At 40.6% G+C, this 144,179-nt stretch overlaps 1 protein-coding gene across 1 annotated transcript; it reads right to left on the bottom strand.

Annotated features, from left to right (window-relative positions):
* Positions 1–48,998: 48,998 nt before the first annotated feature.
* Positions 48,999–134,299, bottom strand: vstm2a (V-set and transmembrane domain containing 2A). Its single transcript, XM_085363250.1, has 6 exons — positions 134,221–134,299; positions 132,887–133,053; positions 54,571–54,621; positions 51,989–52,322; positions 49,305–49,464; positions 48,999–49,212 (listed from the first exon to the last, which is right to left on the bottom strand). The coding sequence occupies exons 1-6, from the start codon at positions 134,297–134,299 to the stop codon at positions 48,999–49,001; spliced, it is 1,005 nt and encodes a 334-aa protein (XP_085219376.1).
* Between the last annotated feature and the right edge of the window lie 9,880 nt (positions 134,300–144,179).

Raw genomic sequence — 144,179 nt, 5'->3', positions numbered from 1 at the left:
AAATTGGGGCTTCTCTCACGAGATGGTTACAATTAAGAAGAATTCCTATCAAAATGATAACAAAACCAGTGTAGGTCACGGTAGAAGAATTTTCAATAAGTGTGACCTCCACAGTTATTACAGCTCACTAGAGCTCCCCAGATAATACTGGTCATATGAATGTAAGGTTTTAGGTGAGTATACGAGTTTGTGTCTGAGAAACCAAGAAGGTAGCAATGATGAGGACTGGAAGTAAAGGTGCTCAGTGAAGATAAAACCAAGAAGAGGATACTGGGTTTGATTCTATGAGCTCACTGTGTCAGTGTGGGTTTTCTCCCCTTGTTCAAAGTCGGGGTGTGAGGAGTACTGAAAACTGCCTGTTGGCCTAAATATGCAACTGGTTATCTGTCGTAATGCAGTAAACCTGGTTCCCTAACCTGGTACAGGTACCTGAGTGAGGAGGCTTATGTGGATGCATTAACCACCTGAGGCTGCAATTAAAGATTTATTAAACATTAATAATTAAGTCATTAGGTAGCTGGCAGGTTGTAGATAAAACAAATGTTCATTTAGCGATTCACTGAGCTGGTGTCTCAAAGCCCCAGTATTACTATGGGGCGAGATTGGTAGCATGAACATTTTCTGTTTATGAGTGAACTGTGGCTTTAATGATAATTACAGCAAATGTTGAGGACTTTTGGATTTAGAATCATACGTCAAGCTGTGAGAAGTAGTTTGTAGAGCATGCCCTGTGCAGATCACATATATACAGGCTACATTTTCTGCTGAAGTAATTAAGCTGGAAACACGTAGGTCTCATAGCGCTGCAATGAGTCTGTGAGGAACTGATGTGTGGTGGAGCATAAATGGTGGTTTTTACATGGTGCACGGTGTCCACTGCAAGAAATCAAGCCGATTAATTGAATTAGAAAGATACCTGCTAATTAGTGCAAAGTAAACAGACTAATAAAATACTAGAATTTTCCTCCCCAAGCTGAAGCACAAAATTATTCACTCCATTTCACAGACATATCATTACATTTCTGAGTTAACTTCAGTAACCACTGTGTCCAAACAGTCAACGAGCTGATTCCTACAAGACTGCTCAAACAAATCCTACCATTAATTAATGCAGTCTTAAGCACTATACAAATACAGGCCATTTACCATTTATATATAATCAATGTATCTCTATTAATGGCATAGCACAGACCTTCAAGGTGGCACTAATTAAATCATTACTTAAAGAGCCATTGTTTGGCCCAGCTTTCTTAGCTAATTATAGGCCAATGTCCAAACACCCATTTTTCTAAAAAAAAATCTTCAAAGAGTAGTTGACTGGCTGATAATCTGGAGATGATTCGGAACTCACAGCACAGAAACAGTATTAGTATTAGACCTAAAGGCCTGGATGACCTCTAATTTCTTTCTAATAAACTGAGATAAAACAGAGGTTATTGTACTCAGTTCCAAAAATACTTTCATTCAATAATTCAATGCACATATTTAACAAGTATGCAGGGATAGTTTCTTGCATGTGAATAATACCTATAAAATGAAAAACAATCCCGTCTCAGAGTTACGGTTTTTTCTCTTAGAAGTCCATTTATTTTGAGCCATTGGACATGTAAAGTTGTGTCTCATGTCAAGCTCCACATCAAGTACTTCCACATCATGTTTGTTTCATAATGAATGGTTTGAAATCCATATTCAAAATGACTTCAATTTTCAAACATCTGGGTTTATTTTTAAATGTCAACTCAGTCTGCCTGCTGCGAAAACTACATGCTCTCCACTGTAACTAAAAATTTTGGCTTGCACACCGGGGAGGGTAATCCATTGAAATCTCTTTATTCTTCCTGAAGATGACATTTGTCAAAGTAGAATGTCACAGGGCACCGGTAGAGAGACTAACTCTGAATGTAATGAATCTTTCCCAGACATGGCTCCAAGGATGGCCCTGAGTTAAGAATATTTCGTGTTAATTAAAATGTTAATTAGACTACCCTTGTAACAAGAACTAGAGTCGCTGTGCTTTTTTTTCCACTACACTTCATCTGACCTACCTTGGACATCACGAATGTCAAGAAACAGCAGGGAGGAAGCTTTGAAGTCTCCTCATATCCAAGATTTGACACGTCAGGAATGTGAGTTTAAAGCTCATTTTAATTAAGAAAAGCTGGTTCATAGGAAGATTTTCTTCATCGTCTATATACTGAAGGAGGGCTTTAAAAAGCTTATCACAGAACTGTGTATTTGAGCCCAAATTTTTAAAAAGTATCATCATTTTCCATTTTATCATAAAAAAGTTGCATTCAGTTATGATAAATGGCCTGTCACACATCATCTCACACACTCTTCTTGATATTTTCCTTGTTTCCATGCTTTGCTTGACATGTTTCCCATTTTATTTTGACATATTCAGCTCCCTTGTCTTTCCAGTTGTCACATCATGCCCTTGTGTGTTTCCCTCCGCTGTGACTGCCTGCAACACCCTGATTTGTGTCACCTGTGTCTTATTATCCGCCTCCCTCCAGTGTATTTAGTCTGTGTCTGCCCTTCACTCTTTGCCAGTTTCTGTATTGAAGGCATTTTAGGCTTTTCCTTGTAACATGTTTCATGGGACACCTGCTTCTTTGCTTGACTGTTATATTTTGCCTCAATTAGCTTATAGTGTGCTGCCTTAGCAATAGTGCTAACCACCATGCCACTATGATGTCTAGTGGAGTCAGGTTAAATTCCCATAGTTGTGAATGTGAGCGTGAATGGTTGTTTGTCTCTCTTACCCCATCTTCCCATGTCCCTCCTTTGGAGTTTAGTCTGTTACTGTTGCTATTTTTACCATTTCTTCTTGGAGCAACTGTAACTCACATAATATTCTGATTCTGATTGTTTCAGGATGAGCTGCCATTATCCAATGACACATCTGCTTACCTGCATCTTTTGCTCATTTCTCCTCCTCTTCTTTTTTCTTTTTTCTAAACTGAGGACCTGATGGCTTTGAACTTTTCTTGTCCATCTTCCATTGGTTTTAATTTTGCACTCCAGTATGAACACAAATCCCCCAACTCGAGGATCACCACAACTTAACCTACTAGACCTACACCTTAGTTCACAGATTCACTTTGTCTAAGGTGTATTTCTGAGATTTCACACAACCCAGGATTCAAATCATGAATACATAATGGGCTTGGATTTACAACATTATAAATGAAATGTGCTCTATTTGGAAGCAGGCCCCTCCCCTTTCGACGGCTTGTGTGAGACTTTAAATCATCAAACTGTAAATTTTAAATTGTTATTGATCCTTTACCCCGAGTCCTAAAGTGTCTATTTATTTTCTTACTCTTCTTATAAATGTTGTTTGTTTACTTGCACTGCTGTAACTGGAGCCTCGTCGTCTCGTCTCTATATGCTGGACTGTAACGGAAATGACAATAACGTTTACTTTGACTTCAGCAGCGAGCAGGCGCACCGAGGGCTCTCGTGCTCACTTTTCGTGTACAGAATTTCGAAAAAACATTGGTGCAAATTATAAGTCTGTATCATGATGTCTGGTGTTTTTGTGTTTGTTGGTTTGTTTTTATTTTGTTTTATTTTGTGAGTTGATTATTAGATGCTGCTCCAGCCAGCCAGAGAATCCCCCGCCGCCCCGCCCTCTTCTCTCTGCGCCGCAAGCAGCAGGCGCACCTCGCAAACGGAGGGCGCCCTTACTCCCAGCAAATGGGCGATAGAAAACCGATCGGTGCCTGTACCATTCCCAGTATGCGCTGGCTGAAAAAAAAAAAAAAATCTACCAATGCTAAAATGCTAAAATAAACAATTTTCCACAAAGTGCAGACAATTTTTTTTGTTTCCTTGCCAGCTTTAGTCAGGCATTGGAAAATCAATAATTGTTTTTTTTTTGCCGATGCCCGTGATGCCGCCCCCCACCACGATGCCGCCCCGGGAAACCGCCCGTGTCGCCTGTATCTAAAACCGCTACTGCCAACAGTCAATTCACACACGGGCCTGACACATAGCTACAAAGAAGCCTTTACTTGATTAGCAACAGTTCCCACTGCAATGCATGACTTGACCTATTGGGATTACATTTGAATGGACAGGGTAGTGTGTAAGTTTGAACATCCTGGGTAAACGATAGCCCTACTTTTGCACAGTGTAGTGGAAAAGCTCCCAAAATTTTGAGATACACTTATCAGAGGATGTGAAAATGCACAGTGTTTTCCATATTTCCAAAGCCCTCTCATTTTTGAAGTTGATTCTCGTATAAAACATTTTTACTACATTTACTTAACTAAATTACAATTTTTAATTTTGCTAAATGTGCTGCTACTCTGTCTGTCTATCTATGAGAACCACCCAAATTCTTCTTGACACAGACTCCTGAAGTAATGGAGGAATGGAAATATTCCTTTGAGGTTTTTGTCCATATTTAAATCATACCATCCTGTACTTGCTGCAGATTTGTCAGCCGCCCATTCCTGCTGCAAAAAGTGACATTTATAAGTCATTTTTGGACTTCCAATTTTGGTCCACTGAATGGGCTGTTTTGTAAAGCCAGGCTTTTTTTTTGGTCATCTGCTGAACGTCTAGTGTTGGTGGATTTCGACCTTTTTAATATTTCAACACATTCTAATAAATTACATTTTTAAACAGGTTACAAACAAATGAGTTGATTAACTAAAATAAATAAAGCAGTCAAAAATGAACAGGAAAATGTAAAATACCCCCCCTTGTAAGCCGCCCTTACAAGACTCCTAAACGCCTGCTGGTCAACATCACATGTAGCCGATGATTGGACAAAAGGCACCATTATCAAACTTCCAAAAAAAGGTGATTTGGGTGACTGTAACAACTGGCGGGGCATCACGTTGCTGTCGGTACCCGGGAAAGTGTTTTGCCTCGCTCTTTTGAATCGGCTACGATACGCTGTGAACGAACGATTGCGAGAAGAGCAGGCTGGGTTTCGGAGTGGCCGGTCATGCGTCGAGCAAATCTTCACCCTCCGCATGATCATTGAACAAACATTGGAATACCAAAAGAAGATTTCTATTAATTTCATTGACTTCGAGAAGGCTTTTGACAGCGTCCACCGGCCGACTCTATGGGCTATCCTACGCCACTATGAAGTCCCTCAGCAGTTTGTAGATGCCTTTCGTTGTCTCTACTCCAACTCCCGTTGCTGCTTCCGGACGGATGACGGCTGCACAGCCTTCTTCAAGATCAATACTGGCGTCCGACAAGGATGCGTGCTATCCCCTTTCCTCTTCCTGTTGGTAATTGACTTCATCATGCGACGATCAGTTGACCAAGCTGGCATCGGTGTGCCCTGGCACGAAGCGCGTAATCTCACTGACTTGGACTTCGCAGATGACATCGCCCTGCTGGGCTCGACTCAGGAAGACCTCCAAAAGTTGACCGTGGCCCTGCAGAGGGAGGCAACGAAAGTTGGATTAAGAATCAGCGCCAAAAAAACCAAGGTACTCCGAGTTGGCTATGCACGTGCCCGCATTCCTGTCATGATCAACCAACAACGTGCTGAAGAGGTGGAGAATTTTACATATCTTGGCAGCATCATCTCGAATGACGGGGTCTCTGATCGGGATGTCGACGCCAGAGTAGGGAAGGCAGTTGGTGTCCTGCGAAGACTCCAACCTATTTGGAACTCGACTTCCCTGAATGTAAGGGTCAAGATCAGACTACTGAACTCTATCGTCTTCCCTACTGCACTTTACGCTAGTGAAACCTGGCGCTCAACAAGTGCAACTATTCAACACCTGAACGTGCTTCAACAACGTGGCTTGCGGCGAATCCTGAGAATTTCCTACCGGGACCGAATAACAAATGAGGAGGTCCTACGAAGAGCAGGCACCCGCCCATTAGCCGATGTTGTTGCAGAAAGACGCTTTCGCTTTGCGGGACATATTTTACGCCTACCCCCTCATCGCCCAGCTAAGATTGCCATGACATGGCGTCCACGAACTGGCAAGCGAAAGCAAGGCCGACCAAAGACCACATGGCGTCGAACATTTATGGACGACCTGAGAACTGTCGACATTGCCTGGGACGAAGCTGAAGCAGTCGCTGCTGACCGACATCGATGGAGATCACTAGCTGCCCGATGCGCCGCTCGGCGTAGGAGGAACTAAGTACTAAGTAAGTACCCCCCCCCCCCCCCAAAAAAAAATATCCACTGTACTAAGTAAATAAATTGCCCTGCACATAGTAAAGATAAATACACAATCCATATTTATATGTATCATATTGATCACAATAGTGTTCATATAAAAAAAACATTACATGTATTAATCATGTAAATTTCCTGGACTTGTCCAAAAAAATACCCAGTCCAGATTTGAAATGTTGAACACCTCCAAGGTCACAGCTGGACGTCCAAATTGTGGATCTGATTTGGACGTTGTATAGATGCCCAGAATTGGTCATGGAACTGTACATCTGTACGTCTATCCAACATCCAATGTTTAGTGGGTTCATGATGTGAATCTCCTGTTCCACCACAGAGTGAGTCTATTGGATTTAAATTTGGTGATTCTGGAGGTCATGTAAGTTCAGTGAAAATATTTTCTTGTTAAAAAAAGCAGATGATATGAATTTTGTGACATGGTGGGTTAGCCTGCAGGAAAGAGCTATCACAAGATGGGCCCAGCGTGATCATAAAAGGATTGACATCCATTCAGATAGGCAGCCGTTTTGAAACAACACAGTGGGGTAACACAGGTGGTATTGTTGAAAGATCACTGTATAGCGTGCCATCAACACCGAAATCAAAAACCATTGATAGAAGCCAGGATGGATCCATGCTTTCATGTTGCTGAAATTCTGAGAACACCATATGTTACAGCCCTGGGCCTTGGAGGGAGTGAGACGGCCTTTTTTGGTTCATGCAAATCCAAGTGTGCTATGACTCGTGGATGACTGGTTACTTGGAGACCTGTGCCGGCCCTCTTCTATGCAGATTGCAGTGTGCCAGACCACGCAGGAGATCCCATGACACTAAAGAGAAAATGACTGGCTGACTGTGTGCACCTGTGGGTATAAAAGGCTGAAGATCCTTCACACTATGGGGACTGCTGCTTAGAAGTGAACATGCAGTGTCCTCCTCATCTGCCTCGCTTTTAAACTTTGTTTGCCAAACCTGTTCGCAGTGTTGCATTTTGTGTTAAACTCGGTATACTGCCAAACTTAGTTTTATTAGAGCTTTGTGCCGCCAGCTTGCCTTAGTCAACCCTTAGCTTTTACTCTTGACTGTTTTTTCTTTATGTATTAATTGTTTGCCCAGTGGTCTGTTGAACAGCCCTGTCGGTTTTCTGTTTAAAGTTTGAAATAAAACCTTTCATTTTACTCAGTTTTCGCGTGGGGGCTTGTGTATGTTACTCCCCTCCTGTCGCCTAGCAGAAGGGGTCGTAACACCATTTAAATGTCACAGCAGAAATCAGGTCTTATCATATTAGGAACCTTCTACTCATTTTCCAACTGTGGCAAGCTGCTACTAATTTTAGCGTTAGTTTCTTGTTTTAACTCATAGCGTTGGCACCTGGCATGGTCTGCTGTGTTACAACCAAGGTAATGGCAGCATGTCGACCCTTGAACACCCTCCAGATCACCAGTCTCTGCCGAACTTTAGTGCCAGTATCAGACGTGCTATTGCCATTTGATTGTGTGATTAGATATTTGAAACATGTATGAACATGAGGACAACCAGAATAGACGAGCTTTATTTAGTACTAAATGCCTGTAGTTTCGATTCTCCAACTATAATTAGAATGTGAGTTCTGGAGTTATTCTGTTTGAAAGCAAAGAGGCAGAATACACAACAGAAAAACACTATTTTTATTATTTGAATGAATAAGCACTCAACTCACGATAGGATCAGGCTTTATTATATTTCTGTGTTAGATGGAGATGTTGGAAACCAAGATGCGATACCAACACAGTAAGTCATAGTTAGACACTCACGTACTCACACAGAGATGAATATAAATACTTAATTGTCTGGATCTGATGAAACTATTACTCACATCACTGTAATCAGTTCATTACAGTCATGATCAGATTGTTAAGCTGTGTCAAAAATGATGATCTCAAACCTAAAGTCAACTGTGAGGTAGACTGGTGCACACTATAACTCAGCTTCTAGACAGGGAAAGGAACATATTACTGTCCTTTTCAGCCAGACCTATTCAGCCTGTCCTCCATCCTGCCATATGACATCCATTACAATACTACTCAATGACATTCACAAAGTGGCAATAAAAGATTCTCCCAATGTCAGCCCTTCTATCGTTGCAATGAAGTGAATGATTAAAAGGCATAAAGACCGGGAGCAATAGGCCGTGCTCGAGGTGACGGGCGGCCTGAAAGTGAGGGGGAGTTCTTCAAGTAGCCATTTGTTGCCGGGCCACAAAATGACGGTGCCAATTATATTTCATCAGCCTGTGTGTAAAGCAGTGGCTTGGCAAAGCGCAGAAGAAAAACGAACCCTGCTCCTATCGCTTTAATTAAGTGTTACAAACAAATCACAAGATCTGGAATGGCTCTCACATGCGATATGAGCTTCATCTGTAAAAAGCTGCTTCTCATCTCTGCTCACTTTATAGAAATGACATGCTTCTCATTTCCACTTAGAAAATCTTCCACTCTTCTGTCTTTTTCAATTTAGTATGTTTACAAGGAATTTAACATCTCATAAATGCTTAAAAACTGCAAGCTGATATTTTGTGAATTGAAGCCTGAAGGCCTCCATTAGCTTTAAAAAAGTTAGGCTACTGTGCAACCGTTTCATAAAGCAAATATTTTAGATGATTAATTATATTTTTAAAGGTAAGTTTTTGGTTGTTAATGAGAGAATCGTAATTTTAGCCAATCCAAAAACAGTTATGCGCGTTTGGGATCTTTGTCCTGTTGGAACGTTCAACCGAGTCCCATTTTCAACCATCTAGCTGTTGATTTGAGGTCATGTTGAAGAATTTGGAGGTAGTCCTCCTTCTTCATTATTTCATTCACGTTGTCTAATGTATCAAAATCACGGGCAACAAAACAGCCCCATGTGTGATGGTTAGTATAGTGATCTCAAGCCTCTGTGGCTCCTGGTTGTTCCTGAACATTTAAAAACATTTCTAATTTTAAGCCCACAGTTCTCCTTAAAGCTTCGCCCCATTGTTTTGAGAACTGTTCATTGCAACAAGTGCGGTCAAAGCAATCCTTTTTATTCTACTTAAAAGAAAAGAACAGTTATAAAAAGATCACTAATAAGTTGTAAATAGGAATTGTTCTTAAAAAGTTAAAAGGCACTATAAAATCCTCAGCACCATTTATGAAAATATTTGAGTGTATGTATATATTTTTGTCTGTAAGTATAGTTTTGATGCTGTGTGGATGATAGAATATCAAAAATAAATAAAAACATACTGATGCATGTAAACTTCAAACAAAAACCTATAAATCTTTTGTTGTTGTTCTGTCCTGTCTGGCACTTTTCTCTCACATATGAAGCTCTGATCTGTCACAGATGCTTTATTTGTATTGTCTGGATGTAAATCTCATAAAATATCTTGCAGACAGTTAAAATAACATGAAAATGATACAAGGTGAGCAAACCTGCAATAAACCCTTCCTGACCTAAAAGATGACATTTTATCAATACACATTTTAAACAGGCATAAACATCCACGTCTGCCTTTTATACAAAATTAATCAAAGCACAATACTTCTATGGTGAATTTTAGGAACAAACTGAAACCCAGAACAGGTGTTGTTTTTTGAGTTCATGGGCATATAGTCCATGTTCTCCCTGCTCTTGTTCAAAGTTTGTTTTATTTGCTGAAATTATTTGCTGTTAATTTCAGCCGAAACTCTGGAGGTCAAGGGACGGTATTAGGGACAGCCTTAGTCTCTAGGGATGCTTTTTATTTCCACTTGAGAGACTTAAATAGGTCACTTCTGAGGGTGTTTGTTTGTTAATCTGTAACACTTCATAAGAAACTGCCCCACACTTGTTTTTTTTCCTTTCTCCTAAACTTTCATGAAGTTCTCCAGCTGACTTGTCAGTAAAAGGTTCAGGGTCTGTGATGTAAGCAGTTCAGGTCGATACCTTTCATCTCTCATTATATGGATATTCTGGCAAAGGATGGCAGCCACTCAAGTAAACAGTAAAAAATACCTCAGGAGTGTGAGTTAAATGTCATGTTTGCTGTAACAGTTTCCTTTAGGAATTTGTTTTTTGAGTATTAGCTTTTTTTCCCCATGCTTTCATTTTTTGTTATTAAGTTAAGATTATTTGATTTGCAGTGAATGTTTGCCTGTCTTCTCTGCTGGTTTGTTAATTCAGGGTGAAGATAGTTCAATCAGTATTGAGTAACTCCAATAAGCTGTTCTGTAAGTGAACACTGAGTTGCCCAAGTTACAGCTGAACCTATTTGCTGGATGAGAAAGCACTTCTCCACCACTAGGAATGTATTTTCATATTGTAACTTCCATTTGTTAGGGGAAGTTCTTGAAAATTGTTTTATATGGAAGAAAATAAAATGAGCCTTATGAGACTGCAAAAAAAGGACCTTAAACATGCCAATGCCTTCTGTTTTTTATCATCTCTTACTGGCACTGCACTAATTCTATTAGAACTATTTCTACCCACAACTTAATAATCACATGCATCTAGGAAGTCCTGCCAAACACTAGCAATAACAACACTAACAATAACAAGGGCTCATTGAGACGGACTGAAGATATTCTACTGAGGATATAGATTATTAGGAGCTGGTGGGCATGTGTGTTGTGTTCTTGGGTTTTGTTTCCCCTTTTCGGCACAGGTGATGGCACACCTGCGGCGCATCAGACGTCATCAGAGGGAGCATTTAAAGAGCTGTGCGACAGACGTCTGGTGTCGGAGTATTGTCGCTTCCACAAGTGGTAACGTGATTTGCAGAACGAGTCTCCAGATTAACGCTACTGAACTCTATGTTCAAGATCCGTCTCCCTGCCTGTTTTTCCTCTGCACTAACCTCACCGCCTGCTCGCCTGCAATTCTCGGATCGGTGACGGAGATTTACCTCGCGCCTGCATGTGACCACTGCCGACACCGGTATTTTCTGTGTTTCAAGTAAGCTCTCCAACTCTTCCCATTTACCTAAATGTAACTCTCGACTTTCGGTGCTATCCCCTACCTCTGTTTGTCCCTCATCCTCAGGTCGCTCCGGTGCGCCACCTATCCTCCCGCATACCTCGGCTCTGTTCCATCCCCTCGGCTCCATCTCCTCACACGTTTATCCAATCACTGTACATAGCCTCGTTCCTTGTAAATATCCCCTATCACTGTAAATAAAACGGCATTCACCGCAATCCCGAGCCCGTGTGTGTTTCTGCTACTAAATCCACCTGTTAGAGACACCTAACAGCGTATAGTATTTACATTTTAGGGACTTAGCATGATTAGCATGACAGACAAACCAACACTGGCTCTGCTTTAACTGCTCTGAGATCAGTCATGAACTCTGTCTTGAAACAGAACTAGCATTAGCAAATCAATTTTTGGATTTTCTTCTGTGATTTATCATTGCAACTGATACGTTGTCTCTTACTGACCAACTCCACCAACATGTGATGTAGAGAAGGTGGGGTGAAAACGTTTTTAAGCCTCTCAGGCTCAAAATTAAGTTTTTGTTGCTAATGCACAAAAGAATACCTGCAGTGGTACTTCTGAGTAAAAAAAAACTCTTAAAATATGTATGTGGGGTTGCAAATCTGCAACGCCTGCCTTGAGAGGGCTAATTAAACCTTCGTTAGCAAGGAAACCATTCATGATGAAGCAGAGATAAGCACTCAAGTCAAATAGACAACAAGTTTAAAGTCAGTCCAGTAGAACAAGCGCAGGTTCAGCCAAAACTTTCAGGTTAGCAAATCACCTGGTGGACCAAATGTACGAACACATGGCCTTTGAAGAGATTTGACTTGAAGTAAATATTTAGTGCACAACTCATAATATTTTACAATTGTTCTTCAGGATCATTGCGTGCCTTTCTGTAAAAGTCACTGGTGGCTTAAGGTAGTGCAAAGCGCACATGCAAAAATCTTGGCTGAGTTTTCTTTCTGGGTTCAGATGGCAGTAGCTTGTGAACGCTTCATGCTATGCACCGAATATCCCCGTAAAGTGCAGCTTCTCTGCTTTTCGAAGCAGTTTGCATTTTCTCTCTAACATGAATGATGATGGTGTTACAGTCGTTTAAAGAGCTCCTGTAAAGACGAGCCCACCATCAATAAAGGGCTAATAGAGAGAGAGAGAGAGTGGATAATGATTCTCTGTTAAGGTGTTCCCACATGTCAAGGTCTTTCTTTTCAGTGTGAGAACAGAGATGTCAGAGAATTTGTTTGAGTTAACCTTTTGGTTCATTTGTGAGACGGTCTGTTTTACAAGTTGATTTGCTGATATCAAAACAGATTTTAGATGCTGTCTGACATAACCACACAACCAGTATTTTTAATTGACTTATGAGTCATCTACATCACAAGGACCCATCACTGATAAAGGCAAAAGCAGTGCCGCAAACTAAAAAGGTGAAGTTTTAAAATAACAAGCTTCACCTGCCTCTGCAAATTAGTTCACGATGCTGTGAATCTCATCATAGCTTGATATTATAGTTTCAGTGCACCTGTGCTGGAGTCACCTCTACTGATGGCCTCTGACAGATGCCAGTGGCTGTTCCACATCTGCATGTATCAGGTTTCTTTTTCAAATAACTTATTTATTAAAAAAAAAAAAAAGATAATTTCATGCTGGCACTAGAATAATGATGTTAGGAATTAGTTAAAGATCTACCTTATAATACTGCATCATTAAGGCAGAAGAGATATTATAATATCCAATAGGTCTGAATAGGAAATTGAATTTCCCTAACCAGTGGCGATCTGTAGCCTTAAATGCTCGCATATTTTTAGCTGTATCTTCCCAGGATGTGAGGAGGTTCATTTCTCATACATCTTAAATAAACTTTGAAGCAAGGCGCTCAAAGCAGAAGCCATTTCCAGCCTAAAAGAAAAGCCTTTATTTCTGTTTTTTTGTGTTTGTTGCTGCTGAATCCCAGCAGAAATATGCTTTTCATTTTAAATTTATGAAGCTGCAACCTAAGCAGAGCAGTGAAAAAACACTCTGACCCCTTTTGACCTACAATTACACTGAAAAACAAGCTTTTTCTTCAAAACAGTTTTCCCCAAACTGTATTCTGCGCTGTATTCTGTTGGTATTCTGCAGCTGCAGAAATTGTCAAGAGTATAATTTATTCCTCCTGTTTTCTAAAATATCAATGATTGTGTCATTTCACTGAAGTGCCATTGAAGTAACCAGTACATGTGTCATTAGAACCTGTTTTGTGCACTAAAAAAATTCACTCAGGTAATTAGAAGACTCCCTGTTTTGAATGGTGGAGCTCACACAGTATTCAAAGGTCCAAAGAGGTTTTTATAATTTTTTTATTGACATTACTCATCAAAATATCTTATCCCAATTATCTTTTAATTCCCGATGTAATTAAGTCTAATCAGCATGTTAGTGTGTATCACTGTTGAACAAGTTTGTTTGTTTGCTGCAGCCTGGTGTGGTGATGGCATACACATACAGGAAGAAGACACCCCACAGTCCGGTTAAACCCTCAACACACCCTTTGTTCTTCTTATTCCTGTGACATGTTCACGATACAGGTGTAAATAAAGTTGTGGTTAATGTAAGTGATGTACAAAAACTTTAAAACTTTGATCAAATTTGACATTATTTCACAATAATGTTATTTGATTGAATAATGTCTATTTAATTCATTTAAACTGTTAAATTCTAGTTTTATGCTGTAAATATTTATCTAAAAGTATATAACCACTACTAATATTACAAACCTTTAAAACCCAGTTGACAGCTTTAGTAGCTGTCATTTTACAGACGGTAAATTTTGTGCATATTTTAAAATTGTTGATCAAAAATGGTAAAATTACATAAAAGTGATCATAAAATTGATATCTTATATGGCTTATTCTTAAGGTATTCATACATTTAATGCATTTGCACAATAAATATTTGATCCCTGTGAAATTACAATCAATATCACTTAACGTCATTTTCTGGAAAGAAAATATTAGCTTACAATATAAAAGACCATGAGGTGAGTTGTTGTGTTTAAGCACCGTATACATAAAACTGAGTGGCCAATCCCAGTTTGAACCAGGACAAAGAATGATGGACAGACCTTATAAGGCCAACCAGTATTAATGTTTACTTCCAGATAATCACAGTGGAGGTGGGAAAATTCAGAAAGAACAATACCTCATTTCGAGGAAGAACAAGGGCCAATCACAGTCAACATCAGGCACAACAGGGCGCATTGCATTTCCAAGGCAAGTATACAAAACTCAAGCTCAGTAGCATTAGTCTGATAATAAAAGGCATGCTGTTTGTTCTAGCTTGGCACTAAATCTCTGTGATCAATCACACTGCACAGTGCTTGTTATCTGCAGTAAGTTTTAACTATTAAGTTTTAGGACAAGGGTGGCTGTGGCTCAGATCGTAGAGCAGATCAGCTACTGATCGGAAGGTTGGTGGTTTGATTCCTGCTCCCCCAGTCTGCATGCCAAATGTCCTTGGGCAAGATACTTACCCCAAATTGCCCTCCAATGCGTTCATCGGAGTGTGAATGTGTGTGAATGTTTATTAATTGCACCTGAGTTTAGAAGTGCTTGTATGAGTGTGAATGGGTGAATGAGGATGAATGAATAGAGCGCTTTGAGTACTCCACTCCGGGAGAGTAGAAAAGCGCTATATAAGAATCAGTCCATTTACCATTCTCTCATGATGATAACCATCGAGTCAACTGTCCACTTTTGACCACTCTGGATTTTACCTGTGGTTACCCCTCAGCCTCCTAGTAGATGCACCTATGGCATCAGTTTCAAAATTCGACATTGTTCTCATGTTATCGCAAAACGTGACCTTGAGGTCGAGATCACTGAGATTTGAACTCATCCAAGATTTAGTACTTACAGCTGTAGTATCAATGTAAAACTGCTTTGTTCTTGTGTCACATTCATAAACGTGGGTGTCCATGTCGCCCACTCAACCAGCTGTACCTCATCCATCTTTTAAGGCTGCGGGTAAAAACAGTTTACCTTTCCTCTGTCACAAAGTGTTGTTTTAATATAAGTCAAACAAATGAAAACAGCCTGTGAAAAATATTCCAAAGAGTTGGAATTATTAAAGAAGGAAGATTTGAGGCCAGATTTACTTATGTCTAATACAAAAACAGTGGATTTGTGACAGAGGCATTTGTCATATGTTGTGACTAAAAGTATTTTTGTAATGTCGCATATGGATTTTTCAGTTTAACTTCCAGGAGAAAAATATTTAAATGAGTCACACATACAGTCCATGGAGCATAATTTACTGCAAATTCCACAAACTAACGTAAAAAGTGCGTATTGTTTTCAGGAGGGGAAGATGTTTTCAGAACGAGTGTGTAATCAGCACTTTCTGTCGATGTGCAAAGCTGGTATTGCACTTTGGTTATAAAACTCTTCAATCTGCACTCGTGGTCCTGATTAATACTGTTTTCATGAAACATACAGACGTGAATTGAAATGTGCTTATTTTTCTCACAGCCAGCGATCTCTCTCTGTTGAATCTGGAATTAATGGTGTTACTTTGCATCATTCAGGCATTAATCTAACAATGTTCCATTAAAACATAATGTTATAAAGTCCAATGTTATACATTTTTCCCCTCACTGCACTGCTACATGTGTCCTTGGGCAAGACACTTCAGCCGTTGCCTACTGGTGGTGGCGCCAGTGTCTGGCAGCCTCGCTGCTGTCAGTGCGCCCCAGGGTGGCTGTGGCTACAATGTAGCTGCCATCACCAGTGTGTGAATGGGTGGATGACTGAATGTGTAAAGAGCTTTGGGGTCCTTAGGGACTAGTAAAGCACTATACAAATACAGGCCATTTACCATATTAAGGATTTCCCTCTTTATGTGTTCCTGTTATGAAGGTAGTTAGATGACACAGAGGTAGTGAGTGAGACTAGAAACACGACAGGGGTGCAGTGAAGCTGTGAGGCAGTTAGCTTTCTTGGTGACATGGCCCATTAAAGGAACCTGGTAAAGTAAGTTCATTTAAACTATACTATTATTATTATTATTATTATTATTATTACAAAGGGTAACAATATGACAGACATTTACATATTATCCTATAAGAATGAAACCAACTCAGGATTAAATGTGTTATTTTTTCAAATGTTATGTTTCCTACCAGAGTGATTAAATTGACTGGATGTTTGGTAACTGCAAAACCCTTTGTCACAAAATTCAGTTTTTTCTTCAGAAAAAAAAATCTTGTTTTTAAGTCTCTTATCACTTTTCCCCCTTTAGCATGCATCTTGGCTCACAGACCATCGGGTACAAGAGGTAAATTACTTCTAGCCCCCGGCAGGGTTTTAAGTTACATTTTTATATTAGACTATTTTTCCTGTGACTGTTTATCATTATAAGCACTCGTCTGTATAACAATCTAATTAGCCGGCAGACCAGAATATTTTATCTTTGCTCATTGTTCTGTTGTGTCTGTTTCTGTGCAATAAACACATTCATTTTCTCTGCCAGTTTTTAGACTGTCAGATTTGGATCAATTAATCACAACACAATGATAAGAAAAAGGAATAAATGTAGGCACAAATAATTACAAGATTATCTTTAATGACAGTGCTGTTGGTTTGGTATAAACTATAAGGTAGGTATGTTATATATTCTAATATAGTTGTACACGGGCAGTGGTTTCTTATACATTTATAATATAGTTCCTCTTAGCCTGGAATAATAAGCTTTATCAACAAAAATCTATAATAATTTAATGCACTAAGTTTGTAAGTGTTTTGATGAATAGCCACACCAAAAGCCAGACATTACAGATTAACTGTGTTAAGTGTACTTACAAACTAAATGATTTTAATTTAAGCAGGTGTGTTCATGTGTGAATCTCTGAGAAACTACCCAAACAACAGCTGATTTAAGAAACACCATGCACAGCCAATTACAATTTTATTCTGTTGCCCTGTTTGTGCAGTCAAATCAAATCAAATCAAATCACTTTTATTGTCACATCACATGTGCAGGCACACTGGCACAGCACATGCGAGTGAAATTCTTGTGTGCGAGCCCCACAAGCAACAGAGATGTGCAAACACAACAACACAAACGAGCAAAATACAAGAATGGCCAACCTGAAACTAATAAATATATGTACAATATATAATAGTGTATGCATTTCTGGATGTGTATACTAAATATTTTCCTACGTGTGTGTGTGTGTGTGTGTGTGTGTGTGTGTGTGTGTGTGTGTGTGTGTGTGTGTATACACATTTTTACAAATTAAATAGTAAAAAAATAATAATAATAATAATAAAATATATAAAATATACAGAGTTGAATATGTGCAAAACAAGTGGCATTTATATACAGTGTGGAGTGCATAATGTTGAAGTTCCAGTAGTGAAGCTGAGGTGTCTATGACGTGTTCAGCAGTCTGATGGCCTGATGGAAAAAGCTGTCTCTCAGTCTGCTGGTACGGGACCGGATGCTGCAGAACCTCCTTCCTGATGGAAGCAGTCTGAACAGTTTATGGCTGGGGTGACTGGAGTCCTTGATGATCCTCCCCGCTTTCCTCAGGCACCGCTTCCTGTAGATGTCTTGGAGGGAGGGAAGCTCACCTCCAATTATCCGTTCAGAGCACCGCACTACTCGCTGGAGAGCTTTGCAGTTGTAGGCGGTGCTGTTGCCATACCAGGTGGTGATGCATCCAGTGAGGATGCTCTCAATGGCACAGTGATAGAAGGTCCTGAGGATGCGGGGGCTCATGCCGAATCTTTTCAGTCACCTGAGAAAGAAGAGGCGCTGCTGCGCCTTCTTCACTGTTTTGTTTGTGTGTACTGACCACGTAAGATCCTCAGCCAGATGTACTCCAAGGAACCGGAAGCTGCTCACTCTCTCCACAGCAGCGCCGTTGATGGTGATGGGGGTGTGTACTTCTCTGCACCTCCGGAAGTCCACTATCAACTCCTTTGTCTTTGCGACGTTGAGGGTGAGATGGTTGTCTTGACACCAGTGGGTCAGGGCGCTGACCTCCTCCCTGTAAGCCGTCTCATCACCGTTGGTGATAAGACCCACCACTGTAGTGTCGTCCGCAAACTTCACAATGATGTTGGAGCTGTTAGTGGCTGTGCAGTCGTAGGTGTAGAGTGAGTACAGGAGAGGGCTCAGTACACACCCCTGTGGAGCACCAGTGTTCAGTGTGATGGGGGATGAGGTGATGCTGCCCAGTCTGACCACCTGGCGTCTGTCAGACAGGAAGCTAAGGATCCAGCTGCAGAGGGAGCTGCTCAGTCCTAGATCCTGCAGTTTCCTGTCCAGCTTCGAGGGAACGATGGTATTGAATGCTGAGCTGTAATCTACAAACAGCATCCTCACATACGTGTCTCTCTTCTCCAGGTGTGACAGGGCAGTGTGTAGTGTCAGGGCTATGGCATCATCAGTGGACCTGTTGTGGCGGTATGCAAACTGTAGAGGGTCCAGTGAGTCGGGTAGTGCAGAGCAGATGAAGTCCCTGACCAGCTTCTCGAAGCATTTGCTTACGATGGGGGTCAGGGCTACAGGTCGCCAGTCGTTCAATGAGGAGATGGTGGAGGATTTGGGTACAAGGACGATGGTGGCCATTTTGAAGCAGGCTGGGACTACAGACAGAGAGAGGGAAAGGTTGAAGATGTGCGTGAACACTCCAGCCAGCTGAGCCGCGCATGACCTGAGGATGCGGCCGGGAATCCCGTCCGGACCAGTAGCTTTGCGTGCGTTCACCTTCCTGAAGCACTTCCGCACATCCTCCTCAGACACAGTGTGCGCACTGACGTCATCCGCGGTGCGCACACTGTCCGGTCTCATGGTGTTCGCTGTGTCGAATCTAGCGTAGAATACGTTTAGATCCTCACACAGAGAGGCCGTGGTCTGCGGTGTGCTGGTTTTCCCTCTAAAGTCTGTGATCATGTTTAGTCCCTGCCACATACTCCGAGGGTTGTCAAACTGTTGCTCCACCCTGTCCCTGTACTCACGTTTGGCTGCTTTGATCGTCTTCCGGAGTTGGTAATGTGCGTGTTTGTAGTCCGATGTGTTCGCGGAGGCAAAGGCGGTGTTCCGTGCCGCGCGAACATCTCCGTTAATCCAGGGTTTTTGATTTGGGAAGGATTTGACTGTTCTGGATGGGACGACATCTTCCACGCATTTCCTGATAAATCCACAGACTGAGTCTGTGTATTCATCAATGTCTCTGGCGGCCACGTGAAACATTTCCCAGTCCGCGTGATCAAAACAGTCCCGCAGCGCAGACTCCGATTGGTCCGTCCAACAGTGCACCGCCCTCCGGGTTGGAGCTTCCTGTTTCAGCTTCTGCCTGTAGGCGGGCAGGAGCAGGATGGAGCAGTGATCTGATTGGCCGAATGGGGCGCGGGGGAGGGCTTTGTACGCATCCCGGAAAGAGGTGTAACAGTGGTCGAGTAGCCGGTTTCCACGTGTGGATTAAATTCCCAGTCAATCACATTATCTGTGCAGACTCAGAGACAATAAGCTGCTTCACAGCAGTAAAGGCCAGGCCAGCTAGCTGAAGATCCAACTGTGCTACCGTCATTATGAGCTGACAATGCTTCAGAGGCGGATTAAACTACTGAGAGGTGAGGCTTACTGGTAGATACGAGGGAACTGAATGTGTCATAAGCTCAATAATGCACTGTTCACTAAATAAGGCTATTGTCTGCTTTAAGTGATTATCTTATAAAATAAATACCAAATTATCTAAGAGGCCAGGGTCAGGCTTGATCTAGAGAGAGGGGTTCTCTCCTGAATCAAATCTGAGAGATTTCCACATTTTAAATGCTCGGGATGGTGAGATTTGAGAAACCTTTTGTCGCGCCAGCAAAGAGGGCAGGACAAAAAAGGCTGACAGTGTCCGTTTATTGACTTATTGGTATCACTGCACCATTGTTCCAATGCCCAAAGCTCTGACTATAATTACAATTTCCATAAGGTTTAATATAAATGAACATGAACTGTCCATTTCTGTTTAAGACACTTTTACTCATATTGTGTTACCGGTATTAAATGGTACAACAGCAAGTGAAGACCAAATATAAAATCATAATTCAAACCTAAGTATGTATATCTGCACATTTTCATCTCAACAAGAGATCAGATTAATAGTTTTATATAACTCTTATATAAAATATAATTACTTTTTTTAAGAGATTTTGGAAAAAACAATGAAGAGTTCCCTTAAAATCTACATTTCTTATTGATAGTCATGGTAGAAAAACAACAAAACCCTCTTATGTATGCATACTGCAGTCGGAGGAGTCTTTCAGAAGTTCTGACACTATTTCCAGTGAACTGATTGGTTATACATGGTGGCTTTTACCTCTTCTCTCAAACATAGCCTGCTCTGGAGCATGCTATGCATGCAGCTCACAATAAGTTACTATGGAGATGCAACCCAGTAAGAAGTGAACAAACTTCATACCTTTGAAAACCCAGGGTTACCTTGCTAAGCCTTCTTTGTACAACCGGTCTTTGGATGTTTGCCACAGTCTTTGTTATTGTGGTGGTTTGCTGTTGTAATTCTCAGTTTGGGGTATTGTTGTTCTGCTCCACTGTGTTTTGATTTTCCATGTCTTTCCTCTGGTCTCTGTTGCCTGAGTTTGGTCTCGATCCCCTTTCAGGTTACATCATCTTTTTTTTTTAATGTTAATTTCACAGTTTTTTAGATTTCCTTAGTAGTCGGTGTTTGTCCTCTCAGCCTTTGCCCGTCTGTTTTGCTCCCTCTCATTTCAGAATATTTGCTGTTACGTCTTTCTGCTTTGGAGTTTTGTATATATGGTGGCCATAAATGGGCCAATGGTGATTTTTCGTTTTATGGGCCGATGATTTTTTATTTTTGTTTTTTACATTCTCTCTTGTTTTTTCATCGCCCAATTTGCGCCAGAAAGAGGAAACCAGCGGACAAGCAACAGCAGCACGTTTAAGCTTGATCAGCTGTTGTTCGAATTTATTTAATATTACTTTCTAGTATCAGCTGATGTTTGCTGGAGCCACAGCTGTAAAAGCTGCTGGTCATGATGTCGGTTTGGATATCCAGGGAGCAGTGTTTGTCAAGTTACTTGAAAAAAGTAATCAGTAACTAATTACTAATTACTTCCCCACCCCCCCCCCCCCCCCCCCAAAAAAAAAGTAATCCTGTCACCTTACTGATTACTTATTTTCAAAAGTAATTACCTAAATAGGTAATAAAGCGATAGATCTTTCAGCCCAATGCTACTTTTTCTGCATAATCATATAAAATGTAATCAAATTAAAAAGTCTCTTTTTAAAACTTGCTTTATTAGTCTTTTATCTTTTAACTTTATGCATCAAGCAAAAGTTAAATTATATTTAACATTCTCTGACTGGAAGAAATTTGTTTAACATTTAAACCTATTTTCTGCACATTCCAGCACATAAAATAAAATAGTTTTTTGTGTTTACACTCACTCTTTCAAATAGATGCACATAAAGCACAGTACAAAATATACAAAATCAAAGACTCAGCAGTCCTGTTGCTCTATTCTCACCTGTATAGCAGGAGTGGGGCAGGTGGAGGTTTGCCCTGGTGCAGGTGTGTCGCAGCGGTCAGTGGAAGAATCCAGGAGTTTCTCTGAGTTTCACATTCCAGCGGCAGCGTATTTGGTGCTTGCTCAGAAGTTTAGGGGTTTTTTTTTCGCTGTAAAAAGAAGTTTCGTTCCCACGCAGTGAGCAGCAGACACTAATGTTTTTGTCACTTTTTACGGAATCAAACTCAAAGTAAGGTCAGTACTTCCACGTTTTAAACGCTGCACGCTCATACTCTTTCCCGTACTCGATATATGATCCAAAAAATAATCATATTACGTGTTACTGCCCATCTCTGCTGGTGAGAGGGAAACATGAAGATGAAACCAGGAGATGTCCTTACTGAATCATCAGAGCTGAACAGGTGATGGAGAAACAGGTTTACCTTTTAGGTGACATGGATGAGTTGAAGGGAAGTTATGAACTGTTTCTGAGAGACAAATAGGGTTTATTTTTTGTAAAGAAGGTCTGGTGGCCCTAAAATGTAAAATGTTGAGTAAATTTTGTGTTAATGTGTTGGTCTTAAGTAAAACTAAGGTGTAACACTGAATTGATTGACAATTTATACTTTATACTTTAAAAAACAGTCAAATGAAGTAGGGACACTTTTGACCCCTGATGGCTCACATTGTATGCAAATCGGGAGGACATCACAAGGGTTAAGTTTTATTCTGTCTATGAAGTTTATGAAAATATCACTAAATCTGTCATTTATTATTTTTAATATTCAGTAATGATCATGTCTAACCTCTAGTCTTCTCTGTCTTAATGTCAGTTTTCCACCATGTGTTGTAGATAGTTCAGGAGGTTAAATCAACCAAGCAGTCTTTGGTTTCTGCTAAGTACTGTTTAGAATACCAGCATAGGGAGGATGATGTAGGTTGAAGTTTATTAGACTGATACAAATATACCAACAAGACGGTGTGCATCACTGTCACAACAGTGTTTGCTTTCATTCAAAGGCCGAGTTGAGAGTTGAGGCTCGGGTGTGAAATTTATGGATTTCAGGGTTTTTATCGTTAACTCTGTTTCCCTGGGCCTTTTCCTGTGTTTTTGTGTGTCTTATTTTGAAAGAAATATTTACGTGTTACCATAGTGACCAGAGAGCATTAAGGGGCAGAGAGGAGGATGTTACTCTCAATGTTGTTGGCTCATTTTAGGAGGACGCTGCTCATAAAGTTACATAGTTACACAGTGAATTCAAGTTTATTATTATTATTATCTACAAAATACCACAGTTTTTGTCTCGGTCGTATCATTTTATTTTTTTGTATTTATCTGCGACACCTTAAAGGCCGGTCCATGAAAAGGTTGTCTGGTATTAAACCGATCTGTGGCGCAAAAAGGGTTGGGGACCGCTCACCCAATCTGTATCAGGTTTACAAATGCATGACAAATGGACTGATTCTCATAAAGAACGTTTCTACTCTCCCAGAGCAGTACAATATATACAACGTGAATCACTCAGACATTTATAATAACCTTTTTTCCCTATACTTCATATCTAACATTTACACTCTTGAGGGTAGTATCTTGCCCAAGGATATATGCAGGATATTTGAACCAACCAAACATCCGATCAGCTCAAGGAAGAGTCTTCCATAGCATAACAATTGGTTTTGGAACAATAATACTGCATCACGTCTGTGTGATGTAGACAAAGCTTTATACCATAACTTATTCTCTCTTTCTCTTACACACACACACACACACACACACACACACACACACACACACACACACACACACACACACACACACACACACACACACACACCTTTCAACGGCTGTGATTTATCATGAACTGAAACTAATTTGTTTGTTTACACATAAGGAAAATGCTTGGTACAATAGTAGCTGTCTGTCCATACTTCCATAGTTTAATGAGGCAAGCTTCATATTCTGTCAGCACATATTCAACATAGCACTCCCCTGGCTCTGTTTTCATAATCAACACACCCACTCACCCACTGGAGAATAATTCCATAACTGTCTTCAAAACCCTTCTTTCTGTCTCTCATGTTGGGTTAAACTCATAGCTTTTTATTTTCACTCTCTAAGGTGACACTGCCTTTGTTGTTGTATTTAGTCATTGACAGCCATTCTAAGCCTGACATAGTATATTTTTGGCCGATATGCCAGTATGATTTTCTTCCAAAGCCTCTGGGGATGGTAAATCCCTCGGCATCGAGGGATCCTTCGTATTGACGGCTCTGCACAAAAAACATCTCCATTCCTTTTGGCCCCTCGTCGAACAGAAAAATCAAGTGGGGTCAGAAAGTCATGCGGTACATTACAGTGACGGATTCCTGAAAGCCCAATAAAGACCCTTACATCAATGTCAGTTTCAATTGATTACTTTTAATGAGTCCAAATAAATAATGCAAGACTATTCGTCCACACTCTCTCTCTCACAGACACACACACACACACACACACACACACACACACTGACAGGTAACAGAAACTTTCGTAAAGTTTAATGCCCTTCAATTACTTTGAGTTTGTTAAAATGTCTTTGAGTAGAACTGATCTCATTAAAATATCAGAGGACCTTTTATCTTAAGGCAGGATTTGCGAAAGCATGTAGGAGATCTGTATTCCTTTTTGATATATCAAAATAAGACCAAACAGCAAAACCTTTTCATGGATTGCTGCGAGCTGAGAAACCGCTCTCATTCCCAACGCATAACATACCGACAATTTGTCACTTCCCGAGGCGTCTCATAGTAACGTGAAAGGTAACCTACCGAGTCCCTATGATACACGCTGGATTGTAGATGGAATCCAATAGAATGATGCTCCCGGTGGTAACACACATTCCAGCCATGTATGCCAGCCCTAACCTTAACCCTAAGCCTGACCATAACCGTATCCCTGACCTTAACCACAACCTTAATTGTATTAGATAGTGTTTTCCAAAGTGATTCATGATGAGAAACTAAAATAAATGTAGATGTCTAGATTCATTCCAAACGGTTCTCATGCTTCCAAACATGTAAGATACAGATGGGTTGTGTGGCGTGTTTCTCCGTATTGGATGTTTGGTAATAATTTTGGAGAAACACTGTCTTTCATTCTGCTTTATGTTGGTCAGTTTAACATTTTCCCTTGAACATCTCTCTATTTGCAGAGTCCCTAAATACTGCTGCGCAACTTCTTTATGTTTCTTGGGTTCTGGTATTGATTTGCAGTTTTATGTTCATCAAAGTGGTTATTACTATCTAACTAGTAATAACTGGTAACACTTTTACTATAAATTTCCTTATGCGGACATAATGAGTAAATTACTCAATACTTACACATTTATACTCATGCTCACCAGAGGAATCTTATTAACTTGAGACCATGCTACAAGGAAGAATAACACTGGTTCTTTGTTCAGAGTCTTCAAGGCTTTAGTGTCGTGACTATTGATCAAAAGAATATTGATTACTGTCTCTCAGGCCACCTTCAAATTCGGTACTGAGATTGTTATACTGGAGAGGGCATGAAAGAAATGTAATGAATTAGCAAAGCATGTGACTATTTCTGGAAGACTTCAATAGCAGATGGCATACTTTTCCAAATACACCCTGATCTTGATCATTATCTAACTAAGAAGTTTTAGTGAACAAAACCTTGGGGAGACCATGAGCACTTTACCTTTTTACTTGAGAGACCTGCCACAAAATTGGTTCTGAAGGTATCGAACTGTAGCACTAATTTTTAAAATATGACAAACAGTCGGGAAGTCGTTTGCTGTAAAGTGTAATGTATACTGTAAGCATTTACAACAGATGGAAAAAAATTACAATATTATATTTTTAGGAATATGAAGCTCTCTACAAAGTTCTCAAGAATGGGACAGCATGCTTTGTTTCCTTTTTTCTATTTTCTCCAACCTTTACACAATTCCATCCACGCAGTGTTCGTGGTTATGTCGTTCTTGAGGTGTGAGGAAGTTCCCGACAGCACATTGCCAAACACCACACAGTGCCACCAGTGGGGTACTTCACACTGAAGCTGGAATCAGAGCTGCTCTCATTCTCAGCACGGACCTTGTCTCTACAATGTATACGTGTATATTTTATGAGCATATGAAAATGTCTTTCTAACAGTATTATTTTTTCCTCCATGGAAACACATAAAAGGATGAACAGATCTTACCCATCTGTGATTCATCGTCTGCAGCAACACAACATATTTGAATATGCAAGGTGCAGAGAGGGCAGTAATTTCCACGTACAATAATTCCCCCTACTTCTTTATGCAGCAGTACAAACAGTGTCCTGATTCGAGTGCCAGAGGCCGGTCGGTGGTTTGCTCTTTCTTTGCCTCCACATAAATAACTGTCATTGCTTGCTGAAATAACTAACACGGGCTGAGGGTTAATTTCATATTGCTGCTCATGTGTCTCTCTTGCTTTTGCTCTCTTTTGCTACTTTGCCTGTTTTGCATTCTGAATTCACTGATTAAGTAAACCTGATTAGCTGAGCTGCTGCTGCCAAATTCACTCCGCAGTTCGAAAGAGGATCTCGCTCTCTTAATTTGCTAGTGCTCTTTCTTACCTTTCAAACAGACAAGTGGATGATGAGATTTGACGGCTCATTTTTACCAGCTGGGATGTTGTTTTCTGTTACTAAGTTTTGCACTGATGAAGGCTGCCAAAAGCAAGCGACCAAATTGCAAACTGCCTAAATACATGTTACTCTTTTTACCACCAGCATCACAGTGCCTCGATTACGACTTGTTAAAAAATTGTGTTCGAATCTTTATGTCCCTCAGTGTTCTTCATGTTGAAGAACTTTAGATTTAAGCACAGTGGTACCATTATTAATACCGCGACTCTATAAGGGCTTTGACAAAGAAGCAGAGCATCAACAACATCAACATTTCATTCCACTATAACAGCTATTTAAGTTTTTAAGTAAACTTTCAGTCTATAGATGACAACCCCCCCCCCCCCCCCCCCCTTTAATTCATTTTTGTAAGCAGAATATATCAGCACAATGACCTTTATCATTTCTGAATGATATATCATAATAGATCAAAACCTTTAATCCCTTCTTATATACTTGGATCAGCCACTTTTTTTATGATTATGAAGTAATTCAGTCAAGACTGTCAGTCTGCCCCAGGGCAGCTGTAGCTACAACTGTAGCTTGCCTCCACCAGTGTGTGAATGTGTGTGTGAATGGGTGGATGACTGGGTGTGTAAAGCGCTTTGGGGTCCCTAGGCGGGACTAGTAAAAGCGCTATACAAATACAGGCCATTTACCATTTAATTCAAAAATGATGCCAATCGCAAACATTTGTTTCTTTTTCTGTTTAGCTTTTTTCACATTTTTCAGTCTCTTGATGGTATATAAAGCAAGATTCTACGGTGCTATCAAACAAAAAGCTATTAATAATTCCAACATTTATTCCAAGTTGGAAACTGGGCCAGTGTTTAGCACTGTCAGCGCTCTCTAGCTCACTCACTAAAAAGCTCAGTATTTTAGCAACCAAACAGATGGGATTCCTCAGTGTTTGAATTTCATCTGTGAAAATGGTTTATTTAAATATTATTCTGGTATTGTCATTATAATACAAACTGTTGCAATGTTGCAGTACAGAAGCCTCACACAATAGCAAAGAAAAGAGAATTATAATTCATCAGAAGTTTTGACAGCTCAACAAACAGACAGGACCGCATTGAAATGAAATACATTAGAAGAAACAAATACATCTAGAGTGGGTGAAGAGTTGGCATATAAAACAGAACAAAAATGGCTGTGTGATGTTTCTGAAATAACATCCCTGGGTGTAGGAACTGCTGCTGTTACCATCACAGTGAACTGTTCTCCTCTTTGGTAATAGAGACCTTGCTGCTTGTAAGCAATTCAGCCTCTCCCAACACTCATACCAAGTATTAGTTATTATTTTTTTAACCACACCAATCAATCATTGCTCCCATCTCTCTTTCTTTGTTATTCAGTATGTTGCAAGGACCCACAATGAAGTGAGTCCCCTAGATTAAGATGAAGGCTTTATAAAGGAGATGTTTCTAATATATATAGATAGATAGATACTTTTTTTTTTGTCAAATACATTTTACCCATTTTCATTTTGAAGAGATGAAAACCCACTTTGGACTTGTTTACACTTGAATATGAGTACATGACACCATTGTTACAAGTACAGAACATCACTGGCCTCTGCCTTTTTAAATGGATTTAAAAAATGTTCTCATGCTGATTATTTCATTTACAAGTTGTACAATTCTGCATCTTTTTACATGAGGTTGGACACACCGTCCACTCTCTGGCACACATTCAAATCTCGTTCTCAATACACTGGAAAAGATTGTTTTCTCCTTGTAAACTAAATCATGTTACATAGCTTTTCAAAACAATCCGTCGAGTGGCATATATGTGACAGCGATGTTAGATTAACTGTCTAAATGTGCATTGAAGCTATTTGAAACTTGAGGCATTAGACAGGGTCGCCCTCCATCGCCCGCACATCTTGTACCCAGCCTTGATGCTTCTGATCAGAAGATGTCTCTGCTCTTATCCCAAAGCACGACACATTCTGTCAGCCTTTGAAGCTCCGAGCTGGATCAACAAGTTTTCACACAACTGTTATTGGAAATGCATCTATACAAGGGAGAATATGATTTAGCTTTGACTGCAAAGCAGAATGAAAACTCAAAGTGAAGTGAACATTTACCTTTTTTGGGACATACACAGTAATCATTTCAAAATGCTGTATGCGTGTGATCAAAACGCCCTGAGATCAGGTCCATAATAATTGAAAACCCTGCCTGATTTAAACATCTCTGATCTCTCATTCAACATCATCTTCTCAGTAATGTCCAGACAGCTTCCAGCATAGCTGCTATTTTTAGATCACTCCCTGGAAGTTTTTTCTTTTACCACATGACGTGTACATCCTGTGATTTCACCGTGGACCTCAAACTTGCACGGTGACCAAACAGCAACTTGACTCGGCCGTCGCTGGTGATGGGATCTGGGTTTCCAGCTGTGATCCAATAGTTTGAAGGCAGCAGATCAGATGAGGTGGGAAATAAGAAGCATGCTCATCATTTTTTTTTTTTGACATTCATGAGGTTGTGCACCATGACATGCTGTGTGTCTGGTCCTGCATTGGTGCGAGGTGCCTCAGGGAAATGCTATTGCTTTCCAGTTTTTCACCCACATCAACACAATCTTTGCTTTTTACGTGCATTATCTGCCTCCCTGTAACTTTTTCCTGAAACTGAAAATCCGATTTTAATAAAACTGAAGGACATCAGCACATATTGCAGAGGCAAGCCAGGGATAAATGTACAGGGTGATCTAAAAATACCACCTGTGCACAAGAAGATGATCTTGAACGAGAGGTTGGCCAATTTTAAATGATATGGCCAAGAGTTGATTTTTTTAGGGGGTGTGGGGTGGATTCCCAGAATTTTTTGATCACTCCTTATATACTATGCATGAAAGCCAGCTTACACCATATAATAAATTATGACTTCTATTATCATGCTTTATCTTTGACCACCTTAAAAGTTGGGCTAAGCAAGAAGAAAGATGGGAAATAAAGCACTGCTCTCGTTGCAGGGTGATTGGTGCTCTCTGGCACTGAATTTTATGGTCGATAACATTCATTTACAGTATCCTTCTTGAGACATCTGTCAGCTATTCGCTTAATCATAAATATTTCACTTTAAATTGGAACATTGGTGCACAATGTCCTTTCAGCTCAAAAGTTAACAAGGAAAGAATCCGTTTTTCTTTTGGAGGTTATCCTCAGTCATGCTAATGATCTAAGCTATGTGTACTATGAAACCCCACCACGCCTTTGCCTCTGTTTGTGTCAGATTGTCAAAGCGGTATATTTTTAATAAATGCTATGCATGAATAAAAAACTCTGTGATATATCATCTGAAGATAAAGCTAAAAATATATTAATGTGAGATTAAGAGAGAAAAAATAAACGTATTTCACATAATGAGTATACTCTCTGTGTCACTGGATCTCATGTCACCACCCTGCCACTCAGACTTGTACCTGTATGTGTGTCACTGTATGCATTAGGAATCATAACCAATAAATGCTAGCTATCCTCATCATCCAAAGTGGGCAAATCCTCATTCATCCTCTGTAATTATAGCAGGGAGGTGCACAGCATCTGAAGCATGTCATTTAGCAAAGGTCCAGGTCAGTTAACATCAATCATCCAATGGTCACATATTACAATTTTGAATGACTCGTAACTTGTGACATCCTTTTTTATTCCTACCAAGGATGCGATACAAATTAAAATGACATAGGGACATTTTTTTCACATCAAAGTTAGCACATTAAAATAAAGCTAAATTCAAAATATCGTAACACTGAACTCCAAATGTTTGACTCATGTAGGTCAACTAATGTGTTATCCTCTCTTCTAAGCCTTCAGACCGATAAGCATGCATATCCCCGGATGGATCACTAACAAGATGTTAAATTATGCACAATGGAAAGCTGCGTGGGTGATACAGCTGAAAGAAAAATTGGAAAATTTAACCTTTCGTTAACCTGTTGGTTAATGGTAACAGTCTAAATTAACACATACTTGAATATAAATTATCTCTTCGAGAGGGCTAAGAGTGCCTATTCACATTGAAGTTCCATGGTCAATATGGTGAGTGGTAGCTATGTATACAGCACATACAGTAATTCTAGGTGCTTCAAATAAAACAGATATAGATACAGATCTAGAATTATATATATTACACAAATATAGACTCTCCTTTTTTTGTTCGCTTTTGAGCAATGAACGCATGAACTGGAACAGCGAAACCATAAGAAAGTCATTCTTCCATGAGATTTATCCAACAAGATACAGAGTCCAGTTGTCACATAGGAGCGTTGCACCTCAGGTGGTGTCAGGATGACGTCTGTACAAAAGGTAATCCGACAGCTTTAAATGTGACTGGTGTTTACATTGGCTAATAACAATGTGCTGGGTGCAAGAGCAGTAGTGGCTAGGACACGAGGGGGGGGGGGCAACTGTGCTGTCCGCAATATGGTGGAGAGATGTGTGTGGGGTAAGGGGGGGGGGGGGGGGGGGGGGGGAGAGGGGCAGGGAGTAAAACAGGCATTTTTTTTCTCATTCGCTTTGAGAGCAAACAGAAAAAGAGAGAGTGAGTGAGAGAGAGAGAGAGACCTGGGTGCAAACCATGTCAGTTCCTCAAATTATAACAAGGCATTCCTCACCAAACCACACGCCACGAGGAGGACAGCCAGTCCATAGCTGGATGATATTCTTGTACCTGTAAAGATAAGAAACAGAAGCACAAAAACACTGTTACTATTCTATTTTCTTCCCCGTGACCAAAACTCTCTACAGGAACACAAATCCTTTCCTATGAGCTTGTTTAAGGCCTACAGCACATATGAAAAAATGACTTTTCATGTTTGGAAATACAAGAACTGGAGCATTAAAAAAAGGCTCTTAGTGAGAAAGAGTTTGTCCATAAACATGTAATAACAAATCAAATTAAATAATCACCATGTTCTTTCTCTTAAAGTTGAATCTGACATCAATGAAGCTCACGTATACTGTCAAGTATGGTGGTTCTTTCCTTGAGCTAAATACTTTTTGTTTTTACCATATCACACCATTCACTCTGTGAAGGTTTTCAGTCATCCAGGTCATCGTAGTCTAAGGAGCTTGGAAAGAAAAGCATCTGGACTTCTTTAAGTTTACTTGAAGACGTTTCATCTGAGAAGCTTCTTCAGTTCTAAGAGCAGCGAGTGGTGGAGAGTCCAAGAATTTAAGCCCTAGGGGAGTGTCCCCACAAGAGGGTCATGGACCCCTTATTGATTGTCTACCTAATCACAGGAGCCAAGGTGTGAAAATGGGTGTGGGTCACAATCAGCCAAGGTTTTGGGTGAATCCATTGTGAAGCCTGGCCCCACCCTACCATGTGACTTCCTGAGGTCAAATGGCCCAGGATGTGAGTGGGCATTAAGGCATCTTGGAAGGATCTCAGAACTGGATTATAGATGATAGACAGTTGGTGTTGTAAGCCACCGCCTCTGTTCAAAGATGGTCGTTCAGAGTGGACATAGATGGCTTCTTTCACTCCTCTTTCAAACCATCTGTCTTCTCTCCACCAGTTGCTCTTAGAACTGAAGATGCTTTTCAGATGAAACATCTTCAAGAAATTTAAAGAAGTCCAGTCACCTTTCTTTCCAAGCTCCTTAGACATATCACAGATCTATTTTTTTTTTAAATTTGAGGTATTTCTCAATACAAGAAGAAAAAAATGCTGTAGTTTTACTTTAAGGCTCCTAATTATAATATTTGGTGCCTGACTTGGATAAGATAATGCTAAACCTTAGCTTAAGGTGAGGATTAAAGTTTTTTCAAATCTCTACAGTAAATGGTAAATGGCCTGTATTTATATAGCGCTTTTCTAGTCCCTAAGGACCCCAAAGTGCTTTACATATCCAGTCATCCACCCATTCACACACTGGTGATGGCAGCTACATTGTAGCCACAGCCACCCTGGGGCGCACTGACAGAGGCGAGGCTGCCGGACACTGGCGCCACCGGGCCCTCTGACCACCACCAGTAGGCAACGGGTGAAGTGTCTTGCCCAAGGACACAACGACCGAGACTGTCCAAGCCAGGGCTCGAACCGGCAACCTTCCGATTACAAGGCGAACTCCCAACTCTTGAGCCACGATCGCCCTGTATCAACAATGCAGTAATGCAGTAATTACAGTATCAACTTGGTAACTAAGAAAAATAGTTGTAAAGTGAAGTCGTAAAATTAGTTACTGTTGCAAATCTGCACATACATGTTTAGTAAATGCGGGCTGATGTCCTGTCATTAGTGTGTGCCATTAAGCTGAGGCGCACTTGGGTATATATAGTGTGTGACTATAGCTGCCGACATATAAGTCTAACACCGTTAGGCATTTGAAAAAGAAAAACAACACGATCTCTGCAGCAACAGCAGGTGCTTGTGGGTTGAAGGTGGTAAATGAAAGTGCTACTTCAAGACACTTTTTAGAAGAAAGATTCTGATTATTGCAAATACTCTCAGAAGCAATTTAACTTCTGATCTTTTTTTTCTATTTCAATGAAATCCTCGTGTTAGCTTTACTCAAGAACTATGACACTGTGTCATCCTGCTAGCTCTTTCTGTTTATTATTTTGTGCGAGTGTGTTCAAAATGAATGATATATATATACACAACTGGTTTATTTTGCTCGACATGTGGTTTCTTGTTGTTTTACACCCACATCTGTATTTCAGGTTCTGTCCAACATATGGTCTAGATGGAGTAGAGTCTAAATGTAGCCCATACAGCTCCTGCTACGTACAGTATATAGACAGTTGAGTAGGTTTTAGGAGCGATCGTGGCTCAAGAGTTGGGCGTTCGTCTTGTAATCGGAAGGTTGCCGGTTCGAGCCCCGGCTCCGACAGTCTCGGTCGTTGTGTCCTTGGGCGAGACATTTCACCCGTTGCCTACTGGTGGTGGTCAGAGGGCCCGGTGGCGCCAATGTCCGGCAGCCTCGCCTCTGTCAGTGCGCCCCAGGGCGACTGTGGCTACATGTAGCTTGCCATCACGTGTGTGTGAATGGGTGAATGGGTGGATGATTGTGTATAGTGTAAAGCGCTTTGGGGTCCTTAGGACCAAGTAAAGCGCTATACAAATACAGACCATTTACCGTTTTAAAAGCTTTTATGTTTTTATTTAGTCAAGCTAAAAAGACATTTAAAAAAAAAAATCTGCCAGAAAATTCAACATTAATGAATCAATGGTACGGAAGCAAGAAGAATGAGTTGGGGAAAGTTTGACATATCTGATCGCTTAATGTGCCTTATATTCAGGCACCTTATAATACGGTAGCTTCTATCTTCTTTTAGCATGTCCAGATGTCCAACTTTTTGTGTGATGGTAGCATCTTTCCCTTTTGGGTGCTACCGCAGGTGCCTTTGACCGTGTAAAACATTTGTCGACATTGTTGTGTTTGTTGGGGAGAAAACTTGCAGACATAAAGTACAGCACTTCAGAGTCACACTGCTAGCGATCGAAGATTTATGTAAATGTGACAAGCTGAACGCATTCTGTTCTGTACGGGAGACACAGCGCGGAGGAGAGTGACTGACAATGGTCTACAGCCGATCAGGAGGCAGAACACAATGCCCTGTAAAAAAACAAACAAACAAACACAAAAAAGCAAAATTGCACAAAAAAAATTTGTGAAACAGTGAGGCCGCGAAAGGTGAACCACGTTACAGCGAGGGACCACTGTACTTGAAATATGAGATTGACAAAAATGAAGCAAAATTGTAGAGATTCAGCTTGTAATGGTTGAAGGAAAAGAAAGTGTCTGCTGCACAGGCTGAGGGTTTCAAATACTCCACACACCTAATCCCAGAAAACCTGTTTCTAAACATGTGAATTTTAGAAAGAAATTCAAACGACCAAAAATAGACTTGAAATTGTCTACAAAGAAACACAAAGTGCTGTGATTAAACCAGGAGAGGCAGACAACTACAAAGAAAGTGAAAATGACCAGAAAGAGACCAAAACCAAACACTAAAAGGCAGAAAAAAGAAAAAAAAAATGCAAATTAGCCCAAAAAGCGATTGGAAAGAGTCAGAAAAAAGGTGTCACTGAGTCTAAACATGACCAAAAAGAGAAGAAAGTAGACCAGAGACAGAAATGTGTTAAAAGAAATGCAAATGAAACACATAAACAGAGAGACAAAGAGAAGAGAGAGACATATAAACTGACTGCAAAGAGATGCAAACCAAGTCGTCTTATGTGCCTTTACCTATATAAACAGGGGGAATGTTAATCTATGTGTGATTGATGTTATAAATACATTCATTTAATTCTAGCACCTTTACTGAAATCCTGGAAAACTGTAAATAAAGGCTTTTGGACTGCTCTGAAAACATTTTGCATGGGCAGTTAGCATTGCCTAAGACCTGACAAGCTGCTATCACCACTGCGGGCAACTCTGACTGTTTACTGAGCATCTGACATGACTAACAACTGCAAACTAGAACACAACCTCCTCAGCCTACAGTGTGATCCGCTTGCGTCTTGGAAACATTGAGCCAGAACTGATGAGAGCAAAGTAACAAATGACAGCTGTACAATCGGCCCAGCAGATGTCTGTGGACGTAATACTAGGACACTTTTAGTGTTGAATTCTTAGATAGGGAAAGAAATACCATGAAATAAAGCAGGATTTCAGTAATATTCATTAAAAAAAATCACATTATTCAGTAAACTATATTAACATTTACTAGATTCCTGTGTCATACTGGAATCATTCTTAGAACTGGTACAGTTCTAAGAAGAAACTGTACCAGGGGAGCCCACTGTTCCTCGCAGCTCTGGATTGTCAAGGCTGCTGAGGGTTAGGGGACGTAAGGAAGGGATGGTGGTGCAGAGATGGAGGGCTTTGACCCTTTATTCCTCCCCACCACATCTCATTTGGCTCGAGGTGATCTAGAGAACAGGAGTGCCACAGAGGAGCAGCAATCACTCTAGGCCAAAACATCCTTCACACAGAGAATAATTAATCAGCTTCCAGCTAGAAGCCGCAGAAAAGCACAGATGCAGTGATACAGGACAAAAAAATCTGCATATCTACTGAACTATTTTACAATAATCTACTCTGTATATAAAAGTACGCAGCTTTAACTGTGATTTCACTGTTGCAAACTGTTAATTACCTCAGGATGGAGGATGTGCCTTTGACTTCATTTTCTATTTTTCATCATTCTTTGTCAATAAAAGTAAAACCATGAAAGATTGTTTTTCTCAGGGCTTTGAGTTGCCATGCTGCACCACTGTGTTCATCCTACATCTACTGTTTTGCCAAAGTTTTCAAACTGCTCTAGTTTTTTCTGTTCTTGACTCTGTATGATGTCACTAAGAAACCGCCATCATTACATGGACCTCTCATGGACACTCAGCTCTGACTGCGATCACAAAAGCTCCGTCTGAAAGCTGGCTTAAAGGCAAGGGAAGGTAGATTGTTTCAAATACAGGATGAGAGGCTGTGCCAAGATCCTGTGTAAGAAAGAAAATATTTTAAACTATGAATGATGCAGTAGTGATGCTCTAGTAGAATCCAATAATTAGTAAACTATTCTGAGCGTGTCATGTCTGAAAAGGGCTGCAGACAGCACCTGTGTTCTGCTGTGGAAGAAAGACATCCTCATTAAAAATCTCGCTGTAGCTCTAACACTTCCCTCTTAAGTACCACAAAACACTGACTATCTAGCAGAGTGTGTTGTCATGTTTTAGTTGCATGTATCTTTTAACTCCTAATTTCAGCAGGGCAACTAAGGGTCTGAAACAAAGTCACTTGATATCTACCCCTTTAGAACTCTTTATAATGACTGTTAACAGGAGTTTAGCTTAAGCAGAGTTCAGCTAACAGGAAGGTTTAACTGACAGGTGAGATGCAATTCTCCGTTTCACAGTGCAGTATTTATGGCTCAATGAGTGCAAAATAATAACACTTGAAGTTTGCAAAGCAAAAGTAGTTTTATAGGAGAAGTTGAGTGTTTTTCAGATGAAAATGGAGCAACAGTTGATTAAAAAACACTTGCCATCTGTCCAGAATAAAAATATTGTGCTTTGGGATTATGTTTCAATTCATAGAGTAGGGAAAATTGCACAACCTAAACTGAACAAAACTGAAAAACTCTGAGGATATCTAACATAGCTCATGTGTGCAATACAGCATTTATTTGTAACTCACAACCTGCGTTATATACACAACCTAAAGGAAAGGAAAAGTAGCAATAATATAATTCAAAAGATTCAAATCCAAAGTAGTTGTTGGCCGAACTCCCTATTGAAGACCCAAGAAGCATTGATAAAAGACAGCCTGCTATTTTTACAACCAAATACAGCAGCAGTATAATGCAGTGAGGCAGGGCTGCTTGATTAGGTCATGATGACCTCCTTCTGGATATAACCCAACAATGATGGGTCACTGCACACCACCCTGCACAGCTGCGTAGGATCATTTCTTTAGTGTTAGTTGTGACGTCTTCCAGATGCACTTCAAAGTCTGCTGAACTGACTCTGAATTATTACGCTCTAGTCCCCCCAGAATCTGGTGATCAAGCCACGTACAAAACAGCACAGAGATTGTTATTCATACATTATTGATTTGCTGTTGTGCTGCTTTCCATTGTTTCGTGTGGGATTTCCAAAGCCATTTTTCAGTTTGCTTATCTGAGAGAACACAAACAATAAGGGAAGGCACATGTACCATAGATATGATTCTATCAGGTAAAAGAAAAGATCAGCCACACTATCAGCACTGCACCATGTTCATATGAAATCTCTGAAGCAACATCTTGTAGTCATCATAGTCCTTCATAAGTTATAAAGACTGCCAGTTGTGTCCAGTAAATCGGAGGTTTGCCCAAAAGTTAATTTCATTTTTTTTCTTTTACATGGAAACCACAATACAAGAAGAAGAAAAACAAAAACCTTTTTTTTTTTATCTGCTGGTAAATTTGGAGAGTCTGGCAAAAAGAAAAAACTAGCAAAATACATATTTAGGGCTTAGTTTAATTAGACAGTTCACATGTATATTTACCGATTGAGTCCATGTTCTCACTGTGTTTGTGTCCATTCTCTACCCATGCTCCAGTATATGTGCACAAAATCAAAGTAAGTGTTAAATTAAGCTTAAATTATGTTTTATTTTACTTGGAGGATGTTCATTCATTTATTTATTTATTGTAAGTAAGATTTAAATACTGTAGCAAAAGATAACGGTACTCCTAGTTGGCTGTGTCTAAAATTTAGAGCTAAATGGACTGATTCTTATATAGCGCTTTTCTACTCTTCCAGAGTACTCAAAGCGCTCTATACAACATGCCTCATTCACCCATTCACTTCTAAACACAAGTGCAAACTAATCTACATTCACCCACAGCCACACTCCGATGAACGCATCGGAGGGCAGTTTTGGGGTTAGTATCTTGCCCAAGGACACTTGACATGCAGATTGGGGAAGTCTAGGATCAAACCACCAACCTTCCGATCAGTAGCTGATCTGCTCTACCACCTGAGCCACAGCCACCACAGCCACAGCTAGTAAAAGTAAAATAGGAAACTTATAACTTATAACTTATAACACCATGAGACCGGACAGTGTGCGCACCGCGGATGACGTCAGTGCGCACACTGTGTCTGAGGAGGATGTGCGGAGGTGCTTCAGGAAGGTGAACGCACGCAAAGCTACTGGTCCGGACGGGATTCCCGGCCGTGTCCTCAAGTCATGCGCGGCTCAGCTGGCTGGAGTGTTCACACACATCTTCAACCTTTCCCTCTCTCTGTCTGTAGTCCCAGCCTGCTTCAAAATGGCCACCGTCGTCCCTGTACCCAAATCCTCCACCATCTCCTCATTGAACGACTGGCGACCTGTAGCCCTGACCCCCATCGTAAGCAAATGCTTCGAGAAGCTGGTCAGGGACTTCATCTGCTCTGCACTACCCGACTCACTGGACCCTCTACAGTTCGCATACCGCCACAACAGGTCCACTGATGATGCCATAGCCCTGACACTACACACTGCCCTGTCACACCTGGAGAAGAGAGACACGTATGTGAGGATGCTGTTTGTAGATTACAGCTCAGCATTCAATACCATCGTTCCCTCGAAGCTGGACAGGAAACTGCAGGATCTAGGACTGAGCAGCTCCCTCTGCAGCTGGATCCTTAGCTTCCTGTCTGACAGACGCCAGGTGGTCAGACTGGGCAGCATCACCTCATCCCCCATCACACTGAACACTGGTGCTCCACAGGGGTGTGTACTGAGCCCTCTCCTGTACTCACTCTACACCTACGACTGCACGGCGACTAACAACTCCAATATCATTGTGAAGTTTGCGGACGACACTACAGTGGTGGGTCTTATCACCAACGGTGATGAGACGGCTTACAGGGAGGAGGTCAGCGCCCTGACCCACTGGTGTCAAGACAACCATCTCACCCTCAACGTCGCAAAGACAAAGGAGTTGATAGTGGACTTCCGGAGGTGCAGAGAAGTACACACCCCCATCACCATCAACGGCGCTGCTGTGGAGAGAGTGAGCAGCTTCCGGTTCCTTGGTGTACATCTGGCTGAGGATCTTACGTGGTCAGTACACACAAACAAAACAGTGAAGAAGGCGCAGCAGCGCCTCTTCTTTCTCAGGAGACTGAAAAGATTCGGCATGAGCCCCCGCATCCTCAGGACCTTCTATCACTGTGCCATTGAGAGCATCCTCACTGGATGCATCACCACCTGGTATGGCAACAGCACCGCCTACAACTGCAAAGCTCTCCAGCGAGTAGTGCGGTGCTCTGAACGGATAATTGGAGGTGAGCTTCCCTCCCTCCAAGACATCTACAGGAAGCGGTGCCTGAGGAAAGCGGGGAGGATCATCAAGGACTCCAGTCACCCCAGCCATAAACTGTTCAGACTGCTTCCATCAGGAAGGAGGTTCTGCAGCATCCGGTCCTGAACCAGCAGACTGAGAGACAGCTTTTTCCATCAGGCCATCAGACTGCTGAACACGTCATAGACACCTCAGCTTCACTACTGGAACTTCAACATTATGCACTCCATACTGTACAGTAACGCCACTGTTTTGCACATGTCTCACTCTGTATATTTTATTTTATATATTTTATTTATTGTTTACTCTATTTAATTTGTAAAATATGTGTACACACACACACACACACACACACACACACACACACACACACACACACACACACACACACACACACACACAGGTAGAAAAATATTTAGTATACACATCCAGAAATGCATATACTATTATATATTGTACATATATTTATTAGTTTCAGATGTAGCCATTCTTGTATTTTGCTTGTTTACATTATTGTATTTTGCACAACTCTGTTGCTTGTGAAGCTCGCACACAAGAATTTCACTCACATGTGCTCTACCAATGTACCTGCACATGTGATGTGACAATAAAAGTGATTTGATTTGATTTGATTATAAAAGGAAAACGTGGATGGCTAGACTGAAGAAATCAAGCATCAGGACAGAAAACCCTGAGCAATATGGCTTAACAGTAAAAAAAAATACACAACACAGAGATATAAATAAGTCATTTTTTTGTGACAGAATCATAAGAAATGGGTGGAATGGAAAAGTCAAAAGAAAACCTGTAATAACACCCAAGCAAATATCCATCCATCCTTTTTTCCACTTATTTAGTAAAAGTCTATTTTTGTCCCTGTTGGCAGACAGGGACAAAATTATTAGAGCTAAATGTAATCATGTCATCCTTTGAGGGTCACAAAGGTACAAATGTGGCTCGCTGTAGCTCGTTAGATAGAGCAAGTTATCTAGTAGTTGGAAGGTTGGTAGTTAAATCTCTCAATGTTCCAGTCTGCAACCAACTGAAAGTTGCTCTCTGGTGTGTTCACTGGTGTGTGGACACATCAGATATGTGAGACCACTTTTTTATAAAATAACAGTGAAATTGGATAACACCTCCCACCCACTCCATGACATGTTGGTCAGTCACAGGAGCTCGTTCAGTGAGAGACTGAGATTACCGAAAAGCACCACTGAACGACACAGGAAATCATTCCTGCCTGTGGCCATCTCCCTGTACAACGCAGCCACTTAACACACTGTTTGCTGCTACAGCTACACATGTTTCTTTTCCAACTATTTATTTATAAGTGACTTATGTATGTATGTATGTATATATATGTATATATTGTACTATTCTTAGTTAGCGTATTGTCTGTCTTGTCTTAATGTTGGTTTAAAATGGAGCACTGTAACAAAAAATAATTTCCCCCAGGGATCAATAAAGTATTCTGATTCTGATTCTGATTCTGAAATAGGTAAAATCTTAACTGTAATTTTAGAACATGATTCTTGTTTTCTAAATGATGATGCTGATCGGAGTTAAAAATGATGTGGGCATACCTTGCCAAGGACAATTGCTATCATATGAGGATGTACTGTCCGTCTGTTATTCACGTGTAGCATTTAGTTTCTAAACACCAAGATAGTAGCACTTTGAGCCTTTACACTGGGATCTACTAACCGAGTGACATAACGTTAGTACATTTATCTTTACATGGGTTTTATGGTCCAAAGAAGCTATACAAATTAACTTGTCTTGTTAATGTGCTTTTGATGATTTATTTTCTCACCCTCTTGTCCTCCATTTCATAATGGCATTGTATCCCCAGATAACAGTAATATGTGTGGGAATTGTATCTAAAGTACAACAGTTATCTCCTCCCAACAGTGCCAGTCACTTTGAAAGACTGTATAAATCTGCAGTACTTGCATATGAGTCTGTCACCTTCTTGCATGCACTGGGTGCAGGATTGTTTCCATTTGTTCCATTCCTAACCCTGAAATGATGTAAGCAATCCACATAGTACGGGAAAACAACACCGTCTGCAGCAATTATTCTCATAACCTCACAGATTCCTTCAGCTTTTTTGTGAGCTGTTTTTCACTTTCAAACTAACCTTGCCAGCAAGCATACTAAAGGTAAAGTCTGTGCTCCTGTGCTATTTTTAGAAAACAACAAAGGAAGAGCATTTGCGAATTATTATTGTTGTTGTTTTGTGTTCTGCTGTGCATTTTAATTGATGAGCAGAGGGGAAAATGTAAGAAGTCTCTAATAACACAACTGAACATACACATATATAGAGAGAATACACAAAAAGAGCTTTAGCTTATTATTTCATTTCACCATCGCTGTAGCTAAAAGCACTTTCTTCCACTTCCTGTGATCGTTTGCTTGACAAGGTCACTGTGTCTTTACATGTCATTTGGAATCATCTATCTAAAGAGGGAAGCTTTGGAGAAAAAGGTTTCCAGGGGAGATTTTGAGTCGTCTGAATTCTGTACATAGTGTTTAAAGCAATACATGATGCCACTTTGAGTTTTCCCTTTTTCCATCCTCCAAAGTCGAAGTAACTGCAGAATGAATCATGTGGAAACATAATGAGTGAAAGTATCTAAGCTTGCGGAGACCTTTTTGCTGGTTTCTTGGAATAGACCCATATTGAATACTTTTCATTTTGTCCTACTTAACCTAACACAACACTTCTCATTTTGCCAAAATGTTTTTGGCTCGGTGAAACAGTGATGTGAAATATTGATTCCAGGCCAGTGAAGCAGCCAGGTTCAGTGAGGCAGGGAGGTGATTCACCACAGCACCTCCACAGGGAGCTCAAACTGGCTTCATGCCAGTTCTATCTATTGCTGCTGATCCCTTGCTGGCTGACCGTCTCTTTGACTCGCTTGCTTATTTGTCCGTGGGCTCCAGTATATAACTTGCTTTCTGATTTGCTTGTTGACTGATAGACTCTCTAACTGACTCATAGACTGCCCAAGCCATAGTTAGATTCTTAGCTAACATGACTGTGTAAATGCCATTAAAATGCAGCTTGATTGTTCAGCTGTGATGAGTCTAAATGTGGTAACACAGTCTAAGGAATAAAGCTTCTAAATGACCATCCACAACATCTAAAACGACCACACCAGGATGACCACACACTACAAGTGTTTCTTTAACCATTTAGCCACTGAAAAGGGGAATAAACAGCTAATGAGGGCGTGGGGATATTTTATTCTGATGGGTTCTTACCCAAACATACTTGGTCTCAGCTTCTATCAGCATTGTTCCTGTTATATGCCTTGTGGAAATGACTAATCCAAATCTGATGCCCATCTAAATTTGACACCTTTCACAGTATTTGTCAGTGTTAATCGGTGTCTTGTCTAGTCTCGTGTTTTTTGTATTACTTTTCCCTGGAACACTCTCTCACAGTCTGTTCTCTAAAACCTAAAAGAAGAAATATGGATTGGATCAACTGGTCCCTAAATGCAATTGACACCCCTTTCTCAACGAGAAGTTTGGGCTCGGGTGAGCCTGAGTGCTGAAGATATCTACCTATTCATTCATTCTCATTCTTTATTTATTTGTCACATGTAGTTATAGCTAGTACAACATACAGTGAAATGTTTTTCCTGGCTAAAAAATACTCCCCCCGACTGTGAGAAACATACTAGAAAAACTTTTACCTAAACTAAGGAGTAAGAATCATATATAAAAATGTAAAAGTGTATAATATCCTGTATAATATATATAAAAAAGTGTAACAGGTGTAACAGCCATGTGTTTGTGATTATAAGTATATCCATAATCGTGCAAAGTATTGCACTGTAATGATTTGAAAAACTATAAAAATATACATATTTACATAAGTACAAATGTATATAATATGATAAGATAAGATAAGGTTCAGGAAAGAAGAAAGTAAAGTGCAAATTATGTACTATGTGTGAGATTGTCCAGCATATTATCCGGTTTGCGTTTTTGGTTGAGGAGTCTCACTGTTTGTGGGTAGAAACTCCTCCTGAACCTTTCTGTTCTTGTTTTCAGGCTACAGAGGCGTTTCCCTGACCTCAGCAGCCTGAACAGTTTATGGGCGGGATGGCTGGAGTCCCTAGTGATCCTGATGGCCCGGGATCTGCACCTTTCAGCGTAGATGTCCTGCAGTGCTGGTAGAGGTGTTCCCATAGTGCGTTCAGCTGTGCGCACAACCCTCTGCAGGGCTTTCTGTTGCTGTACTGTGCAGTTTCCGTACCACACCATGATGTTGTTGCACAAAATGCTCTCAATGACACCAGTGTAGAATCTCCTCTGTATATTCTTGGAGATCTTAAACCTCTTTAGACGCCTCAGGTGATAGAGGCGCTGTCTGCCTTTACTAATAAGGAATTCCGTATGTGTGCTCCAAGTGAGGTCCTCGTTGATGTGAACACCGAGGTATTTGAAGTTGGAGACTCTCTCCACGGGGGTTCCATTGATCTGAATTGGGGTGTGAGTTTTATCACCTCTCTGTCTTCTAAAGTCGATCACCATCTCCTTTGTTTTGCTGATGTTCAAGGAGAGGTGATTTGCCTCACACCACTTTGCTAGTCCATCCACCTCACTCCGGTAGGCCCTCTCGTCATTCCTGGAGATGAGTCCCACCACCACTGTGTCGTCAGCAAACTTCACAATGGAATTAGTGGGGTGTCTGGCCGTACACATCCCCTATTCTCACTGACTGTGGCCTCGCGGTCAGGAAGCTATAAATCCACCTGCACAAAGATGTACTAAATCCCAGATCTTGGAGGTTACCCGAGAGGGTGTGGGGCACTATGGTGTTGAAAGCTGAGCTGTAATCTATGAACAGCATTCTCACATAATTTCCACATCCCTCATCTAGATGGCTCCGTGTGGTATGCAGGACCTGTGCTACAGCGTCTCCGGTAGATCTATTTGTCCGATATGCAAACTGCAGTGAGTCGAAGTCAGGAGGGAGGAAGGAACTGATGAAGGGTTTCATGAGCCTCTCAAAACACTTCATCACTACAGATGTTAGGGCTACTGGGCGATAATCATTTAGACTGGCTGGGCGAGTGTTCTTCGGGATCGGAACAATCACTGATGTTTTAAAGCAGGTGGGGACTACCTGCTGGGCCAGAGAGGCATTGAAGATGCTGGTGAAAACTGTGGTCAGCTGATCTGCACATACTCTTAGCACACGTCCCGGTATGCTATCTGGTCCCGCTGCCTTCCTGCAGTTTGTTGCCCTCAGAGCTTTCCTCACATCATGCTCAGAGAGTATCAGTGGTGCTGGTTCAGCAGCGGGAGCGAGTGCATTCGGAACCATGGTAACAGGAACCATGGTAACAGGGTTCTGGCTGATCGGAGCTGGCTTGGTCCTGACTTACTGAAGAATTAAGAAAGCAGAACCGGCTGTTCAAACCCCCACAAGGCTGCCCGCTGGGATTGGAACGATGGGAGAGGCGTGAGTTTCTCAAAATGGGCTCATTGAGTCAGCACGGATAAGATCTTGGAGAGGCTATGGCTGCTGTGAATACTCAGGATACATGGATACTGGATACATCTCGGAAGGGCTCGCTCGGAATAACATCTCTGGGCGCAAATTGGATGACATCTCGGGGAGGCACACTGCCGTGAGTTCTCAGAATCGGCTCCTTGAGCACAAGAAATGACAACATCACAGAACGCAAGTATGGCGAAGCTTGCGGCTATCCAACGGGAGATTGAGAGACCAGTGTTGGACTGTAGAACTGCTTTGAAATTCAAATGAGCTGTTCGCACTAAAGTAAAAACCACCATCACTTATGCGGAGACCCCTTTGGCGCCAGCTGCGGTCGCAAGGCTGGAGCTGAACAACAACACCCTGATAACGACTGTGTTGAGTCTGTTCCTTCCCATTCCCTACAAGGCCACCTGGGTTGGCTGGAAGACTGTTTACTTAGCCTGGCAGGGTGAAGGACACTGTCTCAGCTGAACTCTGGACACACACACACATACATATACACTGATATGCACACACTCATCCCCCCCTCCCTTTCCAAACGCCTTCGACGCTTATTCCCTTCCGATGCTGACGGTGGATCAAGGAGACCAGCGCACGCACCCCCGGATGTACTGTCTAAATCAGCTGTCTCTCACCCTTTACTCACCCCTGTTGCTTGTCATGTGTTTCTTTGGTGTATTAAGAGTTTTTTCATGTGCAGAGGTGTTTTTTTCTGTTCTCAAACTGATCTCCCTGTTGGAGCTCAGTCTGGGAGGAGTTATTTTTTTCTCCTTATCTTTCCTCATGTGGTGCATGTTCCATTGTTATACCTCTCTGACCTGTCTCCCCAATGTGATGTTTGTGTAATGTATGTATGGTCGGAGGGTAAGATGGCGCCGCCATTGCGTGCAATAGGTCGGCAGCCTTATGAAATTTCCCCTTGTGGGACTAATAAAGGTATATCAAATCAAATCAAATCAAATCAATACAAATAAATACTTACAAATCATTTTTCATTCAAAATGTGTGGAATTTGCTAACAGGCGACCGTAGCTCAGGGGGTTGGGAATTGCATCTGTAACCGGAAGGTCGCCGGTTCGATCCCAGGGCTCTCTGTCCTGGTCGTTGTGTCCCTGGGCAAGACACTTTACCCTACTTGCCTACTGGTCTTGGCCAGAGGGGCCGATGGCGCGATATGGCAGCCTCGCTTCTGTCAGTCTGCCCCAGGGCAGCTGTGGCTACAACTGTAGCTTGCCTCCACCAGTGTATGAATGTGAGAGTGAATGAATAGTGGCATTGTAAAGCGCTTTGGGTGCCTTGAAAAGCGCTATATAAATCCAATCCATTATTATTATTCCTTACGTCCAGTTTATCAAATGTTTTATTATTTCTTCTGGGCCTTGATGTAGCCTCTCAGTCAGTGGATGAAGAACCACTGTTCATCAAAAACAGTGGTTTTACAAATGTTACTTGTTTTACAAAGTAGTTTTATTTTCTAAAAGTTTGATGTTTTCTCATAACCGTAATATGGCTTTTGCTCAAATTGTGTCTTTACAATCATTCTAAACTATTTTTTGAAATCTTGTAATCTTTTAAATAAATTCAAAGAGTTGATTGGTTTATGGAGGGCTAAAAGTACAAAATTGATATGAATAAATACATCATCAAATAAGTAAAGAATTAAAGGTGTCATTAATTAAATAAAAGTGGAAATAATTTATTAAATGCATAATTAAGTAACACGTATCATTAACTCATAATTAACTTATTTAAAAAAGCATATTTATTTATATTCATGGTCCCTGTGCTTCAGTACATCATGAATAGTGATGTTGACCGACAGTCGGGTATCCCTGAATGTATTTTGAATTAAATCTCGTGCAGAAATGATGAAGCAAAGCAAGTAACATTTTGAAATCCGACTGTTTCAGTGTCACCAAACACACCTTTTTCTTTAAGGCATGAATGTAGTGGCATAATCTTCAAATATCTGGTTGTCAAGAGCCTAATGGCAAAACTACTCCAACATTTTTGGAGACGTCAGGTCCCAATAACAACCACTGGACCAGCATATCGATGTTGTTCTTGGACATCAGGAAGAATGATGTTAAGCCTACTCTAGAAATATTTAAATTATCAGTTTTCAATTCCATTCAAATACTTTATTGTCCCACAAAGGGAAATTAGTTTAGCAGCAGGGCAACAATAAGAGTAAACAAAACTATAATAAAAAGCCACAAGACAGTTATTTGCCATTAAGGAGACGGGTTGCAGCAGGGATGAATGGACTTTTGGACTTCCTCACAGGTACTCTAAAACGACGGCTAAAGGGCAACAAGTCAAACTCACTGCGAAGTGGATGGTTAAAACAATTACTAATAACACGAGCCTTCCTCAGCACACGTTTGTTATAAATGGACCAAAGTGCCGACGCCAACGGGATTTTGCTGGCAGTTTTTACCAAAAGTCCCAACTGATTCTGGAAATCTACTAAAATTCAATTAATTAATAAATAACACAATCTATGTGGGTTTTTTCTTCTGTGAGCAGTAAGACTAATGTATACATCTATAATGTCTTTAAGAGACTTCTACTGAACAGTTGCTTAATCAGTGATATTTAAGTTAATATACTGGTGTACAGTTCTTTACCACCTTCTTCCAAATCAATACAGGTTGTATAACCTTTGATGATAATTTGACAGTAATGGGCCTTTTATAGCTGAGCATCTTGCCAGAGAATTTTAAAGGAGCGTAGACTATTAGGTGTATTATGTGCTTTTTATTATTAAAAAAAGAAAAAACTGGCAACAACACCCAGGCCTGGATCAAACTTGGTACAGTTACACTTTGGAGTTTCAAAGAAAGCACGGATACAGTTATTTATTACTAACAATTTGGTACCACAAGAAATGCCTTAAGAACGTGTAACTTCAAAGAAACAATAGAATGTAAAGGCTTTTAATTGTAAACAGAAATGAAGATGAAAATTACCGGAAAGGTGAGGCAACAATTTACCTCAAAGGAAAGAATGGCCATATTCATATTCATTCGTATTCATGATCATATTTCTCTGGATGTAACAAGCAAATGTCTGGAAGGATTCGCCACTCTGTGCCATCTGTGACCATCCTTCACCCTCTGTTAATTCTGTAGTATAGTAAAGGCGCACCAGGTACCAAATAAAACCTTGAAAACTGATAAATTTTAAACCCTGTGATGATCATTATGAAATGTGTGAATATGTTAAGTTTGAGTTACACAGACAACAATGGCATTCGTTTGTGAACTATCCTCATCCATGCAGTTTCCATATACACTGTGTGCTGTTGATGCATTTCATTTATCTGGCTGTTCCAGTTGAGAGTGACATCACTCTTGGGGTGACTACTTTGTTGCACTGCACAAAAAAAGGAAGCAACCAAACTCATGAATAGAACCCAGTCATTGTTGTAGGTGTGGCTTGTTTAACGAGTCACATTGTAACAGTAGTAATACAGAATGAAAGTTTTAGTTTGCTAATGTTGTTGGTGCACTGTTGCCATCTTGGACTGTTGTGTCACTGTGCTCCAACAGGAACAAGTGCTCCAGTTGAAAATTCTTCATTTCAACTTCAGATATAAGTCCATCCTCAGAAGACTGGGCTCCAGATTCAAGTAGGAACCAGCAAGTATGTGGGAACAAACTTGGTACTGAGGAACACACACTGCAAGAAACATTTCTGCACTGAAGCAACGGCTTTAACTAGAAAACTGGGCTGTGTGTAGTCCATCAGGTTTGATCCAGACTGAGGCCAGTATAGCTGTCCTTTATGGACCACTTGCAATCCTAATATATGCATGTACGATCACATCCCACCCAGCACCCTTACTTTGGTTTTAACAAATCAGTAGATGTCAGTATAAGCCCTTTCAATGCAGAAAATAACAAAGCTGTAGCTGAAAATTGAAAATGCCACAGCTGAAGTATCATTTAAAACAAATACGTTTACATTCATCCACCGTGAATTTTCAGTGGTGCTCACGACCGGGCTTTGCCTCCTGCTGAGCATTCACACATAGCAGACAGATTTAGATGCACCCACAAGACAAGTAAGGAAGAACCCACATTAGATTAATGAACCTGAAGCGACACACTGCCATTGCATGTGAGTGCCTGAGCAATAGAAATGCAGCCACGAACAGCAGTCGTGCTGTTCCCAACCACCTACTGGAATGATGACTCACTGGTGTTCTTTCCTTAGACATACGCAGTTGAGGCAGTTTAAAAAAATATGGTAGTTCTTTAAAACAAGGTCAGTGATTTTTTTTCTCTTTTTTTTGGATGAATGCTTATGCAATCAAACTGAGTCCATATTTGTTTTTACCTCCGTGCGGGAACAAGGCTGGCCTCAGGGGCAGAGGGACAAGTCTGGCTTGGGGGACATTTTTCTTTCCTTTTTTCCCCTGCTCCGGTCACCTCTGAGCTTTGACAGAACAACACTGCCAGGAACGATGGAGGCCGAGTTGTGATCTAACAACAGCTGACACACTGGTGGGGAGTAGCTGTGAACAAACCACTCTGCTACTGCCGCCGCTCCACCAGCCTCAGTCCCATTCTCCCATCTGGAAAGCGCCTCATTGTTTACAGATGCAGCAATGCGGAAAAGGAAAATATCTGCACTCTCCCAGGTTTAATTTCATCTCAGCCCATTTGCCTATTGTGGCTCATCTGCCTCAAACCTGAGCGTGGCTGTAATAGAACTCTGTCGCCCTCAGCTGTACCACCTCTCTGCCGCTCAGAGAAGGGGGCTAAGGCTGCCTGAGCAGCCACAGAGAGGCATTTATCAGTGTCAGACACACCACACAGAGGACTCACTGCAACACAGTTGTCAGCATAATTTGGCTGCCTCATAATCTCAGGCTCTGCAGCCCTGGGGATTATTCAACTTTTTACCTCTATTCAGTGGCAAGTAATATCTTTCTGTGTTTCGCTACACGGTGCAGAGGGCTATCTGAGCCCAGAGCAGGGTCCACTTTGTGTTTGAAATGTCTGCCCAGTGGAGAAATGATTGGCATTTAGAGATGAGGAGCAGCGCAATTATAACATAGTCGGATAGTCAAAAAAAAAGAGAGAGAGAAAATTAATATAAAACCACATGAGGGAAAATTGAGAGGAGGTTACTACAGAGGCGCCTGCGGTTTCAATGGTGACGTATGAGTTTCCTCGATTGTACACACTGAAGTGAAAATGATAAATCAACACCCGTGCAAAATATGCTGATTTAATATCACAATCATTTTGTTAAAGCCTTTTTTAAGTAAACTCTACCAGAAAAAACCCTAAAAAGACACTCAAAGCAACTTAACAGGTAGGTTTGCTCAGGTAACCATCCTCTTTTGGTCAGCAACAAACAGGCAGGGTTAATAGGTGGTTATATATAGTGATACGCTATGAGAGACTGCTTTTTGGGTCGCCTACCTTCTCTCCCTCTCACTAACATGTCATGGTTGGCGGCTGGTGTCCAGCTGATCGACAGAGCCAGAAATCTTCTTTTGATTAGGTTCACCCGTGGTTGGCATGTCTAATGGGATATGCTGGATGAAATATCTGGCTGACTTTTATCAACCCTTACTCAGAAGTGTAAATTATTTACAATCTATAAAATTTCAGCAACAGAGGTGACTGAAGAGAAATTCTATTGGCTGTGATTGGCTGCTGTGTGTTATCTCTTACTCTCACTTGGGTTTTCTTCACTTTTGTCTAACTGCTTCAGTGGAAACTCAGCTGACCTCAACATCACTATTCTCCGGGAGCTCAATGCAGATGTTTAGGCATGACATGGTACACAAAGATTTTCAGCGTCACTATACTTAAAGAAAAGAGGTAGAGTTGATATTCTTAGCCATAATATTATATTACACCTAAATGAAAGTAATTGTAATTTCGAGCTGGTTTATGTAGCATTATAATAACATTTAAGCATCTTTTAAAATATCCAGCATTATGCAGTTCAATGGCGAATCTTTTTGTGGGTAAAAAATTAATTATGGTGAAACTATATGTTGTGATTAGCCCTAATGTTGTCTCTGTGTTTGTGTTTTATATCGCTATGGGCTGCTGAGGATGTAAAAAAACATGAAATGCTATATGTTGGAATGATTATAACAATTAACTGATATTGCAGTGACTATAATAAATCTGTAAAAGAATTCAATACAGCTTTGGCTGGCCTGTGACACTAAGCTGTGTAGTCACAGAGCCTGCAGCTTGGAGCCTACAGCGAGGAGACACTCTGTAAGAAGGTGTGTGTGTGGGGAGGTGGAGACCCCCAAGGAGTCCTGCCTGGAGACTTTAGGCTGCTTATGAACATTTCTTAAACACAGCTGGGGGCTGGGTTATATAGTGCCTTAGACATTAACAGTAAAGTCTTTAAATGATTTTGAAAACTTACAGGTGTTCACTGAAAAGAATGCAAGAGTAGAAAGTGTTCTTATCTCCTAGAATTAGTTAAAAGCCTAAAGCAACATTTTGGGGATGTTAGAGGGAGGTGATTGACTTGTAGCTGGCTACTGAGAAAAGACAAATATAACATGCTACATGAGATTAAATAAATCACACTCTGCTTCAATACGTGCTTACTAAAAATATGAAAATTTAAAACACTGGTCTTCTGCAGTACAGTGAGTTTGTGTATGTTTTTTTCTTCTTCTTTTTACTTTGCCATGGCCTTTTGCACAATTTTGTGCATTAAAAACATTGGAGCTAGACAACTGACTGCTAACAAAGTTTTGCTAATAATTAGCTATTATGCTAGTCAATTCATTAGCTTAGTATCTACCAATTCAGTTCATTCAAACCAATCATGTCACTTTTGTGGAGCAAAAGAGAAGCTTTAATTGCTTCCTCTGAATTCACCAAAGTAGACACATAATGCTAAATATTTGCTTAGATGAATTTGGATTTCTCAAGCAGGCGTTAATGCTGCAAATGTTGTCAGTCTTTAGCCTTCAGGGGAAGCTAGCAGCTTTGTGAAAAGGCTCATAGTAATCAATGGTGTATTTTTAGTTGGCACACATACAGTATTTTAAGTCATGTAGTTTTAGTAGTCATGTTGAGCTATTACAGCTGTGCTGGTGATTTTCCTACTCCACTGAGAGCACGTTAGTTCTTAAAACTGAAGTCGATTGTAAGCTCAGTTGCTGAATAACCTCATTCTAAGTTCTATCCTTGGTAATCTTGAATTTTAACCAAGCAGACTTTTTAAGCAAAGTAGGTGACTCACAAATGTGTCAAGAGCATTGCAAATCAGGATTTCATGGTGGTAGTGAAAACATAAGTGATGGGAGGGTTTTTTGTGTGTTCCACAGTTTTTTATGTAACGCTCCCTGTGGGTCTTACCTGAGCCGGGGTTGTGTTTAGCTGTATTGGAGGATGTGTGAGAGGTGGAAGTTGAGACCACCGTCTGGTCTGAACTCATGTCCTGCCCCAGTGATGAGCTGGACTTTCTTGGCTTCTTGTTTTTCAGGTGCCGTAGGGAGTTCTTCTCAGGAGGTGGCAGTGGTCGTTGGGGCCTGGACGTGGCGTTGACCTTCAACCAGGCTTGGGCCTTGTACTCCACAATCTCTCCGTAGTTAGCTCGTGTCACACGGCACTCGTATAGACCTTCATCGTTCTTGCTGACTCTGGAGATCTGCAGCTTGTGTGAGATGTCATTGCCCTGGACTTTCACAGTCTGTTAGAGTAATTAAAAAAGACTGTCACAACATTTGATGGCATGATGAATACCACAAGTTGCTTGCACAACACATAACTCTCACACTCTTGGTTTTCCCCAAAATTTGACATGAACATATCCTAATTTTACTTTTCGAATGTGGAAATAATAAGATTAAAAAAATAAAATCACAAATTCAGTGTCATTTATTCTAATAAACTGTACTTTTTTTATATAGTTTATTTTTGTACCCATTCTGTCAAACAAACTGATTTGTTTGACAGTACGCTTTATTTCACGACCATCCATTTTCCTAAGGTTGATGGTAAATAATTAAGCGCCAAGGACGAAAACATCTGTCAAGTCTACGAACCACTCTAAAACCCACAAATGTGCATTTGTTAATAAGGGGTGAAGGAGTGATTCTGTACGGCTCTGAGAGCAGGGCAGCAAAGTCAGCCAAGCGCGTTAATCACGGCAGTTCAACTAGTCGTATGGGTGGCACACATGACAGGCAGATTCTTGCTCGGCTCATTTCACAACCCTCTTTCTCCTTATACTGACGTATAATTTTTATATACTTTTAAAGGACAGACATATCGCTATGTTCTCTCAATCAAGACAAAAAAGCACTTCAGATTAGGATTAAGGTAAAAGCTTTTTTCTTGGTTAAATATTGAAAACATCAGTATACTGTGGTCCGTGTTTCAATTCATGGTTAACATGGACGAGTACACACACTTTCGGTATGAACATTTTGTGATTTTGCAGACTGAGTTTAATGAAAAACGTTTTTATGTTGATGAAAAACTATTTTGGTGGCATCTAAGAGAAGCGGTTTTATATGCTGGTAAAAGCGTAGAGCTTTGTGCAGGCACATGTAAATTTTCCATCTTCTGATTCACATGACATTATCACAAAGAAAAAAAAACACTGTCAAGTTCATTATGGGACTGGACATCATTTGTATAGATGGGATAGAGTATGTTTCTTTGTTGGCTTTAGGGAGAACGTCACAATGGAAAATAGCCTCTGGGAAAAAGATGACATTTTTACTTCAGTGCTAACAAAAAGGTAAATCAAAGACTAAATGCCATCCCTACAACCAATCTGTTCTAAAAGCACTGCAACAGAAAAAAGAACAACACTGCTACATCTGTTGCTACATTTCTATGCTTCAGTCCCAGTACAGGGATGAACAGGATGGTATCGCTGTTTTTGTGTTGCTGTTTTATTTTAAGAATGACACAAACTCAGTCTTATGCTACAATCAGCTTAATTGGGTATTTTAGAAATGTTATTGTGGCAGTTTTGCTTCAGAAGCTGTGCCTGCGCTAAATATTAACAATCAAAATTGTCGGCCATGACACCTTTTCACAGGACGCAAATGTATACTTGCATGCAGTCAGCAGACATTAACAAAACTTCAAATATACTTACTAACACTGACACTGTATGGGGAAACATAACATGTTCGGGTCACAGATTCTCTGTGTAGTTATACTGGCTCAACCTTCTTGTTTGAGACTTTTTTTGTATTCCAGTTCTCAATTTGAGACTCATAATTTGAGTACCTTTTTCTCTGATTGGCTGCTTCTTAAACAGGCCACTTGGATGCCTGAGCTTTTGACTCACTTTCACAGAAAATGACCCCATAATTTGACACTTTGCCAACTTCTACCATAAGTATTAACCACTACACATAAGAGCACACACATACTTCAGAGTATGTATATGACAGAATGTAAGAAGAGACATAATAAGTTCCCTTTAATAATAACACATTAATTACTGAAATGAAAGAATATTTAAATACTCGTCTTCTGCTAGAAGACTGTCATACAGGCAAGGACCGTGTATAACACAGAAAATCACTGACCCAATTTCTAAGAAACCAGCATCTACAAACTTCGCTTGATCGTAAATCTGTCACTTTCCATTACACATGCCTGCCTGAGTGTCTGAGGGCTCCAATGAGGTCATTTAGAGGAAGGCTGTGTGGTGCACTGGGCACAGAAGGCGCATACAGAGTGTCAGGAAAAGGGGCGGAATAGTTGGTGGAGCATGAGCGCAGGGAGGGAACCACTTTGACAGTAATAATACACTGCCACTGATTTCACTGATTAGCTCCTTTCTCTGGTTGAAGGTGTATTATTCGAGAAAATCAGCTGCTGTTGTGTTTGCTCGGAATGAAACACTGCCAACTTTGGTCACGACGGCACATGGCCGAGAAGCAATGGCCTACGTGATGTGTTCTTGTACTTACACTTATTTTCGTCCCCTCGTCATCAGGATCGGGCTCTTGTATCATCTCCATCTGGAAATGCAGAGAAAGAGAAAGGGAGCATGAGCAAAGTATAGAAACCTGCCACTTTCAGGACATGTTTAGAGATACATTTTATGCGAGTCCAGTGTCAGAAACCCTAAAACCAACTCTGACAGTCCTACGACAACCTTGAGAGACGGCATGATCTATGCACCGAAGGCTATAAATCTTTCAAAACCACATCAACACACAGCGTACGGACTGAGTGACTGCATCGCTACTGTTCTGTCTTTAAAAGTAAATGCCACTCTTGCCACGGTTTCTGATTTATTTTTAGATTTTCTGAGTGCTTCTGTGGAGAAATTAAAGAGAGCTTCCAGATGCTGCTGTGAATTTAGTGGGAAAAGAAAACAAAAGCGGTTCAAATGAGGATGATGTGTAACAAATGAACAGCTTCCTGAGACAAATCACACCTCAAAACCTCTATCAGCTTCTGCAGTGAAAAGTAATACCGCCTAGGAAAACTTATGACGAATAATAAAATGTCAGACAGCCGAGAATAACTTTTCACAATGGCACAAAAAACAGTGAACAGCAGTGTGGCTCCTGGGCTTAAAAAATGCCTCTGTTTGAGCATAATTCTAGCATGGTGGCAAGCACTAAGCCTACAGCCTACATCATGGACTGAGCATTGATTTTAGAGGCTATAATTTATTTATCCCACATCGGATGCCAAATGGATGCGTGCCTGGAAAAAAAAAGAAGCAAATAAAAAAAGAAAAGCCTGCTGACTACAAAGCTGAGGAGGAGCAAGAGCTGCACAATACAGAATGAGTTTCTCCAGAGGACATAGAAGCTATTGGCTCCACGGTTCAGACAAAAAATGAAGGGCAGGAGGACTGAGGGATAAGATGGCTACTTATAAGCATTTGCTGCAGAGAGCGTTCCTTCAAGTGCTGTAATTACCTCAGAGGAACCAGGGCGCTTTTCTCTAGAGGATGTGCAGTAGACAGGTGATTAATGAGAAGAATTAGGAGCCATAGCTTTCTCTGCCTGCATGTATGCACGGCTCCTACATTGTGACTTCACAGATAGACTTGGCATGCTCTATTGTAACAAGAAGATGTCTTTAACGACGAGGCACGATTAATTGTCCTCAGCCTCAATGTTGGGACTGGTTCAAGTCATCAATTTCAGCCCCTGCTTTTTACAAACCACTATAACGGTGGTTATATGGGCTGCGTGTGCAGTCTATATATGTCACCTGAGGAAGATCAAGTCAGACTGTGAGCAGAAGAAAAAGGCTCTGCTCTGCCATACCAGGGAGGCTGCTGTGTTCAGGAAACATGGTGGATGAAGAATGATTTAATGACTTCTCCAATATTTGATCGTGGAATCTCCTGTAGGGATAATAGACTCAAAGTTGAATTCTGTAACTATGTAATGTAAAATCACTTCTTCCTTGTTTTAATTTGTATCCCTTGTTGGGGATATCCATATTCTCATTGTTCCGCTTTCTAGAATTATTACTTAATGTCCAATATTAGCTACCAGCCTAACCACTCATCAGCAAATTTCCATGTCCTGTCTGTCTTGTCTCAGCCCTGTTTTTCATCATTCTGCCTTTGTCATCCACTCACCTCTGCTGAACACGTGGACACTGCATCCTTCAAACTAATAAGTACAGTGATCACCCAACTTTTTATCAGGGGTTCGTTTAAGACTCTGCGTCTCTGATAGTATGGCACTATGGAATTGGCAACTTGCACATCGGGAAACGTATCAGTGCTGAAAGACTAGCTTCAATTAATTTCAAATAAACATGGGCTTTTAGCTCATCCATCTCTGCATAAAAATCTATGTCACAAAGTGTGGACATAAAATGATTGCTATGAAATTTTAGCTTCATATACTTCAAATAATTTTATGACGTTTCAAGCCATTTTTCACACACTGATACCTGAAGCAGTGTTTAAACATGAATATCTCAAAAACTATTAAAGATAAAACCTGGAAATTTTCACTGGCCTTTCTTATGATCAAAATTAAAATATGTGAAATATGGGGGCCAGTAGATTAAAAATGTCTGATAACTGGCTACTTAAAATATGAAAAAGTCCAGCACTCCTGCAAAGTCCCATATTTGAGCACACACTAATAATAACACCACTTGCTTCTAGCAGAGCTATGTTTATAAAGTGACTTTTGACCTTTACACAGTTCTAAAAAAATGTTTACAATGCATTTCATATTCACCTGTTCTCATACACAGTAGATAAATCATGGCATGTTGTTACCAGCCATCCAGAGACACTTGAAATTCACAGCCGAGGACACTCTGGCATGTGGCAGGGCCAAGCATTAAACACCAACCCAGAAAATCAAGTTTTCAAAATGTAAAATTTTAACTCAAGCCACAGTCTTTTTTGAAACCTCACCTCTTTTGGTGCTCAGCTCTTTTTTGTTTAAACCAAACCAAACAGAAGCGATGGAACGAAAAATGAAAGGATAAACATTCACACAGCGTTTCGTGCGGCTTTTCTTCTGATGGTTTCTAAAGTTAAAGCTAATAAACTGTTCCTGACTGCCTTCATTCCTCTTGCCTCGTTTGAACTGTTTAACATCCACACACAGTATAATCATCAGATATAAATTAGCAATAAGTCTGACAGTGTGATCAGTCTTATCCTCTGTAAATAGGAAAGCCACAGATTAGGATGAGTAGATTTTGACAACTGTAAGGTTTTTACCCAGGCGCAGGAGTTGAAAAGACATACCATATGAAACATTTTCTTTTGGAGCTCAAGCTTTGCAGCACTGACATTAGGAAGACCTAAAAATTAGTATCTTTATCATCATTTGCAATATTCTGTTCTGATTGATCAAAGCTTTCTGCAATAACATCTTTAACTACTGATAATGAAGTCTATGAAATCAGCCTACTTCAGTTTTTTGATTTTGACATTATCTTTATCAATCTTTATTCTTCTTTGGCTAACTGAGGAAAACCACTAAGGGTGAAGCACTTTATAATCCAAATTAACTGTGAATTTACACATACTGAACAGTTCTTTAAATTTCATATTTTCCCAATAAGATAAGAAACTATGCAGCTGTTTTCCCAGGCAAAGCCCACATATAACACAATCATGGTAAAATACATTACACACCTGCATGCTAGCAAAATTAGCTTCAGCTTTCAAGGCAACAGCTAAAGTTACCTATTAAATAGCCACAGAACTGAGTCAACAATTTAATCATGGTTCTGAATAGAGCTTTACATAAGGTTCCTTCTGTTCACATTATAACCTTCTTCTTCAGGTGTTGTCAATCAGTAGTTCAATGGTGACATTATAATTTACTTTGAGTCTATCCACCGTTAATTCTGTGTAGTCTCATCTTATCTTAAGTGCAGAGTCTTAGAGTCTCCCTGTTTGCTGGCAGACAGTGTTTGGGTTCGTCTTATCGCTCTCTGGTGATGATCTATTGAAAGCACTCCCTTGCTTGTGGATGTAAGAGGTCAACAGCATGTGTGACAAGCCACAACAGACTGAATGCTCAATTTCTGATCAGAAGCCACCATATGCCTTACAGCCATACTACTCTGAGCACGCCTCTATGTCAGATCTTGGAAGCCAAGTTTGGGGCTCTTTACTGCCTGAATGGGAGGTTGTTTGAGACTACAAGGTGCTGTAAACTTGGAGTGGCTGTGGCTCATTGGGTTGACCAATTGGAAGGTTGGTGATTTAACTCCCAGCTGCCCTAGTCTGTTTGCTGATTAGACCTTGAGCATCTTGGTTTGTGTAGGATGTTGAAGCCAAATTGCCAGAATCTGTTAAAGAATAAGCTTGACAGAAAGTTTTTAAAAGAATTGAATAATGTGCCGTGAGAGCTCAGTTGGGATAGAAAAGCACCACTGAAGCATCAGTCTATCTAGATTAGACATCTGGTCAAATCAGACCAGTTCGATTCTGCGTCATCACAAGTCCGAATACTAATCACAGAAAGCAGAGCCACAGGTGTTTTTAAAAAGAGGAATTTTTTTACACAGCTTTTCCAAACATCCTAGTTTCTACATTACTGTACTTTGCACACAGAAACAAAGTTATTTACCCAAAACCAAACACTACCAAGGTCAAACTTACGAGCCCTTCTGAGGCTAATAGTCAATGGTGGACCCTTTTTGCTTCATTCTTCAGTCAGTTATTGTAATTTTAAAGGGTTTCACAGGTCTGCTGAGCAGTTCCACCCATAGTCCTTTGGTGAATCTCCCAAACTCCAAATTTGATGGGTCTTTGGTATTAATCTGCACCTTCAGTTTACAGAAAGTAAACTGAGGCCACTCGGTAACAATCACTTTGGTCTTCTAGAGGTAGTTCTTTACCAGTTATTCACATCCTCTCTCTTCCAAGCTTGTTCTGTACTCTGTGGCATTCTTTGAATTTATCAGTGATACTCATCACTTCAGTTCTTGACACTTGGAAATGCTGTGATAACTTTGTGTATCCATCTCCTTCTTAGCGCATATCAACGATTCTTTTTTTCTCATGTCTAAACTGATTTGTCTGGTTTTGGCATGAGGTTTTGTCACTTGACATGTCAAACCCTTGCCAACATTTTAAATTGAAAGTTAACTTACAGTTTTAACTTGACTTTACGAGCTTGAAGTATTACACAGTGAAAGCACAATTATACAGCAGGGGTTTCTGCTATGGCTAAATTCAAAAGGCCAGTGTTTCAGAGGACTAATAATACTGAACCATGTCATTTCTCTATTTTTAAAATAATTCTGTTATTGTTATGCTAAGAAAACTAGCATTTTTAGAAATATTATGTGGAAAATCACTTGCAAATGGAGACATTTTGACAAAAACGTAAAATTTCATAGTTAGCCTAATAATTTTGTCCTCATCTGTACATGAGTCAGTCTAGCTTGATTGGTAATACCAGTTCTTACAGACACCTTTCCCTCCACACTGAACTATGTAAAAATAAATAAATAATTTTAAAAGGATTTCAGATTTTGTGTTCTTGGCACATTGAGATATGATGAATAGCACCTTAATGTCTGCAGTTTCAATAATAAGATAAGATAAGATAAGATAAGATAAGATAGAACTTTATTAATCCCTCGGGTGGGTTCCTCTGGGAAATTCGATTTCCAAAAAAGCACAGCACCGACAGAAGTTACAGAGTTATACACACACACATATATATAAATACAGAGACAATATAAATAAAATATACGAAGGGGATAAATAGAATAAATAGGAATAAAAATAATGTGCAAACAGCCACTTTAAACAGATATGTAAAAAAACGTTGTTATATGGCACTGACAAATCTCACAAGGTAAACATTGTGACTATTATAAATATATATATATATATATCACTAATGGTTATTTTGGCTTTCACTGCTACTTCTTGCAGAATACAAGGACTTCCCATGGTCTCTGGTATTGTAAATATGAGCTCATATATTATATTTATGTAGAACCAATAATGCATTTCAAAGGATTCTTTTTTTTAAATGTACAAAAACACTTTGAACAAAGCCACAGATGTGAACATGTACTGCTACAGAATTTCATCAGGATTAGAGAATTGCATGCATGTTTGGCTTTATATAAACTGTGTAACATCGTAAGAAGACAGCATCACAATCCAAAGACTGATCACAGAAAACAGAACCATCTTCTTTGACTTTGTTTGGGAGAATAAAAGAAATGACAAAAATCTTTTTATGCATCTTTTTTATTTGTTTTCAGGACAATACATCTCTGCACTGACTCTTGGTCAACTGAATGTGCTGTCCTTGTTCACATATTAAGAAAAATCTATGTCTGGGTTCACCCCATCTTTCAGATATTTTGAAATATTTTATCCAAACTGACTTACTTTATGAGCGTGAACCCATTAGTCACCCAGTGCTGTACAAGTGCAATTAAGTAATTGTGACATAATTAATGTCCAATATCAATTCAGAATCCCTGCATTTATCACCTGCTGTAAAAAGACATTTGTCTGGCACTAAGATGTTGCTGTGCATGTCAAATAAAAGGAAACCTTTCAAAGAGATTAACTATCTGTGCTGCCTTTAACTGTTTCAACTTATCTGAATGTCTACCTGACAGATGTTCTCTGAAGTAAGTTTCCAGCCTGACAGCAATGCAAAAGTTTTCCCTGACACTGTCGGGATAAACCTCAATTATTTTCCCATTTATATTTCATTTCTTTCACATGGGTGCCTTCTGAGCCAAAGCCGCGGTCATTCACGAGTATCTCAATTTCAATCGCTTGTCTTTTTATTGCAAAACCCTTCCACCATGACACTCTGCCATTCTTCATGCAAATCTCAAATTGACTTCTTGTAAAATGTGCTCTGCAATTATTGTGCATCAAAGAAGCTTCATTGACTTTTTGAAACTAAATTAATGTCACATGAAGAAAAATGGTCATCATTTAAAGCGAAATACAGACTAGCCCACCCATCGCTGCGGCTGTGATTGCATTGCACCTCTTACTATGATGGGACAATATCTCATTTTAGAGCCCTGACCCTGCATGATAGACATGCACCCGCAAAGAAAACATATTCAGGCAACAAAATATTAAATGAGTTTACCCAGCAATCATAAGCTTTACAAACACAAACAATCTAAGAAGGTTAAACTCAGGTCGTGGACTTCATATGACATATTAAACCCTTTAATCTCAGGCTATACCACATGTTGTGGGGAAAAGCCTCTCATAACCAGTCTGCAATTTATAACTACAGCTTAGAAGTAGTATTGAAATACACAGAAAAATAGCCCTAAACCGATCTTTATATATGACATTAAAGTACAACATATCACCTAAATGCTTCTGTGATGTATATCCAGTCACTCTTATGAGTAAAGCCACTTTTCTTAATCAGCAGGGAATGTCACTCTTGCTAAGTCATTATGCTAATAATTACCTCATAATTACTTCAAGACTGTTCAAAACTAGTTAAACTTCATGTAAAACAACAGCTCTCCCCACCTGAAAAAGTAGTCAAGTATGCTGTTGGTGCAAGCTGAACTACAGTCCCAAGTTAAGCAACATTTAGCATTCTTGTTATTAAATGTGCACTGGTGATAAGTTCTGAATAGGCAGAACTTGTCACCACTGTAAGTGAAAATCAACAAAAAGTGAAACTAAATATGTGAAAGCATCTGTACATGCTAGCTCTCTGACATACCTAGCCTTAGCTAAATTGACACAGTGTGTGTGCTGTTGGTGCTTTTTGCACTTTTATTGGATTATGTAATAAATAATTTGTGGTATAGCTATTCCAAAATAAGGCATGCTTAAGTTTTACTGTGTATAATTCTAGTATTTTGTTTTTTTCTGGGATGGATGTTGTGTGTGCTCAAAAGCACCTTTACAGTTTATTGATGCAGCTTACGAACTTCATTTTTCCTGCTTGCTTCTTCATCAGCAGACATTGTAAAAATGGTAAATAAATATTAATATAGCATTTTTTTTGTCACAAAGCATTTTCACAACACAAGCTGCATTCAAGACATTTTACTTTTACACCAGTGGATGCATCAGTACACATGTGGACTGGACTAGTAGAGGACCCGATCTACTTTCGAGCCACAGCTTCACTATTGCATACAACTGACTTCTTCCGACGCCTACGCGAACACCTTTAACGATCCCTTATGTGTCAGGAGTATTGGAACAACTGAGGTTGAAGCTCACTAAACACTGTGACTCTGTGGCTTTTCAACCCCAAAACATGCTACATCAAAGATTGGTCCACACTAATGATTGGGTCCCTGCCACAAACACAGTAATATAGTGTATATGGAAGTGCTAAGGTGACTGCTGTGAATTATACATCAGATAAAACATCCTCTGACTAAGTGGATGGCACAACACAGAAGAGTTACCTCACCAGTCCAGGACTGTGCGTCTACAGTCTCATGGCCACACTAACAGTGATGAGGATACGCAAATCCTGGACAGGAAGCAACACTGGTTTGAGCGAGGAATCACGTAATTTACTTGGAAGAGGAATATCTGAACTGTGTAAGGGTCCAAAGGATATATTGCTCACCATAATACTGTAACTGGAGCCACAGCACAACTCTCTGTGAATAGTCTTCATGGCTATTGATCAACAGTGATGATAATTTGTACATCAATGATCATTAAATGATTATAAAACCGACCTCACAGCTTTCAACATGCAAATGTAGTCTTTATAACGTCGAGGAAACCTGCAGTGGATTAGTGACACAAAACATTTCACCCATGGAAAACACGACATTCAGATGAACCAACTCAACTCTCTGGCATCTGAGCAATATTCCCACCAAGGTAGGACTGAAAATCCGTAAGATACAATGACACATCCATTGTGTCATTGTATCTTACATGCCTGTCTTTTTGCTGTTTTGTGCTAATCACAAGTGCCTTGCAAAGTGACTAGTGGTCGACTGTATGTAAAATAAATAGGGGTGCATATGACTCATAAGCTCAGCATTTCTGATCTATCGATTGGTGTCTACAATAAGCACATTTTTCTTTCCTTCCTGGAAGAAGATACGATGATCTGGATTTGATTTATCTGGTCTTTTGTACATCTGTAAATACTGCCCCCCTCCCAAAAAACAAGCAAAAAATATATAATGATGAAAGAATTCTCAAACATGTTTGCTGTATTTCAAATATCCTCATGCTTTAAAAGCTATAATAACACTCTCTGACTGAGTTCGATCCATTCTGTTTGTGTTAAATGTGTCTTTCGTAATATGACTGACTAAATGTGCACAATGTGACATAATGTCAGGGTATTTCCTATGCTGCACCACTGGAGAAGGATAGAAAATGTATCAAAGACCCGAAAGAGCAAGGCTTTCTTTGTAGAGCCGCCATTTGCACTGACGTTCAATAATGATACAGGGAGAAATCCATCATGGACTGGAGATGATAGAAAAGTCTCTTCAATGACAGCGACAGGAAATACACAAGCATTCAATGGAGCAACATGAGGATATGTTTTGTGTAACACAAACAGAATTCACACTTTGGAACTAATAATATGCCCTTGCACTAGGGCTGTTCGATATAACGATATATATCAGGATATGAGATTTTGGTAACATGTAAGTAACATGTCTGGGGTTGTACATTTGCAAAATGCAGCTCAGCGTGAGAATATAGTAAAGGGCTTTTTGACTCGATGATTCTATTTCTTTTTGTCGCTTTAAAGAGATAGTAACTAACAAGACAAGCAGACTTGCTACAGAAATAGAGATAAACTAAAGACACGAATGGACCCAAATCTGCACATCACATTACAAATCTCCAAACTCAAGCTTGAACCGCAAGGCATGTGATTGTCTTGAAAGTAAATGCCTGTCTAAAAATACAATTCATCTGACAAAAGAATAAAAAGGAGTCTTGAATATGTATGACACCTTGTGATCGTTGTGTTGGATGGATTAGATGACATCGTTTGTATAACTGAATTCACACAGAAAACGTTGTGTAAAAAGTTGAACACATGATCATTTGTTTACAATGCATTTGGACTTTTTCAAACTCAGCAAAGAGACGTGTTGTAGTAGGTATGATCGGATTTCTGGCATCTGACTAGTCATTAAAAAACCTATATATTTCTTATTTTTGCTTGAAGAGACCATCCCTGTAGCTACAGTCTCCATGTACAACGTAACATTTCATTCCTACAAAATGTTGGTAAGATATATCTGGAGTAAGTTCTTTATAAAGATTTATATTTTTCAGGGGCGAGTAATGTTTAAAACATAACACAGATTATATTATATTATGATATTTCACATAAAACGTAAATAGCAACGACCTGAACCACTGGGTAAACTCCATCTGCAGAAGAAGATTGCACAAATACAGTACAACAGCTTAGCAATTGTATCACACAAAGTACGAATGTGGTTCTAATTTTAACTGCAAGTTCAGTTCCCTGAATTGGCATGTTCTCTGAGTTTCCTCTATGCTTTCCTCCCACAGACATACATGTTAGGTTAACTAGTCATTGTAGCTTGGTCACTGATACAAAGGATGGATGTCATATTTAATGCTTCAAGATTAAAATGAGAAAGCCTTGAATTCTTCTCTTGACACTGCTGTCTTCTTGACATTTGTCTTGACCCTTGTCCCATCCGGAGCTCATTTCGTTTGAACACGCTCCATCATTCTCGTGCTCTGAATGAAGAAAGGATCTGATTCATGGATCCAGCACAGATATTTCCTTATTTAAAGTAACCTTTGTGTATGTGTTCAGCTGTAGAGCTGTTGTCATGAAGCCTCTTCCAGTATGAGGGAAATGATCCTCTGCACCAAATCTGTGACTTAGGTGCTGCGATGATCATTTTATTTTGAAAGCAAGCGAACGACTTAAAGACTGTCTTTGTATTTATCATCTGCATTCACACAATATATTTATTTATTTCCGACTTCGACCATGTAGCAGGATAACCTGTTAAAAACAAATTGTTTGAAGATTACCTTAGAGCTTAAGCCGCATAAACACTGGAAGTCATTCAATTCAGAGCACAGAGAGGGAAGGATATTTGGTGACTACGGGTGAAATACCTGCTGGCAAAGTGGATGGGACCCGCGAAGACCATTCATTGACCTTTGACCTATCACTTTGTCTTTGTCTATTATTCCTGTATTTTTGATTTTTTTATTTCTTTGACCAACCAGTCAAGAATTTCCTTCATCCATCATGTGTTCTTTTAATGCATCATCGTAGCTCAAAGAGTTGGCAGTTCGTCTTGTAACCGGAAGGTTGCCGGTTCGAGCCCCGGCTTGGACAGTCTCGGTCGTTGTGTCCTTGGGCAAGACACTTCACCTACTGGTGATGGTCAGAGGGGCCGATGGCGCAATATGGCAGCCTTGCTCCTGTCAGTCTGTCCCAGGGCAGCTGTGGCTACAACTGTAGCTGCCTCCACCAGTGTGTGAATGTGAGCTTTGAGTGCCTAGAAAAGTGCTATATAAATGCAATCCATCATTATTATCATCATCAAATCTCACGTCATATTATTAATATATTTCAGCCCAGCACGATCACAGCTCTGAACACACACTAAGGCACTTTACACACATAATGAGTAGTAATCCATTTCAAAATGTGTTTTCTTTGTTACTTTGGTATATGCCATATTTATTACTTAAATACATGTATTTAGTTTGATGCTATTTTTTTACTTCACCGCATTTATTTAGATTTCTGATTAGATTTTTTTGTTTGGTCATATTTTATTCTCTTGTATTGAGCTGCACAGCATTCTACATCATTAAAGGTTTTTTTTTTTATCATATGTTTGTTTGTTTTAACTGATCTAACAAAAATAAGCGGTAATTAAAAACTACTTCTTCAGCTCATGATGACAGATGGTTGAGAAACCATCAAAGGGTTCATGGCGAGTGAATGTTTCCTCGATTCTGAAGCTTTAGTATACAGAGAGATTTATGTTTGCTACACGTGTTCTGTCATTGAAAACCTGAACCTCCATAATCTCTTCAAAATAACAAGGACACCTTGCATGTAAAATAGCTTGAAAGTATAGAGGTTGTATTTAGTGTGCGTTTTCTTCAGCTTCTTTTTAAACACTTTCAGTTCAGCCAGAATCTCACACGTTTGTTTAACCACTTTAAAATAAGATTGTTCATCTTGTTAAATACATATCAACAAAACCTCAGGGCAATGCAATAGAGAAATGAACGCTGCATGTGTAAGGCCCTTACAAACTGACGGTGTATTGATACTCAATGACATATCTCCAATTATGATGGATGTGTTTGTTTGTTCTCTTCAAGATGCATTACAGCCAGGACAACTTAATCATATCTGATAATGAGTTTTGAATGTTGCACGCATTTCCAATCCAATGTCTCCTCTAGCCGCGGCCCTCGGGAGCAATATGGCTCCTCGTGAAGAACAAAGTGAGGCCACAGTGGGTGTAAAATACATAAAGCACAGTAGTGCACCCTATAAAGTGTTTCCTAATTACAAAGCTCACTGACTCCCACTTGAAGATGTTTTGGTTCTAAGCTTAGTTGTTAACTCTAATTACATCCCACAGCTGACAGGGGTCCCATTCAGATGCAAACGCTAATCCCCTTCACGGTCCATTGGTTTATGACAAGAGCTATGTTAATAACATGTAAAGTCTGCAATTGTGCGTGTAGAACACATGAAAGTGCTCAAATTGTCTACAATTTTTCGATTACTTTATCCAATGAAGGAAGGAACTGTAGAACTGTAAAATAGTTTCAAAGCACAAATACAGCATAAAAAAGATTTACACTATGCTTCACTAAGCTGAAATTAAAAGTGTCACTGCAGCGACATGCTTTACTATCATTGCTTTCAGCTCTCTTCATGACTTTTGTCACAACTATTGGAATAAGGACACAGTTCCTGTGTACAACATCCATCCATCCATCCGCTTCCGCTTATCCTATCCCAGCTGTCATAGGGCGAGAGGCGGGGTACACCCTGGACAGGTCGCCAGGCCAACACACAGGGACAGACAACCATTCGCACTCACATTCATTCGCACATTCACACCTAGTGACAATTTAGATTATCCAATTAACCTATCCCCACAAGCTGCATGTCTTTGGACGGTGGGAGGAAGCCGGAGTACCCGGAGAGAACATACAAACTCCACACAGAAAGCCCCCAGCCTGATGGTGGAATTGAACTCAGAACCTTCTCGCTGTGCGGCAACAGTGCTAACCACCGTGCTGCCCCTGTGTACAACAGCAAGGTCAAAAATCAGAGATTCATCTCCTCGAGAGTGCCCATGCAGACATTCTCAGACACGCACTCGACTCTTTCCAAACCAGAATCCAGCAGCGCTGACATCTTCAATGAATTACAATTAGTAGGGCGGGCCAGAGAGGCTGCTGGATTACTTTTGGCTTTTTTCTTCAGATTTCAAAATCCCTGACACAAACAAACTATCAGTTTTATGCATGAAGAGCAATATGGCATGCATACATAAAAAAGACAAAGAACTAAATATTCTTCTTCTTACTTTGTTTAAAAAACATTCAAATCAGTAATGTAAAAAACAAGCAGGCGATTGTAGTTTTACTTAAACATACAGTGGTGTAAAACGTGTTTGCTCCCTCCCTGATTTCCTATTTTTTTAGATGTTTGTCACACTTGTGTTTCAGAACATCAAACAAATTGAAATATTATACAGTATAAAGATTACACAAGTAAACACAAAACAGTTTCTAAATGAAGGTGTTTATTTTTAAGGGGAAAACAATTCAAACCTACATGAGCCTGTTTGAAAAAAATTTCCCCTGAAACATAATAACTGGTTGGGCCACCCTCACCAACAACAGCTGCACTCAAGCATTTGCAATAAGCAAGCCACAGCTCATCTTTGCAGAATTGTTATAACTCAGTCACATTGGAGGGTTTTTGAACATGAGCTGCCTTTTTAAGGTCGTGCCACAGCATCTCAATCAGAATCAGGTCAGAACTTTGAGTTGGCCACTCCAGAGTCCTCATTTTGTTTTCATTAAGCCATTCAGAGGTGGACTTGGTGATGTGGTTTGGATCGTTGTCCTGTTACAGAACTCAAGTGCGTTTCAGCTTGAGGTCACGAACAGATGGCCAGACAGGTATATGGTATTGTAATTGTTTTAATTAATATAATTACCCTAAAAATAACAATTTCCAACAAAAATATTTACATAATTCATGTAAGCGTAACCTTTTGGACTAAAGTGGTTGAAAAGTAGGAATTCCGTTTTTACATTTAGGTTATTGTCCTGTAAATGCAATCTGAAACTATTTTACTGTAGTCATACGGTCACATTTGCTTTTCTGCCTGTGTATAACATATGCTTTAGTTTTCTTCTTCTTATTGTTTTATGACGTTTTCCTCCATTTTTTTATTTGATGTAAATAATTTGGCTTATTTATTTTTGCATATTTTATTCTAGTTTATGATAGTTCATCTTTCCTAACCTGCTTTATCCAGCAATACTTTAACATGTTCTTTGTCTGTTTGTCTCTTTTGAAAATTAAAATAGTACAAGACTGAAAGCGATGAGGTGCTTTTTGCTCATCCCAAACTGCATTCTTTCATTATCCACATGGTAACAATCACACAATAACAGGTCAAGAATATATTAATAAATAATGGCTCAGTGGTCTGTGCAGCTTTTAGCATTGAATGTGCATGCATTAAGTAGTCTGGCCCCCATACTGCTAACACAGAGGTAGGCAAATCCAGGCCTCGAGTGCCGGTGTCCTGGAGGTTTTAGATGTGTCCATGATCCATCACAGCTGATTTAAAGGGCTAAATGACTCCTCAGCGTTACTTGAAGTTCTCCAGAGGCCTGGTAATGAACTAATCATTTGATTCAGGTGTGTTAACCCAGGGTGCGATCTAAAACCTGCAGGACACCGGCACTCGAGGCCTGGAGTTGCCTACCCCTGTAAAGCGCAGGGAAGTCGCATCACCATAACTCAATGTTTAAAATACAGAGCTTGAAACATCTGGACCCTGATGAGGGGTTTGCAGCATGTTATTTACCCTTTTGCTCACACAAACTGCTTGCTTCCCTTCATTGTATAGCGCCGATAAAAACAATTAAAAGTCAGTCATATTAACAGTCAGAAAAAAAGGCAGAAACATTAAATATGTTTGTTCTCTTTTTCAAAAACGGTTACAAAGGTGTTTGCTTCATACAAGCTCGTGCAGTGATTACTTGGGGAGTAAACAGACATGTAGGCATAAAGACCTGTGATGTGCAATGGCTGAAGATCAGCTGCCAGCTGAATAATGCATATATTAGACTTATATAATGACACTTATGCGCAAGCTCAATACGGAAGATCGGTAATCACTCCTCTGGCTGCGTTCCTGGGTGTTTGACTCTTGTCTGTTCTTTACATCACTTCCACTTTCCCACACTGTCAAACTAAGTTCTGACATCATTGCTCTAGTCCAGTAATCTTCTCGCCCAACTTCTCCAAGTGAATCAGCCTTCACTTTGCAACTTTAAATCTCTGCGCTCTTCTGTCATTCTCCCTCTCACACTGTTATTTGTGCAACCCACCCTTCTCTTCATCTTCACCTAAACCTGGTATCTCTGGATTGAGGCATCTTCATCTTCACCGCCAGATTACGATTGCTAATCACCAATGCTTTGGACAGAGGTAGCACCATTCCAACCTGTCTCACTGAAATGTCAGATGTCTGGACTTGTGCTAACTCACATCTGATCTGAGGGTCTTGACATGTTTCTTTCTGAAACATCGCAAGACCTGGCATGTTGACTTGCTTCAAACTGTGGGTAACTGCAAGCAAAACCTTTTAAGATTTTTTTTTTGTTCACCAGGGTAAAGTCTCTCTTACAGACAACACAGCGGTCTGAGATGAAAAGGTCAAAGATATATCCAAACAGGTTAAACTCTCGTGGCCTTGACCTTGTTGGTGCCTTGTACATGTCTACCACCATGCCGGAAAGATCAGTATCTCCTATTTGTTACATGGAGGCATGAATGAGTGGTGGGCACAGAACATTTATTATGATGTGCATGTATATGCTCCATTGTTTAACAGTCAGGCATGATTCCACAGGCATTAAATGGAGCATACTAATATATGCCAGTTAGTAATGTCTCCCTGTCCGATCCTATTGTGTCAACTCTCCTTGAAACTCCCATTTATTTATGTTTCTCACCTTCTGATAGCTGCTTGACGTTTGTATCTTGTGTTTAGCATTCCTTTCCCCTCCTCTCACAATGTCTTTGATAATTGTCACCTGTGTTTTGTTTCCCACAGCTCTGTCCACTTCCCCAGTTGCGCTCCTGTGTATTTATATTTCTGTCTTCCCGTCAGTCTCTGTTTTGGCATCGGTTAATGTTCCTTGTGATCTTGCTGCCAGTTTGGAATTACTTTGTTGTTTGTGCTCATGGGCTGTTTTTTACTCTGATCTTCTCATTGACCATACTAAAGGGATCTTTTGTATTGACCTCTGTCTTACTTTCAATCTGCATTTCAGGTCCACATTTTGCATTTCACGTCATTTCTTAAAACTACTGGCTGTCATATGATGGAGAGTTCTTTTTATTGGGTGCATATAGTTGCATATATACACTGGTGCACAAATGCTAACCAGTTAAACACTACTCATGGTGTGATGCAAAGAAAAAACCACTTTGCAATTGACACTCCTTACTAACCTCTATACAGCTGAGAGTGACAAGTTGTCATAAGCGTTGTAGATATTTGTTCAAAAATCAAAGTAATGGGCTACTTTTAAACAAACGAAGATGCTAGATGAAATATTTGTTGCAATAAATTAAGTAGTCATAGAAAAACAAATGTCAACTATAAGGAGATCACTAAAGGGGGTAATCAGAGAAGCTTGAGTGAATGTACCAAAATTTATTGCCAATCCATCCAATAGCTGTCACATCATTTCACTAAAAGCTAAAAATGTCAACTTTCTGTCATGCAAGATGATCATCAAAGCCCACACTTGCTCTATCCTCGGGGGACCAATAGTGTCTGCAGACATTTTCATGGAAGTCCAGATATCTGGGGCATCGCTTAAACATAACGAGATGCAAAATGTGCATGAAATGGTGACCATTTTATAACTGTCTGCACATCTACATGTAGATTCGGGACTAAAACTGTGTAGGAACGTGTGAACACAATTGTTTTGTCATATTTATAAAGCCTTGGGTAAGCGTGCTCCTTTTATTGAGGTGTTGACAGAAAATAAATGGATAGAGTGAAAGACCGTTGATTTAACTTGGACCTGCAGAGGGAGGAAAATGAAACTCAGGTTTGTTGTTCTGAAATCATAAACAGAAGAATAATTACTAAAGGAAAAAAGGAACAAAAAACTGACTCTAAGGGCAAAAAGGAAAGGTAAAATATAAAAAATCAACCACAAAAGCAAAAATTAAAAAGATGCCTAAAAAAATAAAACTGCAGTTCACACTAATGTATTTGCATCTCAGCTAATGAATGGGGAATTGTGCATATTTATACAGATGTGTGTTCAACAGCTTATACTGCATGTTCTCTGTGTACATGTTTATTTTACCAAGTACTTTTGCTATGAGTGGATTGTAGAAGTTTTAATTTGTTATACTGTATAAAAAATTTGCACTTCTACTTTTCATTTAGTGTCCCTCTGGATTCTTTCATTTATTTTCTGTAAACCTGCAGGGAAATTCTCTTCTTATTCAAAATCTCATTCCCCTTCTCCTAACTGTTTACCTTTGTAGGCTGGCACATGGAAGCCAATAATCCAAGGATGTAAACAGACAAGCATAGAAAAGGGCGTGATGAACAAGCATGAAAATGAATCGGCACCTTTGAGCAGCACTAATTGATTTGGCAGTTTAATTTTTGTAGTGGCTGGCTAATCCATTTCCAGAGAGACAAAAAGGTGAAATGGCACAGCTGGGGATGAGGGGACCAAGGCAAAGGCAGCCTCTGAAGCATACTGAATGGAGTAAGAGACACTGAGTGAAATGCCAATTCAAGTCGACGGCTAACAGAATGACAAAGTACTTACCACCCCCAATGGGAATCCTAATGAGAGCTGACATTTCAGGACATCCCTAAATTGTAACGGCTTCAGACAATTTTTTAAAGCTCAGCTACAACAACGAGCGAAGCCTTTGGAGATTTATATTTATCAGTGTCCACACTGAGAATCACATTTAATTTTGAAAAAAAAAAGTCAGTCTATATAGGCTCAACTAATACGCAACCCCATCTTGTTCAAGCTCCAGCCCACCAGTGTTTAACCCAGAGATGTCAAAGCCATTTTACATCGTAAGCCAAACACCGGCCGCTTTGATCTTATTTGTGCCTGAAAGTTTTCGTTAACTCACAGAAAAAAAACTGTTATTTCTAGAGAAGGTAGCTGAAAAACTGGAAATTTCTGTAATTTAATTGTTTATATTTTATTTAATTTACTTAATTTAGCATGAATGGCAATGGGGGTTGGGGGGTGGGGGGCCTTATGTTTGACAACCTTGGGTTAATTCATTAAAGTTTGATGTCAATAGCAATGCAATCAACTTCTCTTTGGTCTTTGATGGACACATTATAATATGTCAACAGTCTTGGTAGAGATTACTTTTAAAGACTTGTTTTATTTCAGACCTACAGGTGACGGTAACACAATATGGTCAAAATGTATTGATGTGTTCAGGGTAGATTCATAATGAGTGCAAAAAAAGTTGAAAAGATTAGATCTGCACCCCATAAGACTTCAGGAAAACAGCAGTCTGGCTTCAAAGCACTACAGATGACTGTAGTCTGCTTACAGTAATGGTGCGAGACTGTTAAAGAAGCGCCATGAGGTTGGTACAATAATGGAGGCAGCACATGAAAAAGGTCTTTGAAATAAACTAGATCACAATTACAGGCGCAGCCCCGCAAGCCAAGTTGTATCAAAATGAATGACAATAAGCAGCACGCTGTGTCAGGAGAGAACAAATGTGGCAAAATTTGGCAGTCACTACTTCTACAGTCAACAAGTTAAAACATGTAAAGCCAGATTATCAACAGAGCTTTGTGAAGGCAAATTATCCTCAGTACCATGGAGGGGGAAAAACACATTGACAAGTTAACCCCTTTTTTGCTTGTTATATGTTATTATGACTCTCCCTGAAAGTTGAAATTTGCCTTACTGAAGGGAAAAACTACGGTGGCCCTGAGAGGCCAAACGGACTGAAACGCTGCAAAAGCACACAAAACACAATGGAAATAGGAAAAAACACAGGGGAAGTGTTTCTGGGGAGACAATAAAAAATCTCAAAACCATAAATAGTGAACTAGTTCACTATATTTATGTGGGTGAGAAAATTGCTAAACCTAATATGGGCAGAGCAGACTATTGGGTCACACTGAAAATAAATATGTTCGAGAGTTATGAGTAACCATTTTTATTTCAGGAAAGCAATCTTTCTACACCTCTTCAAAACTGCTGTTCACAAAGTAGTTTAGGGTCAACATCCCTGATGAAACACCTGATGTCTGACAGTAACCAGAGAGAAATGAGGATCAACTGCTGGCACATTTTAATCCAAATATTTATGTCTCTGAAAAGTAAAACCAAACCTTTCACCACAACTTCACAACGTAAGCTGCAAAAGGCAGTTTTCAGCACCCAAAAGAGCTAAGTGTTTCACTCTTCATTGAAAACCGCGGCACAGCACACACAGCATGCCCATGTGTAGCAGCCAGCCCAAAGTCTGGTGCTTCATAGCAAAAGGATTTCAAAGGGAAAAGAGAGTGAAAGCATGTATCATTTACCTAAAAAATATGGAAAAGGTAGTTTCTCACATTCATCCTGCTTTTGTGTATTTGTTTCTATTCGTTCTTCTATATTCACTCAAATACTTTCTGTTCTCTGAGGAGGCTTTCCAACAGTGGACGGAAACGCGTCTCACATTTATTGGATCATCTCTGTCACATGTGCAGTGTCATGCTTCAGTAATGTCAGTATTTGTATGGTCTGTTGTCAGTTTGAACTGCAGCAGCTTAAAGGTATCAGTTCAGAGGATTAAAACATAATTTAGTAGACAGTATTTGAAGATAATTCAGTTTTTGTATATGCAGACATGACTCACTGTCCTTTTGGGAAAATAAACAGCTGAATGACCCTGTGAATTTTAATCTTATACTTAATCTACGTGACCTGAGATCTAACTCAGACTAGGTCATATTGGTCTAATCAGATCAGGTGGATCCGACAGTATTGTTGCAGACATCCTGTCTGCATGTCAACATCTAATGTTTTAATGACAGAATTACTGTCTTTTTCTCTGTTTTTTTTACCTTTGGAGGCTTCAAGCTCTGGGCCTTTGGTCAAACAGTTTGTCAAACAGTTTGTCAGACCAATCAGTGTCCAATGAGGCACATGCCCATGGTTGTTTCAGCCTGTGATGATGATGACAGACAGATGGTTGATCCAGTCACCTATCAAAAAAAATTCTAAAAGTGCTCTTTTATCAGTTTCCAAAAATAAGTTCTCTGACAGTTCTGTGTAACAAACCATCTGTCGTGTTAGGCTAGACATGTTAGAGCTGTTCAGATTATATGAGGTTCCTTTTTTTTTCTCTTTTCTTCTTTTTTCTCTTTTTTTCTTTTTTTTAATGAGGTTCCTTTTTTATTCTGGCCTGCTTAAACTTGTCAGCTGCACAGACCGGTCTCATAGGTTCCCCATTTATTGTTTCATATAGTCACTTCTTTAAAATTGATACAATAATTGTTCTGCAGGTCCCCTGATGAACCACATGAAGATATTTACAATAAAGAACTTTGTTCCCATACTAACCTCTACAGCATGTAGAAGAACTGAAATGGAGCAGCACATCAAGAAAATCGTGGAAAAATAAAAAAACAAAATCAATAAAAACACAAAGGAGGAAACACTTCATCAAGGGTTTGTGTGAGGACCAGAGCTGTGATAAAAGTGTCGGCTTTAAATCTGAGAATGGCTCTCTGGGTGTTAACTGCATAGTTGCTCATTGTGAGCGACACAGAGGCATCTGAAGGGTTTTTTTTAAATTTTGTTTCATTTCTTTTGGAACTGAGTTTAGATTTTCTCCCCAAGCCTTGAGCTTAGCATTGGAAAAAAAAATCAAAGTCTGAAAATCTGTGTTTAAGTGCACTCCAAAATCCATACAAACACATTTTGGCACCTCACAAAATAAAGCTATCAATCTACAGTCTACATCTTCAGTTTTACCTAACAGCAACCATCCACTATTAATGGACATAGCTTGACTAATGTGTTAACATCAGGGAACTGTAGCTGTGAAGTACCTCTCAATACTACCGCGTGTAAATAACAGCCAAACTAATAAAAAAAAAAAAATACATATAATAAAGCCTGATTTAGCAAGGCAGATACGTAGATGTTTATGAGAGATGTGGTGAAGTTGGTTTTTGAAACTGGTTGTGATGAGCTGGGGTATCTGAGAGTTTCTGGAATAGTGCAACCCTATTGTGATTAACAATATAATGTAAGAGTTCAGCGTCCAACCCAAAAGACTGCATGCAGGTCCACCATGTCCATTCACACTTTGCCTCTCCAAAGTATGAATGGACAAGCATGCAGACGTTGCAGTACCAGCAGGGGGAGATAACATATTTAAAGCCAAGAAGTTTTGAAGGTTTGAAATGCATTCCAGGGTCATTAATCGCCAGAATTGATTAAACCCTCCAGTCTGTTTTAACAGCTCTTAAACATAACAAACATTTTTCACCACCAAATTCTGTTCAGTGGATCGTTCAGGCAGTCATTCAGAGGCCAAAGAGGGGGGTGGGGGTGGATTCCCATTCATTTCCTATGGCGTAAACACCACAGATGTAACAAAGTTGATTAAAAAACTCAAAATTCAATAAAAAGAGGTGATCACCACTTTTGTATGTTCGAGTGCTTAGTGTGGAGGATGTAAAACACAATATTTATGAGTGTCTTAACTTGTAAATAGGACAGATTTGCCCTGCATGCAACAGGAAGGTTAAGCTAGGCGGCTTTGAACGCTTTGCCGTGATTACTGTCATGTTGGCTTGAAATAAAATGTCTCCCTATATGGTACTCTAGCTTACTGCAACTTACTTCAACTTCTGCATGTGGAGAGAAAATGTGAAATGGTCGCAGTGGACTGACATATCTATTACACACTTTGCCGTGATAGTGGGTGCATTATGGGACAGGTGGAACTGTTGATACAGGACCCACGCTTTCCTATTGTTTGTGCCAAATTCTGACCGTACCATTTCAGTGTAGCAGAAATTCAAACTAATCAGACCAAACATAGTTTTCCCACTTTCACAGTTTCAGTTTCCCAACTTCGTTGACAGGAACAGCCCCCTCCTCCTGCTTAGCGCTCATTATTTGCTCGGATTTGTTCTCCTGGACTTCAAACCTTCAGCTACGATTCCCCCACATGGCTGCACTCATTGCCATGGCGTCAAAATGATGCCCTCTGTGGTCATAAGTTAAAAGATACTGGTTTTGTCCTTGTCAACATAGTTTCGGTCAGCCAAATTTGGGGAATCAAATCTTTCTATTTGTATTTGGGTTTGTGCTTGTGTTATGAATGTAGCTTTCTAGCATCAGCACTCCACCCTCTGTAACTAGAAGTGAACCGTTTTAGACTAAAGAGCTAATTTTTTTCTATAAAAATTGTGTGTGTTTCTGTTCTGGGTCCAGTTCTGTTTGTGTGCTTTTTTTTTGCTGCTGTTACAACCAAAATTAAAGGATTATTCTATCTTCTAGTCTAAGGGGTGTGGCGGGTAAATATAAGCTACAAACTGATCCCAAACCTTCAGACATCCTGAACATCAGTAAGTTGTATTGTGTCATTCCATTTCTGTAAAATAACAATATTTCAGGGCAGACAGTTGACACTTTTATCATGAAAAATTGTTATAATGATTAAATAGCTGTAACCCATGCAGAGTATGCATGTAAGATATGATTTTACTTCACAGAAATGAATTGACCCATCAATCATACATGCTGTTATTTCCCCATCAGGAGTATTAATGGGTTCTCTATACAGTGACAAGGTTAATTATGATGCAACACAGAGTGACGAAAAACACAGGGGGATTGGGAAGTGGATAAAGGGGTGGTGTTTTTGTCAGTCAGAGCAGATATGAATTGAAAACACCAACGGTGTCTTAAATCAGCCTTATTTAACAACTGGCCTCAAGTTTAAAATCAAACTGTTTCACTTTTCTCCCAGTAAAACAGTCATGGAAAATGTGAGTCCTGCATTATTGAGATGCTGGGCTTTGATTTTGCTTTGATTTTATAAGCAATAGACCTCTTTACGCAGATAAAAAAGTTTGCAAGAGAGACTCTCTTCAGAATACTTTGCTATGAATCCATATCAGCTTTGAAGTTCAGATGTCTGGCTTCAGAAAGTAATGAAATAGTTATCAAAAAATTTCCCCAAAGTTAAAAGGAAGAAATGAAGGCACAGAAGGGGAGAAGTTTCACTTAGATGTCATGTTCCTTTAAAAGCGTGAAACAGCAAAAACTGGACTTATTAATTCCCGGGATAAAGTATATCAAGCTTATATTACAATATTAAGACATTATTTGTAAAACATTTTCATAAATCAGAGGACACAGTCATGCTGCCAGTATTAAAGCTTTCACTCAGTCCTGCCTTTCCACTCTAGACCCACAAATCACACAGCCATCAAGCTGACATACGGCCATTCAATCTGTGAGGTTTAATTGCATGTTACTCATGGTTAATGGATGGGGTTTTAATCTGAGGAGCAACCTTTGACAATTTCTTCAAATCTCTCAGCAGCAGGCATTAGTATCTTCATCTGTTTCTTGAGGTAAGCGCACCAAGCAGCCAGCTGAGGCTTGTGGGCACTGATGGCGAGAGATAAATAACTGGACTTGCAGTTATGATTGGAAATGTGTGATTTTAATGATGCAACTGTACTGGAATATGACAATACCCCGTACTGAGTGTGAAAATGCTCGATTCAATTAGCAGCTTGTACAAAATTTGGTCCAGAGCAAAAAATCTTTCCATCTAGTCTGAATTCAGTAAATTCAAGTGCTGTGGCTTTTTATAGACCCCAGAAGATAAATCATAATCATTTTAGCGACCTCCCCTGGCAATCATTTTGACACCGCAATCAACCTGAATTCTCCTCTTAACTTTTTTGCCTCTGCTGAGGTAAAATAGTCAATGGAAAAAAATTATATTAGTTCACCATCTTGTCTTTACTACAGTGCCATCGATCAATCAAAATGTATGTAAGAAAAATACATTCTGACGCTTGTATGTTGGAGTTTGTGCCTATGAGCCACAGCTTTGCATTCACACTGAGGCCATCTGTGTCTATAGTGTATGGTCTCCTAATGTACGTCTAATATACTTTACATTTGTAGCCTCTTCCTTTAACCAAGGACTTTGATAGTTGGACACAGTTTGGAAGTGTCTGAAATGTGTATCTTTTTCAGTGGTCAGCAACTGGCTACTCACTGGGTATAAAAATAAGTTTGATTGCATAGATATATATCAGTATACTCTCTGGTTTTTCCTGATAAGTTTGTGGGCTACATTTTTAAGGTCCTATTGAATAAAAATAATCAGTAAATTATGGTTTCACAGAGTGAGCTAAATTACAAAGCAGAAGGACGCTTTAAAACACAACTACTTTGTGATTAGCAAGGCACCATTGGCTGCATGTACTCTAGGTGCAGTGCTTATCGACGCTTTCCCAAAATCCACTGTCGTCTCATCTTACACAAAGGGCATCTTTTCGTGCCAATAGTTGTAACAGAAAGATGAAGTTACCCTTTTAAACAAAAAGGCGTAGTGGCAGTAGCATAGGTTGTGGGTTACAATCTAGCAGAGCAATGTTTGTATCTCTGCCTTTTTACTATCTCTGGGTTGCACTCAATTTTTAGTGTCTAATTCAGTGATTGGTTAGGTTAATCAACTATTAGGTCTAGGTTTCGGTTAAAATACACCCTTCACACCACTTCCCCTTTGGATTAAAACATTTTAAATTATGAGTGATGACTATGTTCTTAACTTGATAACCTGATAACTAACACTCAAGTGAAAAAGGACAGAGGCAGCAGATTTTAATCTCAAACTTCTTTGAGGTGATTAACTTAAAACTTTGACACTCATAGTCATTTCTATTGTATACAGTGTGCCTTCAATTTTCAGACTATTTTACTGATTTTCTTTTATGCCTGATTTAAAGTGACCTTTATTCTCAAAATACAATGAATCCAAACAGAAGCATCGATAATGATTTATTTTATTAAAGAAATAATTCTGATTTATGTTTATTAGCTGGGCTGATGCTGTGCACTGATATCTTGAGAATTATAACATGGAACTTATTTACCATTATATTGGACTTCCCAAGCACATACACACATAATTATGTGGCTAATTACTCATTTGCTACCAGTATGTCAAGGCAGTGTCTGCTGTTGTCGGGACTGCTGATGTGAAGTAGAACAAATGTGGAAAATGTGAGAAATAATGAGGTAAATATTGGGCTTCTGGAAGCACGTAATTCCTTAAATGCAGCAGAGCGAAGCTTCACATAAGCACATTTCCCTTCTGTTCTAATAAAGGTATTAGATAAATGCCATAAGACTGATGCAAATTGTTATATACATTTAATTTATCACTTCCACTGTAGATTGTGTCATTGAAGAAAATCATTTTGTTCAAATGTGACTAAACTGCCCAAAAAATTAAAGCTGTGCTTTTTGTTATTCAGAGCAGCAAACAGTCTCACTCTACACAGCGTGGCTGACCCTGAGCTAAAAGGAGGTCATCCATCAGGCTGCGCAGCCAGCTTTAAAGCATGATCTCACTCAAAACATCCAAAACAAACACGTGTGAAGAAGGAAATTCTGCACTCACAGTGATCTAACTGTCCTTGAGTGTAGTGACTTGATTACTCCACTTGGAGCAGCTTTGCACATAAGTGACTTTACGTCTCTTCTCTTTCTTTTTTTCAATAAAACCCCAAAGTTACTCAGCTGTCCGGGCTCAGGCTTCGACTCCGCTGTAATGAAATCGTGTGACAAAAACCACATTTGCCTCTTTTCACACTGGCTTAAGGTGCTCTCAGGAGCCGATTGGAAGAGACGCTGATCAAGAACACAAACTACACTCACCGCGTGCCAGTTGTTTTCTGCTAATTTTATTAGTTGTTAATTTGTTTAGGAATTGGGAAGCACAATATCCATGGGGTCCTGCATTATCCTGTAATCATTTATCCATGACTTACAGAGGGGTGTATGTTAAACACTGTTAAACAATTCATTTTTTCTCAATTTCACAATTAAATTAATAAGAAACTTTTTAAGCTAATCTTACAGCTCCGTTTTTCATTTTTGTTGGCCTGTCCAACATTTCATCAAGCTCATTATCTCAACAAAGACAAGTCAGCGATCCATGAATGTGCTGTGGATTTTCACAGCCTCTACATGAAGAATCAGAACACACACCATTCCCCTGGATATTTCAATATTCTGCAATATTCGTAACAACAATATTGCAGAAGTGGAAGCAGAGCAACTACGGATGAAAGTTCCGGCCTGTTTCAGCAATGCAAAGCCCCCAGCATCCAACATCACCATGGAGGAGAGGAAGGCACTCACATCACTTAGTGATGACAGCAACATTATCATCCTTCCGGCAGACAAGGGTAGGTGCACAGTATTGCTAAACCAGAAAGACTATCATGAGAAAATTTTGTCAGTACTCAGTGATGAAAATACTTATGAGCCCCTGAAACGAGACCCAGGAAGTGGCTACAGGAAGTGGGTGATAGACTGTCTGAAGCAGTTAGAACAAGCCAAGGCTATTGACCGGACCTCATACCACAGGCTGTACCCAGGGGAGTCTACACCAAGTCTTTATGGTTTACCGAAAATACATAAACAGGGTGCACCTTTAAGACCGATTGTCTGTATGATCAACTCGATCACCTATAACATCTCCAAGTTTCTGGCTTCGATCCTCAACCCGCTGGTGGGCAGCTCTGAACACCACATCCAGAACACCCTGGATTTTGTTGAGAAGGTGAGAGATGTCATTATGGAGGCAGATGAAACCGAAAACGTTACATCTCTCTTCACATGCATCCCAGTCACAGAGGCATTGGAGGTAGCTCGTAAGAGATTACAGGATGACCCCAACCTCAGCAACAGGACCACTCTCAGCATCGACCAAGTGTGTTTGCTTTTGGAACTGTGTCTTCATTCCACCTACTTCACATACAAGGGTCAGTTCTACAGGCAGAAACATGGGTGTGCCGTGGGTTCCCCAGTTTCACCCATCGTGGCCAATTTGTACATGGAAGAAGTGGAAAAGAGGGCTTTGCTATCCTACCCTGGAACACCACCAAGCCATTGGTTCAGGTATGTGGATGACACCTGGGTGAAAATCAAATCTCAGGACGTACCATAATTGGTCCACCCCAAGGATCGGCTCCCCCGACACAAACAGAGTAACATAGTGCACGCTGTTAAGTGCCAGGATTTATACATCAGGTAAACCAAACAACCTCTGGCGAAGCGGATGGCACAACACAGAAGAGCCACCTCGTCAGGCCAGGACTCTGCAGTCTATTTACACCTACAGGCCAGTGGACACTCTTTCAAGGATGAGGATGTAACATCCTGGACAGGGAGGAACGCTGGTTTGAGGGCGGAGTCAAGGAGGCCATTTACGTGAAAAGGGAAAGACCATCTCTGAATCGAGTAGGGGGCCTAAGGGTACATCTGTCACCATCTTACAACGCTGTGATTGCAGCCATTCCCCAACTCTCTGTGAATGGTACTCATGGCCATTGATCAGTGGGTTTTGGTCAGTGGTTGTTGTTCAATGGTCATGAGAATTTGCATAATTAAGATTAAGGAACTGACCTCCCAGCCCATTGTTCCTTCAGTGGGCTGGTTTCAGTCATTATCCAAATGTACTTTTTCTACGATTGGGGAGACCTACAGTCAGCTGAGACTGAAGACGTCACTTGGATGAGTGACGAAAAGTTTCTCCCACAAACGCTACATTCCAGATGAACAGAATCAACTTTTGGAGATTCCCCTGGATACTGTACACTATATTACTTTTATTTAATTTATGGTTATGTTTTTTGTTGTTGTTGTTTTTTTAGAAAATGCAGACTCTGCTTGTTCAGGGCCCTCAGAGGATGCACATATGGAAAAATATGTGTTCTTGGCAACTTGAAATTCTTGGTTGCCTAAAAAGAATAATTAACCTATGATCATAAGTCAACATTTGATTCTTTCACAAGCCTGCCAGTGAAAAAATCTATTCCCTTATATCTGATTTAAAATGGATTATCAAATATGGAAATAGACGGTAATTTATATAGTGCTTTATTGGTCTAAAGCAGTGGTGTCCAACTCCAGGCCTCAAGGGCTGGTGTCCTGCAGGTTTTAGATCTTACCCTGGGTCAACACACCTGACTCAAATGATTAGGTCATTACCAGGCCTCTGGAGAACTTCAAGACATGTTCAGGAGGTAATTTAGCCATTAAAGCTGTGTTGGATCAAGGACACATCTAAAACCTGCAGGACATCCTGGTCTAAAGTGACCAATAGTGGTTTCTATGTTGTGCCTTTTTTCTCCCGTGTCTTCTCCTCTCTTTCTTTGTGTTTTGTGTGGCCTGATATCTCAGTGTTATTTGTATTTTTTGGGTTATTTTCTGTTTTACTTTGCAGTTTAGTTTTCTGTTGTGTTTTATTCTAATTTTACTCTCTATCATTGTTCCTAACTGTCTTTACCTTTTCTTGATTTTCTCACCTTTGACTCCCTGCTCTGTCTCATCTTGTAATCAGTTCCCAATGAATTCGTAGTCATTTCTTCATCAGTTTCTTTGTCAGACTGTCTGTTGTTCACGGTCACGTGTCTACATGTTTTCCTATAGCTCATATTCTGCTTCATTTTTCCTCTCCTCTCCTGTTTTCTGTCCTTCAGTCAGTTTAGTTTCTTCAGTTTCGGTGAGTTTCCTTTTGTGCATGATTCCCAGGTTCTCCTGCCAGTTTTGCGCAGAACCTCTGTGATTATTTTTATAGTCAATAAAGCTTTTTTTTCATTTGCATCACTTAACCCTGACACTTTCAGAAAGTTTGTGACATTAAAAGCTTCTGTTTAGATTCAACCAGTCCCACTGTTAAACTGATTAATTGAAAAGAAAAAGCATTAAAATCCACTGTGAGAGAATAAATGTGAAAGAGATGGATGGAGGAATGGACTCGCATTTATGTGTAACTTGGGAGAAAATACTAAGGCTCTCATGACCTTCTTAGAGATTAATCCACAGACAACACACATAGTTAGGCTCAGATTTTATGGCTGTGGCGTTAAGTTAAACTGCTGTGATACGATGACGCCGAGAAAAAGATGCATAGTGCAAAAAGTAGTATTTAAAACCTTAGTATTTTTCACTGAGGGCACACTGCAATGCAATAGAACTGTCTAAGAGCAATAAATAATTTAGTGTTTGTTGTTTTTCTCAGTTTTGATGGCAACATCTGGATAACAAAAAGCAGGAACCACTTAAGCTCGTAGATGTAGCATCAGTTCCAGTCTGAAAACTTTAGAGCGATTTGGTTCAAAGTCTGCAACGAGCCTCAGTCACCATTCCCATAAGTTATCTGCTCTAACCAGTCCTTGGTTTGGGTCTAATGTCACTGCATTACCAAAATAAACGGTGGTGCACTCTCCATGATTGATACCTCCATCTTCAGGCAGATGTCAGTGATTCTCTTTGATTGACAGTTCGAAATGACTTTCTTTACTCTCCCAAAGTGCTTTCTGTCTGCTTCTACCTGAGAATATTGAATCAGTCTTTCCTGCAGCAGCCGCTTTCCACTCCAAGCACACATACACAAACACACACATGATTTGTGATGTAAAGAATGTCTTCCTTTCTGACTTCAAACTCTGTACTGGCCTTCAGACTGTCATTGACCCAAGACTGATAGAACCCTCTCAATAGAATATCTGCAGTGTGGGAGGATTCAATTTGTATAAGCAAGCCACGATTCATTCATTTTGAATAAACAAGGTCTGGAGGACATGATTGCATTAACTTATTGCGCTGAATTATTTCTTCAATTTTCTCTGCGTAGATGCAGAAAGCAGTGTCATGTAGTTTGTGCAATTTACCATCACATCCTGCTCTGCAGCAGCACCTTGGAAACACACATGTCAGTATTGTGGCATCACATCCACGGTTGTGCGAGTTAAGAACACAGATAATACTTAAAGCATCGTTGGAAATGTAATTTTTGGGCCCCGAATGTAAAAGTGCAGCTGCTTAATCATCTCGAGCACTCTGTGGAAAATTGCCTAAATGTTAATCCAACTGTTGTACAAGCTCGTGACAACTCCACTATACGCGTCCACACTGAGAGCAAGCCTGTTCTTTCTATTCTCTCTGTGTCTGCAGGCAGTTATTCCAGGTGCCATTGTAACATTACAGTTTCAGACAAAACAAAAAGGACAACAAGGACAAAAAGGAAAAAAAAAAAGAAAGAAATCAGACTTCGGAAGTAATTCACACAAAAACCCACAGGATGACTCAAGATTAAAGTGGCCATTTTAAATTAGCTGTAAGGAGTTAGAGTGGAATGAATGTGAAGTCTCAGGTGATGAAGCAGCTCCACAGGATGAGGTGGGTTTTAAATGAGCACATTCCTGTGGGCTGGAATTAAAACAGATATACAAAATGATGGAATTTTAACAAGAGAACTTCAGGTAACTTTGACCCACTGAGAAACATTTGTTTATTTTAAATTAAAGATTCATTAATTCTTTAATCCTGGCTTTAAAAAAAATTGGACTGGTGGTATTTTGAATTTGACGGCCAGCTGGCTCTGCAGGTCTGTGCAGCTTATACCGTAATTGTCGGGCTATAAGCCGCTACTTTTTGCACAAGCTTTGAACCCTGCGGCTTTTAGTCAGGTGCGGCTTTTCTATGGATTGTCCATGATTTTTGTCATATCGTAAGACGATTTGTTTTGTGTGTTCCGCTGTTGTACGGCACTACGTTGCCTGGCGGAAGGATCGGGGTTCAAGAGTGGTATGTTAGTCACATGTCCGTCCGCCAGGCAACGTAGTGCCGTACGAAGTAGCGCGAAAAACAAACTTCAAAGTAGCGCTACGCGTTCAGCGGGAGGCGTGGATGATGAGCGGCGATAAACTTGCGAAAAGCAAGTTATGCTCAACTCCACCAGTGGATTCTGACAGCGTGGAAAAGTGTGAAAGCATCCACGATCACCAACGGATTTTGAAGGGCTGGACTGCTGCATGATGGAGAGGAGGACACCGCCACGGCCCTTCAGAGGGTGTTCGACTCTGACACTGACAACGAGGATTTCTTTGGTTTTGAAAGTGACAACGAAGGAGAGAAGCGGAGAGTGGATGACGAAGCCATCCTGAGCCTGTTTGTATCCGACACTGGAGGAGAGGACTTTGGTGGTTTTAGTGCGCAGGAAGAAGAGAAAGATGGTGAATGACTGACTTTTCTTCTTGTTAAAGCTGTGTCACTGCACCTGAGCCTAAAAGGTAGTCTGAATCTATTTTTCTGGTGTGCTGTAGGCTACTGTTATGTACTACATGTGCAAATATGTACCCATAACTTGTTTTTCAAAATATTAATAAAAGTGGTGTGTCTCCAAACAGCCATCTCTTTCCTGACAATTCGCTTTGTGCATATTCTCTTACATATGATGAGTCAACATTGAAACACCTGCGGCTTTTAGTCAGGTGCGGCTAATGTATGTACAAAACAGGATTTTCCCCTGATTTTAGCTTGTGCGGCTAATATTCAGGTGCGCTTTGTAATCCGGGAAATACGGTATATACTTTTGGCTCATTGTCTGGAATTTCATGCCAATATAAACCATATTCTTCATTCCTGAGGTCAGAGATAAGAAAACAAACTCACTACATGAACAGTACTCTAAAGAAAGAAATAAACCCAGAATTTATTTTTTGTCTACAGCTTAGTTTTGATGTGTTTGAGGTATATTGAGGCCACGTGCAAACCTGGGAACCAGACAATATATTGTTGAGCCCAGCTCTCTGCCACAGTTTTGGCAGGGGGATAAACTTTTCCCTTTCCCTTTCTGTTTTTTTTTTTTTTTTTTTTACATTCCTGTGATATAGTGAAAAACATCTTCTGTTAGCTGCTTCCATCTCACCCTGTCTGTAGCATCCTCCCTGGCTGTACTAATGCTCTGCATGTCCTTCTTCATTACCTCCATGAGTCTTTTTTATATCCACTACCACCTCTGCACATCTCCAAAGCATCTCTTTGTTGCCCTTTAACTTTGTCTCAAACTCCTCAACAAGTTTCCTCTCTGATGTATCTTCTCCATTCTGAGCACTCCCAAAGAAAATCTAAACATTTTCAAGTCCCCCACCTCCAGCTTATCCTCCCACCTTTTTTTGTCACTGTCACTGTCTCCAAACCATACATCATAGTAGGTATTATCTGCCATCTTGTAAACCTTCCCTTTCACTCTTGCTGCTATCCTTCCAGCACAAATCACCTGACACTCATCTCCACCCACTCCACTCTGCCTGTACTCTCTTCTTCTTCACCTCTATTGTGCACTGTCCATTGCTTTGCATGGTCAAGCCCAGGTATTTAAACTCATCTACCTTTACTTCCTCCACTCCTCACTATTACACCTGTCTCCCTCTCATTCACACATGTATCCTGTCTTACTTTCACTTCTTCTCTCTAGTGCTTACCTCCTCCAGGGTCTGTTCCACCTGCTCCCAACTTGGAATCAGTTTATAGCCCAAAATGTATTCTAAGCTTTTGACTGATCAAAGTAGCCACGTTTGGCAGATATAACAGCTGAAAACACCCGTGGCATTCTTTCTACAATAGAAATCAAATATTCTCCCATATCTGTTGCAGAAGTGTGGCACCTGTAGGTAGGGATGGGTACCGGTATCTGACATAAACGGTATTAACCAGACCGAAAAGCAGCGCACATTTCGGTGCTTTTTTTTTCTTGAGATATCACACACTTTGGATTCTAGCCAATCATTTTACCCTTCCAAGGATAGTAGGCGGGCCCAGGTACGTACGTTCTTTTAGAGCAGAGCTACAGATTAAAAAGTCAAAAGTCTGGCTGTACTTCACAGCAAAAGATGCAAACTCAGCAGTCTGCAACACGTGCTTTAAGGTGATACTGTGCAAAGGAGGTAGCACCTCGAATCTGATGAAACACCTGGCGACGTATAGCATTTTTTTAAAAATTTGATAGCTTGCTGCAAGACCTCACACCGTGCACATCTACTGTGGGTGTGGTACCTGTTATCGGACCCAGAGTTAGCAACATACCCCAAGAACCCGAAGAGGAGAGTCCTGGCCCCTAGCCCTGCCAGTGTAGCAGAAATGATGACGGATGATGATGATGCAGCAGCAGCCGTTCTTCTCTGCGTGAGTAGCTTAATGTTGTTCGTGTGCAATTTACGTTGAGTAGGCTAACCACGTTATTACATTAATGCATGTAAGGTGAACTAGCAAACACCGTCGTAGTTACATGTGGCTGTCTTCTTGTTTGATAGAGTGAGTTATTGAAGTGACAATAAAGCCAACTTGACTTGACTTGACTTGATACCATATATATGATATATATGATATATGATCCCTATAGCTGCAGAAAAGGCTAACATTGTTATCTTTTTACAAAAAAAGCAGCTAAACCTGAGAGGTTTTAGGACAAAGTTTGTGTTCTCCATTCTTTAAGCACCGGTTCGAGCACTGGTATCGGATAAAACCTAAACGATACCCATCCCTACCTGTAGGTTGCTTGGCTTTCACTCTTCTGTCCAGTTCATCCCAAACCAGCTCGTTGGGATTTAAGTCTGGAGACTGTGCTGGCCACTCCATGTATTCAAGCATCTTGTTCTTTTTTTCCCGAGGTGGATCTGACACAGCTTGGACTTTGGGTCATTAGCTTGTTGTAGGATGAACCCCTGACCAACTAAACACATATCAGAGGGTATTGCATGGTGCTGCAGACTGCTGTGGTAGTTGTTTTGGTTCAGGGTGACCCTCACTCTGTACAAGTCAGCGAACCTGGATCCAGCAAAACAGCCCCAGACCATAATATTTCTTCCTCCATGTTTGACAGTTGATGCCACACACTGTGGAACCATCTTTTCACTTACTCGACGGCATAAAAAGATCCTGTGTGATGAACCGAAGAGTTTCAGTTTTGATTCATCAGTCCATAATACCTTCTTCCAGTGTTCCATGGCCAAGGCCGTCAAGTCCAACTAGTCTATGAAGGAAGAGATGCTAGCAGCTGGTGATGTGCTGCTACCAGCCATGCATAGCTGGAGCATTCACCAGTTGAATAAGCTAGCTGCATTAAATATGACAGGAAGAGCAAACAGTGGATGGAAAAATACTCATGCAACCACAAAGAGGAAAAACAGGGATTTAAGCAGCTGATTAAAAAGCTCAATTAAAGTTATAACATCACAGGTAAAACATATTTTTCACTTTTACTACATTGCAATATTGTGCAGGCTCCTGAAGGGTTATAAGGTGACGTTATTTTAGTTATTATATTGTAAAGTTTCCAGAGAAAACCATTACCTAGGTTGTATTTGTAACTATTTGCCTCATGCTGTGTCATTACTATTGCATTGTAATGTGGCTGGCACCTCAATGCAATCATTCTCAAAATTAGGTAGTACGTCACTGTAAAAGAAAGATAAAAATGCCCTTTATTTACTTACACTCAATGCTGCAATTTTTAAGCCTCAATAAAATATTCTTAAATACGATTTTTTTTCTATATTATCAGATATGATTATCACACATTTTTTGGTAACCCTAAAATATAAACTAATAAATAGCTAAAACACACTATTCAATGGAAGTTATATAGAGCAGTCCAATCTAACAATCTGATTAAAGAGAGCAACTTCAAAAAAGAATCCCTCTCCAGCCTATCAATGGATTCAGGTAAACATAGGTAGCAGGAAATCATCGTCATAATAAACAACAGCTTCCATCTTGTGCAGTCAACATAAGAAAGCAAGCAAGAAAGAAGGCTGCTATAACAAATGTATCGAAATGTCAGATACTGAGCAAAAAAAGAAAGATGATGTCATTACTCATTGCATTTACATTCATTATTAAGACATCTGGCAACAATAGAGACCACTGTGAAATCAAAAAGAGCATTTATCTCTTCATTTTGGTCCTGAAAAGTACGACAACAACACAGAAGAAAGGGCTAGTCTTTAAAACCTAAAGTGTTCTAGCCCACCAGCTAGCACACAATGGATTTATCAGGAATAGATAAAATAAACTCTGGTGCCGCCGGACACTATATGAGAAAAGGACACTTAATAACCTCACAGCGGTTCTGGGAAATAAAATCCATCAGAACTTTTAAAACACCAGCTGCTATCTCCTGCTGTCATTTGGGGCCACTAAAATGAGGCATGGCTATAGTGCAGCTTTAAAATAAACAGTATGACATTTGGTGAAATGTGCATTGATTCCCATCTTACTCAGAGTCAGATGAGACGATCGATATCATTTTCATCTCTGTGCATCCTCTACAGAGATGTCTAAGCATGGAATCAGGGAGAAAATTGTCCCTTTTTTCTTCTTTTAACATCTTTTATCAGAAAATTTGAACTTAACATCTACACTAGCTACAGCACGCTGTGCTGCCAGGTTTTCCCACAATGGTGGTGATTGTATTAGGGTTATTGCAGCAAATCTTTCAAACTAATTGAGATGATATTATAGAAAATGTTTTATTTGACCATTTAATTATAAGTCACTGTCATAGTTAATAACTGCCTGGGTTTGCCCGCGATAAAAATGAAAGTTACGGTGAGAGAAACACATTAGCTTAATAAAGTTATTTAATATAAAAAAGTGCTGTACTCATAAATGTACATCAATTAGTGTAATTATGTCCTGCAGAAAAATGATGCATTCTCATAACCTTAGAATTAATCCATTAAAAAAAAACACAGGCTTGGGCGCTGTGTTGGCCCGACATCAGTGACCCACCCTCCTCAGCTTAAAGCCTCATCTCCTGAACTGATTCTGGACTCTTAATGCAGGAAAATGTGAAAACATGAAACATTATTTATTCTCTATATTGTCACAATTACTTAAATTAATGTCTTTCCCTTTCACTCTTGCTGCCATCCTTCTGTCAGAAATCACTTGTCTCCACTCAACCCTACTGGATCTTCACGCTCCTTCACCTTGTGCATTTGCTTGCTCCTTTGGATGGTTGACCCTAGCTCACCAGTGTCACCAAATATCTTTTCCCTCTAATTCATACTCCTGTATTTAGTCTTGCTTACACAGACACTCCTCGTCTCTCCAGTGCATATCTCCACCTCTCTAGGCTCTCTTCCACCTGTTCACTACCAGTGTTGGGTAAGTTACTTTAAAATAGTAACTTAGTTACATTACTAGTTACTTCTCTCAAAAGTAACTCAGTTACTTCAAGTTACTCGTTACTTTCAAAGTAACTAGTTACTAGGGAAGTAACTTTGGTTTTACTCAGAATTCTCTTGTTAATGTGTTGCTTCCATAACTTTGCCAGTCTTCTAGCTTGCTTACTTGCCACAAGTGCACTGTGCCACCTACCAATAGAAAGGAAAAGATAATGTGCATATTTCCACGAGAGAAATCCCACGCCTGGACCGTCATTGACTGCTGCCATGATTCTAGCCTACGTCACAGCGCCATGTGCGCCTTTTACATCCAACACAAAAACTGCAGTCGTGGTGCTTTCGATGTACTCAGAACTCGGAAATTCTGCCTTATGAATAGGAAGATGTAGGTAACACCAGACTGCAGATGAGCTGCATACAGGACTGGACTGGAACAAAAAAATCTAGAGACCGGCCCACCATTATAGGAAAAATCATAAAGCCTTTGAATGAAAACAAACACTGTTGTGACAGTGATGTACACTGTTCTGATGGTATATATGCATCAATCTATCAATCGTTTGTTGTAAGATTCAGATAATTATTTTTTAAAAGCGAGACATTTTAAATGAGAATAAGAAAGAAAAGTATTTCTTTGTGTCCCCCTCTCCCTGTTAATGCCCTACCTGGCCCCCTGGCAAAACTTTGCTAGACCCGCCCCTGCACAGTTACCAGCTGTCAGCTACCTAAAAAAGGATCCTGGGGTTATTTGTCTCTCAGAAACAGTTCATAACTTCCCTTCAACTCATTCATGTCACCTAAAAGGTAAACCTGCTTCTCCATCACCTGTTCAGCTCTGATGATTCAGTAAGGACATCTCCTGGTTTCATCTTCATGTTTCCCTCTCACCAGATAACCAAACCATATCATGACCAGCAGCTTTACAGCTGTGGCTCCAGCAAACATCAGCTGATACTAGAAATTAATACTAAATAAATTCTAACAACAGCTGATCAAGCTTAAACGTGCTGCTGTTGTTTAGCGCGACATCCGCTGGTTTCCTCTTTCGGCGCAAAGTGAGCGATAAACAAACGAGAGAAAAGCCGATCAGCTGATCACTGATCAGTTTTCATGATTGAAGTAGAAACGGGAGAGGGAGGGGAGAGAATGAAAGAAGAAGAGGCAGCTGTGCAGCATAAACACAGAATAACTCCAGCTTTGTGCCTTTTTCATTGTAGCTGAATTACGGGACAAACTGTTCCTTTTCACCTCAATAAGAAACGCGTAATATTTTCTCTGAATACCAGACGGGACGGTTGGCAACTCTAATAACTTATGAACAAAATAAAGTTCAACATCATTAACTTCATAGCACCCACCCAGCTGTATAGAAACTCCGTCATGCTAGCTAGCAAGCAGTACGGAAAAAGTCAGAATAACGAAAATAAACTCCACCTAAACTTGGTTTATATCTGACCCAGAGAGACTGCAGGTCATAACTTCTTACCTGAAGTTCAGTTCACACTTGGACCGGCGGCCGCCTCGGGTCTCTTTTCCTTCTGCGTCCCTTTTCCTTCATCCACCTGCTGGCCTCCACCACTTGCTAATGTTACTGAATCTGTGGAAGCTCCGCGATAGCCACCACACGAAGTAACGAGTAACAACCCTATCTAAATCCCAGTAATGACTAACGTGTTCCTGATTTTGGCATAATAACTAGTTACCGTGCTCGTTACCACAATAATAACGTAGTTACTGTAACGCGTTACTTAATAACACGTTAGTCCCAACACTGTTCACTACAGATCACAATGTTATTTGCAAACATTGTGATCCATGGAGACTTCTGCCTGATGTCATCAGTCAGCCTGTCTCTACAAATCAACGTCTAACTTAACTCCTTTTCCAAGTTTGTGCAACATTCTCCCTTCTTCAACTCCACCACTTAATATTTGCCGCTGCCTTCACTCGCTTCCTCTTCTCGATGCCCAGAGTCATCCCATGCTGCTTAGCTACAGCCTCCCATAACACCACCTTAGCTCTTCTTAAAGTATGTCCTTCTGTATTTCTCCATAAAACCTACCCAACACTTCCCGATCACCTTCACCTACATGTCCACTTAAGTCTCTTTTCCCCTGTGGACACTCCCTAGCATTTCATCCAACTTACTTCAGGATTCCTCCTTTCCTTTAAACTGACAACACGTGAGGTGCACACACTCACAACATTCAACATCGCCCCTTCGATTTCCATACTCTGTTCATTTCACAATATTGTCATATTTTCTTCCTTTGAGATAACCCCTACTCCATTGCTATTCCTATCTACACGATGGTAGAAGAGCTTTAATCCACTCCCAATGTCCTGCTTCCCTTCCATCGTGTCTCCTGCACATACAATACATCTACCTTCCTCCTCGCTATTAGAAAGAAAGAAAGTGTACTTTATTGGTCCCCGTGGGGAAAATCGCTCTCTGCATTTAACCCATTCACTCAGTGAAGCAGTGGGCAGCCATTGGGCGCCCGGGGAGCAGTGTGTAGGGACGGTACCTTGCTCAGGGGTACCTCAGGGTAGCTGTTCAGGGGAATCGAACCCCCGACCTTCCGATCATGGGGCCACCACTCTACCTACTGAGCTATCCCTGCCCCTATTGTATCAGCCAACTCTCTCCCTTTACCAGTCAAAGGTTTTGGGTTAAGCATGCCATGTCAAAACAGAATGAAGTTCTCGGCGTTTCTCTTCCTAAGAGAAGCCCAAACAAAAGCGATTTGAAACTGTGGAACACTTCTTTTAAAAAATAAATAAAAAACTGAGGAAATCATTAGTCTAACTCAATAAAATACCCATGCTGGATGGACACAGAGTGCTACCCCGCCTGAGTTATGCCACAACACAATCGCTGTAATTGTTTGGTGGCGGCCCCAATCGATAAAAGGATTATTGGCACTGACAACACATGAGTACATATCAGTGTGTGATCAGTGTCATAACTGTTCTAGTGCAACAATACATTGCATTTAATATCCTCAGACTGCTATCCTGCCAGTGGAGGCCTAAAGCAATTAAAGGCAGAATCAATGCCCTGAGTCAAAACACTGTGACAGCTCTATTATCCCTGGATATAGGAGGCCTAGTCGAGTCCCATTTCTCCGCTTCTCCCTCTTCCTGTTGCATGGTGCACAAACACACCCACACAGACATTTTCTCTCGCATCCATCTTTAACTATCTGCAGTGGAGTGGGTACAGTGGCGCCCTATCACACATAATACACCGACCTTTCCCATATTCAGCCATTTTACTCTTCTTTTCTCCAAAATTCTTTCCGTCTGAAATAATCCCTTCTCGTATTTTCTTACTTTTTCCATCATTACCTGCCTCTCCTTGTTCTGTCTCCCTGTCTGTCAGCAGCAGTCTTCTGCTGCTGGAATTCACCCCATCAATGTCAACCGAACATCAGGACTGACAGTGCTTTCATCTAATCACACTCTTTAATGTTCTCGGGCTCTTTTAATCCTCCGAGGTATCCCAGGTAAAATGATTTTTGGCTGCATTTGTTCTTTTTGACACATAATACTTTGCTTCATTGACCAGTGTAGCTACAGCGAGATTAAAATGATCCCAAATAAATCGTTTGAAATTGCATTCTCTCACTTTTTTTGCAGCACTTGGGGCTATGATACACTCAGCCAACCAACCAAAGAACTAACCTCTATTTAGGACATTCAGGTCATTCTTTCTGAGGATGTGGTGGTTTCGCATATTCTACTTTCCACAGTTAAAATCTGTCTCATTTTCAGGCTAATTACCAGTTTATAGGGCTCAGTTTTTTCCACCAAGATGTTGTTTCTAGCAGAGGGAGAGGGGTTGTCAGAAGACAATATGAAAACCCTTTTTTGAAGACCCATCATTCCCTACTAATTTCCTTAGAGATTTCATGTAGGAAATTAAGTTCAAACTATTAGTTCATTGTGCTGAATTTCTAAGCAGCTGTTCCAGTGCTGCTTAGAAATTCAAAGAAATTTTCTTTGAAAATCTTCCCTGGATAATCAGAATCATCTAACAGTGAACATTGTATATCACCACACGCAAACATATATGTCCATTTTCTTCCACTTATCCAGTTCAGGGTCAAAGATGCCCTCGAGCCTACCCCAGCTGCCTCAGCGTGCAATGCAGTTTACAGGTCGCTAATCTGTCGCAGGGGTAGCATATAGAGCACAGCGGGCAACTCCAGGCCTCGAGGGCCGATGTCCTGCAGGTTTTAGATATTACCCTGGGTCAACACACCTGAATCACATGATTAGTTCATTACCAGGCCTCTAGAGAACTTCAGGTCATGTTGAGGAGGTTGTTTAGCTGTTTAAATCAGCTGTGTTGGATCAAGAACACATCTAAAACCTGCAGGACACCGGCCCTCGAGGCCTGGAGTTGCCCAACCCTGATATAGAGACACACAACCATTCAAACGCACGAGCAATTTAGAGTCACCAGTTACTTTAAACCCTATGAATGTATCTGGACTGTGGGATGAAGAGAAAACCCACAGAGACATGGGGATAATATGCAAAGTCCACCCAGGACCTTCTTGCTGAGAGAGGTGATGCATGTGTGTGTGTGTGTGTGTGTGTGTGTGTGTGTGTGTGTGTGTGTGTGTGTGTGTGTGTGTGTGTGTGTGTGTGTGTGTGTGTGTGTGAGAGAGAGAGAGAAATATATGACAACACAGCATATAAGGCTTGTATTTGTCATATCTTTTATGAAATTACTTCCATCTATACTGTGTTTTTAAACAAGACTAAAAACACCTTTTAGTCATTGAGTATAAGTCAAACAAATTTTGGTATAAGCTCACGTTTGACTATTTTTTATTATGTTATTTTTCCGGAAAAAAAAAATCATCTGAATATTAAACACTGCAGCACAAACGTGATGGTGATCATCAGAGAATCATGCCAAACACAAATGAGAAACCTCGTTTTTAAAAAAGGGTGCATTGCTTTAATACCACAAGCATATGCTGAAGAGTATATCTCTAGGCTTGATGATGCTCAAGCACACGACATGACTGTCAGAGTTTTGCATAAATCTTATGTTAGAGCCCTGAGATCTGTGATGAACATAGTTAAGTGTGTCCTGTGTCTCACTGTGCCTCTCGTGACTCAGAGTACTGTGACCAAGTTAAGTTGTTACACTGTGCATTATTTATCTTTTTCACAAGTCCATAAATTGACTTCAGTTTTGGCCATTAGTGGAGACATAAATCAGATATAAATGTCACGTCTCTCAGCTGTGGAATAGACTTGTGAAGATGTCTGGAAAGAGAATCGCTAAAAAGATTTTTAATTGGGACATTTCACATGGTCATCAAAGGACTAATGAATCCTTATTTTATTTTAACAGCTGCACATTCATTTCGAATGGGTCACATTGTGAAAGCCAGGCAATTGCTGTATATATAGAGAAAATGGTCTGTGCACTGCTAGGACAAAAAAAGAGATACGGTTTATATTAATGCAATAATCTTAATGTAAAAAGCTACTGTTTCGTGATGTTTTCTATATTCTATATTTCTATACTGTGGTCTCAAACCTTATACTCTTTCTATATATGCATTTATAATATATCTGAAGTTTTTTTCCCTTTACAAAACATTTTAATAAATAAATATTACCTATGATACCGGGTAGCATGGTGGCATTGTGGTTAGGACTGTTGTGCCACAGCAAGTAGGTCCTGCATTTAAATCCACCACCTTTCTTACAGAGTCTACGTGCTGTGTCCAGTTCTCTCTGGGTTCTCCGGCTTGCTTTAACAGTCCACAGACATGCCCTTAGAGGAGTTAGGTTAATTGGTGATTCTAACTTCTCTCTGTGTTAGCCCCGCCTCTGACCCTATGGGATCTGTGACTGAACCGGATAAGGGGAAGAAGATGGATGGATGGATACCCTTGATACCTGTAAAGTAATGCAATTAAATATTTCAGGACTGCAATTTTAATTTTGGTGTTTTGGAATATAGTGAGTGTTTAACTCAAAGAAATACAGGAAAGTCAACGTACTACTCTCTCTACTACTATGACTGTAGTGTATACAATCTCTGCCTTTGCACAAACATTGTCACACATACAGCAACAAAACATCTATATATATTTTTTAAATTTTATTATAAATCCCATTTATTTTGATTTTCATATTCATCATCCTCCACGAATGTGATGTTATGTTACTCATTTGCATTTGTTTCACATACCACATTCAGCAGTCACCAAAATTAGCATCCAGAATCCACTAAAGGCACTGCAGGCCTGGCACAAACCACCTCTATGATGGCTTTTTACTAGTATATGTAATGTTCTAAATCTTTATTTTATGAAGGAAGGAGATGTTCAAAAGGTCGGTATCTCAAAGGCTTTAACTGCAGCCTTGGAACCAACATTGTTGTGTCTTTTGTTAGAAGTTCCACTGGAACAGGCTACAAGAACAATTTTTTTTATCTGAACCTGAGTGGAGATAAAACAATCTACACTATGCCTAAAAAAGTAACTCCTTGTCTTGAGAGCATTATTTCATTTATAGTGACTTAAAAAGCCATCTACAGTAGTGTTCTTCTTACACTTTATTGCATAAATTTCTAACTGAAGTGGCTGTGCACAGCCACAACTGAAATAATCTGAGCTCATTTTACTCATAGATACATAATGATACATGCATGTGAGATAACTTAAAGCAAATAGATTATCCATTTGTCTCTCACCTTCTTTGGTGTTTTGGCCCTGCATGCTACCAGAGAAGAATACCTTCATACATTAGTCCCAAGATAGCAAAGTTATTCTTGTCCTGCACTGGCCCACATCTACTACTTTTGTTTGACCCACATGCAGCATGTAATCATGGTGGTGAGATGTGTTCCATTTGTAGTTGTCATATGTTGTCGGCATATGGGCCACAGTTTATCCTAAAACGAATCAAACGTTACAGTTAACCAGGGCATTATTAAGAAAGGTTAACCTTTATTTGACAAGACATCACCATAAGTAAGTGACACAAAAAAGAAATGCCAATGTAAGCACAGGTTATAAAATTTAATGTTGACTGTAGTTTATCAGCATACGTGGCATCCTACTCAAATTAAAATGATCTCTTAAAGAAGAGTGATAAGCCCCTGACATATTTCATGCTGGAAATGCCAGCCACATTGTAAAGGGAATCAAAAAGTCATTAGGATTCAATCTATTCAGTTTTTATACCTGTACCAAAGCGGCTTTGCCTCAGACCTCACTATGTAGTTCTGGCACAGCTAAAAAAAACTTAAATTGAAGTAAAGAAAAGCTCAGTGCTGTTGAACTCTACTAGGTGAGCTGGCGGTTGTTAAACAGAGCTCTGTGTAACATGTTGTTCACATTTTTCCTCTGAAATTTCACAAATCTGTAAACTGTCTGTGCTGAAAAGCCAGTAGGACAGCTGTTGCTGATTCAACATAATGGGTTGCCAAAATGACCACTGATGAGGGGTGACTACAGCCAACAGACAATGCCAAACATGCTGCCAAAGCCGAAGGCGGCAATCAGCCACAGATGCTCGACAAAGGCCCAGCAGTGCCTGAATATGTCGTAGAGCAGATCAAATTTGACATACTAAGTCTGAGCATTTTTTTCTGCAGTTACTTTCCTAAATTGTTAATATCTCCTGTCGTATCTATTTTAAGAGGTATTTTATGTAAATGTTGGCGGAATATCCCATCGAATCCCTCTGCAAGTTCTACACCATTTAGTCACTGAAATGAAGGCCAAACTCCAGTATCACTTCACCCACTGTGAAACAATATGCATAAATTCATGCTTCTTGATGGGAAAATAGCTATCTCAAACATGCGAACAAGTGTATCAAATGTAAAATTACCAATACCAGGCACACATGTTCATCTCGCCTCACCTGTGCTGCTTTGTCTCAGCAGTCCATCAACACAGTAAGGCGTCAGAGCTGTCGGTAAGCCTAATGCTTGCAGATCGACAGGAATGACTGATGAGGATGCTGCCTCAGGAAGGAATACTTAATGCAGAGTTCCTACATGTTTTTGTCACTCAGCTGTCACTTGGTTGTTCAAATGAAGTGTATCAGGTCCTGCAGCTGCCAGCATCACCGCACACGTGAGTATTGTGAGCTTAAAAAGCATCTCTGATGAAAGCTCCAGTTACGCCCTGCTTGACATTCAAAACGTTCCATCCTGCCACATTGATAGCATGATGGTCTATTGTCTCCTTTCTTCAAGAGACACCTCACACAAGTGACAACACAGAGTGATGTTGAGTGTTTACTGATGTGCAATCCTAAGAACCAATTTTGTTTTAGTCCTCATGCCATTCAAAGCTTGAGGAAGATGAGATCATTTAATTATGCAATGAGAATGTGCAGAAATTTCACAAGAACGTTTTTAAAACACATTGAATCTGATGGTTCCGTCTACATTTGGATACATTTTGAAAAGTTTAGTTTATCCTTTGGCAGAGAATGAAAAGTAATGTGGAAAGGTTCATATAGCAGCTCCAGTGATGACAGAGTTCACAGCTTTAGTCCACACGGAAATATCTTAAAATGTGAAATTTGTCAGAGTTATTTGTGTAACCTTAAAGCTGTATTTAAATCACAGCTCTAGGGTTAAAGCTGTAATTTTCACCAGAATCAGAAGACTTTATTTATCCCCAAGGGGCAATTAACAAACAACAGAGCAGCATAACGTTGAAGATGAGGACAATAAGAACAGGCAATAAGAGTGAGATAATACATACACAGAATATACAGTATATACAGTTTTAAAATTACACAGCTTTAAAATTAAAGTGACTGAATAGGTGAATAAATAACTGTAAGTGACTAAAAGTGAATAAAGTGTCGGTAGTATAAGAAGAGTGTAGTTTATGTTTCTGGTGTGGGAAATGTTCTTATCGGCTGGAGTTAAAAAGCAGAGTGGCTTTGGGGACAAAGGTGGCTCTCCTCCTGTCAGTCCTGCAGCCCAGAGGGGAGCCATTGAAATGCAGGGTGAAGAATGTGAGAGGGGTCATTGATGCCTGTCTAAGGGCCTGTTGGCTGGAAACCTGTGCCAGAGTTCTGACAGGCAGGCCAATGATTTTAGAGCACATTGATGCAGTGTGCTGCAGTCTGTTCTTGTTCTTGAGGTGTAGCCGTTGGTGGCACCTCCTGAGAATCTCCTCTGTGTTGGCAGAGAATTTCAGGAGGTTGTCAAAGATGGTTCCCAGGTATTTGTACTCCTCAACTACCTCCACTGGCTTTCCGTGGATGGTGGTGGTGACTGAAGCAGCCAGATCCCCCAGCCTACTGGAGAAGGTCACCTTCTTTGGTTTTGCTCACGTTCAGTTCAAGTTTGGAGCTGTCACACCACTCTACAAACTCCTGCAGAACGGGCCCGTGGTGTTGTGAGGGCCTGACAGCAGTGACAGGAGAACTGTGTCGTCAGCATATTTAACCAGGTGACAGTTGGGCTGTATGGATCTGCAGTCATCGGTGTAGAGGATGAATAGCAGGGGGGAGAGCAAACAGCCCTGGGGGGAGCCAGTGGAGGTGGAACGGAGACCGGAAAGAGAGTTGTTGACCTGAACTTTCTGAGTCCTGTTGGTCAAAAAGTCCAATATCCACAGGATTAGCTGATCATCCAGGTGAAATTGGGAGGAAAGTTTAGTTGCCCGGATATGAGTCTGCAGAGTGTTGAACACTGATGAGAAATCAGCAAACAGAAGTCTGGCAGAGACAGGGAGCTCCAGATGTTTGTGGATGGAGTCCAAAATGAAGATTTTTGCATCATCGACACCTCTGCGTGCACGGTAAGCAAACTGGAGTGGGTCCATCAGGCGGTCAGTTGCTCTTACAATGTGCTGTTTTATGATCTTCTCCATGGCCTTCATCACCAGGTGTATAAAAGGCCCCAAAGTTCATAGAATAGTTTTACTGGTATTTATATATATGTCACTCTGGTGACAGTGGCAGAGAAAAGGACACTAAAAAAACTGATGGACATTATGAACAATGCTGGGCATCCTCTGCACACGGCCATTAACAACCAGAAGAGTCTGTTCAGTGACAGGTTGCTTCTCCCCAAGACAAGAACTAACAGACTTAAAAACTCCTTTGTCCCACACGCCATCAGACTGTTTAACTCCTCTCTGGAGGGGAGAGGGAGGGGAGACAGGAGGGCAAAGGAGGGGGGAACAACTAAGCTGTAGTGCCTCTTCACCTCACTGTGCAATACCTTTGTGCAATACTTTTGTAAATAGTCAACAGTGCAATAGACTCAATACTTGAAATGTGCAATTCACTTGTATTTTTATTTTTATTCCTATTTATTCTATTTATCCCCTTTGTATATTTTATTTATACTTGTCTCTGTATTTATATATGTGTGTGTGTGTGTGTGTGTGTGTATATATATATATATATATATATATATATATAATATTCTGTAACTGTAACTTCTGTCGGTGCTGTGCTTTTGGAAACCGAATTTCCCAGAGGACCCACCTGAGGGATTAATAAAGTTCTATCTTATCTTATCTTATAAGTTTATATAAGTTCATTTAATATTCAGTCTTCTGTCTGTTTGGGCCAGCCCACCTTCTAGTGACATCATCCGGTTAGTAAGGTGGGCTGGCCTTTTTGAGATCAAATAGAAGAACATACATAACATTAAACATGTTAACAACACAAAAGCCATATTAAACGCAGACTACATTAGGCCCGGAAGTAGGATTCGTCGCGTCATCACTGAACAACCGGATTTAGTTGCATAGTGTGAGCAGTTTGAAGTGTATTATATTTTTCTGATCTTTATATGTCATTATGTTAACTATGTTGTATTATGTTTATATTTGAGTATTTGACTTGTCTATTCTCTTTATTTATCGTTATTTCCCTTGTTTATTTCCTTTGTAGGAAATCACACACACAGACACACACTTATGTACACCCGCTGTGTTTACAGCCCCAGACATTCAGTGGTGACAATAAAGTGCCTCAAACGGAACCTCAAGCTCCCTCCTTCTTTCGTACTCTGGGACAATTTGGCCTTAAGTGGTGTTCTGGCCGACACACCGGGGTGACCGTAGTGCTCAAAGACTGAATCAGTGCCACAGCCGTGCCTATCTTTGATATCTCCACTACACCAGGGAGGTGAGGGCCACAGGACGAAGATCATTCAGAGACTTTGGGTTGTTTCTTTTGGGGATGGGGATGACTGCGGAGTGTTTCCACAGCTGGGGGACGGTGTGACTGTCAACTGAGTGTTGAAATAGAGTCTTGAACACACTTCCTAGTTTCCCTGCACAGTGTCTCAGAACTCGACTGCTGATGTTGTCAGGCCCGGGAGAGCTCCTCTCCCTGGTCCTCCTGAGCGCTCTCACCACGTCCTCAGTGCTGAAGGTGAGTGCAGAGCTACCAGGTTTGAGTGAGGATCTGGACTCCTCAAGCTGGATGATGTTGTCTGTCTCAAACCTGTTGTAGAAAGCGTTGAGGTCGTCAGGGAGGGAGGAGGGGTTGCTGCCCTCCATCTGGATGGTTCATGGACAACTGGATGCCAGATGTCCATGATTTCTGGGTTACATTTCGTCTAATTTGGCTGAAATGTGAAAGGTTGAAGGTTTTTTCAGCCAATTACAAAGACATGAATACGATCTAATTTCAGTTACTTAGTTATTCCTATTTACCAACTGAGCAAATTTTCATTTGGCAAAATGTCTAAAAGCTGTCTAAAATCATTGGTTTAAGTTGACCAGCTGTTGTTTAAAAAACTGTGACGCATGCTAACAAAAAGAAAGAAAGAATTGTGTCTTTGTTTTATTTTTTTTATTATAACATTTGATTGACATTTTATTTGGTTGTAAAGTGGTCTTGTTTAGATTTTCCAACGAACCTGAAAAGCTGCTGATTTCTGCTAAAATCATTGGCTGCTTTTGATTTGAGCCCAATTTGTAATTTTTAAATGATATTAAACCCTCAAAAAGTCAAATCCTTTATCAAATTTAAATTTGCAGAACATATCAGATTATTTAGTTAAGTTCAATGACACATGCACAGAAATATTGTAAAACTACGTGCACCATATAAAGATAAGTAATTGGATTAAAACAGTGACGTTTTTCATCAAAGATATGGCTTTATCCTTGCAGTTTACATGTGGCTTGTAAATCTTGTTCTCCTTCCTGGCAGAAATTTTCCAAATTCACTGATGTCACTGACATATTGCAAAAGGTGTTCTCTGGAGCTGTGAGGTACCAGACTTGGAAATATTAGACACAATATTGAATTGCAAATTCTCTTACTTGAAAGAGTGACAAAGCATGGATAAGGAAGTACTGTAGGTTGCAGACATGCCAATCACAAGCCTGCAGTTCATATTTATGTGAGGAGCTTTTGTGTTTTTCACATCACTTTGTTCTGTTTTTACACAATGTTTAGGTTTGTGTTTTGTAAAAAAATTATGCTAAGGGCTTCTCGTAGTTTCAGAAACTGGAAAAGTTTAACTCACGAAACAAGTTTTGCCCTCAAAGTTTTTTTTTCTGTTTTTCCGTCATAACATTTCCACCTGGGAACTTACACCTGAAATAGGAACAGTTAGGTGAATCAGTGATATATGATTACACACCCACCAACCACTACCAACTAAACATCGTGGCCCCTGACAAGAAACAAAAGACTGGAACAGTGAAAAATCTGGAAATCCCAGCCGACAGCTTCGTGAAGAATTAGCACAAGAAAATAGTAAAGTAGATGTAGAATGTAAAGTCCAAAGTGGCGCCAATGGGAATAGAAGCAGCAATCCCAAAACAAGGAGAGTTGCTCCAGCAGAATTCAGGCACAACATCAGACATCTCTGTGTTTAATAGTGCAGTCCTAGGAACAGCTACGATACTGTGCAGAACCCTCAAACTCCCAGGCCTCTCCTCAAGGACCCAAGCTGGCAAAACACACACATACCACCCCCAAGAGCATGATGATAATAATAATAATAATAATAATAATAATAATAATAATAATAATAATGATAATGTGAACCTTTCGCTATATAAATACAGGCCATTTACCATTTACCATTTCCCTACACAGGTTCATATATCAGGCAGAAAATTGAATGCTTTTCAGAGCACATTATCTCAGTAATGTATTCCTGTTCAGTTACACTCCTACAATTCACACAGAGGGGAAGAAAACCAGATGATCAATTGAGGCCAAGAGTCCCAGCCCCCCCATTGGGTCAATCCAGCTCTACTTCTGTTCGTCATTAGAAATGACTTTGCACTATTTATGGTATCTCTAAAGGTTCCACTGAGTCACTGGGGCACATGTGGAGAAAAAAAAAAGCGTCTTTGTGGTAGGTCTCTTTCTATGGCTCCACTGTCTCAAACTTGTCTAGACAAAGCCAAAGATAATTATGTAAATGTTTGCTTGGATTTGGCAAAAAATTTAAATCTTTATCCTGAAACCTTTAACAGCAGGCTTACTGCCAAGACTTTGTTTATACCTCTCTACTCATTGTAATTCAGATGACGTAGCCATTTTAGTTAAGATATATCATGTTCAAAAGGTATAGGTGGAATGTAAAGGGTTAAAAGTCATTCTTTCTACTAAATAAGGAACAATAGAGTAGGAGATCTAAAATCTGGCAGTTGGCATGTAATTATCTAAATCTCAGTGATGGTAGGTGAATAAGAGGACTCTGAGCCATTAGAGAAATTAATCATGATGGCCAATAAATGTCCACTACATTAGATCTAAGCTCCTCAGGGAAAGCATTATGGGCCATGAGTCCTGTAAGCTGAAACAAATCATCCTCCTCTTTTCCTTTGGCAATACGCTGTTACCATTATGATCTAGAGTAAAACGTAAAGCAATACTGTCTTCCTCATACATACATACATATATATATATATATGTGTGTGTGTGTGTGTCCAGTGTTTCTGGACCAACTGGACAGGTTTCATCCTATCGCAGTACCACACTTGAATTTACTGTTTGTAGAAGCAGTGTGCATGCCTTAGATGCTCGATTAAAACCCACATGTGGCCATGGAAGTGTTTGGAACACCTTGATTTGGATAGGTGAGTGAATACTTTTGGCAAGACAGCATATGTGTCAAGAGGAACGGATGGCTGCGTTGCAAGGCTGTGTTGCTAATGTGAATCTTTAGATTCTCTGCTATGATGTTTCAAGATGGCGCCGGTGCGTGTGGCTTGCCATCTGTCACTGCCAGTGTTATGTTTGTTTGTTTTGATTTTATTGACTATTGTAATAAATGCCAACTCTCTCTTGGTGTATGATCGCCTAACCCTACTGGATCTCCGACCTTCTGCCAAAGGCTGGGCAAAGTGGAACCAAGCTGGACATAAAACTTTGCCCCCGCTAATGTCGGAGATCCCGGCTCACCTGTGCCGTGTTCCAGATCCACCACTCCGGCATAAGTGCTGTCGCCGGGGTCGCCGGGCTGGCTTCCTGGTGAAGCTGAAAGGTATTCGCTTAAGCCCTGATCCAGAAAACAAGGAGCGGTGCCAAACTTCTGTTTCTCTCGGCGATCGTTGGAACCTGTCTGTGCCTGGCTGGTACCCGTCATCGGCCTGGATGGGATGTTCCAGTCCCGAAAACCCTGCTCTCCTCCCCGCCGGCGTGGTGTGAATCTGCAGAACCTGCGGCCTCTGTGTCGGGCTTCTAGGACGGCTAGCGATGGGGATCCGCCACTTACCGCCAGGATTGGCCTGGCAAATGCTAGGTTCCTAGCGAACAAAACGTTTATCCTGAAGGATTTTTTCACATCCCGAGGACTGGATTTTCTCTGTGTGTGCGAGACGTGGCTGAGCGCCAGTGAGTGCAGCATCTTCTCAGATCTTCTACCTGGAGATTGCTGCTATTTTAATTCCCCGCGTATGTTGGGCCGAGGAGGAGGAATAGCTACGATCTTTAAAAGTCATTTTAAATGTAAGCAACTATCAACCCCGTCATTCACCAGCTTTGAACTGTCTGTGTTTGAGCTGGGCTGCTCTCACACAGTGTTGTGTGCGGTGGTTTATCGGCCTCCAAAATTTAATAAGGACTTTGTTGTGAGTGATTTTGCTGACTTCTTGGCTGAATTCATGCCAAAATATGATCGTGTTCTTATTGTTGGGGATTTTAAGATTCACGTGTGTTGTCCTGATATGCCGATGGGGGCTTTTTAAACCTTATTGATTTGTTTAATCTGGTGCAATGTGTGACAGGTCCCACACATGAACGTGGACACACACTTGATCTGGTTTTTATCTCATGGCTTTTCTGTTTTTAACTGTGCCTCAGTTAAATCTCGCGCTGCTGCTCAGCGCTGTCGTGTTTTTAACTCGTCCACTGCTGAACACTTTTCAACAATCTTTGACCAGATCTGTAAGATCCCGGATTTTTTATGCAGCCAGACTGAGGAACTGAGCTCATGGTTTTATTCTACCTGTCGGACGACAGGTAGAATAAAACCATGAGCTCAGCTTTGGACACTGTGGCTCCATTAAAAAACAGACTGCCTAAAACTAAATCTGAGCTCTGGCTGAACGACATGACCCGAGCTGTCAGACGCGACTGCCGTCGAGCTGAGCGCAAGTGGAAAAAGGACAAACTACAAGTGTCGTTCCAGATGCTGAAGGACTGTTGGCGTCAATACAAAGAACTGTAAAAGATGCCAAAAGAAAACACTTATCTGACATTATTTTGTCAAACTGTCACAACCCGCGTGTTTTATTTAAAACTATTAACTCTGTTCTTAATGCACCATATACTGACTGTATCGAGCCCTCATCAGAAGCCTGTGAAAATTTTTTACACTTTTTTATTGAGAAGGTCTCCTCCACAAGGGCTCAAATCTGTCCTTGTGCTTATGACCTCTCAGTCTCTGTTTCCTGCTCTGCTGTCTTTGACAGGTTTGAGCCTGTGACTCTATCCTTTTTAAAGGAGACTGTTGGTCATCTTAAACCTGCAGGGTCTCCAAATGATGCTGTCCCTCCTCGACTTTTAAAAGAGGTGTTACCTACAGTTGGTCCTTTGGTTCTTGAGCTGGTAAACCATAGTCTGATGTCAGGTGTTGTCCCTAAAGATTTTAAACATGCAGTTGTCAAACCCCTGATTAAAAAACCTGCTCTTGATCCTACGGTTCTTGCAAATTACAGGCCTATCTCCAAACTACCTTTTCTTTCCAAAATTCTTGAAAAGGTAGTTTACAGCCAAATAACAGCCTTCCTGGAAAAGCAAAATGTGTTAGAGGTTTTCCAATCTGGTTTTAAACCCTTTCATAGCACTGAATCAGCCCTTTTAAAAGTTTTAATGACATATTTTTAGCGACTGATGCTGGGGACTGTGTTGTTCTTGTGCTTTTAGATTTGACAGCTGCGTTTGATGCCGTGGATCATGCCATTTTATTCTCTCGTTTGGAGCACTGGGTGGGCATTAGGGGCACAGCACTGGAGTGGTTCAGGTCCTACTTGGCAGGGTGAACTTTTTGTGTCAGCCTCGGTGACTATGTGTCGTCCTCCGCTCCCCTCTTGTGTGGTGTCCCACAGGGCTCAGTTCTAGGCCCCCTCCTCTTCTCTTTATATCTGCTTCCTCTTGGTTCTGTACTGAGAAAGCACGACATTGCTTTCCACTTTTATGCTGATGACTGTCAGATCTATGTCCCTCTAAAGAAAAAAGGTAGATACCTTACACAGCCATTACTTCAGTGTCTCGATGACATTAAGACTTAGATGTCTGTTAACTTTTTAAAATTCAATAATAAAAAGACCGAGGTGATGGTTTTTGGTAGCCCCACTGAGACCCCCAATGTGTATGTAGATTCCCTGGCCCAGTATGTTAAGCCAACTGTCGCAAACCTGGGGGTCAAAGTGGACTGTGAACTGAAGCTTGACAGTCAAATTAAGGCAGTGGTAAAATCTAGCTTCTTTCACCTCAGGCAGCTGCAAAAATAAAGCCAGTTCTTTCACGGCAGCACTTTGAGACAGTGATCCAGGCCTTTGTTAGCACTCGGCTGCATTACTGTAATGCACTTTATATTGGGGTCAGAGCATCATATATTAGTCATCTACAGAGGGTGCAAAATGCCGCAGCTCATCTTTTAACTGGCACTCGAAAGTTTGAGCACATTTCCCCTATTTTTGCTTCACTTCACTGGCTGCCCATTTCTTTTAGGATTCATTTTAAAATTCTTTTATTTGCTTTTAAAGCTCTCCATGGCCTAGCCCCATCTTATCTCTCTGAGCTGCTACACCCTTATACACCCACCCGCTCTCTCAGGTCAGCTGATCAGCTGCTCCTGAATGTACCCAGGACTGGGCGTAAACTTAGAGGAGATCGTGCTTTTGCTGTAGCAGCTCCAAAACTGTGGAACGAGCTTCGTTTAGAGATTCGACAGGCCAGTTCTTTACCTGTTTTTGAGTCACTCTTGAAAACCCACCTCTTTACCCTGGCCTTTGACACCACGTGAGATGTTGGTTTTTATTTTAGTTGTTTTTAGGTGTTTCTATGCTGTTTTATCTTGTTTTTGTTTTAATACAGGGCTGTTTTAATTTTATGTATTATGTGCTTTATTTATGTATTTTTGCAGTTTTCTGTTATTCTATTGTTTTAACTTATTTTCTGTACAGCACTTTGTTCCTGTGCTGGGTATTTTAAAGTGCTTTAAAAAATAAAATTGGATTGGATTGGATATTTAAATAAAACTGACTAATATTAACAGCCTTCTAGTTGTTAATGGTAGCTTTTTGGCTAGATAATTTGACCGGATAATGGTATAAAGTTACTGCCTAATACCACCAAGCTTTGTTAGAAAGTTGTATCCATAAGCTTTATGGGTAAAGACACAGATATCTGATAATTAATGCCAATAATGTCACAGACAATAAACCAACAATTAGATTTTCACTCACCTAAACTAAAGCACAATTTTCTGTAAATTGTGTCTACCTCACAGGAAGCCAAACTTGTTGAGCAATTCCATTAAAAAAGCTACTAACATGAGCACTAAAAGCACAAACATGGATGAGACGTAGCTCATTGGTTCAAAATAGCAAAGGTGAAGCATCAGACAGCTGTCAAAATCAATCTTGACCTTAAATAGTAATAAATGTATAATTAGTTAATTATAAAGATTTGAAATTGGTTTATGGCTGTATGTTAAAATTAAAATGTTAATTCTATGACTTCAATCCTTTTAATATGAGAGACTGTAGGGACTGACTTGATTTTGAACTTACCCTCAAGTGTCTACTACACAAACTGTAGTTTTTGACTCTTCATTTTTGAACCAGGAAGTTGCTGCTTGAAAAGAAGAGTGAGAAACCTTACCATAGCTTTGTTGCATGTACTTAAGTGTTAATTAGAACCACCTACAAGATTAATATGATAGGGTGTATATTTGACGCTGTGTATATTTGTGGAAAAATGGCTGCAGCTAAGCTTTCCCACTATGTACAGCTGGAATTTCATTGTCAATAAAATATATACCGTATTTTCACGACCATAAGGCGCACTGTGCTAAAAGGTGCAGTCTCAGTTATGTGTGCCCTTACTGTATTTAACACACACATAAGGCGCACTGGATTACAGGGCGCATACAAGTACCGTATGCGTATTTAAAAATAAAGCGGGAGCAAACCTGAGTTCGGTACCTTACTCACATTTCTATTGCCGGTAATCGTCATCATCAACAACACACAAGCATACAAGTGTGCGTATTTAAAAATAAAGCAGGAGCAAAACAAAGTTTGGTACTCACATTTTTATCATCAATCAAACCCATCGAAGTCCTCATCCTCTGTGTCTGAATTGAACAGCTGCGCTAAATCTCCATCAAACATGCCAAGTTCACTGTCTTCACCGTCAGAGTCACTTTCCGTGCCGTGCGGCTCCTCGGAAACGATGCCGGCTTTTGCAAAAGCTCGAACAACAGTGCCAGCAGACATGTTAGCCCAAGCATCTACAATCCATTGGCAAATTGTGGCGTAACTCGCCCGGCGCTGCCTTCCACTCTTAGTGAAACTGTGGTCCCCATCGGTCATCCATCGCTCCCAGGCCGCTCGCAGCCTTACTTTGAACGGGCGGTTCACACCGATGCCCAGCGGTTGGAGTTTCTTTGTCAGGCCTCCCGGAATGACAGCAAGCTCACAGTTCATTTGCTTCACAAGTTTTTTCACATCGGCTGTGAGATGGGCACGCATAGAGTCACAGATCAACAGCGATGGTGATGCGTGGAAAAAACCACCTGGTCTCCTTACATACACCTCCCTCAGCCACTCTTTCATCATTTCCTCATCCATCCAGCCCTTTTCATTTGCCTTAATGATGATTCCTGCTGGAAACTTCTCTTTAGGCAAAGTCTTTCGCTTAAAAATCACCATAGGCGGCAGTTTCTGTCCATTAGCATGGCAGCCAAGCACAACAGTGAAAGAAGACTTTTCGTGCCCCGTTGTGCGTATCGCTACCGTGCTGGTCCCCTTCTTCTCCACAGTGTGACTCACCGGGATGTCAAAAGTGAGCGGGACCTCGTCCATGTTTGTGATGTGGCTGGGCTGGATGTTTTTGTCGCCGATGTGTTTGCTGCAGTAGGAGCGGAAGATGGCCAGCTTTTCCTTATAATCCGCTGGAAGTTGCTGCGAAGTTGCTACCGTAGTCCTGGTCCGGATGGAAAAATGGCACCGTTTCATAAAACGAAAGCACCAAGACGGACCTCCTTGGAAATGTTCAATGTTCATCTCTTCAGCTAGTGAAACTGCTTTTAGCCGAATGGTGACCGTCGAAACGCTTCTCCCGCTCGCTCTTTGCTCGATGATCCACCGCTCGAGTCTTTCCTCCAACTCGGGCCACCTCGCCTTATGTCCGCGGAAACTCAGCTGCGTTTTCTTGACCTGCCGGAGCTTGTTTTCCAGCTTCCTCCATTTGCGAACCATCGATTCGTTAATCTTAAATTCTCTCGCCGCTGCTCGATTTCCATGTTCCTCCGCGTAGCTGATGGCCTTCAGTTTAAACTGTGCTTCGTAAGCGTGTCTCTTTGCCATTTTCAGGGTTGTTAAAACAACGATGTCCTGCATAATGCACATACCTGTTCTTTTATACAGGTATGTGCGATTGTCCCGGTATATACGATCAACGCCCACACTTCACCCTTTAACGTTCTCATGGTGTTCTCTACTACGTCCTCCTTACAACACATAGGGCGCACCGCGCTATAGGGCGCGCCGCACTTTTTGAAGAAAATCTAAGACTTTTAAGTGCGCCTTATGGTCGTGAAAATACGGTACTGAAAACAAATCTTCACCATAAGACTGCATTATTATTAATAGGTCATATTCTTAACCAAATTGGCTGTGGCCATGTTGAAGAACACATTCTGCATATAAACATTTTCTGTTATATAGCAAAAATGGGGAGCCAGAGCAAATAAAGGCCTGCAATCTGGCAATGTTTCCAGCACAGCACTCCAATAGGGCTGAGATCAAAGGCATCATCTGACGGCATTTAGAAAAACATCAGATTCAATTGGAAAAAGTACTTCTGTGTCTGACAACTGCTGTTGTGACACCAAATGAATTCAATATCCTTTTGGTGATAGTGGAACAGAGAGGTCAAGAAGACCAGTGACAGCAAAGGATCGCCTGATTGAATTATCAGGGGCTACTGTTAGAAAACGGCACATGCCATCTCCCACCACACACCGCCATCCCCATATCCCCCCTGACACAAAAAGCAATAAAGTCCGATTGCTATTGACGACCGTGTGTCTGACTCTGGATTCTCCACCCTTGTGTACGATAAGAACAAATGTAATGTCACCCTTCAGATGGAAAATAACAAGTCTGTGTCAGATCAAAAAGAACAGAATGTGTGTAGCTCTGCTCTGATTATGCACTAGCAACACGGGACAAGTACTTTTCAAACATTCTTCATAATTATTGCTATTGAAAAGGAAAAAGATCCAAAGGTTGTTAAGGTGGAGCTAAAACCAATGTAAGAGAGAAGCAATGATCTTTTGGAATGAATATGTGCATGTGATCAAGTAGCAGGAGCAGGTCCTATTTTCAATATAATCATGACTCCCATAGTGGCAATAAAAGACAGAAAGCGGAGCTCATGCATTCAGATCAACACTGAAAAAACGCCAGTGTATAAAAGCTGATTTCCATGATGTTAAAGTTACAGCCAACCTTAAAACCTCCATCATTAGGCATGTATTATAATCTGCCTCTCCTATCAAACAGCAAGGATAAACCATCCACCTAATCCATGTTTAATTTCCGGTCCCACTGTGATGTAGATAAGCCCTTTTTTCTGTCATCACTGGTCATTATCTGCTGCTGATTAAAGCACCAAAAGGAATATGGTGGATTAAGGGGAAGCTGTTGGTAAATACTCTGTATTAGCTGCAGTGAATGTACAGACATGGGGGAGTGGTGATTAATGTGCATTGCATAGACTTTTACTTTTTGTTTGTGAATCAATAAGAAGTAGCTAAATCAAAGGCTAAGTGGTTGGAATTAAGAGTTGCTGTTGTTTTTAAGACATAAATAACAACAATAAAAACAACAACAACAAAACAACCCAAAGAATCATCATTGTCATTTCCTTTCCTTTCCTCATTATTGCAGCAGCCTCACTTTTCCAAGAAACTCTTTCTTTTCTTTCTTTTTTTTTTTTTTGGTGATGTCCGGAACTGTTATCTAGCAAATCTTCCCCAGGAAATTATGCATTTATATTGCTAATGTAGATGAGACAGACAAAAGATCCACTGGGTCATTAGACATTATTAGTGCCTATCAGTACATTTGGAAAATAAAATGCAGAAAAATCAGGATCCAATTTACCATGATTTACATAGTTTTACCTGATGGTAATTTGTGGACAAATGAACCAGCTGTTAATTGATGAGATGCACCCAGAATGGCTAACCAAAGAGTGGACAGTCCTGATCCCAAGGATCCCTACAAGGCACCAGACCGATCCAACTACCGATCATAGAAACTAAGATGAACAGGCACGTGGCTCAATACATGAGCAGGGCACACACAGGAATTGTAAGGAACACCAGAGGGCCAGAGAGCAGTTGCTTGAGATTGTAAGACCAGACTGACTGACCTATGCACCACCTGGATTGACTACAAGAAAGTCTATGACTCAGTGCCTTATACATGGATCCTGGAATGTCTACAGCCATAGAAGGTCAAAGGGACTCCTTCATCAAGAATTCATTGGGGATCTGGCGAACAACACTAGAGGACAATAGCACAGGTCCCCATCAAGAGCAGATTTGCCAAGGACATGCTTTGGTCCCACTGCTGTTCTGCATAGACCTCCTCAGTAAGATCATTGACAAGATTGGATATGGGTACCAACTGAATTCCAACGGAGTGGCACAATCGTTAGCCACCTTGTTGTATAGCTGCAGTCAATGAGAGACTAACTCACTGATCCACACCACTAGAATCTACAGGAATAACATCATTTGGACCGCAGAAGTGCAGTCAGGTGGTAAAAAAGAGAGGGAATGTAGTCTGAATTGACTGGACTGCACTCTTAGAAGGCAAAATTGCAGGTGCTGAGTTCAGCTACCTGGGAATCCCACAGGCAAATGGGAACCATAAAGAGTACTGTAAGACACAACTACGAGATACCTGCAGAGATGAAGGCAAATCCAGAGGAGTAAGTGAAATAGGAAGATCTGGGCAATCAACACCTGCAATTAGACACCCTGCTGGGAAAATAAGCTGGCCAAAGGAAAGGATAGAAGCTACTGACATCAAGACAAGGAAGCACCATACCATTCACCCAAAATTCAGTGGACAGAAGGGGGCTGTGGACCGGTGAGTGTCAGAAATTGGTAGCAACAATATGTTAAATGGCATACTAAAGCTATTACACCAGCTTAAGCTTCAAGTGTGCCAGTTTGCTTTTACATCACCACAGCAGTTTAAAAAAAAAAGATCAGAGGCAAAATAATAAAATGTGTCATTGTCCAAACATGTATGGACCTGTACATGCACCATACTGCAGCGGAACACTGCAACAATGAATGACTGAACGTTCAGACTCTTTTGTTACATGGAGAATAACCAAACAATTAAAATCACATTAATATTTGATAAATGATGAATACCATACAAAGCAAATACAGAATAAAAGCTAGGCCAAGGTTTTCTCCTTAGTGGGCATTTATTCTTTCATGATGGTATTGTGAGTGAGCGATAGGGAATATGACTGACTGTTCTGGTGTCAAAGAGAATGATAGGAGCTCTGTCAGCGACTCTGCAATATCTCCAAGGGAAAAAAAATCCACAGCTCTACTCCTCCATATCGATAAATCAGATTCAGATGCCTGCCTGCTTTTCTCTTCTTGGAAAATCAAAGGGATGGAGTGACTCATTGGACTGTCAGAATATAAACATGATGCGTTTTGAAATGTGAAGGTGACAGAGCAGATTTTTGCTCTTTTAAAGATTTTAACTGCTGTCCCTTATACTTTGGCCGTTTGAATTATTTGGGCATTTTTCCAGCCTTGCGGTTGTCTTATTAGGCTCTGGTCCCTCGTGAAGATGTGATTGTCTTTGCTTAGGAATGGCAAAATGAGTGATAACTATTCAGAAACTGCAGACGTATCACAGATTTGAACCAGTAAATAAGGTTAACCAGTAAAGTAGGGTTTTTCTGCTTCTGCCAGCTGTGTCACTCTCCTTTAAATTCTCCTTTCCAACGTGACAGGAAAACCCTGATGTGGAACTTTAAATGGCTCTGTTGTTACAGCCAGGGTGGCTTCAGCCATGTTGAGTCTATTCATTTGCTCCGCGGCAGTGAGATGATGGAGGGAGGGATAAAAGGGATGGGCAGATGGAAAAAACATATGGGAGGTGTGATGCAATAAGGATACAGGAAGCCTCCGGGGAAATATGTGGGCGAGATTCATACGTGCATGCAAAACAAATCCTCATTTACTGTCCCGTGTGTCTCTGAATGGCCCTGTATATTGGCCAGATTGTATGACATGAACAGCGTAGACTCGCAAAGCTGGGACTTAATGCTTCACTGATGCAAGCTGTTGCTGCTTCACCACCGTGATGTAGGAAGAGGAGCTAACAGTGTATATTTAGCTTAGTTTGGGGCTCTGCTGAATGTACACAAGTCTGTGTGTTTTCAGAATCGTACATCATAAAACTGCAACAGCCACGAGGTTTTCATTTCAAAGGCAGAGAATTACACTATTTGTTAAACCGGTGTGATTTAGGACTTGCATACTTAAGTTTGCTGAACTTACTATAAGGCATACACCCTGCAGCAAATGCCTTTTCCCATATTTCAAAGCTTCTGCTTTGAAAGTTTTTGCTCTCATTCATGAATTCTGGAATGTGTACTTTCACGATACAGCACAGTTTCTGCCACAGTTATACACTCCAGCACGTTCTTGAATAAATTAATATGCATTTTTGTGACAAAAAGTAATGATGCAATAGTCATCTCCATCTTCAGCAAGTCCCATGGAAGGACTCAAACATCATAATCTTGAACTGCGGCTGGTTGTAATTCTGCTGCTCTGCAGCCCCAGTGAGCACATGAGCCAGTTCACCATCTACAAAGTATTCTGGTTAGAGTGGTCCTCCAGCTCATAACCAGTCAGACAACTGTCACCAGCTGCAGCCAAAGATAGTCGAGCAGAAGCCTGTCCAACTGTGAGGCAAGACACTTTCAAGACATCTCAGCAGCTGGCCAGTAAGGAAACACAGGAAGGACCCAGGTTTTCTGCTTAGCAGAGACCGGGATTTCAAAATAAGAGTGAGAGAATGGTTTACTACTAAGTGGATCGCGATTGGCATTGTTTCCCCGACAGCTGAAATGAGTCCCAGTGGGTGGTCATGAACCTGAGTAACCCCTTCAAGTTAAGTCTATGTGTAGAAAACAGCAGTATATACATTATGTGTTGGGTAATGTTTCTTTTCAAAGTCGTTTGCTACATTACAAGATTACTACCATTAAAATGCAATCCATAATATAATGTAACACAAGGAGTCATGTGGACAACAGCTTGTTAGAGAACCAAAAATAAACTCCACTCTGCACTTAGCTTAGTCATATAAGTTTTACTGGCCAGAAGCATGTGTAGCCTGCTGTACAATTATTGTCCATTTGTAAGAATCCTGGCTTTTATCTCAAACTGGAGAAACAGTTTGAGGTAAAAGCCAGCGGTTTTGGAGCTGTAACACTGGCATCATTCTCTTCTTCAAAAGGCCTTAATGCAAGTGCTTTGGAGCCAAATGTAACCTGCAGGTGAAAAAAACAGATATAATGAAGCAGCAACAGATATTTATCTCAACAGCTGGCCAGCATGACTTCCACCTGACTTTAACATGAGCACTGACACAGCTGTAGAATTGGATACATCCCACTATGCACCAAGGAATTGGACTTTCTTGCTTATTTGGAAAGTGGGTAACTAAATGAAATATATTTGGTATAAAATAGCTGAGCTCGTGCAGGATGGCAGATGCTGCGGTAAAGACATAGATGTCTGATTATTCTGCCCAATTACTTTTAAGAATTAACGTCAATTAATTAATAATTTTCACTCAATTTTGTAAAATTTAGCCACAAAAAATTTTGGTTAGAGTAAGGGGAAAAAAAACTAATTATTTTGGGTTTAAATGGAAAAAAAAGTGTGAGGAGTTCTACCCCATCCCAAACTGTAACAAGTATGATATGTGAGTCACTCTGTGTTGTGTATTAGAATTAAAAATGATGGAAAAACTTCACATAAACAGGAACAATCACATATACTTACATCTTAGGTGAGTTTAGACCCTTTTTGGGGGTGCTCAAGAGCCTTCAAATTTTATCAGAGCACGCCTAAAAATAGCTATTAATAGTATTAATAATTGTAGCATTATTTCCTGGAATTATCTTCAAATGTTATTTTTTCCTAACCTTTCTATTGGCGACAGTACAGGATGAAAACAGGTTTTATGTCTTGTTGATGTCGCGTGCTCACACAGAGGCGTGGCTTGTCATCAATAATAGACTCCTGCTGCGGCGGCGGAAAGAAGACTCAGAAATAATTTTATGACAAACATCTTTGATGCAGATTAAAAACACGTTTTAACTGAAATACAGTAAAAGTTCTGAGTTTCAAACTGTTTCGATAATGCGGGGATATTGCTGTGACTTATAAAGTGTCTGCTTACTTTTAGTTGTTCTCTAAATACATCATGAGTTGTCAGCCAAGCAGCTGTTGTACTTTATTATGGGGTGGCTGTAGCTCAGGTGGCAGAGCAGGTCAGCCACTAATCAGAAGGTCGGTGGTTCGATCCCAGGCTGCCTCCTGACTGCATGCCAAATATTCTTGGGCAAGATACTAACCCCATGTTTGCCTACTGGTGGTGGTCAGAGGGCCCGGTGGCGCCTGTGTCCGGCAGCCTCGCCTCTGTCAGTGCGCCCCAGGGCAGCTGTGGCTACAATGTAGCTTGCTATCGCCAGTGTGTGAATGTGTGTGTGAATGGGTGAATGACTGAATGTAGTGTAAAGCGCTTTGGGGTCCTATGGACTAGAAAAGCGCTATACAAATGCAGGCCATTTACCATTATTTTAGTTTGTTAAAAATTTCTATTCCTATTCTGATCAAACTTGGCTTCAGTTTTTGTTTGCCGTCCAGCTCCAGATCCAGGTGACAGGAAGTCAAAATGATGTTACCTGTCTATGTCCAGCAGCGCCTGTATTCAGTTGGAATATTGCAATAAACTGGCATGGATCAGTTTATTCCTTTTATTCACTGTAACATTTACATTTATCAAAAATGATAAAACTGTAGCTTCTGTTTTATCCACATTGATTGATGATGATTTCACATAATTAGACATTGTTGTCCTGTTGTCAATTGTGGATCCCCCACTTGCTGTTATAATAATTATTATAAAATTATACTTTAGTCATTTTCTAGTGTCTAGTTGAGTGAGGAGGATGGAGAGAGATGGAGAAATAGAGAGATTGTACAAGTAGTAAAGATAGTGAAGTTAGCTGGAAAAACAAAAGTTATTTTTTTATGTAGTTCATGGATGCTTTGTATGCTTTCCAGTAGCAAACTTAAATAATGCCAGTGGACGAAATAGAGCATATTAATATGAAATGGCAGCACTGTACAGGGTTCATACCACTCTAAACAGGATGGCTGTCACTACCTTCATGTGACAGACTAAAAAATCTATTCTGCAGTCGAGAAACTGGTTGACATGATGCTCTGTGCTGAGTCTGCATAATAAAGGGAGGGTTGGTATGAATTCGAAAACTTTAATATAAAACAAATCCCTTACCAGTTTGCTTCATTTACAGGTCTATGGAGAACGATTAGAACATGCTGTAGGTATTACAGGTACTGCACTGCAGTGGTTTGTATCATATCTAACTAATAGACTCCAATTTGTTCATGTAAATGGAGAGTCCTCTTCACACACTGAGGTCAATTATGGAGTTCCACAGGGTTCAGTGCTAGGACCAATTCTGTTTACATTATACATGCTTCCCTTAGGCAGCATCATTAGAAGACATAGCATACATTTTCACTGCTATGCAGATGACACCCAGCTCTATCTGTCTATGAAGCCAGATAACACACACCAATGAGTTAAACTGCAGGAATGTCTTAAAGACATAAAGACCTGGATGGCCGCTAACTTTCTGCTTCTTAATTCAGATTAAACTGAGGTTATTGTATTCGGCCCTGAAAATCTTAGAAATATGGTATCTAACCAGATTCTTACTCTGGATGGCATTACCTTGGCCTCCAGTAACACTGTGAGGAACCTTGGAGTCATTTTTGACCAGGATATGTCCTTCAATGCACATATTAAACAAATATGTAAGACTGCTTTCTTCCATTTGCGAAACAAAGAAATAACAAAGAAATATCCTGTCTCAGAGTGACGCTGAAAAACTAGTTCATGCATTTATTACTTCCAGGCTGGACGACTGTAATTCATTATTATCAGGATGTCCAAGAAACTCACTGAAAAGCCTTCAGCTAATCCAAAATGCTGCAGCAAGAGTCCTGACAGGGACTAGAAAGAGAGAGCATATTTCTCCTGTTTTGGCTTCCCTTCATTGGCTTCCTGTTAAATCCAGAATTGAATTCAAAATCCTGCTCCTCACATACAAGGTCTTAAATAATCAGGCCCCATCTTATCTTAATGACCTTGTAGTACCATATCACCCTATTAGAGCACTTCGCTCTCGCTCTGCAGACCTACTTGTTGTTCCTAGAGTATTTAAAAGTAGAATGGGAGGCAGAGCCTTCAGTTTTCAGGCCCCTCTTCTATGGAACCAGCTTCCAGTTTGGATTCAGGAGACAGACACTATCTCTACTTTCAAGATTAGGCTTCAAACTTTCCTTTTTGCTAAAGCATATAGTTAGGGCTGGACCAGGTGACCCTGAATCCTCCCTTAGTTATGCTACAATAGACGTAGGCTGCCGGGGGATTCCCATGATGCATTGAGTTTTTCCTTTCCAGTCACCTTTCTCACTCACTATGTGTTAACAGACCTCTCTGCATTGAATCATATCTGTTATTAATCTCTGTCTCTCTTCCACAGCATGTCTTTTATCCTGTCTTCCTTCTCTCACCCCAACCAATCACAGCCCCTCCCAGAGCCTGGTTCTGCCGGAGGTTTCTTCCTGTTAAAAGGGAGTGGCCAAAGTGCTTGCTCCTAGGGGGTCATATGATGGGTTTTTCTCTGTATGTATTATTGTACGATCAGTGTTGGGGAGTAACGGAATACATGTACCGCCGTTACATATTTAAAATACAAAATATGAGTAACTGTATTCCGTTACAGTTACCGTTTAAAAAGGTGGTATTCAGAATACAGTTACTTTGTTGAAATAAATGGATTACACTGCGGTACTTTCCTGTTTCATTTTGTCGCGGGTCAGGACTGTTTGGGTTTTGTTTGACAGCTACGTTCTGTTGTTCCAGGCAGCAGCGTTACGGTTGCCATGGTTACAGGGCGACGCTCTCTCTCTCTCTGCGACTGTGTGTTTCCTGGGTGAGAGAGCGCCTTTTCGTTGTTGTTGTTGTTGTTGTTGTGCTAAGCTAACAGGCAGAATGCTACAAGCATAGCTCTAAAGAATGTAGCATCATGGGCAGTGTAGTCCGTGTTGCAGGGAGAATGGACTGCCATACACGTTATGGGTCTGTGAGCGCGAGGAGGGAGAAAAAGGGGAGTGGAAAGGTACGAGTTGTCATCGAGGAAAAACGGGAGCTGGAAGCATGTAAATATAATAATAACCACTTCAGCCAAGAAGAGTGCCTGACGAGCCCAGTTGTAAGTAAGCTATTAAGACTCGACTGTACGCTGTGTTTGTGTTTTCCTCCGAAACAATAAGTTCCGTTGGAGCAGCCTTTCAACGCCTCTCTCTGTCTCTCGTAAGAAAAGTTGACCCACACAACAAAGTAAAGCTATTTTTCGGCTACAAGACAACAGGGACCCCGCCGTATTAGTCAGAGGTCCCTTTCCTACAGTTCGGAGTCGCGGACCTTCAGTAATAGTAATAAATCACACAGCAATAGTACATTCACGTTGTTGTAAAAAGCATGATAATATATTAAGTAATCCAAAGTATTCAGAATACGTTACTGTCATTGAGTAACGTAACGGAATACGTTACAGAATACATTTTGGGGCGTGTATTCTGTATTCTGTAATGGAATACATTTTAAAAGTAACCTTCCCAACACTGTGTACGATCTACCTTACAATATAAAGCACCTTGAGGCGAATGTTGTTGTGATTTGGCGTTGTTGTGATTAATGTCTGACACTTTGCCTCGGGTTTGATAACTAAAGGCTCCACCCTAAAACAGGTGGACTAGATTGAAATCTATGATTATTCACTCTGAAATATTCTTAGACACTACAACAGGTCATGCAATTAATTAGGTTGCTTTTAAATGTATCCTTGTCATTTTTATCCAATTGTATTGAGGATTGCAAATGTGAGAAGCGTTGATTACATCTGCAAACAGCATATTCCATTAATATTAATTACAAGTCACTGGATGCATGACATTATGATTGGGAGCTGAGCCCCCCTGACTTACATGTACATCCGTGTACTCAGTGTGTGCTAACTCAAGTCCACTGTCTGTACCCTTTACATCAGAATTCATAAAAACAGATATTATAAAAACAGCTTAGAAATATTGAAGTTTGGAATAATGCTACAAATATATTAACCAGTTCACAGCAGTACCAAAAAACATATCCAGGTCTATACATGCGCTGACCGGAGATGAGTAAACATGAAAGAAACCATTATCATTACGTATAGTCTCACCATAGCAACACAGTATAAAAAGTACTCCCACAATCACATGGACATGCTTTCATACACTCACATAAAGGACTTGATCAATACACACAAATTCTGACTAAACAGTTTTTAATGTATTATTGAATTCCTCCAAATTAACTTGGTTTTTGTGTGTTACACATAGATGGTAACAACCATTTAAACCAGATTTGTGCATATTTGAAAGCACACATGCAGAACAGGCTTATAGAGCTTCAAATACATTTGCATAAAAACACCAGGATTAAAGCTCACACAGTATTTTGGGGAAAAAATTATTAATTCACTTTTAAATACCGTAAGCAAATATAATAAGCCCTGGAACCAAGAGCTCTGTGTGCATAAACTGAGCAGGACACAGTACGTGAAGAACTGGACTCATTCATGTTCTGTTGTAGGAAGACTGACAGACACGCTTGCCTTCAGATATCAGCACAAATCTGAACAACAGTCACAGAGTTTTAACAACAAGTTCTCAGGGGACTTGGCAAAAATACCACATTAGCAAATATGTTACCATGGCTAATTACCTGCTCTGTTGTAACAATCTTTATTTGCAGCTTAAACCAGTTGTCAGTTATCCTTCAGCCCTGCTGCTTACCTTGCTGGTGGAATTTCTCAGTGTAGCATCCTTCACACTGTCTCTCCATGCCCTTGTCAGCTGTCAGTCAAACAGATACACCTGAGCTTCAGACCCTAAAGGACTATTTTGGATCAATCTCTCATTTCAGATCTTATTTTTTTCATCCTTTCAGTTTTATAAAAAAACTCAAGAAAATGAATTTTGACTCCAAGAAGGAAGGACACCTGTCATTTCAGTTAAATGTTCAGATGTTTCTGTTTAGTAAAGCTGATGTTCAAGATGATGAAACAAATCGTATATGATTTATGTCTTTTTTGAGAAATCACATTATTTCATTTCATAATTTTCATTTCATAATATCTAAGCAGAAATGCTTAAAATTGGCCTGACAGTAACAAAGATAAAGTTGAAGAAAACATGTCAATTGTATTAAGTCACTTGAATTTAATAATAATAATAATGGATTGGAGTTATATAGCGCTTTTCAAGGCACCCAAAGCGCTTTACAATGCTACTATTCATTCACTCGCACTTATACCCTGGTGGAGGCAAGCTACGGTTGTAGCCACAGCTGCCCTGGGGCAGACTGACAGAAGCGAGGCTGCCATTTCGTGCCATCGGCCCCTCTGGCCAACACCAGTAGGGTAAAGTGTCTTGCCCAAGGACACAACGACCAGGACAGAGAGCCAGGGGATCGAACCGGCGACCTTCCGGTTACAGATACGGTTCCCAAACCCCTGAGCCACGGTCGCCATTGGGGCGACCGTGGCTCAGGGGGCTTTTGTGGTAATTATAGATGCAAACAAATACACTCTCATGCTTTATATAGGTCTCAGTGATTTGGTTTACCATTTAACATCATTCTAAAATGAAATACATTTATTTGCCATCTCATTTTGTTGGCTCTCTTACCTCACATTTGATGCTTTAAACTATAAACTTGCCCAATGGTTTTGGACTTTACATCTTGAAGCCTTAGTATTAGCATTCTTGCTCACACCATGTTAGTTTTTCTGGACACAGAAATGGGAAGACGTTTACACACCAATTAAGTCAATTAAATTTTATTTATATAGCACCAAATCACAACAGCAGTCACCTCAAGGTGCTTTGTATATATAAGGTAGACCCTACAATAAAACAAGCCATTAGCTAACACTAGCTTGCTTAGCAAGCTGCATCCATAAATTTGGGCAAGTAAGAGACTAAAAATATGTTAGAAACTCACTCACCATAAATAAAGCAGAACATAAACTTCTTGGGTGTTCTTCATTCCCACTGTCACCAAGTGCTGGCTCATACTGTACCATCCATAGGAGCTTTGATGCAGTTTCCCTCCCCCCCAAACCTGACCATGGGCTGTTGACCCACACAAGTATAGTAAATTTCAAATTTTGGTCCCCACAAAGGTAGGAAAAACCGGTACACAAATAGACACACACAGACAGACACACACACACACACAGACACTCACCCCACCTTAAACAACCTTCTGCCACCCCCTTACCAATACTGGAAACAGCCCTCGGTCGTTTCTGCAGTGAATTCCAGTGATTTCAAAAGCCTGGTTTTCTTCCGCCGCTGCAGCTGAGCCTGTCAGTGGATCGCTTGACAGTCCACAGGTGGAATAACAAAGCAGCGAGCTCTTTCATGTGTTCGTGCATGCTCACACATACACAACAGGCTCCTGTGGAGAACTCATGTTCGCTGTTTACAAACCACTGCAGATCATTACAGGCGTGTGCGGGAATGGCAGGGGCCAGAATGGCTGAGGAGAGCAGTCAGCAGACTATACCTGGTGCATGGTATTGACTCCGGGTGCAGTTATCTCAGCTTGAGTGGAGGAGGAGGCTGCATAAGCTGCAGTCAGACTATGATGGAGAGGCAGGGAGGCAGACAGTAAGGTCACTCAAAGAGCATGGCTGCCAATGGATTTTATGCTTCCTTGCTGTTACACCCAGTGGATTTATAAACTCACTTGTTAAGAGAGGTAAAGCTCGCAGTGGTTTGAGTGTTATTTGGTCAAAGTGCGCAGGTGGATGCTTTATATAATGGTCGTTTGTATTCTTACCCCAGGCTTCAGCTGATCTCTATTTTCTCTGGCGGCTGAGGGTGACCTCGTATCATGTCCACCTCCTTTTTTTTTCTTAAAAAAAAAAAAACATCTCGCTTTTAGAAAGACATGCCAGTGCTGTGATGTGTTTCATGGAGATCTAGGTTTGAATCCAGCAGCAGTCTCACCATTCATGCACTCCAGGCAGTATTTGAGTAATGAAATGCAGTATACATTTTTAAACAGCACACATCTGCGCCAGGTCTCCAGCATCATCTCCGATTTTTTCTCTAAACCTTTACTTCAGCTTAGAAATTCATACTGTCAAGGTGTGGCCTTTATGATATTCCAGATATACAAAGATGTTTGTCCCCCCCCCCCCACACACACACAGAATTACATTGATTTTAAGCTGCTTTTATTTTTATGTATTTATTCCCAACGTCTGTGGGAATAATACATAACCGAGAGCTCACAGAGCAGTGGCTGAAATGATCGGAACAGTTACCTCCACAGATAAAACTCAGCTTTTCTCCCGTTCCCTCACTTTTATCCAAACATAATCCCACACCAAATAGAATTACCAGTGGACGGGGTGGTAAAGATTTACTCATAAATTGATCTTATGGCAAACAACAGTGGGCGGATTAGCTGGATAAAAAGAAGAGATCAAAGCCTGAAAAGATTTATATCCACCTCTTCAGAATAAGAGGGATTTAGAGTTTAAAACTAAATAAAATCGTTAATGTATTTTTTAACATTCAAATGCATGGAAATGAGGCCCTGTCCGTCATGCGTGACATAACCTTCAGGTAGGCTTTGTACATCTATGAGGAAGGTCAAAGCAGCAGCCTTTCCAGCCAGTATTCAGACAAAGATCCAATATTCTAAATTTGCGCCTTCACAATGGACTTGAAATGAAGCAATCAAAATGTCATTTAAGTGTAGACCTTCAGCTTTAATTTAAGGGGTTTAACAAAATATTGCATTAACCATTTATACATAGTGCTTCCATTTCCAGAGGCTCAAAAGTAATTCTCAAACCAAAATAATTAGAAATACAAATATTGTTTTCAGCAGTTTAATTCAAATCCTTTGTGAGCAATGACTGGCTGAAGTCAGAAATCTGAAAACAAAGCCTGCACGCTTATTCACATTTGTTGGAATGTTTTATAATGGTATGAATTATATTTAGGTATTAAATATTAATTGAAATATCCACTTTCATCAAAATGCTAGGTGTAATTTAAAAAACGCTAAACAAGCTTTTGAGTCTTACAGATCTTGTCCAGGTGTGTTTGGCAGGCAGGAGATGGGACCCAATGCAGGACTCGGAGAAGGAAAGTTAAATGCAGCTTTTAGAAGAACTCTTCATGAATACAAAACACTAAGCTTTAGCAAGGAAACTGGAGAAACTAGAAAGCTAAGCTGTGAACGGAGAACTAGAAAACTACCATAACACGGAGGTCAAGACACAGCATGGAGAGGGTACGACACGACAACAAGCAGGGGATGACAGAGGACTGAAATACACAGCGGGGTAATCAGGAAATGGGAGACAGAAAGGAAACATGGCTGGGACTAATTGGGCAGGACGAGACAAGGGAAGCAACGCAGAATACCGACACGGACCTTAGTAAAACAGGAAGCACACCAACTGAACTTACAGATACAGACTGAGATCGCAATACTGACACAGTATAGAGAGAGCACAAGGAAAGGGATAACTTAGACAGGAGACGTGGGAGCAGGGCAGGTACAGAGACACAGACTAGACACTAAACAGAAACCAAAACCTAAGAACAAGCAAATCTTAGCAAGAATTAATCCAAAACACACAACAGTCTTAATCAAAACAAAAACACAGAGTCAACAGACTCAGGACCATGACAGGATTGTTCTAAGATTGGCAGATGGGTTAAAAATCAACATAAAGTGGTGGATATATATATATATAAAAACCTAGCCACAACCATAAGCATATTACTAACAACCTCTCAAATATCAAGAGGTTGAACTGATGCAGTGATGCTACATTTTGGTCATTAGAGGTGGGCAGATTGATCCAAATATCGATAGTATCGACATCAACACTGGTATTTAAACGATACTAATGCAATTAGTATTGGGGGGTTGGAGCCTATCCCAGCTGTCTTAGAGTGTGTATACCCTGACGCAGAGAATCACCAGTTAACTTAACCCCACTGCATCCCACTGAACTGTGTTATATACTTTTTTTATGAAAAATATCGTCATGTTAATTCTTTATAGCCCAAAGTACATTTAAACAACAGAAGCTGACCAACAGTCAGTTAAAGGGAGGCACATTTACATTCCATGTCTCTAAAAAAACCCACAGTATCCATGTCCTTAACTGTTAACTAAACTGTTTTAGTTAGTCTGTGTTGATACCAACATTTGCGTATCACACAGCAATATTGGTCATTTAGTTTAATGAACCAAATGAAGCGGATCTATCTCGCCAAAGTCAATAAGCTGTAAAAAAAAATTGTGATGAAAAGGACTCGTCACAGGAGAGTCGTTTTTGTGCTCCAGTGCACACACTAAACCAACACGCAGGAGTTTTTTCTTACATTGCCTCAATACCTTAAAAAATTAGAAGCATCCTGTCTCTGAGTGATTTTGATGCATTTATTACTTCTATCAGGATGTCCTAAAAACTCCCTAAAAACCTTCAGTTGATCCAAAATGCTGCAGCAAGAGTCCTGACGGGGACAACAAAGACAACATATTTCAAATATATCAAATTTATAGTATTCATAGTATTTCAATAAAGCGCTTCGGTCTTAGGCAGAGCCGATAGCGTACATGGCCCCTCTTCTGTGGAACGAGCTCCCAGTTTGGATTCAGAGGACTATCTCTACTTTCATGATTATGCTTATAGTTAGGGCTGGATCAGGTGATCCTGAATCCCCCTTTTGTTAGGCTGCTGGGGGGAGCTTCTATTGTTTCTAACCCTGTGTGGTTGCACACCACTCTGCATTTAATCATTAGGTATTATTAATCTCTGGCTACCTTTGACATGTACCACGATGTGAGCAACGACAGGATTTTTAGTCCTGTCTTTGCTCACATCGTGGTACATGGCTGCCTCTCTCTGAGTGTGGAGGTTTCTTCCTGCTTAAAGGCTTCCTTCTCACTGTCACCAAGTGCTTGCTCAAACAGGGTCGTGTGATTGTTGGGGGCTTCTCCCTATTACTGTAGGGTCTACATACGTAAAACACAAATAGGTTTAATGGCAATGTATGATTACACAGTAATAAATGGCCAGCCAACCAGACGTATTGATAATTAATAAAAAACAGAAGACAGCAGATGTGGAAATCCCAGTGAAGAGCAAAAAACTCTAAAGTGGTCCCAGTGATAATGGATTAAAAATGGATGAGAAACAAGGTCCAGTACTTTTGTCCATATAGTGCATGTTTTCACGCCACAGTGACTTCTTCCTAAAATGTTTTAATCTTTCAACACTGTCAAACACAGTGGAACAGGGTTCCTTTATCCTCCAGGTCAGGGACACTCTAAGGGCACCTGTAGAACAAAGCGATGTGGTTTTAATGTCTTAATGAGGCTAACTGGTGGGAACTCAAGAACAGCCTCAGAGACTAAAAATAAAGCAGTTGTGGAAGTTAGTTCAACTGGATTCATGAAAAGCAGAGTAATGGAACTATGAAGAAAAATCTGCATGATGCACCACAACTCTCACGCCAGTCCTCTCCAGCTCATTATGGCCATCTTGGAGAGCTGATTTGGAAAATGTACCCTGCATTGGAAATTGAAATAAAAAATTCACTGGTGCGGCACTTTGGTCTTTTTAAATGGCAGAAGTGCTTCACAAGACCACCAGTAAACTACTTTCCTCTGCTCTTAGCTTAAAAGCTTGCATCCACATATCCATTCATATAAATGTGCAGCATATTATATTCTTTTAGAGGTACACTTTAGTCCTTTTGGATTATAACCCAACATTCTGAAAACAATGCTGCATAATTATAGATGAAATGACAGGCGAGACAGCCTCTGTTAGAGAACGGCAGCCAAAGTGTCGTATAGACTGATGACCCCGTGTTTCCACAGCAATCTGCTCCTGTTCCGTAACAGCAAATGTTTAGCTCCCACTCATGCTCTGCGATCGCTCTCCTCCTCTCTGTGTGTCTTTACTCTCTGACTTGAATCAACAAAATCACAAGTGTAGCGAATCCCGTCAGCGGCACGACTCCTCTTTGTCATGGAGGTGTGAATATTTTGTTTCTGTCTGTCTGTGTTTGTGCATAATTATGAACTGGCAGCTCGTCATTTATAATCTGAGAGGAGAATCATTTAGCACTTGTTGTGGAAGCTGAAGCCAAACAGCTCTCTCTATTGACATGTTTGTTTTCCTTTCTTTTACTCTAATCTGTGTCCAAGGTCGGGGAATTTTGGAAAAGCAATGAGCACAGACGCTTCATGAATATTATTTTTTTGTTATTCCAAAAGCTGATAAGTGAAAACGGCAACAAATTGAGCATAGTTTATTTTTTCTTATCTTAATCACGGTGCTAAAAACCTGCAAGTAGATAAATGTTCTAACTGAGAAGTCTCTGTCAGAAATAACCATTGGAGCAGCAAATGCGGATTAATGCTGAAAATAGTCCCCATCAAATGCACCATTTCCTCCTGTTTTCATCTGACACTCAACACTGATCTCTTTTAACCCAAACCACAATCGTTCCTTGCTTTTCAAACAGTTAACTGTATGTAATAGTCTTTACTAAGCCCTAGTCAAACACGAATCTAAACAAACCTTAAGCAGAGCTTTAAAAATGATCAGATGTATTGATTTTTTATTCTTTGGATTTGATGATATTGTTATAGACTATATTACAACACAGTTTGCCCTCATGCAGAAATAATTATTTAGAAGATCCAAATGAATAGTCGAAAATATTATTACGCAGCATCAATTTAATATTAATGGGAAACAGTGGGGGGAAGCAGAAGTGGTTATCATCTTCTGAAGGGATTATCTCACCAAAGAATTCACATGCCCCCTACATCTACTCTTAGTCCACATGTTGGTCCTTTAACAAACAGAGAAAGCGCAGGAAGAAGCCCTGTGACAGATCATTATTTTATCGGCAGTGATCTAAGTGCAGTTGACACAATTGTACATTTTTTGCTACATGTTTATCGTCTGAGACTCTGTTCATGGAGTCAAAAATGTTTCAAATCCATTTAAAATATTAAAATAATCTCTCCATACTGCCACTTTCCCACCAACGAAATCAAGCGAAAGACCAGTTTCAAAACATGTAAAACTCCAAACAAGTCTTCAGTGCAATCAGAGCTCGCAGTTTATAAACCATTTCCCCCATAATAAACCATCATAACCCCTGGGCTATTTTCCTTTAAATTTTCACCTGAAAAAGCAGCCTCAGATGCACTCTGTCACAGCTCAGCGACTGCAAGGCCAAAATGAACAACCGTGGGCTCTGTGCTTCCGCGACACTTGGGAAAATTTGAAATACAATAAGACCCCATCACAGGGTCAGGGAAAGATCAGAAAAAGTCAACGCACAAATATATATTTTTACCGCATATCAAAAATATACACGAGCCAATGAATAGCATCCTGATAAAGAGGAGTCACTCGGTTTGTGAACGTGTTCTAAAAATTCTCAGCCTGCAACTCTGCAAAATATGATGTTACACAAATGATGCACTTTAGTCCTAGTAGTACTAGGTGGTCTCTTCACTGCATCACTCTACTACCTTTTAAAATGGCAGCTGTTTGAGTTCTATTAACAGACACAGGCTGGCCTTGGTACAGGTATCTCCAGAAGACTAAATATTGCCAGGGCGCCTTGGTGTTCAGTGCTTTTGATGCATTATTTAATAACCACCTCAACAGTGACCATTCTGTGATTAGGGTTGGGTTTGGCATATACTACATGGATACATGAATTTTAATAAAACAAAAGGTATTTATCTATTTAAAATCAAGTGCTAAACACTGTGAGTGATAATGGGCTGAAAATTGCATCAAAAAGAGGCGGGCATTAATCAAACCCTGACCTTAGATGGGTCACCAGTGACTCTTCAGTAGACTGCAGAATTCTAATAAAGGTGTTTCCTTCATGTGTGAGGCGCACGTCTTGCTTTATCCCAGACCAGTTTGTCCTTGATGGTGTTTCAGAGCTGCTAAGGCCACATGTGCACTCTGTCCAGTGAAAAAGCTCCTCAAAATCACCACCAGACGTGGTGCAGCGGTTGGAGATCCTGCTGCTAGTCACTCATTCAATCGAACTGTCCAGTTTATTGGACTCATACTGCAGTGCAGAGAAGCCACTATTGTGAGCACTGCTGAAAAAAACGAGGTCTGGCGATCGGTGGAGCAATGCACCACTTAGACAGAACTTGTGCATATAGAATTTCTGTATACACAAGTGCAATATATAGCACCTTGAGGTAACTGTTGTTATGGTTTTGGCACTAAAATAAAATAGAATTGAACTGAATAATGTGTTGGTTATAGATGGCACTGAGTTTAATACTGCTGACATGTTTAAGTTTAACTTATATTTCAACAACAGCAAAAATAGAGAAAACTGTGCTTATGTGGGTACACAAATGACCTGATTTAGCATTTTGTTAGAAGTTAATTCTAGTGCTTTACAAAAAATACCCATTACCAAATCCTGCTGCATATGGCAAACGTTAGATCTGATGCAGGCAGAAACTCCTTTCTTTACTGACTTGAGTGGACCTGGGAATGCTTCAGAAGAACTGAGTTTTACTATGAAATATTACATAAATTTGTGGATTTGTGTTACATTTTTCAGTGTCTACATGTCAGCCTGAATCCACTTTCTACTTATTCACTGAATGTATATTTGTAGGAATAGTCGATACTATCCCTCTGCAGTGTTGCCTCTGGGTAACACACCTACTTTCACACTCACAAAGTCATCTGATTTCGTCTTTCTTTTATTTCTACAATGGCTGAAGTATTATAAAAACTGATAATGTTAGTTGTTTTACATGATAGAGCATCTAGGAAGAGATGCATGTGCTAACTGAAACCACACATTTAAATATAACATAAAAGCTCAAACACTGAAATATGAGTCACTCTTATGAAGAGGGTTATAATGTTACGACTTGACAGACTGTTGCAGAGTAATATGAAAGTAATGTAACTAGCAGTGTAATGAGTTACCTATCCAATATGTAAGTTTAAAAAAATGCATTATTCATTTTTTCTATGAAGGAACCCAACACTGATCCTACAGGAAGCTCCACAATGTTACAATGATAGAAAATGACTTTCAAACAGCACTGCACCATGGTGGAACAACAACCAGCCCAGTCTCATATATTAACATGTAAAACAATCACAAAGAAGCAGTGCATTTGTTACATTCTGCACATGTTTTAAACTATGTATTTAGGATGCCTGTTCCCTACCTGGAACACATACGTACTTCTAAGTTACATGGCCTGACACTTTTGACACTTTGTGGCTGAACTGCGTGTGAAACTGCGGAAACACTTACACTTTGCAACAATACCCTCAATTGTGGATCATTTAGGATGGAAGAAAATTTTACAGACTGAATTGTTACAATGGTGACAATCTACTACAGTCCCAGGCTTAAATTCAGTGCCTATACACAGGTCTGTATAATCCAGCACCTCAAAATGCAGTCTACATTTACAAACAGACGGACTTAGTTCAAAAAACAAGAAGTGTAGTTCATATAGTGTTTCTGTGTATATGTCCTTGCTTCTTTTATTTTTCCCATCCTTTACCACTATTGTAAAACTTGTCACACAATAAAAGCTACAGGCAATAACTGCATATTTGCATTAAAAAAATAAAAGCTCACAGTAGAATAATTGTGCGGGTAAGAATTAAACCTGGGTCGTTAAGAGTTGCAGATAAAGTGTCCGCCCACCTACCCTTCCTCTGCACTATTTCAGCACTGAGCTGCTGTCTGTCTTCTCAAGTCTTTTCATATCATCCTTTCAAACATCCGAGTCTTACTTTCCGTGCATGCAGCTTGGATTTCCATAAACATTTGCATTCTAAGACATTGTGTTCATTTCCTCTAAATTTCCAGGAGACCAAGTGACTTCGTTCTCTATTACTATCTCTCTCTCACACACACACGCACACTGCCATTCAAAGTGAAACACTGCAGGCCAAACACACACACACACACAGCAGCTTTCAGTCACACAGCCATCCCTGATAAGAAATATGGGTAACAATGTGATGTCTGCATCAATAGGCCACTTCAACCCAACATCCAAGAGTCATGTGGGATCAAACCCACATCAAAGCCTGGCCGACGCTGCTGTGAGAGCCACGCAACAATGGAACAATAATTAAAGCCACATGGATATCCAGCTACCTCCCGTCACACACATCTCTCGCTTCCCCTTTGTCATAGAAATGTACAGATCACCGTTTGATGTCTGTCATGACAACAGGCCTCGCACATCACGAAACGCAGCTCCTCACCACACAACATGGAAGCAAGTCATTTCCATTCATTTGAATGCAGTAAACACTCTCATTCACTAAGCAGCTGATCATTATTTGCTGTCATAACCAGCAGTAATGCAGCAGCAATACATAACAAAATGCCAAAGAGCCTCCAATGCACTGTTAAATGAGGCAGCGTGCAGGAATATGCTTTGGCTGTATTGATTCAGCCACTTTTTATCCATCCATGAATAGTTGGGCTCATTTACTTCATTTATCATGTAATTAATATCCAGAACGAGCTCATTTTTTCCCTTTCCCACCCTCCACTTTTTTCTTTGATTAATGCTCTTATTTTTCTTCTTGATGGGGCTGCGTCCTGCTTGGATTGCGGAGGGCTTTTTTTTAACTGTTTCAGGGAAAAGTTGGAAGCCCAAGTAGTCGAACTGAACTTAGAGCCACGGATTGAAAAGTTATGGAAATGAGAAATGTTTAACCGCTTCGGGGAAGCAGCTGGGGGTGGGGGGATGAAGCTAACAAAAAGTTCCAGAAAAGAAAACAAATACCCAAAAACTTAGTGTTCTGTCGGCTACAGAGGGACGAGGTTTGATAGCATAAGGTGCTTGTGCGGAATAGCAGGGGATACAAACTGGATGCCCTTATTTCCTTCATGAGTGGGTGTGCTCCAAGCAAGCCTCGCACAACTCTTGACAGGGAAAGGGCACGCGCCGAGAGAGATGTAGAGAGAGAGAGGGAGAGATTCCCTTGTACCTCTTGAGCATCGATGTCCTCCTCGCTGTCACTCGGCTCCGGCGCTTTCACGAACCACCACTGGATCTCCAAATACACGGAGGCGGTTCCGCTTTGGAACGCGCACGCCATTTCTATGTTTTGACCCTCTTTGACGGTCATGTTGGAGGGCAGGTCCGTGAACCGACCTGCGGATGAGAGAAGGAGCGGGGGGAGGAGGGGGTGAGGCGGGGGTAATAATGATGAGGCTAGTTTGTGCGTCGTCTACAAGCACAGAATCACTCGAGTCTCCTGCTCGCTGATGGCCGCAGCAGCTGCGTTACTGAGGCACACGTTTGACGAAAGGTGCCTTCTTGTTTTTAATTAGAGAGCCCCCCCCCACACACACACACACACACACACTCCTCAGCACCACCATCACCACCGTCACATATAATGACGCGTCTTCATCTGGAATTTACGTAACGCACTCCTGCTACATTATTCACAAACTAAATTGGAGCAGCCATGCCCCCCCCCCCTCCGCAAAAAACCTTTCCTATTATACATGCGTGTATCTTTGTAGCCACGGCGGAGCTGGTTGAAACCGCGTTAAAAATTCCAACTAAGCTTCGTGGTGTTTGCCTGAGTGTAATTCAGTCCACGGGTGTTTTTTTTTTTTTAAAGCACAGATTGATAAAAGAGTTTGGTTTGAAGATAGCCTTCTGTGGAGCGGTGACGACATGACATTTGTAAACTTTTAAACCAAACCGTCGTTTACGTCCTTTTCGACAAACTCCCGGTTAAACTGTTTAGAGCTTTGTAGCTGCGATGCGGCCAAAGGCGAGCGTGAGAGAGCCCGCACCGACGCAGTTTGAAAGTGGCGAGCGACACCAAGCAGCCACACGGAATCCGGAGCGTCAGCTTTTCAGGAGCGCGGACAGACGCAGGCAGCTGCAGCTGTCCGCGGTGCTGAAAGCTTCTCATGAAAGGCAGCCTTTAAGACAAGTTTTATCTCCCCATCAAGCGTCGCTGTGAAAGAGGTGCAAGGGGGGGAAGAGGGGGAAGGAGCCCCCCCTTCTCTTCTGAGCGCGACGTGAAACGACTTGATCTGAAACAATCACCAGTTGCATTTTTTTTTTCGTCATCAGCTTCAGGAGAAACATTCATTCTGAGATCGCTTTCCCTTTCTTTTTTCTCCAGTCACTTAAAAAAATCCCTTCACAACAGCCTCTTTTCCCCGTTTTCCGCCAGCAAAGCTGCGCACTTTTAACACTTTCTCCCACCAGTGCAGGGCAGCAAAGCCAGACACGATCGCGCTCGCACGCCAACATTGTTTTTCCCCCCTTTTGGTTAAGAAAATATGCCATCCTTACCTTCAAAAGAGAATCCGAATTGAACGCAAAATCCGGTTAAGAAAACAAATCCAACAGTATCGTGTGAGGTCCACATCATTCCAAGATCAAGGGGCTCGTTTTTCTTTTTACATCAGCCGGAGGAGGATAGAAAAAAGACGAATCTTTCCAAGGGGGCGAAGAGGGGGGAAAAATCCTGCACACCAGCAAAATCAAACAGTTGCTGGGCGAGTGTGTTTAAACGGAGATTTCAGAAGGCTGAACATGCTGGAAAGCTACAGCTTGTCGTTGCCGAAGTTCTTTTTTTCTCCTTCCTTCTCTTTCTCTGTGCCTCTCTGCGGGAGAGACTGTCGACTGCCTGGTTGCACTGAAGTATGTGAAATAACCGTGTTGCGGTCTTCTTCTGCGCTACCAGAGAGACGTCAGTCTAGTGGATCACTGTGGCATCCACACTCTCCCCACACCTCTGCAAATCTAGTCCTCATCCGGCCCTTTTTTCCTGTCACCTTGACCGCTTAATTTAAACAAAAGCAGCACCGAGCGTTTGCTTTACAGTTACTACTTTTTAACGAGCTTATTTTATTTGGACATTTTTGCAAATGATGCCCAAATGATGCGAATACAGATTTTTAAAGGTCCTACTTATTCACAAAACTTCAGTTTTGTGAAAGAGAACCTTAAAGTTTGTCTAACATGCACAAGAGCGCGTATTAAATGTGGGTGTGTCAAAATCTGGTGCACTCACGCAGTCAGGAGTTCGTCTAAATATTGTAGCTTCACAAGTGAGCAAATAAGAAAGATGACAGTTTGGAGGTGGGTCATGGCAGGGCAAGCATAACATGTCCCGAGTCATTAAGCTAAAAGAGAGCCTGCTGGAATTTGCCATTAGTCTCCCGGAAAGAGTGAGAACATTTTGGCCTTTGATGCAGTGCTTACATATCGTGGCACCACTAATGTCTGCTCATAACGTGAATGGAGATCATTCATCCTTTGGGGAGGCGGACAGGTGTGTATAGGTCGACTGGCATAAAGTCAGAATTCAGGAGTGATGGGAATAACGCGTTACTAACGGCGTTACTGTTTTCAGTAATCTAACTAATTACTATTTCTATCGTTACAACGCCGTTACCTTTACTAACAAGAAAATGCGGTGTGGTCGCTTTACTATTTTTCAACAACCAGACGGTTGAAGCTGCCTTCAGCTTATCGCACCTTACCGCATCAGAAGTAGCTGCCTACTAGAAAATCTAGTAGACAGCTAGATAGACAATCTAGGTAGACAATCACTTTCGCCCGCTTAAGCTGCAGCGGCAGCTTGATGTCTGATGATCACTTTTTGGCACAACACCTGGAGCTAAGGGAGCAAAACAATCGCATAAGTGCTGCTGTTTGACCACTTAAAGATAGCAAAGCAACAAGGTGATATATACCAGTTTTTAAATTGTGTTGATAGGCCACCTAAAACCAGAGTAATGCTAAATAATATATACATATTTTTTTTCCTGAATAGTTTCGTCACGTTTACTGTCTAAGGACAGTGCAGTGAGCACTCTCTGCTTATGAAAGTGCTTGCTAGAGTTAAAAAAAAAAAAAAAAAAACCTGCCCCTTCCTGTTGGTGGAAAAACGCACCATGTCGGCCAATCAAAAATGATATGCCAACATGACATTTGGTTGTTTAGGAAGAGGGGGAAGTTTTATGAGTGACTGCAAGAGAGAGAGAGAGAGAGAGAAAGACAGCAGAAAAAGAGAGAGAGCGAGAGAGATTTCTGATTTTTAGCTGTTTGGAGCGTGTAGTTAATGTGTTGTCTTGCGTAGTTGGTGTGTAGTGTTGTGTGTTAGACAGTGTTGGGTAAGTTACTTTAAATTAGTAAATTAGTTACATTACTAGTTACTTCTATCAAAAGTAACTCAGTTACTTCAAGTTACTCATTACTTTCAAAGTAACTAGTTACTAGGGAAAGTAACTTTGTTTTTACTCAGAATTCTGTTTTTAATATTGTGTTGCTTCCCTAACTGGATACCCAGCAAGGATGCCAGTCTTCTAGCTTGCTTACATGTTAGCACGATCTTGCCACAAGTGCACTGTGCCACCTACCAACAGAAAGGAAAAAATAATGTGCACATTTCCACGAGAGAAATCCCACGCCTGGACCGTCGTTGACCGCCGCCATGATTCTAGCCTACGTCACAGCGTCATGTGCGCTTTTTACATCCAACAATAAAACTGCAGTCATGGTGCTTTCGATGTACTCAGAACAGAAATTCTGCCTTCCAAATAGAGATTGACAGACCACGTGACATTCACGCATTGCATTGTGGATACGAGTGGCAACAAAATCAAAACACTCCATCAAGCGCTAGCATTTCCAGTGGTGGTAATCATTAATTCTGCAATTTTAATCCCTATTTGCATTTTATTTGGTCCAAAAACAGTTATGTACAAAACGACGGAGAACACGGCAGCTCCGTACAGAGACAGAGTTCACGCAAAGGCAAAAAAAAAGTACAAGGAAAAAATCAAAGGAGTGAAAGAGTCAGACCCATACGAGCATACAGAGTGGAGTAAGTACTGCCCAACTTTCATCACACACATATTTATTATTATATGGTCCAAAATGTTTAGTAACTTCAGATCCCTGCAACAAGCCCAGGTGCAGTTTACTTTGGTGATTTGGACGATTCCATCTCACAGCTGTTGTTAAATTTCTTTTCCTTTATCTCCTGTACAGGCCAACGCATGTATTTGACGTTTCAGGTTGTAGTATTACACAACATTTTCAGATCTAATAGAAATAAAATAAGTGTTTCATAATTCACTCAATTTATTGTCATTATTTATAACTAGCATTATTGCTTCATGCTATTATTGAATCTCACAAGAAAGAGTCAAAATTGTATTCCATTGTGCTTTATTAGCTGCTTCAGTGAAAAACAAATCAACAATGCAAAAAGAACAAAAAAACAAAACATATCAAAACAACATACTGGAAAATGGTTATTCATCACTTGCTTGCTTCAATACAACACTTGGGCACATGTATGCGTGACGTTTCGTGTTTTGATCTCGCTCTCTCTCTTAACCGATCAAATCTGGCTGTGGTAGCAGCTTTAAACTCGGTCTGACCCAGGCTGATAGAGGGGCCCAGTCTGGATCGCATTCCTGCATTTTGTAGGCTGGTTTTCCTACAAAACACAACAAACATTAGCCCGCAAAGCCACAGTGAACAAAGCAGCATAGTGCAATGTTATGATAAATTACGTAATAACTACAACAGAAGACGTACCTCTGTGGGAATGCTTGGAGCAGACTAACCTGTGAGCTGGAGTGTTCTGGAACATTATATTTGGTCTTTGAATGGCTGCAATCCAGGCCATCCGTCGCCTCTTTGTTACTTCGGTAACACGGCTTGAACAATTTCTCTTCCACGATGGAATCCGATAACAACCGATCTCTTTACCCGTCGGCTTCCCGTGGCTGTCGTGCGACCGGCTATTGCAGTTAATAATACAACAGCTTCTTGCCATTTTTTGTGTTTCTTTTTATCGCTGTGTGACTGTTTTCTTGTGAAAGCCTGCGCGCGCTAGTACCGCTTGCCACTCGTACCTACAATTCTTTGCGGTTTTACGCCGGAAATGACGTCACATTTTCAATCTCTGTAGGAAGATGTAGGTAACACCAGACTGCAGATGAGCTGCATACAGGGCTGGACTGGGACAAAAAAATATAGGAAAAATCATAAAGCCTTTAAATGAAAACAAACGCTGTTGTGACAGTGATGTACACTGTTTTGATGGTATATATGAATCAATCTATCAATCCTTTGTTGTAAGATTCAGATAATTACTTTTTAAAAGTGAGACATTTTAAATGAGAATAAGAAAGAAAAGTATTTCTTTGTGCCCCCCTTTCCCTGTTAATGCCCCACCTGGACCCCTGGCAAAACTTTGCTAGACCCGCCCCTGCACAGTTACCAGCTGTCAGCTACCTAAAAAAGGATCCTGGTGTTATTTGTCTCTCAGAAACAGTTCATAACTTCCCTTCAACTCATTCATGTCACCTAAAAGGTAAACCTGTTTCTCCATCACCTGTTCAGCTCTGATGATCCAGTAAGGACATCTCCTGGTTTCATCTTCATGTTTCCCTCTCACCACATAACCAAACCGACATCATGACCTGCAGTTTTACAGCTGTGGCTCCAGCAAACATCAGCTGATACTAGAAATTAATATTAAATAAATTCTAACAGATCTGATCAACCTTAAACGTGCTGCTGCTGTTTAACGCGACATTCACTGGTTTCCTCTTTCTGGCGCAAAGTGGGCGATAAACAAACAAGAGAGACGGGACTTGCGACAGAAAAAACGATCAGCTGATCATTGATCAGTTTCTTGATTGAAGTAGAAACAGGAGAGGGAGGGAGAGAATGAGAGAAGAACAGGCAGCTGTGCAGCATAACGACAGAATAACTCCAGCTTTGTGTCTTTTTCATTGTAGCTGAAGTTCGGGACAAACTCTTCCTTTTTCATCTCAATACAAAAATAATATTTTCTCTGAATACGAGAATTCCGTTTTTTAGGGGACGGTTGGAAACTCTAATAATTAACCTTATGAACAAAATAAAGTTCACTATCAGTAACATCATAGCACCCACCCAGCTGTATGGAAACTCCGTCATGCTAGCTAGAACGCAGTACGAGTTATTGTAACTGACTCTAAAAAGTCAGCATAACGAAAATAAACTCCACCTAAACTTGGTTTATATCTGACCCAGATATACTGCAGGTCATAACTTCTTACCTGAAGTTCAGTTCACCTGACACTCGGCCGCCTCGGGTCTCTTTTCCTTCTGCGTCCCTTTTCCTTCATCCACCTGCTGGCCTCCACCACTTGCTAATGTTACTGAATCTGTGGAAGCTCCGCGATAGCCACCACACGAAGTAACGAATAACGACCCTATCTAAATCCCAGTAATGACTAACGTGTTCCTGATTTTGGCATAATAATTAGTTACCGTGCTCGTTACCACAATAATAACGTAGTTACTGTAACACGTTACTTAATAACGCGTTAGTCCCAACACTGGTGTCAGAACAATCAGGTGATGGCTGTCTCCAGGTAGAGAACAGGAGGAGTGATACACCTGCTATCAGACCAGCAGGTATCAGGCTGTGATGTTCTCCTTTATAGTGGACACAAATATTTAGAGTGACACAAATAATTTGTGTGGTATCTTAGTGCAGCGGTCCCCAACCCCTGGGCCTCGGACCGGTACCGGCCCGTGAGTCGTTTGGTACCGGGCCGTGAGAGTTGAGGCTCAGGTCTGAAATGTGTGGGTTTTCAGGGTTTTTATTGATTTTCAGCGTTATTTTGTTATCGTTTTTATCGTTAACTCGGTTTTCCTGGGTCTTTTCACGTGTGTTATGAATAAATCTTCTTTTTTTCGGTACTGGTACTAGTTTTATTTTGTTGTATTTGACACCTCAAAGGCCGGTCCGTGAAAATATTGTCGGGCATAAACCGTCCGTGGCGCAAAAAAGGTTGGAGACCGCTGTTCTTAGTGAATGCAGAACAGCTGATTGTTCTGTGAATAGTTTGAAATGGTTATTAAAAAAGAGGGTAAAAGGTAAATGGCTGCAAATAACTTTGTTGTTTGCAAAACTTGTGCATAGGATTTTAAAATTAACAATTTATATTTGCATTTAAAGTTATGAAATATGATGCATTAAACATGTTTGTGGTTACAGTAAAAAATACAACTTTTTCTACTCAGATTTTATGTTTTTTGTCTGATTTTAAATCAATTGTGTTAATACAGTTTGTCAAAATGTAAACATAACTGTAAATTCAGACACGTGAGGTTGTGCTGATGATACCAAACAAGGCAAACTAAAACGTTTTTAAAGGTGAAATGTAGAGGAAACATCAAAAGTAGTAAAAATTATACCCTGGGAAAAATGTTAAACATTTTTTTTCAAAGTATCACAATAGTTACTTTTTAAGTAATTAATTACTTTTAGAATCTTGTAACTCAGTTACTTTTTTTGAAGAATTAACTAGTAACTATAATTAATTACTTTTTCAAAGTAACTTGCCCAACACTGGAATTCATTTAGCAATAGTTACCTGTTCACAGTGTACTACAGCTTTTTCTCAGTCACCTTGGTATTTTCCCCACGAGTTGAAATTCTCAATCAGTAAAACCTGTTTCTTATAAGAGTTAAAAATGAATCAAGACATTACAGATGATACGTCAAAGGCTGCTGCTCTCCCAATGTTCCTCCGACATCCTGTCAATCACAGCAATAAAGATGTTTGGTCATTTGTTTGAAACACAGTCTTAACAGTGAGGCCTGATTATTTTCACTCACATTTATACAGAATTCCTTCCTTTGTAAAGACGAAGAGCACAAACATGTCCATGTATCACTGCAGATCAACTTGTTGCCCTGTTTGATATGGAGCGAGTGGAAGCAGCAAAAAAACAGACACATTACATGTGCGTTACAGATGGCTGCACAACTACAAAAACTAACTGTGTTGCCATTGTGACTCGAAAATAATGCCTTAAAACATATAAAGCTGAGGCTCTAGTCCCACACAATTACACAAATCCATATCGTAATCAGCATACACACATGACCTTTTTTTTCTACTCTTCAGTATGAACACATAACCAACAACAGAAAGAAATGTTTAAAAAAAAGCAGCCCCCAAAAGACTTCAAAGACTTCAAAGTAGAAATGGAGGGTACAGTGCTGTAAGCCTCACTGCTCATCACTGCCTTTGTTACCTGTTGAAGATCAGGCTGCTGGGCTCAGCATGCACTCAGTTATAACATCACTCTGGGTTCTTCTCTAGCTTTATATTACAATACTGTCTGTGCAGATGCTTGCAATGAGCTGATGCAGTGTTAACAGTATAATGCCATTGTTTCTGTCATGAGCCCAGTTTGCACTTTACCATCCTGATCTTGTTCTTTCGTGCAATGAGTAAAGAAATATCCGCATTTCCACTCCGCAAAAGTTGTATAGACTGCTCTGCCATATTCCTCATCCCTGCACATGTGAAATAAGCAGTTTTTAGTGTAGGAAAAGAAAAAAAAGGTATGTTTGATCTTTATTTCATTGTATTTTCCATCCATCCATCCATCTTCATCCGCTTTATCTGGGGCCGGGTTGCGGGGGCAGCAGCCTAAGCAGAGAAGCCCAGACCTCCCTCTCCCCAGCCACCTCCTCCAGTTTATCCGGGGGAACACCAAGGCGTTAGTCAGCCACCGATTGTGCAAGTTCCCCCACCTAAAATGATGACAGAGGTCAGTAATTTGCACCAGAGGTACACTTCAACTGTGAGAGACAGAATGTGAAGAAAAAATCCATGAATCCACATGGTAGGATTTGTAAAGAATTTATTCGTAAATCAGGATGGAAAATAAGTATTTGGTCAATAACAAAAATACAACTCAATACTTTGTAACATAACCTTTGTTGGCAATAACAGAGGTCAAACGTTTACTATAGGTCTTTACCAGGTTTGCACACACAGTAGCTGGTATTTTGGCCCATTCCTCCATGCAGATCTTCTCGAGAGCAGTGATGTTTTGGGGCTGTCGCCGAGCAACACGGACTTTCAACTCCCGCCACAGATTTTCTATGGGGTTGAGGTCTGGAGACTGGCTAGGCCACTCCAGGACTTTCAAATGCTTCTTACGGAGCCACTCCTTTGTTGCCCGGGCGGTGTGTTTTGGATCATTGTCATGTTGGAAGACCCAGCCTCGTTTCATCTTCAAAGTTCTCACTGATGGAAGGAGGTTTTGGCTCAAAATCTCATGATACATGGCCCCATTCATTCTGTCCTTAACACGGATCAGTCGTCCTGTCCCCTTGGCAGAAAAACAGCCCCATAGCATGATGTTTCCACTAGAGATGGCACGATACCACTTTTTTATGTCCGATACCGATACCGATATCATAAATTTGGATATCTGCCGATACCGATATGAATCCGATATAGTGTTTTTTAATCAACAAAACTGTTTTTTAAATATCTTGCTGCATTTTGTATAAGTTCATACTCAAGTTTAAAACAACAACTACACTAAAGCTATTCTGTTATACCTGTATGCAAAAAAAAAAAATTTCATAGTTCAGCAATACTGATCAATCTAATAAACTTAAACCTACACCATCCTCCCTATTCTGGTATTTTAAAGAGTACTTAGCGTAAATATTAAGCAACCTAACTAATAGGGTTCCAACTCCCAGCAACAACAAAAATAAATAAATAAAAAATAGGGAACCACCCCTCACGCTCCACCTCATGATGCTTAATCAACGTAATCAACCTTAATTTGATAAAGTGTGAAAAAAAATGCACAGAAATCAATTATTTTTCAAGAAATATTAAATAGATTCAACATCTTTCTTCAACAAAATTGCAGACTGTACAGATGGTACCTTCCCAAAGGAAAAAGTACTATAGCTTACTAGGGTATATATATTAGACTTAATAGTTACTATATACAGTAATTGACTTCTATTCATTTTACATCAAATTAAAACTTTGGGTGTCAGATAATTATTTATTAAAAGCTAGACATTTTAAATGAGAATAAGAAAGAAAAGTATGTCTTTGTGCCCCCTTTTCCCTGTTCATGCCCTATCGGCCCCCCTGGCTAAACTTTGCTAGATCCGCCCCTGCACAGTTACCAGCGTCAGCTACGTAGAAAAAGATCCTCGAGTAGAAAGTAATAATAAATACATTCTAACAACAGCTGATCAAGCTTAAACGTGCTGCTGTTGTTCAGCCGCTGGTTTCCTCTTTCTGGTGCAAAGTGGGCCAAAAACAAACTAGAGACACGGACTCGCGACAGAAAAGCCGATCAGCTGATCGTTAAGCAGTTTCATGATTGAAGTAGCAGCCGGAGAGGCAGTCGCTTGTTAAGCTTAACGCAGGAATGCTTTACAAACATTCAGAGATGGACTTACACACTTGCTTTACTTCTCTCGGGGATAACTTTGTCGGAGATGAAATGCCGGGTTGCTATCCAGACCACCGACAGGTCCCGCATGCCACAGCCGCTCTATCACGTGATGCATACTGCTCCGACGTGCTAACGTTCTGAGGTGAGTTACGGCGTGTTGCAAGTTTTGTGAGGTGCTTTCGTGATATTTAATGGATCGGATTACATTTTTTATTTTTCTCCGATATCCGATCCAGTAATTTAGGTCAGTATCGGACCGATACCGATACGTAATATCGGATCGGTCCATCTCTAGTTTCCACCCCCATGCTTCACAGTAGGTATGGTGTTCTTGGGATGCAACTCAGTATTCTTCTTCCTCCAAACACGACGAGTTGAGTTTATACCAAAAAGTTCTACTTTGGTTTCATCTGACCACATGACATTCTCCCAATCCTCTGCTGTATCATCCATGTGCTCTCTGGCAAACTTCAGACGGGCCTGGACATGCACTGGCTTCAGCAGCGGAACACGTCTGGCACTGCGGGATTTGATTCCCTGCCGTTGTAGTGTGTTACTGATGGTGACCTTTGTTACTTTGGTCCCAGCTCTCTGCAGGTCATTCACCAGGTCCCCCCGTGGGGTTCTGGGATCTTTGCTCACCATTCTCATGATCATTTTGACCCCACGGGATGAGATCTTGCGTGGAGCCCCAGATCGAGGGAGATTATCAGTGGTCTTGTATGTCTTCCATTTTCTGATGATTGCTCCCACAGTTGATTTTTTCACACCAAGCTGCTTGCCTATTGTAGATTCACTCTTCCCAGTCTGGTGCAGGTCTACAATACTTTTCCTGGTGTCCTTCGAAAGCTCTTTGGTCTTGGCCATGGCGGAGTTTGGAGTCTGACTGTTTGAGGCTGTGGACAGGTGTCTTTTATACAGATGATGAGTTCAAACAGGTGCCATTCATACAGGTAACGAGTGGGGGACAGAAAAGCTTCTTACAGAAGACGTTACAG

This window comes from Diplotaxodon limnothrissa, linkage group LG9, assembly GCF_057381915.1.
Source record: "Diplotaxodon limnothrissa isolate DT_005_m linkage group LG9, D_limnothrissa_male_GT1.1, whole genome shotgun sequence".
Lineage (NCBI taxonomy): Eukaryota > Metazoa > Chordata > Actinopteri > Cichliformes > Cichlidae > Diplotaxodon > Diplotaxodon limnothrissa.
This window is presented reverse-complemented; position numbering and strand designations above follow the sequence as displayed.

Excerpts from the sequence above, each read along its gene's own strand:
- vstm2a (XM_085363250.1), bottom strand. The coding sequence starts at position 134,299 with ATGATGTGGACCTCACACGATACTGTTGGATTTGTTTTCTTAACCGGA. Across the intron at positions 133,054-134,220 it reads ATTCGGATTCTCTTTTGAAG|GTCGGTTCACGGACCTGCCC; the intron begins GTAAGGATGGCA and ends TCTCATCCGCAG. Across the intron at positions 54,622-132,886 it reads AGGACATCGATGCTCAAGAG|ATGGAGATGATACAAGAGCC; the intron begins GTACAAGGGAAT and ends CTGCATTTCCAG.